The sequence below is a fragment of the Nipponia nippon genome, unplaced genomic scaffold, assembly GCF_047370975.1.
Source record: "Nipponia nippon isolate SJK-2023a ecotype South Korea unplaced genomic scaffold, ASM4737097v1 scaffold_3, whole genome shotgun sequence".
NCBI classification, from domain to species: domain Eukaryota; kingdom Metazoa; phylum Chordata; class Aves; order Pelecaniformes; family Threskiornithidae; genus Nipponia; species Nipponia nippon.
In genome coordinates, this window is record NW_028262347.1 from 115,116,599 (window position 1) to 115,258,306 (window position 141,708).

At 46.7% G+C, this 141,708-nt stretch overlaps 2 protein-coding genes and 2 long non-coding RNA genes across 15 annotated transcripts in view; 3 read left to right on the top strand and 1 right to left on the bottom strand.

Annotated features, from left to right (window-relative positions):
* The first annotated feature begins 23,746 nt into the window (after window positions 1-23,746).
* Window positions 23,747-81,144, top strand: MXI1 (MAX interactor 1, dimerization protein). Of its 11 annotated transcripts, none has more exons than XM_087765825.1 (8): window positions 23,865-24,005; window positions 34,853-34,985; window positions 51,613-51,642; window positions 64,094-64,141; window positions 67,043-67,133; window positions 76,494-76,608; window positions 77,793-77,964; window positions 79,341-81,144. In XM_087765825.1, exons 2-8 carry the CDS (start codon window positions 34,967-34,969, stop codon window positions 79,502-79,504), a joined length of 639 nt encoding a protein of 212 aa, XP_087621951.1. In that variant the 5' UTR covers window positions 23,865-24,005; window positions 34,853-34,966; the 3' UTR covers window positions 79,505-81,144. The 11 variants fall into 11 exon arrangements, with proteins under 11 accessions (XP_087621949.1, XP_087621943.1, XP_087621944.1 ...); XM_087765826.1 differs by lacking the exon at window positions 23,865-24,005 and adding an exon at window positions 33,634-33,701; XM_087765824.1 differs by lacking the exon at window positions 23,865-24,005 and adding an exon at window positions 33,708-34,164.
* LOC148054849 (uncharacterized) lies at window positions 24,875-31,241 on the top strand. The gene is made up of 3 exons (XR_015706501.1): window positions 24,875-25,377; window positions 26,998-27,167; window positions 27,295-31,241. It is a non-coding gene; the product is annotated as an uncharacterized LOC148054849 (long non-coding RNA).
* A 7,510-nt stretch (window positions 81,145-88,654) lies between the features above and the next one.
* SMNDC1 (survival motor neuron domain containing 1) lies at window positions 88,655-99,341 on the bottom strand. Of its 2 annotated transcripts, XM_087765830.1 has the most exons (7): window positions 99,152-99,341; window positions 98,645-98,695; window positions 98,347-98,466; window positions 94,318-94,460; window positions 92,249-92,410; window positions 91,187-91,340; window positions 88,655-90,427 (listed from the first exon to the last, which is right to left on the bottom strand). In XM_087765830.1, exons 3-7 carry the CDS (start codon window positions 98,464-98,466, stop codon window positions 90,290-90,292), a joined length of 717 nt encoding a protein of 238 aa, XP_087621956.1. In that variant the 5' UTR covers window positions 98,645-98,695; window positions 99,152-99,341; the 3' UTR covers window positions 88,655-90,289. The 2 variants fall into 2 exon arrangements, with proteins under 2 accessions (XP_087621956.1, XP_087621955.1); XM_087765829.1 differs by lacking the exon at window positions 98,645-98,695 and having other exon boundaries at window positions 99,152-99,340.
* A 29,543-nt stretch (window positions 99,342-128,884) lies between these two features.
* Window positions 128,885-141,708, top strand: part of LOC148054850 (uncharacterized) — a 14,618-nt gene continuing 1,794 nt past the window's right edge. Inside the window, exons 1-2 of the long non-coding RNA XR_015706886.1 lie at window positions 128,885-129,066; window positions 135,317-135,520. This is a non-coding gene — a long non-coding RNA (uncharacterized LOC148054850). The remainder of the gene's footprint in view (window positions 129,067-135,316; window positions 135,521-141,708) is intronic.

Below are 141,708 nucleotides of genomic sequence, written 5' to 3' on the forward strand. Positions count from 1 at the left end.
ACCTCGGAGTCTCTGAGCCTGCAGAAATTGCAGTGTTGTGTTTTTATAACTATATCAACTCTATGAGATGTCTTAAGGACTTGAACAAATGTTTATTTTCATTGTCCTTCCACAAATCAGCCTTTTGTTTCTGTTTACAAGAAAGTCAAAATCCAGCCCTCCAAGTCCAGTGACAGTTTCATGAACCCATTCCCCATGTGGGCGGATAATTTTGGTTCAGCATTTTAAATAAATCTCCACCAAGATTCAAGTAATTTTCTTGCTGTCCGTTGTCTCCAGGAGCATCTACAGTCTGCTGGGCGCTGCACTAACATGGAAGTAGACACTATATCAACACAGAGGAGCTTACACTGTAAGGCTAAGTGCATCTATAGTTTTCTTCTTTGAACTCTCTTTATTCCCAAGAGTCTACGAACCACAGCAGACCCTTCATTTTAACTTAGATCTTACTCTTTGCAAGAAGGATCTGAGATTCTGCAAGCCAAAGTGTGGAAATAAAGTAGATGCTCATAACAGGCATAACATACATTAAGGCTTAAATCTTGGGAAGTAGGAGCCCTTGGAAAGACAAGCTTCAAAAGGGATCACTGATAAGATAGGAAATAATTATTGCCACTAGGATGCTTAACCCAAGAAAGAGCAATACAGAGAAGCAGCAGCGTATGCTATGAAGAATTACATGCAAGCTACCACCTAAAAACCTTATGAAGGAAAACAAAGGAATTTTAAAGCTGTGCATCTTTCTGCCCCACTTTTGTGTATGTATGGCAATACTGACATCTGTATTGTGGGCTGGGTGATCACCCACTGACTTCCTTTACAGAGTCTCACCTGTTCTGGAGACAAGTATTACATAGCAAAACAGATTTTGCTTGATTTGCAAAAATTGCAGAACGATGTGTACTTTAGATCAGGCTTTAGATGCTGCGAGGAGACAGAATAATGTCATAGGGAAGGCTGTAATAGGCCATTTTGACCAATGTTTTCCTGCCTTGCCAGTTGAGTTATTGTGCACTGTTGAGCACGTAGCATAAATTGCTCTTTTCTCTGGTGCTCAGTAGTTGAGGATTTTCTATTTTCTGGATGTCCAGTTTGCAAAACCATTGTTTTCACTGTTTCAGCCTGTGGAAACTTCTTGAATAGGATGTACTACTAAGTAGCCAAGGACAGGGAGAAAGGGCCACTGTGTCCCAGGCTGGGCACATGGGTCTGATGGAAACTTCTGACGTGAGCGCTGATGTTCCTCCTCTCCCTTCCTGCAAACTGGCGGGGAAGCGCATCCCCTCACCCACAGGGTTGCTGCGTGGGTTGGTGTTTGTTCTTTCGGAGATCCGGTACGTTAAATGAGGTGGAGGACTCACTGAAAAGCACTAATTAGAAACTGCCTGGCGATGTGCGTGCGGGCAGCTGGAGCGCAGTCAGCCTGTCTGTGGCCATTGCCCTGTGCGTGGCTCAGACGGCACAATCAGCCTGGCAGGGAAGGCTGGGAGGGCGTTCGGTGGAGATGGGCGCTTCTGACATTTTAGCTGTGACAGAGACTGTATAAACTCCTATTTTTAGAGACTCGCAGATTGGCCAAACTTGCGCAGACTCTTAGAGGAATAGCAGAAAACCCATCCCTAATGTAAAGGTAGGGAGCAACCCGTTGCCACAATTTCTAATCTCAGTTGCAAAGCCAGCAGCAATTTAGGTTTCTAACAGAAAAGATTGCCAGAATGTAATGTGGAGAAACTTGCATTTTTCTACAGCCTTGTTCTTTGGAAGTGTTCGATTACATTAGCTTTACATTTTATGCGTGCCGGCAGTACGTGCAAACGCACGCAAGCAGTTTTCTCTTGGACCAGCACACAGCATGGAAAGTTTCAGTCAAGTTTGATCAACTTGTAAGCAAACAAAACACAGCCTGATGATGTTGTGATGACCACTCTCAAGTTGTGGTAGAGAGTCCCAAAGTCAAACGCAGCCTTTGAAGGTGAAAATTCAAGCAGCCTTTAGATGGCATCAGACTTTCACGTTTGCTGCCTTCATTCCCTGCAGTCGGAAAGCCATTAACAAAGAGCTTTCAAAGAAAGTATTTTGGTGGAGATTTTGTGGGCTTTATTCCAGTTCCAGCGCAGCGAGATGAAAGCAGACATCTGGCTGGCGGACTCATTTTCTTTATTGATTCATTTCAAAATCCAGCAGTGGAGCAGGCTTTGTCCGGGAGGCAAGACTCCTCCGCTCTCCTCAATCCTCTCGCGCTTTCGCAACTAGCTAAGAATATTTTCTTTTTTAACTTGTAAACTCACTCCACTGAACAGAAGAATATCCTTATGTTCAGTATTTCTCTCTAGCAACCTTACCCGCAGGCCAGAGGGCCCTCAGCATGTCTGGATGGTTGGGGCAGAAGTGACCAGGGTCCCTGGTGGAAGGCGTGCGGGGGGACAGGGCTGAGAAGCCACAGAGCTTGGGGTCAGGGCAGAGCCTTGCTGCTCTCCCCCTCGGGTGGGCCATGGCTGTGTGAAAAGAGAACCAGAAGGCATGGCAGCTGCCTCTCTGGGAAGGTCTACAGTGAAGAAAGACATTTAAAAGTATTGGAAAAACCTGCTGCTTTGGAAGTTCAGCTGCGCCAGTTCGGAGGCTTGCACTGAGTTTTCATAACTCTTCAAAAGGGAATGGTGCGCTTTGCCGCTGCCAACCCGTTTGTGTCCGCTTGCTCTTCAGCGCATAAATTCTGCCAAAGGCACACTTGGCATCTTGGCCTCAGTCTCTGAGCTGCACATTGTTGGAGGCTGAGGGCAAGGTCTCGGGAAGCATCGCTGCATGCTCACCCTGTTTTTATGCCTTTCTCCAAGTGTCTTCCCTTCGCCTTTGTGGGAAACAGGGTATTGGGCACGTTGGACCCTCGTTCTGATTTGCTACGGTGGTTTCTCTGTGTTAGCCAAACTTGAGAAGGGAAAGACTTAGCTGTTTGTGCTGTTAACTGTTGTGCATGGAAAATCAGAGAAGGGGGGGAGAGGATGGGGATATATTATTATATATTTTAATATATTTATATATATAAATAATAAACATATTATTTATAAATATTTATAGTATTTATAAATATATTTTTATATAATGGATAATAAATATATTATTATATCTGTCATATATGGTAGTCAAAGGGACAGATGCTCTGAATTGTCTCCAAGAGAGAAAAAGACACGTTTGACTTCAAAAAAGTGGATGGTGTTGTCCATGTGTTTCTTACTCGGGATCCTCCTGTAAATGAAGCACGTAAAGGAAAAACGATGGCTGGAAGCATTTGCAGCATGTGTTTTGCAGAACTTCCTTTTTGGTCTGTCTTGCCTGACTTTTCTAGTTTCTCCTTCCTATCCCTGGTCAACGTTTGCACTGGATCAAACTAAGGGAAAATCAAAGCTTAAGCTCACGAGACAGATGCAGAAATTCTCCCTGCCAGGGTCTTATGCTTAGCTGTGACATTAGTGCATCTGTATCTTGCAGATCCTCCGCTTTAAGCTTTAAATCAAGCTGTGCCATGCCACAGACCTTGTGCTGTGGGACAAACAGGGAAAACACACGCTGTTATCCTGCAGAGTCCCGTGCTGCGTTTCATACCGGGTCTGACCGCGCAGCAGGGTAAGCGCGTGGGGTCCCTGTCACAGCCCGCACGGACGCGGGACCCAGAGGCGGTGCCCGCTCGCCGGCACCAGCGGGCGCAGGCACCGCGGAGGTAAAGGCACCGTTCGCCCCAGCGCGCAGCTCTCCTCCTCTCTCTCCTGCCAGAGCTCTGGCCAGCGTAGGGGAGCGTTGCTCCGGGGGTCCAGCCCGGGAGAGCCGAGGCCGTGCCCCTCTTGGCTTTGGCCACCCTGGAGGGTGGCCGAGCCCCGTGTGTGCCCAGAGGGGCCTCGGCAGCCGCCACTGAGCTCTGTCTGAGGCCAAGGCCCCTCCTCGCCATGCACGTCCCTTTGCTGCCAGCAGCTCCTGGCTGTTGTTTCATTTTAAGGTTAGTTATATTAAGTGAAGAGGGAGAATGAAGTTCGGCAGCCAGCAAACGTGGGGCTGAGGTTCACTGCCCGCCCGGCTGCCTGCGCTGCTCCGCCAGCTGTGCCAGGCTGCCCGGACTCCAGGAGACACATGTCAGCTCTGACGGCATCCCCAGGGTTCAGAGCGATGGAAACTGGGCCCAAATCCCGCTGCCTGGGCCAGCGGGGCACCCGCTGGCTGCGGGGCCCTCCCAGCACCGATGCTGCGGGGCTGCTCTCTGATGTTTGGTTTGGTTTGGTTTTTTTTCCTCCTCCTGTCTTCTCTGACCAAAGAAGTTACGTGAAAAATGCCTTTTCTTTATAGTTGTGTGAGAACAGCTGCGTATCAACAATGCCAAAGGGGGAAAAAATCAATTAGGGGCTGAATTGGCTGCTGGCATGTACACAAAAGCTTCCCACCGCAGTTGCGCAGGGCCGGCAGCGCGGTGTTTCCCTCGCAAGTGCCTCTTCAGACTGACTCCGCTTCATCTTTTCATCATTAAGATGCTGCCGAAGTTTCTGAGGGGGGTTTTGTGATTCAAATGCCGGTGTTGCAGTCAAGGGCTGGTGCTCAGGACCGAATCCTGAACAACCTTCGCCAGCCCACCGGAGAGCCAAGAGCTGGGCTGAGCTCAGGCTTCACCAGGCAGTAAAGCTCTTTCTTCGATCTCATTTTTTAGGAGCTCCAACCTACTCTTGCATTTAAATTTTGCCACAGAAATGGTTGTGGTCTGCACTGAGCAATGTTTTGCTGAATGCCTGAGGGAGCTTTTGTTTTGGAGGGCTTTGGGACGGGGGAAAGCAGACGTCTCGGCTTCGGCCGCGCACGCCGGGGATGAGCGCCTCGCCTGGAAATATTTGTTGTAAGTGGCACACGGCTGCCATGGCCACGCAGGGAAGGGGACCTCCACTCCTGGCTTTGTGTCCTTGTCTCCCCACGTTTGGAGGGAGTGTTTCATGGCAGTCCCAGGCGGGATGCTGGAGGGATGCAGGCAGCGACTGATTTGAGAGGTTTCATCCCAGCTGTGCCAGAGCTGCCCAACCCCTCGTCTCCCCCGGCCAGAGGAGTCAGGGGGCACTGAAAGCCCTTCCCAGGGCTCCCTGTCTCCCCAGGGGGAGATATCCAGTATCCACCAGTGCTGAAGGATCCTGCTCCTTTCTCTCTTGCCTACTTTGGCGTCATGATTTCCAGGCACCTTTTGTTTCGCATTTGCAGCGATAGCTTGGTACGACCGCATGTCTCTGGATGCTGCTGTAGCTTTTGCAAATTTTTAATTTGCAGATGTTATTTGCAAAAACAAAACTTGTGCTCCATGTTATCAGGACGGTGAGTAGTTAAACTGAAGGAATAACTGAAATGCTCTGGGGCGGCGGCGTTGTCCCGGGCACAGCTCTGAGCGGGAGCCTTCTGCTCCCTGGCAGAGGCTGCCGGCTGGTGCTGGTTTTGACCTTCGGCACGTCAGCTGCTGGCTGCTCTCTGACCTCCTCCTCATCAGGCACGGCGCTCATCCCTCTCCTCCCAAAGGTTCGGAAAGTTCAAACCTTGCCTAAAATGAGGTGCTTGAATTAACGGCCTGATTTTTCTCAAAGGGCTGAGCACACTGGCCAATGCCAGGAGAGCCGCGGAAGAGCAAGTGGCTTGTTCAGCCCTCAGCTTGATGCATCAGGAGCCAAATAACCCCTGAGCTGCAGGGGGAAAAGCAGCCCCCAAAACCCAGCCACGTGGCAACCGGTCATCGCGCTTGAGGACCTCCCGGGGATGGAGTTTCCCGGTGAACATCCCAACGGCCGAGCCCTTGACCTCTCCTCTGTGCCCCCCGCGGGGATGGGGAAGGGGGGGGTTGCTGCGGACGGCTGGTTTTCTGTCTCCAGAGCATTGAGAGCAGCTAATTGACCATTAATGAATGTGCCTTCATGTTAAGGGTCTCTGAGTGTTAATGGCAGGGCAGGGACCTGCCCCCGCGTGTCTCACAAGCCAGTGCACTGAGGCTTGGGGACACTCCGAGCAGCTGGTGGGACATCACCTCCTTCCTTTTCCCTCTGTCATAACAGCAGAATAACAGAGGTTCTGCAAACTTTCAAAACTTCATTAAACTCATATAAACTCAGCCCCAAGCTGTGCCTGCCTGTGAATGCAGCTGGCTTTTAAAATACTTTTCATAAAGAAATCTAGCTCTAACCCGAGGCAGTGGGATGGACCTGCCTTGCTGCTGCGCCGTCGCCTGCGTATCAGCGGCCGTCACCGTGCCCCTCCGCGTGCTGAGGTGCCGTCTGCCTGCAGGCTCCCTGGGCATGAAACCCCGCTCCCTTGGACACCAAAGGCCAAACATCAAACTTGAGTAAAGAGAAACTGCAGCCAGTGCCTTGAGAAAACCAGAAAATAAATGTATTTAATATGTGCAGTTGCACGTGTATCGGCCATGCAAGCAATTGCATGGTTTCTCCCCCTCAGCAAGACCAGGTGCAAGGACTAATTCTTGCCTTTCCCACACTAAAAACCTCCAGCCTGAAGCCCAGATGGGTCATGAAATGGAAGACATTTACCTTGCTGCTCCTGGTGCACCACCCGTGAGGTGTCTGGGAAGGAGAAGGGACGGCAGTAGCGGCAGGCTTGGTTATCTGACAGCATCTCCAGGATCTGCAGCGCAAGCGACCCATGCAGAGGGACCTGTGGGCCAAGCAAGAGTCCGGCAGAGCAGGGAGGATAAACCCAGCCCGGACTCTGCCTTATCACCTGCAGAGGTATTCCCAGGCGGGCGCTGTGCTGGGGCCTCCGAGATGCTCCAGAGGACCAAAGCCTCGATGTTTCCCGACTTACATCTTCACTGGATGTCAAAAACGACCTACAGAAGATGGGGTGAATACGCTGCAGCAGCTGCGGTTTATACACAGTGCTTTGCCCTTGGATGTCGGACGCTTCCAGCCCCAATTCTTCTTCAGATGGATGGACAAGACGGAGGAGTTGGCTGTCAAATCCACTCAGCAGAAGGGTAACGTGGGGCAATAACTCCCTTCCCCAAATATCAACTACCAATTTCTTATTCCGGTGAGTTTAAACATCCTTCCCTCTCCAGCGGGTAGTAGCAAAGTGTTGTCAGTACTTACTCTTTCCATCTGGCTAGACAACTCTCTCAAACACCAATAGCTATAATTACATATATTACGTGTATTTGTATATACATGTAACACATGCTAATTATATCTATCTACAGAGGCATTAAATAATTTACCCTGCCTGGCTTTGGTTCTATTTTAAAGTTGGTAAGAGCCAACATTCAACCAGCATTAGGAATACGCTGTATAAATAATTAGAGTTTATTTAGATTTATTCAACAGTGTTTACATCTAATAAGTAATCACATCCATTTAAGCAGTGATCTCCTGGCTGGCATGTCACCTCCATGCAATCATTCACCTTCAGCTGGAGCAACTGGTCCTTCCTGGATTTATTTAATGGGACCAACTTCACAAACGACCCGGAAGAGGCACATTGGGCAGACTTTGCTCCGCCATGGTCTGTGTAATGGGAGAATATTTGGGGTTTGGAGTGATTTTTTTTCTTATAACTAGATGTTTTTAGGCTGATTTCTGCCTCTCCAGTTGCTTTATGGTACTACAGATGCCCCAAACGCCTTCTCGGGACGAGGACGAAGGAGCTATGTGGGTGTTAGCCGGGCCATCCTGCCAGCACCCTAATGCCTGCCGGTCTGGCGAGGATGCCTGCGGTACCAGCCGCTCGCTGGGGGCTGCTTCAGGAAATAACAGTGTCCCATCCCCTCATTTAAAATGAGCTTTGTGTCAACAGCGGGGACAAGGGGAAATATTCTTGATGATTTTCTTATATTGGGCATTTTAGGCTTAAAAGCAAGGTATGCATGTGAAAGCCTTCACTTTTCCTTTCAGCCTCTTCCTCCCATGTAACCCGTGTGGGTGCTGGTGTGACCGCCACGATGTGCACGGCATCGCGGGCTGCACAGGGTGTAAGAGGCATCAAATTTGGCTGGAGAGATCAGTGTGTTCTACAGAGGGGATCAGCGCCTTTATCTATGTGAAAATAATCTCGTCTGAACCTTCGACCCACGGAGGGTCCATGCGGGCAGGGCAAAGGCTCCCCTGGAGGGGGCTGGACTCCCCCTTGAACCCTAAATCAACACGGCATGGCTCCCTGAGGCTCATCGTACGCTGCCAGTGCCTTTTTGGGGTGGATTTTGGCAAGCCACACACGTTGCATTACCCCCCTGGAAGATCAGGATTCCTCCTTTAATCCCGGTGCCCCCCGGGTGCTGCCCCCCAGAGCAGGGGAGCACTGCTGCCCAAAGCAGGGTGACCCCACAACACGGCCCCTGCTCTCATGTAGATCTAATCAAGGCTGTCAATACCCCTGATTTACTGGACACTCAGAAAAACCATTTACTCGGAGAAATCAATATTACAAGAAAGAACCAAAGCGGTGTCTGGGTGAATGGAAGCGCGGTGCTGCGCTCCCTCAGCGTCCGTATAAATGCCGTCTGCACCGCACGCAAAGCAGCACCTGCCTCTGACAGCCCTAGACGCTGAGCGGAGGGTGTTAAAGAAATGCATGGTACGTATGCAATGCAAAGGCACGCCGAGTCTGCGGAGGACGCAGGCTTGCACAGGCTCCTCTCCATGGGTCAATAAATTAGGTGGCAGTGCCAAGATCATGAAACATCGTTATGTTTTAACACGAACTTGTGATCTTGAGCATCTTTAGTGCTTTGACTTTCGTTCCTAATTAAATGAGGGGATGCTGTGAGCGGCAGCTCCAAGCCCTCTTCCCGCTTGGCTGGGCAGGGAACTGATGCTCCTCTCCAGGAGCCTCTCCGTGCCCAAGTAGGTGCTTGAAGGAGAGGCTGCAAATTATCCCTGCATGATGATCCCAGCTCCAGCAATCTTTGAGAGAGGAAAAGTGGTTCTTATCGTAATTAAATAACTTTGAACAGAAGCCTGCGACCTGCAATAGAGCTGTCAAGGACGGCTGAGCCTCGTACACCGTGTAATTGCCGCCTGGGCACTGTGTGAGCATGGTGCAGTCCTGGATGCCCCGGGCTGCAGCGGGACGGCTGGACAAGCATTAAAGCAGGAGCTGCTGTGCCCAGGTCCCATCACCGTCATCTCTTGGCTGATACAGACTCCGAAGCCAAAGCTTCGCCGCTGCAGGAGGATCACTGGACACGCTGCTGTCCTTTCTGAGCTGCGCCGGGGCACGGGCAGGCAGAGGCAGCCAGAACTCACCCATTTCTAGATGGGTTTTAAAAGGGCAAATTCTTCAGGTCCGTGGGTCACCAACAAGCTTTCCCCCCACCAGATGAACCACAAAGGCTGCTCTGCCTGCCCTATTGGCCAAGTTTCTGTAGCCCACAAACAGCTTAATATCTGGAAAATTTAGATTAAATGTGGCATATTCCCATAAGGAGAAAGAACAAGGTCTGGTATGTGCAGAGCGTTTCCCCCCTGTCAGCCTGTGCCCAGCATATGGATTAAATAGCTTTTGCTGTGTGAAGCCAGCCGGGCTCTTCAAGGAATGTACACACATATGTGCCGTTTTTGACAGCTGCCTCTAATTTGATAGATGTGATTACAAATTGATTTTAGGATTAGACATTGTAACTCCCCCTAAAGGAATGACAGCACCCCTTGGCTCCTGCGTTAACCGAAGTGCTGCCAGGGCCGTAGCCAGGGGCTGGGACGGCCACTCCCGCGCTCCAGCTCCAGCGGCCGGGGAGGATGCTCGCCTCACCGGGCGGCTGCCTCACCCAGAGCCGGGGTCCAGAGCCGGGGTACGGTGATGCCCAGTGCTGCGCTTGCCGGGCAGCAGGGATAACGTCAAGTTCCTGATGGCTGCTTTCATCCTGTTGCTCTTCCGTTGGCGCGGCGTCTGTCCTCTGTCTCTGTGAGTTACCTTGCCGGTCTCGTTAACGCTGCAGGTAGCTGCAATCATCAGAGAGAGCATTTAATTAAGGAAAAACAGGAGTGTGGGCTTATGGGGGTGGGTGTATATGTGGATACCTGTATGTATGCATTGAAGCTTCCAAAGTTCTCAGCAAAAACATCTTTGTCGTTTCCATTTTTCATTTCATCTTTTCCAGGATTGCTGTCTTCCTCAGCCATCTCTGCTGGGGAAACAAATGTGCAAATGTCATTTAAAAAACAAAAAAGAACATTTTTAAAGGCAGAAGAGTCTGTAGAAGAATTTCCCTGTTTCATAGATTTAATTTTTATATGTGTATAAAATTGCCCTGGGCAGCAGAGAGCTGCAGTTACAAACTTCCTTTGCTCGGGCCTCGTTCTGCAGGGCTCTCACCCGTGCACTCGGCTTTACCACGTGGCCTTAAACACCGGTTAACTGGTTTGCCGGGTTTCAGCCATGCCCCTCTTGTCCCTGAATCCTGGTCCACCACCCTTCCAGGAGTACTTAAACCCTTGGCCAGGTCCGACCCCAGCGCCGCCAGCCCGTGTCCCCAGGGGATGGGGCAGAGGGTTCAGGTTCAGCGCCTGCTTTGGCTTCCGTCTGAGGGCTGAGCGGCAGCGAGGGGGACAAGGAGAGACGACCCCAGCTTAAAATAGTTGGGGAGGGTGCTTTTCCGAAAATGTTTCGACTGAAAAAGATATTGATGTTCCTTCTGACTCGGGAGGAAAGGGTAAGACAGAACTGAGATGATCATCAGATTCATCCATTGGGTCTTGATGGGGTGATCTTTAATTTACCATCCACCGTGGCTTGAACTTTGCGCAGGAGAGCATGCCGCGGTCCGGGGTGGCTGGCCGCGTCTCCTGGGCTTGTTTTAAAATATTGCAGAGGCGGCACCGCCGAACCTCTGCCCGCTCCTGCCTCTGCTCCCACACTTGGGAAACAACACCGGGGTGCGACTTGCCACCGGCCGTGGCTCACCCGTACGCTCCCTGTGTACAAGAGAAAAATCACTAGAAATGAGGACGTGCAGTGAGTTACAAACAGCTCCCGGACACCCAATGAGCTGGAGCGAGGATGGCTGTGCGTCGCCTGCTCTGAAATGTGCTCAGGGCAGCTGCTGCATGGGAACGGGGGGACCTACCCCCAAACCTGCCCGCCCGCGGGTGCTCCCTTCCACCCCAGGGAGGAAACATGCGGCGTGGGTGCCGTGCGGCTCTTTACCATCACCAACACGGAGCTTGTGGTGCGGCGGAGCTTTGGAGGAGGCCGGCAAGCATCCCGCGCCTGCCCGCCCCGGGTACGGCTCTGGACACGCAGAGGAGCCGTATCCTGGAGACCCCTGGGATCCCGCGGGCTGAGCACTTAGTCAGGGCTCCCCGGCAAGCCTGTCCCGCCGTGCCGGCAGCAGACAGACCCAGAGTCCTTTTCCATTTCTGAGTGGGATAAAAAACGCCCACGCCATTGTTCACAGCCGTCCTCCAGAAGTTTATAAATAAACCCTGTTTCCCTGCTGGCTTTGTGCTTTTCCATTTTGACGCACCCTTGATTTCTTCCTGTTCCAGAGAGCTTCAAGCAAACGGCCCCTCTTTTTTTGTTGTTGTTTGTTTGCTTCCTCCCAGCCTGTCTCCAAACAGGCGTCGGTGCCGTCCCCTGTGGCCGGCGCACCCCGCGTGCCAGGTACCAGGTGCCAGGATGCCGGGTGCCAGGACGGGGTTATCTGACAGTTTCTCATAAATTACCCCATGTTGTAGGTGTGGGCGTTAATGTGCAACTCGGTGACGAAGCAGCCGGTTTCATCACGTGCGTGTGGTGTGTTAGCGATGGGAGGAGGACGCTGAGCGGTCCAGGGATGGGATGCGGGAGCCCAGTGCCATCCCAAACAAGTCTTCCCTCTGCGGGGCAAGGCAGAGCAATCAGGCTCCTGCAGACCCACGCACGAAGGGGGTGACCCACTGCTGCGCAGGCAGGATCACGCACCCACCATCCTAAAAATACTCAGGGTCTCCAAAACCAGGTGGTTCCCCAGTTAATTTTAATGGTGATACTTCATTCCTCAGCATTTTAAAGCTCACTGCATGCTGGAAATTTGCAGTCCTTTAAAAGCAATTCTGACTGACAGCGTGGTTTGTGTAAATGTTTAAGGAACACTAAAATCCCCCCATGATCTGTGTAACTGCCCTTCTCTGTCTATCAATATTGGGGATGGCCCGTTTCTGTCTTTGTTAGTAATACATGGCTGTATTGGACATGGTCATGAACACGGGTCTGTGCCCTGGGCCAGTACAAGGAAGGGTGTATTTTGCTTTTTCAGTGCTCACCTGGTGAAGACAGGCTAATTTTTAACTCTGTCCTTCTCATTTATTTATAGCATCTGGGTGAAATCTCTCTCCTGCAGCCGGAGCCTGGGGTGGGAGGGGAGCCGGGGAGGGCAGAGATGCTCTGAGCATCATGGTACTGCAGAGCCAGGGTGAGAAGTTGTGGCTGCAGGATGAAGCTTTCCCTTTTCTGGTCCTTTTTTTACCTGCTTCTGCTGAAGCCAAGGTCCCAAAAAAACACCAAGGGCCCACATCAGTGTAATGGCTCCTAAGTTAAAGACCTGTTGGGCTTTTACTCTCCAGCTGGGCAATTCCCAAATGAGGGCAAAGTTGCCATCTCCTATATATGTGCTCACACCACTAAGGTTAAAAAATAGCAAAGAGGGAAATCTTAAAATATCTTTACCCCTGAAATTCAGGAAAAAGAAAAGAAAGTCCAAGAAAAGGGATGCGCTGAGCTGTAACAACACGTGGCCTGCCCCTGAGCTGGCACACGGCAGCCCAGCCCTGGTGACATTGGGGGCACTTACGACTTCACCCTGGCTCGCAAGCAGGTGTCCCCAGTTATTTGACATTTTCCTTCCTCCTCCCGAAGGCCGAGGTGGCCGTCGCTTTGCTTTGCATCCCGCCCATGTCTGGAGCCACCAGCTCCAAAGGGGAGCAGAATGAGACGGCGAAGTTTCCCCGCTCCGCTGCCTTTGTGTGCAAACCGGGTTTATCTGTATTGTTTGACCAGCGCTGGCAAATTACACCCTGCCTAATGCGTCGTTAGGGAGAGGCAATTAAATACCAACCCAACGAGTATTGCGGCCAACGTGACTGGGGAGAAACAGCTGCAATCTGCATGGCAGCTGGGAGAGACGGGTGGAAAATATTAACCTTTTTATTTATGTCTTTGCTCTAACCTCCACCCTGTCTGTCTGCCCAGCTGGGTAAACCTGCGCAGGGCAGGGTTTGGCAGGGCGCAGGCAGGGACGATGCCTGGATCCAGTGAGTTTTCGCTGGTTTGGCTTCAGCCCAAATGGCCAGCGATGCCCATCCTGTGCGGTGCTGGGTTGGCTCACCGGCAGCCACAGGACTCTTTGCTTTTACCCTGCAGCCCCCTTCTCTGCCTTCCTCCGGCTGCTTTCCAGCCATTGCAGCCCCCATATGATTTAGTGCTTCAGCTCGGTTGCCCAGCAAATCAAACCTGATTTTCTATGGCGTCTTCTTCAGCACCGTGTGCCCTGGCTCCTGGCACCAAGCTGGTGCTGGTGCTGTCCCACCGACAGCTTCCCACTCCGTCCCCAGGCGGGATTTGCTGTCCCCATCCCGCTTCACCTGTCACAACCTGCGGCACATTCACGTCTCCCTCCCTCAGCCTCCAACACTGAATCACCCCAAGTGTTTTGAATCCTGTTGCTAATCCCAGGCATCCCAATAAATCCCCTTTTCTCCATTCCCCGGAGGCTGTGAGCGCTCTGAGGGATGGGACCGTCTCGCTGCGGGCTGGAATGGTTTCTCAGTGTTAGATAAATAAATGCGGGTAGGTTTGAAGCAGGATCTCTGAGATTGCCTTCCTGCGGGTGCCGAGAGCATTTCTGGGTGGATTTAGAGGGGTACCTTTGCAAACAGCATCTTTAAGCACTGCCAAAATGATGCTCATGGCGAAGCAGTCTGGCAGCTGGAGCAGGCGATGGGGAAATTGGTGTCGGAGTCTCATCGCAGCCACGGATTTAAACTGGCTGGCGCGGACCGAGTCATCTGCCACCGAGTTCAGCACTCTGAAAAACAGAGCAGATCATTTGTCTTTCTCTCTGTTGCTGACTTTCCAAGAGTCAACACCCTCAGGTTTGTAGCGTGTTTTGTGACCCCTGAACAAAGGGTGGCCGCAGGAGTGCCCGGGGAGGGAAATACCCAGCGCAGGGCAGCGAGTCAATAACAGGGAGCAAACGTTTTCCTGCTGAAGGTGCTGCCCAGCCGGCGCTGCCGGGGACCCGCAGTCACTCGCTCCTGTCCCGCACCTTGGGCTGGGGGCGGCCGGGGCATTGCAAGGCATTTCACGTGGTTTTACTCTGCAAGTAGTTTGTTCTTTGGGGGATCCTACAGCATCTGGGGGAAACAACAGCCAGAGGCCTGGAAAGGATGGGGAAAGGGTTAAAAGTGCAATGAACAGGTCACACCAATTTTTTTCCTTTGCAACCAGTGATTTTTCTAGGCCAAGAGATGCAACAGATCAAGTTAGTGGAACCGGAGCAGGTGAGGATTAGTAAAGAAGCTGCAAAGTGGGTACCGTGCTGGCCAAGGGAAGTGGAGGGGCTGGGGACATCACCCCCTGCTCGGTGGAGCCGGGATCCGCACGAAAGGGGAGTCGGGACCGGCAGCAGTGGGTTTTGCTGCGATATGGTGGGTGTGAGATGCAGGGATCTCAGTAGATTGGAAAGAAATCAGAAGCCATCCGCGTGGCATGGCTGTGGGCGGCACAGCGGGAGCCAAGATGCCATCACTTGCCAGCGGTGCCGGTGAAAGGGTCAGCCATGTCTGGGGCGAAGGCGGGGATGCTGGGTGGGATCAGCCTGGGAGGATGCACGATCCTTCTCCTTAGTTACAGCGGGAGGGGGAAGCCCCAGGGAAATACTGGGGAGAGAGAACAGCTTTTAAACTGCAGATAATGTTGGCACACGAACAAACGGGTATTAACTGGGGGGGATGCTCAGAGGCTGGGAAATTTATGACGGGGATTATATGACGTGGCTGCTCAGAATAGCAGGAGTTGGACTAAATGACCCAGCAGATCCCCTCCGGTTTCACCCTCCCTTTATGACACCAAGTGCTCTGAGCAGCAGCAGGGCCGGTCTGTTTGTATTTGAATATTATGATGTCAAGCAAGTCAAGATGAGCGAAACTGCATCCAAATGCTGCTGTGCTTTTTCTGTTCTTGGGATGTGCCGGGAAACCCTCCTGCCCCAGCTCCTGGGGTCAAACCCTGCCTGCCAGCGCCCTTGCAGAGGCACAGCGAGCCGTCCCGCAGGCCACCGAGCCGTTGGAGGGAGATGCTGGTGAAAAATGAAGGAAATCATTAGGCAACTGTAATTACTCTGCGAGACTCACGAGTTGTGTCTCAGTGCATCGCTCCCACACTAACCTGGCAGAGCCGGCTGCTCCCCAGGTTCCTCCCGAAGCGGAGCTCCTCCCCAAAGCACTGTCACCTCCCAGCCACATGCTCCCTTCCCCAGCCCGTCTCCATCACCGCAGCCGGGAGCTGCTTTCCCCCTGCGCACCATGGCCTGGCAGTGGGGCCAAGAGCAGCATCCTTGTGTCCCCGGCCCCCAAAACCACCCCAGCAGCCTGTGCCCATCAGGCTCCTGAAGCCTTTCCCTGGGCACTGACCCCTTCTCCTGGCTGCCGGCAAGGAATAACACCAGGTCTGGGCGTGACCCCTTTAGCACACGACATTTTTTCTAAAATTTAATTTATTTTAAAAATTAAACCTTTGAAGGGCAGCAGGTAATTTTTCACTATTATTTTGTTGCTACCATTACTGGAGTCAAGTATCGGCTGTCCCCTGATGGATTTCCCCACCTTAACGCCAGCCCCAGCTATTGCAAAGCCAAATTTAGCCACGACATCCGAGGGAACTAACTTGTCCGTGCATACGCCGGGATCTCCTCTTTGTACAGACTGTGCGACGAGTCCAAGCTCTGAAAGCTTCGGCAAAGCAGAAATGAGGTATTGCTGAAGGGACGGCCCTGGGGAGGGTGAAACCGAGGCCCCATCCCTCTGAACCCCTGCACACCATTTCCACGCGCCCCGTCGTCTTGTGGGAGAACAGCTGGAAACCTCCCAGGACGTTTCTCCTCGCAAAGCCACTGCCTTTCTCTTCCTCTAGGCTTTATTTTCTGGAGCCAGCTCACCAAGACACAAGACCCAGTGGGGGTGAAAGCGAAAAATGAGGCACCTGAGCAGCTAAAATTTGTGCCCAGTTCTAGGGATGCACGGTTTCATAGCTGTCAGAGCCTTGGGAAGCCTGTCCTGAGCTAACACACCAAAACACAGGGGGATTGGGAGGTTATTTGCTATGAAATCAGTTAAAAGTCCAGCTGGGGGGGACAGAATGACAAGGGATTCAAAAGCAAGAAGAGGCTCAAACTACCGTCCATTGGGAGGTGTGGGTCCCTCTTTCCATGCTCTTCCCCCAGTGCACTCTGCAGGGCAGGGCTTGTCCTACTGGCCCCAGCCCAGAGCACAAATCTCAGCGATGTGTTGGATGTCACAGATATCGAGTTTAACATAAAAACCCAAAGCCAGAGCATGCAAAATTGCACACTGCGAATATTACAAGTTCTTCCTGCCTGGAGCAATGTCAACCAACCTTCTCTTTGTCCGCAAGCCTAAACTCAAGGATCAATCGGTGTATTCCTAGGAGCGGTGTAGTTTTCAGTTCAGCAGCCGGAGAACTAGATGCTCCACTTGGCCCGTTCCACCAGGGACACGCTCCGGAGCCTTTCGCCGCGTCCATCCTCCCACCCGCCTCGGCAGATCCCATCCACCCCTTATAGAGCCACACAGACCCGCCGGGAATATTCAGCAGTGAATCCACCCACCAAGAGATGTGCTTTTTTCTGCTGGCACAATGCAATTTTAGACCATATGTGTGCTTTCCCTTAAGGGTGGGCAAGAAAAAAATTCTTTATTATTTTTATATCAGTACTGTGTAGCAACTACTGTGAAAGGCCAAGCACAAACAGCGAATAACTAGTAAGAGCCAAGAAGAGCTTGTGCCAGCTCACAGCCTCCAAGACAGAAAACTTACAATTGCAAAGATGGAGGGCGAGGAGGGCAATTAGGAGGCTGGGGGCGAAATTAAAAAATGCTTATTGTAAAAGGAGAGATCATAGCTCAGGTTTGCTTTAATGAATGCCGGAGGAGATGGGGAGGCACCACCCAGGTAGCTTGTAAGGAGGGATTTAAAAAAAAATGAAGTAGAAGCTTTAGAGGTACTAGAAGGATGAAACTGTAAATAGTAGCAGCATAAATGGATCTGAGATAAACAGTATGGCTGGGCAGGGCAGGAGCAGGCAAGAGGGAACATCGACACCATTTCTAGCTTAGTTATTTCTAGCACACAAAAAAACAGCATCAAACGACAGATCGCAAAGGCGATGCACCCTGCCCGCTGCCCGCTGTGCCCGCTGCAGCGTCGAGCAGCAGGGGATCCACCAGCAACAGCATCGCGCTTCCCTGAGCCCCAGCAAAGAGCCGCCAGGATGGCTCATCAGCCTAAGGAGCAGCCCCATGCGTAAGGGCTGCTGGAGCAGGCACCCGAAACACTGAGAGGTGTTGTTCTCCTGGGACACCTCTAAGTCATTCCGATCTCTCGTTTAAATTCAGGGAGCACTTGGGGAAGCGAAAGGTCATGGTAACGACGGCTTCGGAACAGAGGGCTGGATGCATCCCCCCGCTCCGGGTCTGGCCAAGTGAGACTCAGGCTCTGACAGCATCTCTAAGGAGAGACGCAACCCTTGGCTGCAAACATCTGCCTGCCTCGCAGAAGGACGTGTGGCCCTGCTGCACATCCCGGTCCCGTCTCACGCCTCGGGACCGGGGACAACAGGCAGCAATAGCAGGTGACAGCCAAGAGTCCGGCAGGAGAGCCTGCAGCCAGCACCGGGGAGAGTTAGGTTTATTAATTACTGACTAGCGAAGGATAATCAGGAGCAGAAATACTCACAGGCCACTAAACATTGCTCACAAAACTTCCCGGCTGACTCCTTGCAAAATCCATGGGTTGAACTGGAAACTTTCATCTAAAAGTTTGAAACAAGTCAGAAGAATATCATAGAGGAAATGAGAACAGCAGCACTCCTCCTCTTCTGCCCTTCCTCTTCCAAATGAGGATAGGTGTTTGAGGGCCCGTGAGGTTTATCTGTGCTTTGAAAAAGTGAAAAAAAATACTCTGATTGGAACATAAAGAAATAAATCTTCCTTAAACCTCTCCTCAAGTTTTTTTTCTTGCCATGAGGCTTTTCCCTTTTTTCTTTGAACAAGGGAAATATTTGATCAGTAACACTGGCTTCTTCCCCATAAATAACCCACCGACAGAACGAGTGTCATCAGGAGAGAGGGAGCACTGGACGTGTCCAAGAGCTGGCTGGGTCCCCAACATCTGGAGAAACACTGATGCTTTGACGGACCATTGCACCCGCAGCCGGGGGCTCGGGAGCTGTTTTATGGGTGTGCTGTGGGTGCGCAGGGGACAGAGGCTGGCGGGGAAGCCCAGTGCTGGTGACCACTCCTTCCCTGACCTCCTAAAGCCCAAACCTGTTGGCAGCCAGACCCCAAGGCTGGGTTTGGCTACCCTATAGAGACCACGCTTTGGACCTGTGATGGTGGAGAAGACTTTCAGCAGTGGCCTTAGCAGAATCATGAATTGTCTCCAACAAAGATGGGAAACCAAAAAAATGAAATACAAGATTTCACTGACCTCTCTGCATCGCTCTGTGCTGGCAGCTTTCTGTACCCCAACTAAATCGTGCCTGGATGCCTGGGTGAGGAGCCAGGCGTGACCTCTGCTCACCGTCAGGCTGGGGCCACTTGGCTGACCACAAACAGCGATGCGAGTAACACATCTCCTGGGATGGAGCTCATCTGCAAAGCAAGTCCCTACAGCCTGACACACCGCTGAGTGCCAAGTCCAGGGGCTGATTTTTTTGCAAACCAGGTTGCAAATGAAAAAATGAGAGCCTGGATATTTGGAAGTGAAAAGGCTGGTATCAGAGTGGGAAAAGACATGCTGAAAAATGAAATGCTCTTCCTCATAACCGTGCTTCTTGGCAGGGATGGAGGCTTTCTGCTTCCCTGCTGCAATCCACAGCGTGTCCCAGTGAAGGTGGCGGTGCAGGAAGATCCCAACCCACAGACAGCAGTCGCTGGGGCACTGCTGGGCATCCCACATGGGTGCCCAGAGGGGCTGCGAGGGCAAACGGTGCCCACTCACGCTGCTGGAATAACCATCCTTGTAGCAGCAGCTGCTTCTTGGCTCGGGCCTGAGCTCATAAACTTCCCGGGTCCAACAGTAAAGTCGAGTCACCCAGGATCCATCAGAGATCTGCTCCCTCTCCAGGGTACAACTGCTCCAGACCAGCTCTAGCCCACCACCACCACCACAACTGTGTCCATAAAAAAAAAAAAAAAAAAGAGATGCTATAGCCCTCCAAACAAATTTTTAATATATTGATATCACTCTTGTGCAGTGCGAAATGCCTGCCCTTGGCAGATGGGCAGTGCAATTATTGCTTGGAAAACAGGTTCGTCCTTCCAAAAGGGCAGCAGCAGACTTTTCAAGGCAGGTGAAATTTTATAAAAGGATTACAATGGAATTAGCTAGAAAGGAGAGAGAGGAGGTGTCTCTAGGAGCCTTTGCAAACCAAAATCCAGAGTTGTCCCCGCCGCCACCCTTTCAAACCCTCTCCAAACCCTGTCAGGTCTGTCCCAGGCCTGATTTACACTGGTGCTGCCACTGGAACAAACTGAACAGACACCACCTGCGATGTGGGGAAATAGCGGCTGTGAGCGCATGATACCACCAGAACAATGTCAAATACACCCACCACAGGGGACTCACCAGTCGTGCTCAGGGCACGATCCGATCCCAAAAGGATGGGGTGGATATTTTTCCCACTTCCGTGAGTGTGAATTTGGCAGCAGCACCACGGGCACCCGACCCCCGCGCACCCAGGCCACGCTCCCCTCGCCGTGCCATGCTGTACCGAGGGCAGCGTGTGGCCACAGGCTGCTGATAAAAGGTCCGGGGATCTCCCACGTGGTGAGCAATGCTTTGGCGACGTGCCCGGCAGCGGCGGCCGTGCCGACAGCGTGGGCAGTGGGGCTGTGCCAGTGGCTCGCCCCGGCTCACCCCATCTCCCGTTCCCATGGGCCCAGGGAGCTGTACTCGGTCCCTCCACTTTTGTCCGAGAAGGAGCTCCACCATTGCCTTGCAGAGAAAAAATTGACCATAAGACTTCAGGGTGAGCTCAAAGGTTAAACAAAGTAAAAGAGAAGGCAAATAAAGAGAGCACACCCTTAACTGGCCGCATTTAGAAGGCTGCGGTGGATGAGGGTGCGGGACCACAGCTGCTGGATGTGCAGAGCTGGCGATACTGCAAAACCTCCTCCCTTATTGCTCCTTCTGTGTTGCCTCTCCGATCTGTGTGCTTTCCCCTGCCTGCCCCTTTTTTTGCAATGTACCCCCCCCAGCCCATACCCCCTAGAAACCCCATTTCTTCTAAGCCAGTTCCCTTGGAAATCCTGCCCTTGGGCCATTCCCTTGGAAATGCTGCTGTCTCCCTACCCCATTCCCTACCAAACGCCGTAACCACCCGCTGTCTCAGCAGCAGACAGGACAGGCAAGTGCTCTTGCACCTCCCGGCATCACCGACGGGCGAGAGCCCGAGCTGTGCCTTGCCCTGGGCCGTCTCTGAGTGCAAACCTCATGGGACAAGGACCGTCCCCACGGGAGGCGTCCAGGCACAGCCTCCAACACTTCTCGCCCAGGGACCCAGCCGTGCGCGGGCTGCCGGCGTTCAGATGGGAGCTGTGATTTGAGGCTGCTACAGCAAAGCACGAGGATGGCCAGGCCAATCCAGTGTCCTGCCACTGGCGGACAAGGATGGGCGCCCAGAGAAAAAATGTTAGAAGAAACAGAGCACCAAAGGGTGCGGGGCATGGTCCCCTCCCAGACAGGAGCTCTGGGGCTGGCAGCAGGGCTCAAAGCTGGGCCAGACCCACCACGGTTCTCAGGGCCGTCTGGGACATCCCGCAGCCTGGCCAGCCACGGCAGAGCTGCTCGAACCCTTTCAGCAAGAGCTGTTTGGGGAGACTTATAATTCAGATCACTTTTCTCTGTGATTTTTTCACTTTAAAGAAAAAAAATCTCAGAATTAAGCTAGAAGGGAAGGGAATCAGAATTATGATTATTCTGGCTTCGAACCCTGGGGATTCACACTGGGAAAAGCAGCACCCACTACCGACAGCTGAATGAGCACCGATTCACACAAAGCACTCAAAAAATCCCAGAAGGGTCGCACAGGTGCATGAGGAGGATCAAGAAATGCAGTGGGTAAGAGAGGATGCTGCCATTAGGCACGGGATCCACAGTATGAACTCCAGATGACCATAGGCATCCTCAACTGCTTCTGGGAGAGGGGCCGAGATTTTTAAATCATGTGATTTTTAAGCAATCTGCCTTTGACGTGTTCTCGGTAATGACTTCTCGTACTTCAAGCTCCGGTCACGGAAAGTCTTCTCCCTGTTGGTAAGCAGGCAGAAAGATGCCCTCAGCACTACACCGAGCTGGGAACCCGCTTGTGCTTGGTTTTCTGGTGAAAGCAGAGTCACGTCCCCAGCTCGGTCTTGGTGCAGTTAGAAAGCCGTAGACTTTCTGCCTGACATTGTGATGGGAGTGTTTGCCAGCGCACACTTGTAAAGCGGGAATCGTGTCTTCTCTCAGCTAGTTAGTGGAGTTAATAAAAGCCAAGTACGCTTTGAGTCCTTTGCTTGCCTGAATGTACTTTATGGCTCAGCCTGGCTCCCGCCTCCACCCCTGCCCTGGTCAGCCCCTGCTCTTCCAGCCAAAATCCTGCTCTTGCGGATGGCCAGACGCCTGCGAGTGCTGAGCACCCCCAGCCCGGCAGCGGCATGCCGTCCTGCTCCGCTCCCGGCACACCGGGCTCTCACCTCTGCCTTCCCCACTCCTCTCCAGGCCACGTCTGAATCCAGCTGATGCTTTGTGCCCCTCTGCTTCCTAATTTTCCAGGGACTTTCCAGCTCCGGGCGCTGCCGGCCCATCCTGTGCCATCCATCAGCCCATTTCGAGTGGCAGTGGGAGCACTCTGCCGAACGCAGTGACGGGACAAGTCGTGGGATCATTACTGCGGCGGCAGCAGCCCGGGAAGAACGAGTCGGCCACGGGGTGCTGCCGGCACGGAGGTGCCACGCGGCCACGGGAGAGGCTGGGCTGAGCCGCCCAGAGAGCCGGCCCGGCTCTGACATGTGCCCTGGGAAGGGTGTGTGACCGATGACATCCTGCAGCCATGCTTCCCAAAAATAGCCTGCTGGCCCCCAGCAATTGGGAGCCGGAGGGACTTCATTGCATGCGCTGCCGTCTGGGGCATCGTCCCCTCTCGGGTGATTCAGGTCCCCGTCATCGTCCTCTCTTGGGTGATTCAGGTCCCCGTGGCACCGCAGGCTCCAGGTACCAATTAACACTTACTAACACGGCATCTTTTAAACGCCACCACGACCTCACTTCTCTCCTTACTTCCAGCCAGTGCTGGCCCCTGCGAGGCTGTTGAGCCCGGTGAAGGCCCGCGGAGCCCCACGGCAGCCGGGCATTAGCAGGTCCCCGCACCCCAGCACACCTCTGGGGCGATGCTTCACCCCAGCCACTCGCGCGGGGCTCCTCGGCGGATCCAGACCAACCCGACCGGCCAGGCAGGAGCGGGGTTTCACGCTGCCGGCGTAGCACCGTGGCTCGGGCGTTGCCACCACGGGTGGAAGCGGAGCCAGGAGGGTGTTGGAGGGCACCCGCTGCCAGCCCAGTGCCAGCAAGGTCCCCTCCTGCAGCCCACTCAAAACTCACGGGCCTGAGATCACAGATGGCTTGTGGAAGTGTGAAAGCTCACTCTCCTCCACCTCCTCCTCCCCAGGCCAGGTCAGGTCCTGCGCTCTGTCCCCGGGGCGCAGGAGCTCTTTCTCCACCTGCCTGGCTGCAAAACAAGGGGGAAATAAGGATACAGCCCAGCCGCCCTGTGCCCGGCCCTGACCCCGGGTCTGCAGGGCAGGACACGGCGGGGTGGGGGAGGCTGGCGCAGCCCCTGCCTGCTCTCCAGCTTTTATTTGCTTTGCAAAAAATTCATTTATTAATTGCTTTTGGAGTCTGAATCCAGAGAGGGCTTTCTGCGGGGGCACCGCTCAAAAGAGGAGGAGTGATTTGATATTAAACCGCTGGCGCTTCGTGCCGGGGGCTCTGCTGGAGCGAGGGGCTGCGCCGCCGGGGCTGGGCGCAGCAGAGCCCCCCGGCCCGCCTGCCACGCCGGAGCGGGGAGGGATCCTGGGGCAGCCGCGGGAGGTGACACGGGAGGTGACAAGGGGCACCGCGGGCCTGGCTGCGCCCCTGGGTGCTGGGTGGGGGTGCAGCGGGGCCCCCACCGCCAGCGCCGTGCCACCGTCCCGGGGGGGGGGGGGCACCACCGCCACAGCCCCCCCGTTTCCAGGGGGTCGTTTGCCGCTGGGGGGGGTGTGTGTGTGCAGGACATCCCGGGGCTGCGGGTGGGGGTCCCGCCGGTCCCCCCCGCCCCGGGACAAGCCCGCCCCAGCCCCGCCGCCCGCTCCCCCCTCCCCGCTCCCGGCGCAGCCGCCGGCGCTCGCACTCCGCAGGCGCGGCCGGGCCGGGCCGCCCCGCCGGGGCGCGGGGGGGGCGGGACGGCGGCGGCGGCGGCAGCGCTAGGACCGCGGCGGCCGCCGGGCTCTCCGGCAGACGGACAGACGGACGGGCAGCGCCGCACGGGGAGGCGGCGGCGCGGCGGGGCATGGGGAAGCGCGGGCGGCCGCGGAGGGAGCCGCGGGGAGCGGGGGAGGCCGGCGGGGCCCGGTGCCCCCTCGGGGACATCTGCAACACGGGCCCCGCGGCGGGCATGGACACCTTCCTCTACAACGTGCAGGTGCTGCTGGAGGCCGCCAGCTACCTGGAGCGGATCGAGAAGGAGAATAAAAGTAAGTGGGGGCTTGTGGCCGCGGTCGCGCGTGTGCGCGGCCGGCGGGGGGGTGAAGGGGGGCGAAAAATAATAACCCAAACTTTTGGCTGGCCGCAGGGGCCGGGGGCACGGTGACAAAGAGCTCCGGGGCCGACCTCCCCCCACACCCCCCGCCGCGGCGGAGGCAGGCGTGGGACCCCCCCTCCGCGACCACGGGGGCCGGGGGGGAAAGTTTGGGATGGAGAGCGGAGCGGGACGGCGCGGGGGGGCCGCATCTCCGCCTCTCGCGGGGGGCGCGGAGAGGGGCCGGGGGGGCGGCGGAGCCGGTGGCGGAGCCGGAGCGGCGGGGGAGGAGGCGGTGACACGTCCCCGCTCCCCCCGCCGGGGCATGGGCAGAGTCACGTAGGCAAGCGGCAGCGCTCGCCAGGTAGCCGGCGGGGAGGGCAGGGCAGGGCGAGCGCCCGGTGCGGAGCGGCGGCCAGCCGCCCCGCCGGCCTCCTGCTCCGCGGGCGCGGAGGCTGCGCGTAGCTCGCGCCTTCCCCCCCCCCCCCCCCCGCGGAGCGGGTCCGCCCGAGCGGGGCGGGGGCGGCAGCGCGGGGAACGGTTGCCTGGGGAACAAAGGGGCCGCTGTGCCTCCGCGGCGGGGGCTGCGCGGCCGCGGAGCCCCAGGCGCGGAGCGGAGCGGCCACCCGCGGCCCCGCGCCCGCCGGCGCCCCGCCCCCGCGGCCACATGGTTCGCACATGGAGCCGGCCCGCCGCGCTCATTGGCGGCGGCCTCCCGAGGGGCGGGGCCGCCCGGGCCGCTCCGCCAATGCGCGGCGCCGGGGTCCCCCGTGTGACGTCACGCGTTGCCGAGCGGGGCGCGGAGCGGCGGGGGGAGCCCGGGGTGCGGGGCCGCGCTGCCCCGGGCCGTCACTCGCAGGCGGCCCCGGGAGCCCCGGGCTCCGCTCCCCCGGCGCTGGGCCCTCGCTTCCCTCTGTTATTCTTTCTTCTAGTCTTTATTTGGGGCTCCTTTATTTTCTCTTTTTTTTTTAAATTTCTTTTCTTTTCCCTCTTTTATTTTTCCTCTTTCCTCCCCGGTTTTGGTTTTTTTTTTTTCCCCCCTTTTTTCCTCCTCTTGACGGAGCGCGCGCTGCGTTTTCCTCTTCGTTTGACTTCACAAAGGGATCAGCGAGCCCCTCGCCGCGCGTCTGCGTCGCAGCGTCACCCCCTCCTCGCCGCTCACCCCCTATGGCACCTATAGGTGTGCCCTTGTCCTGCGGGAAGGGCTGCGGGCGGGCGGGCTTCCCGGGAAGGGGATCCCGCTGCCGAGAAGCCGCTCTGCCGCTACCGCCGGGGCGGCGATGGGCCGAAAGCCCTTGTTCTCCGCTCGCCCAGAACAAATCCAGGCTGTTTTTTTTTTTTTTTGATTTCGAAAGTTGAATTCCTGTTGAGGTGGTGTTTTTTTTTCTTTTCCCTCACGTGCGAATTGTTGTTTCGTAATGAATCTGCAAAGCCGTGCGTCTGCGGAGCTGAGCGGCACCGCGGCCGGCGGCCGCGAGCAGGAAAATGACAGGAGTTACCAGCAAAAATCGGGCTTGCGTGTGCAAGCAGCAGCACCGCTGCTTGGGAAATCAAGTGTGAGACCGCTGCCTGGGTTTTGTTTTTTCTTTAGGAGTGCTCTTAGCTTGAAGAGGAACTGTCAAAATCGTGGGGGTTTTTTCGGGGGGGGGGGAGGACAGCAGAATTTTTCTTGCCCTTGAGGTGGATAGTATCTGATCTTTTATATGCTGCACTTAAAAATCCGTCATTTTATGCGGTTCCTTGTTTGGAACCAGAAAATGGGCTGACCAGTATCACTTGCTGGCTCTCCTGCGTGAGCAGGACAGCAGGATACAGCAGTTTTTTTATTGCTAAATTTTGAAAAGAGGTGTTTGCATCCAAGCAGCTCCATTCCTGAGCGCTTGTTTTCACTGAAGCTTTCACTAACAGTCGTCGTGGTCACAGTACTGAAAATCCTCGCTTTTATTAGGCAATTCTGCAAAACCTTTCAATATTTTAAATTGCCATCAGGACATTTTAGGTTGAAAAGTCCCATTTAACCAAAGGCTCAAGTATTGAATGTGCTGTTCAGAATGTGACCGTCGTAAACCAGGCAGCTTTTACGTGTCGCTCCCAAACAAAGAAAAATGCTGCTGGGATTGGAAAACAATCTCCGAGCGTTACGGGCTCTGTCTCAACTGAGGAATAGCTGCAGAAGCGGGAGGGCTATATCCTAACGTATAGACGTAGTCTTACCGGGAAGAGATTTGCATGCGGAGCGCGGGTTATTGCACCAAGAGGATACTATGCCCTTTCGCCTGCCAGCGCAGAGGTGATTGCTCAGAGCACCCCGTGCTGGTGGCCTGGCAGAGGCGCTGGTAACGAGTCGTCACTCCTCGTTACAGTCTCTGGCCTGGTAATTAGCAATAACAGAGGAGACCGGCGCAAAAAAGTTTGGTGATGGAGACTGCGGCCGAACTCGGTCGCAGGCAGGCTCGGTGCTCACCTGCTTCCTGCAGGGTGCCCAGGTGGTTTGACCCGCGGTGTTACGCAGGGCTGTAACGAGCTATTTTGGTGTTACTCCCATCAGGAAGGTGGCTGAGTCACAGCCCTGTTGTGCTAGGTGCTGTACACGTAGGGGAACGACAGTGCCCTGCCCCAAGGAAACGCAGTCTTAAAAAAAAGCCAGAGGTAACAGAGAGGTGTTTGTCTCCTCCTGGCCAGGACGGGGGACGACGGGGACGGGGCTGGGTGGAGCGCCAGGGTGCTGGCTGGGATCGGCATCACGGCTGTGTGGAAGCTGAAGGGCTTCGGGAGCCAGAGGCAGGAATTTAAGGAAGGGCTGTTATGGCTGGGTGAGCTCCAGTGGTTTTCCTCGTAGTTTTACGCAGTTTCGGATAAACCATGGTCAGTGTCAGCATTTGTTCTTCCGAGCCCTTGGTGGCCGTACCAGGTTTTTCACCTTTTTAAAACACTGTCCCAAGCAGGAGTGGATGCTGTTTGGTGGAGGGGCCACCTGAGAGGTGGAGGCGGCCCTGTCTCGTGTGGGTCCAAGCTCTTGGATATCCCAGAGTGTACGTGTCACGTATTCTGGTGGCAGAGCAGCTACAAGGCTCTTTTGAGCCCCCGAAGCACACCGGTTTCCCACCTCTGCCTGCAGGTCAGTGGTGCGAGGTGGGTGGTGGAGCCTTCCATGTCTAGGGCAGGACTTTCAGTTAAGGCAGGAGTTTCCTGGCTGCTTGGTGGCCAGGGAGAAATAAGGAGATGATTTTTTTTTACATTTATAGGTCCCACATCCCACCGTCGTGGTCGTGAATAATAGCGGAGGGGCCATGGGTTGGCTGGATGGCGTGGAAATAGAAGCACCGGGCTGAGAGCCGCGGAGCAGAGTAGGATGTACCGTCAGGACTATGGCAGCGGGAGACTGCACTGCAGCAGTGCCCTTTGAGCACCTCTGCCCAGCAGTGAAACCACCCTTTTCGTGTTCACTCACCTTTAAAAAAAATTGCAATAAAAATTATCTGTGTTACAGTACAGTGACTGGGGAGGCAAGAGTCCTGTTACCAGACTGCTTGGGTAAACCGGAGTGTTTTAGCTACTGAAATATAGCTGAATTATTTTTCCAGTTGAGTCTCTGGAAATGAGTAACAGTGCTGCCTGCCTGCTTGCTGCAGTTCTCATGGCGAGACCACAAAACCCAATCGCAACACACCTTGCTAACTGACATGTACAGGTTTCCAAATGACCTGTTTCTAGAAATTCAAGCTTGATGTCTAAGGAATAGAAACGTCACATGAAAAAAATCACAGCGGCTGTTTTCAGAAATGAAAGTTGTGCTGAGGGCAGCTCGGTTGGTCTATCTGTAACCTCTGCAAATGCCACTTCATGAATAAGCCCGGCTGGAAATCTGTAGCAGCTGAAATGTTGGAGTTCAGAAGATGTTGTTAGAGGGACCTGGAGTAAACTCAGCTGAGGTTTAGTACGTGCCAAGCATCCCCTGTGTGTGTGTGGACTCACGCTTTGTCAGTAGGAGTTGCGTAAACACGTGATGAATTCTTCGGATATGATGACTTATCTGTAATAGACCTGGTATGTAATATATACTGATCTCACTACAGATACAGACCTATGTTGCCATATCCTCTTCTAAAAGCATGAAGGCAAGCAAGCCACTGTAACAGCGGTGTCCTTGTTCACAACTCTAGTAGAGGTGTGCATGCATGGGACAGTGGACTTTGGCCCCTCACAGAAGACAGCTAGATCTTCTTCAAGTGGTGGCTGTGTTTATTGACCTTCTGACCAGGAATAACAAATAAGTGACCTTCGATTTGTCCTTTGCTCCTGAATAATCCTCTCTGAAGGAGAGAAAAACTGAGCCTTGAGGGTGAGTCAACAAGTATCTTCATCATGTGGCTCCTTCCATTGTTTATGTGCTGTTTGGGGTCTTTTTTTGACAAGCCAAAGTAAAGATGTATCAGAAACCTATAATTAGCAGAGGGCAGAAGGAGACAAGACTGCCTTTAGTCTGTGTGCTGAGCTCCCATTGAATCAATGAGAGCTGAACATGTGGCTCAAGGTCAGTAGAGATGGTTGTGGATCTTATGGTGATGTGATATATGGAGCAGTACAGGGCTCCTTTATTTATATATTTTTCGCCCAGCTCACAATAAAACCCTTTCATTCCTCCTGGTTCGTGACCTGGCCACAGTGACTCACATGTTAGCCACTTCCAGGTTGGGTTATTTTGACTCACGCTGTTTGGACCTCAGCATAAAATTCAGAAGGAAGCCACAGCAGGAGAAATGATAGGGCAGAGGTAAAACCGTGGGACTGTGCCAGGAGCGCTGCTGAGAACCGATCGCATCCTTTGTCAGCAGAGCATCCTGAGAGCTGGCGGAGAGGCACCTTCTGCTGTTGGCTGGAGAATCCTACCTTCTGATTTCACTGAGGGACCCCCATCCTGTATGTGATGTATTTTTTTCTCGTGGGAGGTCCTCTTACTTAATTTTGCAGCCAGGTCAGTCAAGTGACTTGACTAAAGTCACAGAATAAGTCACTGACTCAGAATAAACTGGGGCACAGCACAGGTCTGAAAACAGAGCAACACGTCTCCCAGAGGAAGGGAGCAAGTAGCCTGAAGAGCTGGTGCATCTGTGGCTTTTGCCTTATTGATTGGCAGAGCTTGGTCTTTGAATCCAAGTGAGGTATACAGCATGCGCTTCATTCCTGTTCAAGCTCTCGGATATCCAGGTGGTCTGGCTCTGAGAAACGTCTGTCCTCACCAGTGGATGGATTCCAGGCACCAGTGGGAGTGCTGAAAGAGATTATCTGATGCCTTGCGAAAGAATGAGGCTCCCGGATGAGAAACGAGGCCAGGTCCTGGAGGCAGTGTAGGTCCCTTGCTGAAGGTATTGCAAGCATCGGAAGGGTATTGAGTAGGTGGGACTTGGGGTGTTCTCCAGCCCGCTGATACGAGTCCTCCAATGCTGAGCTGTTACACTTACGAGTACAAGAATGGAGACCTGCTTGTTACAGTCTGTGCTGGTAGGTGGGATATTCAGGTGTGCCAGAGACGTCGTTCCCCTGGCTAGAAAAACAGGAGTTTTATGGATCTGCTGTCCCCAGCAATTCGGGGAGTGGGTGAATCTTTTCACTGCTTTGAGAGCAGCAGAGGATGGTTCCTACCAGGGATCTCTGTTCATGCTTTGGTTGCAGGAACCTTGTCAGGTTTCAAGGCTTTGAAAGCAATATTAAGAATTTGCAGGGTTTGTGCGCAGGTGGGCAGAGGAAGCTCTTGCAACTGTTGCCATCTTTATGTTCCTCCCAGAGGTTGCAAAGAGTTGGGCATAGGAAGATTTTAGAAAAAGCCAAAGGCGGGATGGAAAACTAGGTAGTTTAGCTGAAAGGATTGTCCTTATTGAAAATAACTTCCACGTTGCAAAGCATTGTGTTATTTCTAAGCCTCGTGTTCAAAGCAGAGGGTTGGGCATCTTGATTCGCGAGCTGCGTTCCTGTTCCACCTCTAGCTTCGGGTGTGTCTTCATGCGAGCGATGATGGTGCTTACACCTCAGTTTCCCTTCCTGCAGAGTGGAAAGGAAAGAGCTGAAGTCATTGCAGGTTTGAGAAGCTTAAAACATTACTTTCTGGAAAGCTCTTAGAAGATTTCCCTGATGGAAGATGCTAGTTTAATGCTAGTGATGGTGGTGTTGGTGAAAAACAGACCACATCTGTTCTGCTTGATTAAAATAGTACAGCAGCATTTCAGATGTAAATATTAATTGATTTCTGCACTGCAGATTTCTTCTTGGATATTTAAATTGTTGCTAAGGAGGAGGGAAAGGCTATCAGGGAGATTAACAAATCCATTATTAAGGCTGGAAATGGAGGGCTGCCGAAGTGCCATTTAATAAAATGTAAAAAGCCCTTTTCTAAAGGGCGAAGCAGCAGAACACACAATGAAAGTGAATCACAGCTGCCAGAAGGGATGCCAAGCAGCAAGCACTTATAATCAGAAAACTGTACTTACAGATCATTCGGAGCCACTAAATTAAATGATCTCATTCTCCCCTAAAATACTCTTCCCTTAGCCCCTCCCCAGCGTTGCCTGTGGATTGCTCAACCACATTTTTAATGTGACTTTGGGGGGTTTTTGGTGAGCAGTTGAATAGCATCGGGCCTCTTCGTGCCATTCACTTTCCACCCACTTTTGTTTCTGTCACATACGACTCTGGCATTTTGCAGGCTGACCTGCCCACACGAGCACTTGGGATGGCAACTGAAAGATTTTGCTGTGGCTCCGCGGTCGGCTTGCCTGCCTCTTCAGGGCTCCTTCTTTGGGAAGATGTCCCGCAGCTTACTCTCAAATTTGTCTTTGTTTCACACAGATTTTTTTTTTCTAATTGTACATTGTTTACTTCAGAAACAAAGACTTGGAAGCTGAGCTGATGTGTAAATGGAAGAGCTGATCCTACATCATCTCACGCAGAACTGATCCTGCTGTTACTTCATTCCAGTGCTTATTTAACGCACCGTGTGTATCAGTGTCCCCCTCCTTCACACTCTCATATTTTCTGTCTTGAACTTTAGCTTCAGGAGGCTGACCCTTTGACATGCTCCTAGACTACCCCTTCGTTTTCCAGCCGTGGCTTTCCCCGTTTCATCCCTAGAGTGGCACCACGTATCTCCAAATGTGCCATCGCAAAAGTTAGTGGCAGTGGAGGCTGAGAAGAACCTGGCTTGCGGTGATTTGGGGGCTTCATCATGGGGGTTTTTTTGAGGGGGGGTGTGGGGGCAGTTTAATGTTTAGTATTGCTAATCCTGAGAGGCAAATGGCTCCCTGGTTGTGGAAGCAGGTTAGAGGAAGCACCGTTAGAGCCCAGACATGCTCTCGTGTTAACCCTGCTGTTGCGGAGAGGTGCGTGCATCTGTGTCCCGTTCCCTTTGTGAGTAATCCAAGATCATATAAGTAGTCCCTGAGACTGCTCAAATTTGAAACTTTCCATGTGGTTTTAACACTCTGCTCTATCGGCAGTTTCCAGTGTAGAAAAAACAGGTGGGGAGAGAGAGAATACTGCCTTCCCCCAGTTCTGCCCCAGACAAAAGCCAGTCTTCACACGTGCTGTGATCTGGCTCCGTGTAGGTATGTGAATGGAGGCCGTCCTGCCTGAGCGAGGGCTGGGGCTTGCTTTTCCTCAGTGCAGAATGAGGGAGGTATGGCCCTGAAGGTGGCCCAGCTTCCTTTAGTCTTCAGCTATCCCATCTTAAGAGAAACAAAACAAACCAACCCTTTGAGATTCGGAGATGAAAGGGGCTGTGTAAGAACTGAATAGTGGTATTATTTTTACCTCCATCAGCTGCAAGGCTGCAGTTTTCTGAGGAAACTTCAGAAATGGTGAATCAGCGAAATGTGTTTAAAGAAAAGTGAGCTACCCTGAATCCACTTTTTTCCAGGCCTTCTCAAGTTGAGTGCTGCCAACTCTTGCAGCTTCATCACAAGTCCCTGATACTTTGTGCTCTGCTTAAAGCTCTTGCTACCAGACACAAGCCATTAATTGAGGCTCTCAGCTTTTCTGGGGTTTTTCAAGGTACTTTTCCAGCTCCCATTCTGATGGAGGAATGCTTGCAAATGTAACCAGTCATAACCTAAAGGTTCAGACCCGTGAAAATAACCCCAATTAGAACTACAGAACAAACCCTCCTACCCCTGCAGGGTTTCTCAGTCAGTGTCATTTTGAGATTCAGACTTTTACTCTGAATGTTCTGATTCTGATTTTGAATGTTCTCTCATTGTGCCCTTTTTGAGAGTAGATCAAATATTTTAGAGGCTGGTATCATACGATTAAATGTTAACAGGTTTTTAAGCTACATTCCAGCAAATGTTGGAGCGGGTAAAATTCAGAATCACAGAAGTGATCTCGAGGGTTTGTGCCTGTATGAAAATCAGGATGTGAATACATTATTAAGATGCTGAGAAGAGTGATCAGACTGCAAGGTATAGGTGTGACAGTATTTGTTAAAATGTTGAGATGGTCACCGTTGTTACTTGTTTATGTCCTGCTTCAAATATAGTGAGATTGCTGTCTGTGACATCTTTTGTCTATGATCTCAAAGGGCTGTGTTCACATTAAAAAACGGGTCTTGCACCTGTGTCTCCCATCGGAAGCCCTGTAAGAGTCACTCCAGGTGACTTCCCCGAGCCTGGCACCTTGTCTTTAGCGACATCTCCACAGGTGAGGTGTGGAAAGCTCCCACCCTGTGGCTGCAGCTTTTTCTTTTGTAGCCTCTCTTTGCTTCATTCTTGCCACAGTCCTGGCACTTCCATGTGCAGAAAGCCCTGGTCTTTGCAAGGAGAGGGATGAAGTGGCTGCAGGTCCCTCCTGCCTCCTGGGCGAGTCTGTCTCGCCCCTAGCGCGTTGGTGGAGTGTGGAGCTCTGGCCTGCAGGCTGCTGTGGTGTGGCAGCGGCTGCTGCCCGTGGGTGACTTCCCCAGCCTGTGCTGGTGGTGGCCCGGGGGAAGCCGTGCCCACTCATCACCTCAGGGCCTGAGTGGGCACACACGACCATCGCCTCAGGGCCTGGCTGCTGCCGCCTCAGGGCCTGAGTGGGCAAACAGCCATCGCCTCATGGCCTGGCCACCATCACCTCAGGGCCTGAGTGGGCACACAGCCATTGCCTCATGGCCTGGCTGCTGCCACCTCAGGGCCTGGGTAGGCACACAGCCATCGCCTCAGGGCCTGGCTGCTGCCACCTCAGGGCCTGGGTAGGCACACAGCCATCGCCTCAGGGCCTGGCCGCCATCACCTCAGGGCCTGAGTGGGCACAAGGCCATCACCTCAGGGCCTGGCCGCCGCCACCTCAGGGCCTGGGAGGGCGCCCGGCCATCGCCTCAGGCGTGAGGGCACGCAGCCGTTGCCCGGGGAGGCGCGGGGCCCGGCGCTGACCCCAGGCAGCCGCCGTCCCGCCGTGCTGGGCGGCAGCCGCGGAACTACATTTCCCAGGCAGCCCCGCGGCGGCGCCCCCCCCCCCCCCCCCCCCCCTCCCGTGAGCGCCGGGCAGAGGTAAACAAAGTGGTGCGGGGCGGGGCGGGGCGGTCTGAGGGGCCGGTCCCGCCGCGGGGCTGAGGCGCCGGTCCGGGCGGGGGGCGAGCCCAGGCGGGGGCCGAGGGGGTTGGATCCTGGCAGGGCCCGAAGCGGGGGTAAATCCGGGCCGGGACCGGCGCGGGGGGGTGGCTGCGGGCCGGGCCGGAGCGGGGGTGGCGGGTGGGGGCAGCGCTCGGCCGGGTGTGGGTCAGGAATAGCTCTCGCCTGGCCGCCTCCCCCGGCGGGAGGGTCCCGGTCCCGGTCCTTCCCCCGGCGTTTCCTCGCGTGTTCCCCTGCCACCTCTCGCCCTCCCGGGAGAGCCGCCCCCCCCACCCCGGGACGAGAGGGCTGTTGGTGTGAGGAGGCCCGGGGGCTGGGGAGAGACGGCGATCCCTCCTCGCTCCTTCCCCCCCGCAGCCGCCCCCGTTTCCAGCGGGGAAGCCGGGAGCGTGGGGGCGGAGGGGGGCCCGGGGCTGCGGAGTCCCCCGGCTGCCGGCCTGGGGGCCATGGAGCAGGTCCAGATGATCAACATCCAGCGGCTGCTGGAGGCGGCCGAGTATCTGGAGCGAAGGGAGAGAGGTAATGGGGGGAGGAGGGGTGCTGGGGTAGCAGCCCTCGGGGGGAGCGGGGTTGGGGTCGGAGATCCCGGCGGAGGGGCGAGAGCGGCCCTGGCAAAGGGGATCGGAATGAGCGCTGGCTGGTGGGGCATCACCGGAGAGTGAGGGGTTTGGTGAGGGGCAGGGCTGACAGGCCCTCTGGAGGTGGTGGCCGAGGTGGAAGGTTTTTTGCAGAGAGGGGGAGGTTGAAGTGAAGGCGTTTTCTGGAAGGAAAAGTGAAAGTTTCCCAGCAGGCAGGAAGGATGGCGGTGGGTGGCTCTGGCGTTGCAGAGGACTCGATGGCACAGTGAAATACGCCTGGTTTGCCTGGTTCGGAGAGCTTGGACAGGAGGAGAGGGATGAGGCGCTCTCTCGGCTGCCATGTTCTCTTTTGATGTTTTCAGGTGTTTGAGTGGTGTTGTCCTTCCTCCAAGGTTGGCAGAGCCTTTACACTCCCCTTCCTCTCTTTTCTCCACCTCCCAGTCCACTTCCCTCTGAACACATCATCAGTCATTTCCCTGAGCTGTTGTGGTTAAGGGCCTCCCCAGCTAGGCTGACGGGTTAGTGGCGAGGCCTGCCTGCTGACTTCTTTTTTTTTTTTTTTCTTTTTCCTTTTTTTTTTTTTTAAATGACACTTTTTTTTTATGCCTTGCCTGTTGATTCTCCTGCAGAATGCGAACATGGCTATGCCTCGACCTTCCCCTCAGTTCCAAGTCCTGGACTACAAGACTCAAAGCCCACGCGGAGGCTGAGCCGGGCGAGGAAACACAGCGGCAGTGGCAGCAATGCAAGTATTGCCAACAGGTACGATACGGGCAGGAAAGCGTGGGGTGCAGGGCTGGCTGGGAGGATGAAGCTGAAGAGGGAAGGCTGGAGGCAGAGGAGAGAAACTTACCCTGTGCGGAAAAAGGGAAGAGTCTTGAGTGCAGGGGGATTCAGAGCTGGGACACACAAATACAGCGTCCCTTCTGGATCCATAGCACTGAAAGCAGAGGGGACACAGGGGAGCTGTATCTGAAATGGCACTGCCAGCTGACTCTGTGCCAAGGCTCAGATGCTGCAGAGGGAAGGGGAATAGGGAGATCTGTTCATAGGGTTCAGGGAGGAGGCAGGCAATAGCTATTCCCATTATATACAGCTGATGTCTTTCCAACCCAGAAGTCACTGCTTTTAAGGGATAGCGTGCGTGCAGCCTCAGTGCTTTGGGATTGTAATGACAGGCATGATTTGAGGCAAGGAAATGATGTTTTGAAATGGATCCCCTACAACAAATGGGAGAGAGGGAGATGACTGGCGGCTATGTACAACGTGTTAAAATTCAGTTCAGGAAAACGAAGCTGTCTTTCACTCTGCCTTCCAGGGCAGTGGGATTTCCCAGCTTTCTGATTGCTTGGTAATTGTAGAACTCCATGTTTTTGACACTTTTCTCATTATACAATGCCATATTTCTTGGTTTCTTAAATCTAGAAGAGACAACAGGATTAAGCCTATCACTTAATGCTGTGATACGATCTGCCTCTCCCCTCGTTCCTGTTTTTTTTTTGTTTTCTTTTGCTCCCTTCTGTAGAATTGTTCAGACCTTGTTGAGACCCTCTGGGATAGAGAAACTTTGGAAGAATAAAGTATAATTTTGAAGAGTCAATTGCAAGCTTGCTTTTACGGCAGCAAGGCCTGTGCAATCCATAAAATGGTGGCAGGTGGCTCAGGTGATTAAAGCTTTCTTAAGGCCATTGGGAAGGACCTGAAAAGGCCTGGGGGAAAGGTGCCTTTGCCTGCAGTGATTCTGCTTCGGCAGCACTTGATAATAAAGGTTGTTTGAAGTGATGTTAGGACACCTTGCTGTGGGGAAGTTTTCTTCATCAGGATCAGCATATCCTGAGCTCTTTGTATGCTGCATATTTACATTTACTTCCCTCCTTGATCCAGCCTCTCCTGATTTCAGGGCAATTGTAGCCCTTTACTGTTTCCCATGAACCAAAGTCCCAGATCCCAGTGACTTTGTGTTGGGAAATGATGGCAAATGCTGAATTGAGATCTGTATTTTTCCCTCTAGGTTTCTCACATACCATTTTTCTATCCCACACCTCTTTCTCTCAAAGGCCTTTGTCATGGCAACCTGCCCTTCTCCAGAGGAGGGCTGGAAGCACATCCCCCTCAGGAGCTCCTTAGCACCAAATCCAGCAGCCTGTAGGCTAGAGAGGGATGCAGAGCACTCCCGGTCCCTGGGGCCTGGGTGCTCAGCGTGCCCTGCCGGCACAGAGCCCCCAGGCACAGCTCTCATGGGGCACCTTTCTGTGCTGAGACCAGCCTGCTGGGCTGTTTAGCATGACAGGCTGAATATATTGATGTGGGGGGAAAGGCAACAGAGAAGCAGAAAAGATACTTTCTAGTCTTATTTAAAACCTTCATTATACAAGAAATACTGAGGCCAAATCGAACCTTTAAAGTGAGTGTGTTACCCAGTGTGTTGCCTCCCATACTTGTTTCGGCCTCAGGGAGTGACCAGCGTCAGGTCTGCTCCCGGCAGAGACCAGAGCGGTTCTTTTGGGGAGCTCAGACCTTACACACACAGTTGGAAATGGAAGTTTCTTTTAGCGCAAGTCGTAGCAGCTTGCACTTGCTGTAGGAGATGGCAGGTCCTCCAGATGGCTGCAGTGCTGGGAAGTGACAACTGTGAAGTTCAGGGTGCCTCCAAATTCACTGCAGTGTGTTTTGTGTGACGCTGAGTATAGCATCAGCCTTGTTTAAGGAAGGCTCTGTATCATCCCTTCCTGTTAAAATCAAAGAGACAATTCTTTAAGTTCTGTCTAGTGGAGTTTGAATGGACTTTGAATTAAATATCAAGCCCTTGATGAGGGGCAAAACTTACATTTCATGTGTGGACAAGAGATTTTTCTTAGATTACTTTTGTCTCAAAATATTTAATTAGTGTAGAGAAATTATGCATTTAGATCTTGTGCAGATCTTGTCATTTAAAAGCCTCCTGTAAAAATGTCTTCCAAGCAACCTCGGCAAAGTGCAGTTGTTTTCTTTTTTTCTTTTTTTTTTCTTTATTTATACACTTTTAGAAATTGACACATGTGCGTTGTTGCTGATCTTTATTGAACCAAATAATCCATGATTATGTGATGCAGGATGTTTACAGAGCCTAGATGCTCTTTAATTCATAATTTAAATCCAAGTATTCCCCTTCAGCATTTGCAGCCCAGACATGACAGCTATTTCTTCCCAACAGGCTCTGTGCTGTCATAGCATTAACACCCAGAAAGTTCTGAGGAACAGGCAGTACAGCTCTGGATGGCATTGGTGGAGCAAATCTTATTCTTACAGAACTACGACGGTCTCACAGTCCCAGCAAAATAATTTTTTTCTGCCCCATACAGGGGTGTACAGATGAGAGGGAAAACATTGATTCATTATTTCTAATTTACATGATGCGTTTTTAAAGGATGTTTTGGCTCAGGTTCTCTCTTCCTTCTTTTGTCTCAGTTGTGCAACCGACAGCATGCAGATTGCTGCAGAGGGGTTCCCCTCTGCAGTCCTCAGGACATTATCTGTATGTGTAGTGTTTTGCATGGGTGTTTTAAAGACCTAATGTTGCATGCTGTGAGTTAAAACCTGAATATATTTAAAAATATGCAGTCTTGCTTTAGTCAGGGGTATTTAGGCGCTGAAAATTAACCACCTGCAAAAATATGTGGAGAATCACAGTCATTATGACCTGGAGTTCATAATAAACAGGGAAATTTTTTTTTTTTTAAATCCCATTTAACACATAGCTAAAAGCAAAAAAACAAGCAAATCAATTAGCCAACCCATATTAAATTAGAATTTAATTTTGCCTCTTTTTTAGTTTGCTCTTGACAAAAGTATCTTCTGGTTTTTGGACTGGGATGAAAAATTAGCAGGGATTTGTTGTAACATACAGCATCACTTATTTAATGTTTGTTCCTTCTGAAGACATTTCTGTGACAGAAGCTGGGTTCTAAAAACTTGCTAGAGAAGTGAAGTAGTCCATGCTGGGAGTACAGTTCTGTGGGTACATTAACTTGCATTTGATGTCACTGGAAACTGCTCTTAGGGACCCTACGTAGGCAGTTCTAAATAGACCCAGTGATTTGAAAGGTTCATTATAGTTAGTTGGGATTAGACTGGTTTGATATTTATACATTTTGGAAAATAATTGAGAAGACTTTTTAATCAATTTAAATCGTTGTGTCAGCAGGAAATAAAATAAACAGCAGGGATGCTAAATGATTTTTTTTTCCCCCCCATAATACAATCAGTTTAATGAAGTTAAGATTTATAACAGAATCTGAAATTATGTTACAATATTAGATTGTCATTTGTGTTTTGTTTTTATTTAGATTCTAGGGCATGTAGAAAAGCTTGTTATTTTTTTGGTCTGGTCCTGGGGAAATGCCAAGCACCCTCCCAGCAGCACTAGGAGCCCTCAGCTCTCCCGGGAGGCCCATGTTGTTAAGGGCACTCAAAGAGGCTATTGCTCAGTTCCATGGGGGAGGGTTTGATCTTCATCCAGTTTCTTTTTCCTTTCATTTTCCTCTCTTCCCATTATCCTCCCTTGTGTCTGAGGCTGCTTCCCAAAGGCCTTTCAGACATCTACAGTCCGGTAGCAGGTTGCCTGCAGAGCTTGGAATCGGCAGCTGTAATGTGTATGGTAAGGCATTTTGGACATGGAGTCTTGAAAATCTGGGTGTCTGGGTTTCTTTGCCCTTCTGGCTATTCTAGCAGTGCAGCTCCTCATTTTTTTCTGTTGTTGCGCTCTCCTCTGCCCCATTTGAAATTTTTTTTCCACAGTTCTAAATCCCGTCACCCGGTTTTGTGCCGAATCTTCTCTGTAGCCCTCCACTCTCATAACCTTTAAAGCTGTTTTTTGAGGGTAGGGATGGCAGCTACATTATTGAAACCCTCAGGTACTCTTGGCTTTAAGCTTAATTTGCTCACAGCATCCCTGAGCAAGGATTGGGAGGGCAGGTAGGTGTGCATTAGGTACCTCATATGCCTCAGGTGATGGCTTCATGTGCCACAGGTTCACAAACACGGGCGCAGAAGCTAAAAGGATGTGGCGTGTGTAGCTGCAAGTCAACCTTGGCTGTCTGGTGTGCAAGAAAGCCTGATTTACCAGAACAGCAGTGCTGTGCAGCTGTACCTGGCTGTGCAGGGGAGGAGTAGGGGGGTTGGTGAACACTTGCTTAAGCACAGTTTTAAATATAATATATCTTTTCTGTCAGAGGAGGTACATTGCCCCCGCATTGCGCTGATGACTGAGTACCTGGCAATTTTCAGTCCTTCCTACAGCCTCTGGAGTTAGGACAGTGCTGTAATTCTGATTTTATTGGAGGAGAGGAGGTGCAGGGGGCTGAGTGGTTTGCCTATCTTGTGTAAGAAATTCCTGAAGTAGATCGCTGTGTCAGCCTGTGTTGTTCTACTTTTCTGCACAAAGCCCCTACCCCTTTCCTCACATCCCAGGGAGCTGGTCTCTGAGGCTTTTTCTTGACGGCTTTGCTGCTTCCTGGCCTCTATCAGTTGGTATTTGTTTCTGGATGATACTTTGTTTATTTGTTTGGGGGCTGTTGTTTTTTTAGCCGCTTGCGCTCTCACTGGATCGCACCTTACTCCACAGCTAGTGGGAGTTGAGTTTTGACTCGCTGTGTGTAGGTGGGTTAGAATCAGGCCCTTGTGTAACATGCTGGGGATAGAGACTGCTTTCTGTCTCAAGCCTTGTAGTGCCAGGGAGCTCTATTCATGGCTCAGGACTTGGCTTTGCTTTGTATAGTACAAATCCACATGTGTAAAACAGAGAGTGGATGAGATTTGCTGTGCCGTGTTTTGATTTATGCCCCATTTTGATAATGTACAAACAGTGTGATTGCTATCTGGAATCTTCATGCTGCTGTTGAAATTTTGTCTAGAAATAGTTGGAGATGGAAACTTGCCTTCCAGTAGAGAGTGCCCATGAATATGCTAGTTAATTTTTCAAGAAAGGAAAACTGGACAAGGCTGAGCTGTTAAGGATTGCTTCTCTGTTAGAGATGTGGAGAGGGACTGGCCAACAGTGTTGACTATAGTTAGATGGGAGCATGGCTTTTGTTTTGAGAAAGCATAATGACAGTTTCAGCGTTAGACTGGGAAAATGGATTGCTGGTACGTGCACGAGAGATGGAATCATCCCTTATTAAAATCCCACTATCTGCTGTAGGTTTGTACTGGAGTGCAGTTGGTCAGAGCAGGTTGGCAGGTAGGGCTGTACTCAAATAGCCCAGTTCAGCCTCGGCACATCCCATCTGCCCATTTGATGTAATTAGCCTCAGTGCAGTCTGCAAGGGTCGACAAGGAAGTCGTAGTGATGTTGGAGTTTCTGACCCTATTGGCACCAAGTTGTGTGCCTTTCCTTGTCTCTGCTGATCTACATCAGAAACTGCGATCCTGCCAACGATTTGGGCAAAAAAAAAATACCCCTTGTAGGTGAGGTTTTGTATGCAGTGTCTTCTCAGTGATGCTTGGCTTTGCAGTGCAACTGGCAGGTTACCAAGCAAAATACAGAAAGCGAGGGTGAACCCAGCAAATGGCACGGGAAGCGTAAACCCTGCTCTTCAGCAAGGAATGAGGCCTCCAGAAGCGCTAGGGCTGATATAGCAGTTTCCATGGGGGAACCCGCTGTGTTCCCCTTTGTCACCCTGTTTATTTTATAGCCCTCCAAGTAGGATTGTCCTGCAGAGCTGCAGTTCCTGCTTTCCTGCGTGTATTAGTAATATAGCCATGCATAGGGAGATCTGTGTGTCAGGGATGCTATGCAGAAACCCATGATTCTGGACTGAGTTTATGCTTTGATACCTTCAGTAGGTGTAAAATGTAATTTGTGGTCTCTTTAGAGTGTCCAAGTTGTGCGAAGAGGCCTTTGTGTCAACTAGAAGCAGGCCCAGTTGTTGATGTTATCTACAACTTAGCTATAATTCACTGCTGCAGCATCTGTCTGCTGTGAATTGTCACTCTCTGTGGCTGAAGGCTCACGGTCCCTTTGTCCTCCCAGATTTGGGGGAAGCCTCTACAGGAGCATGCTGTTTTGCAGCAGTGGAACTGCTAGTCAGGGCTCATGCACTTTACCCAGGTAGGGCTGTGCTGCAACTGCTCTGGGCTGATTTGCATCACTGATAGCGGTGCTGGCGCAGTGACAAGAAACTTCAGATTTTGGTGCTTAGGCTCTTTTGAAACGTGAAGGTTGTTAGCCCCAGCTTCTAGAGGGATTTGGTGCCCTGGGGTGGTAGGGAGGATATTTGGGCCAAACCTGGTCATCTGTTCCTGGAATTCCCTCACTTTCTCTTCCCGTTATATTCCATGTACAGTCAATTCCCTGGTTTAAATAGTATTCCTAGTTTGTCAGGTGTTTTGGTTTTTTTTTTCCCCTCTTGCCACATTTGTACCCTTTTTGTATCTTTTCTGCGTAATGCCTCATCCACAACACATGCAGAGATTTATCCTTTGTGCTTTTGTTTAACCTGACCTGATCCTTTGCTTGACAGTGAATTGGTTGTCACCTGTAGCATTGTTTCCATCTGCTCCCCTGTTTGTAGGTAAGACTGACCTTTTCCTTTCTCGCTCCTGGTTGAGCGTTCAAATCCATTTCTCTTTCTGACCAAAACAGACCAGTCCACGTCATGCCACTGAATTTATTGTCTTGCTTGTTGGAGTTCCTGCTGTTGATCATCTCCTGAACCCTCCTGACAAACTTCTGCCCAAATTCAAGGACTGGCTTCTGTTTGTTCTCCTCTTGAGAGTGTTGGCTCCTACCCCCTACCCCCTTTGAACCAACAAAGATAGGATTTGTTTTTGTTGACTATTTTGGGCTCTCTTGATCAGAGGCTGTGGGTCTCTGGGGCTGTGCACTTGGCTGGCCTTTGCCTGGATCTCTTCTCTATGAGACACTGCCTTGTTGATCAGCTCAGAGGGAACAGGCCTGCTTTTTCCATCCTGCTGGATATATTCCCATCTCTCATTTCTGTGCTCCCTACTGTACTTCCATTCTCTGATATGAAAGTGATTTCACTTCAGTTCTGTTGCTTTATGAATCCAGTTTGAAGTAGCCTAGATGATTTCCAACATTATCTTAATTACTTGTTTATACTTTGCTGCTTGCTCTGTGACAAGCAGGCATGTGGCAATTCTTTTGCTTCAGTTTTGATTAAAGTTCCTCTGCATAAATAAGTCGATTATTTTCTGAACACTTCTTGTTTATCTCCTTCCATCTGTAACACCATCAAGAAGGGAGAAGTTATGGGAAGGGACAAATGACATTGGGATTGCTCTTGAGACTGTTACTCTGGTCTTAATTGCCCAAGTGCTTGGGCAGCCGTAAAGCAATGTATAGATATGGTAAGGTAACATGGCAGCAGTTCTGGTTTGCCTTTAACAGTTAGGCTACAAACCACAGCAGTTCACGAACTGCTTCACAAGTAGCTTGGCCATCTGGGAGCAGTGGGAGGTAGCCACCTCATTACCTTCATGTTAGTTGCTGCTGCTTGTGAGCCAGAACTGTAAGAACAGAAGAAATCAGAGCTCTTACGTTTTTCTCAGCCTTCCTTTTTCATGGATCTCCCAGATGATAGATGAGTATGTCCCTGTTGACAGAATACAACCCCAGACATCAGGACATCTGGGTTCTCTTCCCGGTTTTCTTACAGCCCATGTAAGTCTTTGTGCCTCAGTTTCCCTAACAGAATGTGTAGCTAACAGTAGTGTTAATGTATTTTCCTGTTTTCAAGTCTTATTTCCTCTCCCTTCACCTCCAGGCACAGTATTGCAGCAATATAGTTGTAACATGAGAGATAACTAACAAGTCTAAATAGAAGTGAAGAAAGCCTGGCCTGGCCCACAGCCATACAAATGCCATCAGTTTCTTTTCAAACAAAGTGTGTTTCAGTCAGGTGGCGTTTACTCAAAAAGCCTCATTTTCCCCAGTGCATCTGAAGGCAGTTTCTTTAGGTCAGAAGATGGGTGTTGCAGAGAAGTACATGTTCTCCAAGCAGACTGTTCCTCTGCAGATGACATTGCTGAGGCTATTTCTGGATATGACCATCTTCCTTGAAAGGGTAATGTTATGTGTGGGAAGAAGTGTGGTATAGGGCAAAGGGCTGGCATGCTGGGCCCTTGGATCGTTTCCTGAGTCTGCTGCCGAAAGGCTGCAAGATCTGGGCAGGTCAGATGACCTACATGGGTCCCACCATCTGTACATTATGTGGTTCCCACCATCTGTACATTGGGGTAATGCCCACACTTTTCTAATCCTGTTTTCAGGAAGCAGAATTGGTGTTTTGGAGTTTGTGGCTGTTTGAAAGAAGATGAGACTTAGGATCCTAAGTTTTCTAGGTAGATTTGAAAATTTCCTCCTGTGTCTTTATTCTCTTTCTGTGAATCACTGTGATCTCTCTGCCGTGCAAGTACTTGCAACTACAGTACTGGTTCTGGTGTGGCCTTGGAAGAGACTGAGTCCCTGACCATGCAGTGAGACTCAGGGAGCCTGCTGGAAGTCAGCGGGGCAGGGACCGCATAGAGCTTTCTGCAGTGTCAGGCCTTACCCCGCTCTGCGATACACTTGAATATTCAACAGAGAAAATTTTGTTAACGGAGATATTAAGGTGTTAGCAGGGGATGGATGAAGTCTGTACCTCATTCTACTTAAATAATTCATTTTGCTTCAAATAATCTGTTTATGATGATAGCATAGGGAGATTGTCCTTCACAGGTAGCACTTGGGAGAGACCTGGGGAACAGTGAACACCTGACATTGGTGTGAGGAAGTGTCTGTATATTGCTGTCCTCGTTCTGTGCCGTGCTCTTCTCTGTTCATGGGGGAACTTGGAGGTGCCATGGTGAAGCCGCATGATGTTTCTCCTCACCAGGCCCTGAAAAGCATGGGTTTGTTGATGTATTTAAAAAAAAAAAAAAGTCAAGAATCTGTCTACAAGAAGCTCAAACTCCCTTGCATCATGGATCATAGACAGGAATCTTGCCTTGGGGAAGGCAAGGAATATACTTTTTCCTGACCTGTGAGAATCTATCTGAATTTGGCCAAGTTCTAAATCATTATAGAAGATGTCAACTGCTGTATGTCCAAAGGAGGTGGGCTGGGGGGTTTCTCTACTGAAATGGCTAAGAAAGATACCTCCCAAAATGAACGTGCATCAGCCTTTGTGTCTGATCTGTGTGCACCAGCCCCTTCTGATGTGGTTAACTGTGGGGTGGGAAGGGAAGGAGGTGGTTTCGGTAGGACCTTTGCTCACTTGTCACAGAAATTAGAAGGCAGATGAATGGCACGGTGAACAGCACATGGGAGAACTCGCTTCACTCCTGGCCCCTGTCAGCAGCGCTGTGTACATTCAGCAAGTTCCTTTCAGCCTGGCTTGTCATAGGAGATGCCCAAATAGTCTGTTCCTCACCTTGTGATTTTCCAAGGTGTGAACCTGGGATCTGAGCTGTGGAAGCGCTGATGATGCACAGCCGCAAGGGGCATCAGCGGGAGTTGTGCTTTGAACGCGTAAAGTGGCCCAGAAAACCAGGCCCTTGGGGGTCTTCATAGAGGCATCCGGAGGGATGAGAAGCTGCAACTCTGATTTCCCTGTTCCTTAGCTTCCAATTTGGAAAGCGAGGATGCTTGACAATAAATGTGCTTGTGAACTGCCTAGCCTCTGCTCTCGATGAGCCTGTCGAAAAGCCTGTAAGGAAACCACCGGTTCTGTATTCAGAGCAGGGCTTGGCTTGAGGCCACACGTTGAACAATGAGGAGAAAACAAAATATTGAATAGCTGCTTGTTCAGCAAACCCAGTTCCTCTTGGCCATGCAGGGCCCTGCGTGAGGGAGCGTGTGAGATGGGGCAGTTTTCTCTTAGCACTTGGGGCTAGAAGCGGCCTCTGTACGTAGGGTCTCGGGTGGTACAGGAGAAGGCCCATACCAGCACACTTGCTCCCAGCCTGTATGGTAGGGAGGGAAGCCAGCTGGGGACTTCTTTGCTGGCCCCAGTTTGCAGCAGTGAATACAAAACAACATTCTTGCTGTTGTGTGGCCTGGCTTGGAAAACCTTTCCCCTGCAGAGTGCCACCTTGTGCTGCTTATCGGGGTGTTGCTCTGTTTTTGGGGAGCTCAGCTCTGGGACTGGAAGGGACTTGTGCTCAGCAGGGACGAGCTGTCTTCCTGCTCTTTCCTCCCTTGTGCTGAAAAAGCAGAACATGCACCAGCAGAACAGCGTGCTTTGTTTGGGACTGCGGCTGCACCTGAGGGTTATGCCTGATGTGTGTATTGGATGAGTTTTATCGGTAGACTAATATTACTTTGCTCTTGGCTCCCATTTTAGATTCTTCTCTGGCACCTCATACGGTGGTGTCTGAGAGTAGGGTTGGCTCACTTGGCAGCCGGTGGGGGAGACATGAGGGCTGGTTTAGGTTTGGGTTGTTGTTGGTGGTTTTTGTTTTTTCCACTTTCCCACTTGCAGCTTACAATGATTATGTCATTTTTTGTCTTTGACCCAAGAATCAGATGGCACAAATGTCCCTGTTAGATGTCTCTCTGGGATGCCTGAGAACAGCAACCAAATGATGCAAGCCTTATCCTGGGGCTCAGGGAACCCAGGTTAAGTACCCTGCTCTGCCACAGGGTTCTTGTGTGACCTTGGGAAAATCATTTAGCTTTTCTGTTTGTTGGTGTTGTCCCCCCTGCATAAGAAGTGTTAGGGAAGAGTTAATTTCCGAAGTGTTACAAACAAATAAAGATTTTGAGGAGCAGGTACCAAACTGAGAGGGGCTGCATAAATACTGTAGGTGGCTTGGAAGACATTTACTTCTTCAAGGGATGTGTGCAGTGTACCTTTTAAAGTTGTTTTTGACTTGAGTGTTGCAGGAGGCTTTCAGGATACTGCATAGAAACCCAGGGGTAGGTGACTTTATGCAGTTGCAAACCACACGAAGGAGCTCTTTTCCCCTTGTTGAGCTGAAAACTGGCTGTGGGGCCATTCCTCCTTTTCCAAAGATGAATAAACACGAACAGATGCCAGTACGGCTGCACCCCTTCTCTGTTGGAGACAGAGAATGTGAACTTTGGAAAGGGTCCGGCTTGATCCTGGGAAAACAGCTTTGATCAGAGCCTTGGGAGGAATCTGATACCACGTCCATCTAAGAGTGACAGAAAAACTAGCCAGAGTTTGGGGCCAGGTTAATCTGGTACATCTCCACTGATGTCGGTGAGAAGGTGAAACAGTCTGTTCTGTCTCCTCACTTCAGCTCCTCATGAAGAAGCATTTATTCTGGACCTCAAGGCCAGACAGTGTAGGGGGATCATGGGATAGTAATGGCAAAGATAACTTCTGTCTCTAGTACTGCTTGGAAGGAAATGGCTTTTTAGATTTGCTGATATGCAAGGCTGAGATGAGACTCTTGTTGGACTTGAGGCTGGTACTTGCAAAGGGCATAAGGATGGCAGCAGGACTTCTGCTCCGGCTATGCCATCTTCTGTTCAGCTGCATCCTGCTCCTCACTGTAGGAGCTCTTGGCAGCGTTGAGTACTATAAGCCCTCTCTGAGGGTCCTGTGCAGCCCTCCGAGAGCCAGGCTCATGGGCCTCCCAGAGGTGGGGTGGGTTCACAGCTCCCTTAGAAACTCAGCCCTTGAGCATCTCCATCTGGGGAGGAAGATTTGACGCTTGCACAGCTATCATTTGTCTTACCATTGGGCTGAAAGCCTCACCCGTTGCTGCTAGCGGAGCTTATCTGTAGGCTTCCCAGACTATGGCTTGTGCAGTTGGTTTCATAAACTCCTTACAGTGTTGATCCACTGCTGCTTGAAACCCTGGCAAAACAGTGGGGTTCTTCAGCCAGTAAGCTTTGTTTTGTGGACACAGGTGGATTTAAAATGGAAAAAAGTTGTTGATCATGGTTCCTTTTTGTTTGTTTTGTTTTGTCATTTGGCTGTTTCCAATAGGAGTAGTTTCTGAGAAAACTTGCATAAAAGAGAAAGCAGTAATGTAGTTCACTGGTTCCAGAAGGGTGGTTGATCTTGGCTTGGGGAATGGAAGAAGGTATTTCCTGCAGGGGAATTTGGTGGCCAAGTGAATGGGTGTCAGCAGAGCCGGAAGGTGGGAAAGGTCTGTAAAATGAAGAAGAATGAGATTGTGTCTGGTGTGATGATGCATAAGCAGCAGAGGTGGCTGAACCTGGGCAGAGTGAAGTAAGACAGAAAATGGTTGGCCTGGGCTGTGGATGGATGTTCTTGCTCTTTTGCTAAATGTGATTCAGGTAACCGTGCCTTAGTTTGCACAAGCTGATGGAATATTTCTTTCCTGATTAATCTCTTGCTAAAGCAGAGTGGGGTGAGTGAATTTGGAGAAGTACTGGCTCTGTGTTGGCATGTATTTGCAGAGGTGATTTTTATTCCACCCTGCTCCCTTACCTGACAGTATGGATGGCCAGCAGCACCTCCTGAGCCACCGGTGTCTCTGTTGTGAGGGAGATGGAGCTCTTGGAGTCCTGGGATCCGGGAGCTGGTGCCAGATACAGACAGGAGGGTGACCAGGTACAAGGAAATGAGAGGGTCGTTGGGTCTAAATGCCACCTGTGTATCGTGTAGGACAAGGACTCTCGATTGCTGAGTTTTCCCAGTAGAAAATACTTACCTCACTAAGAAGTCAAACCAAAATGCAGCTATGCTGCAAATGCATTCGTTGGGCTATTTATCAATATTAAATGTGTAAACCAGAAAGGTCAGCTGTGTTTAATGTCATGTGGCAGCTTTGTGATTTTAATTACAGTAAAAAACCCAATGACAAATGAATTCAGTGCTCTTTAGAGCTTGTTCCTCCCTGATGCAGTTTGTTTTGTTGGCTTACCTGTGCTCAGGGAAAGTTTGGCTGCCTCTACTGTGGTTGGAGGGATTTTATTTAAATAAAGAAAATGGGATAAAGTAATACATTATTTACAATGTCTCCTTCACTGGGGGAATTCAGTGTAGCTTAATGTTTCAGCAACACCCTGTTACAGTGTTGGAATAGCAAGGCAGAATCACAGTAACTGGCAGAAAAAGGTTGTTGCATCTGACCTTAGAGAGACTGACAATTGCTGCTTCACTGTTTCTTCCTATTTTGTATGCAGTTTCAGGTATCTGGGGTAAAGAGGGATAAATAGTTTCTCCTCTTCCAGCTTCTTGTTGTTTAAAATCGTGATGGGGACTGCACTGCTGTTTTTTGCTGTTGTTTGCTTGGCTCCTTTATGTTAAGCTTCTAAAACTCTTTATTGATCTTTTCCCAAGCTGTTTTCAAAATGTAGTTAGCAGGATCCTCATCCTTATATAACATTTCTTCAGTTTTTAGGGGTAGTTATCAGTTTGGATGTTTTAAATTTACTGTTAAAGAGCTGACTGCTGTAGAAACCTGACTTCTGAATGAGAGCCCTGCAGATGTTGTGCTTGAGCTACTTTTCAATTGCAGCTGAGGTTTTGAGCAGTGGCGGTGAGTGTGCTCGGGCTGTTGTTTTCCTCTCTGAGCATGTCCGTACCTGCATGGCCGTGGTTTCAGCATTGTAGGTGCAGGCAAGGTCCTGCTTGCCCTGTCCACCTGACAGCGGGGATGTGAGCTCCTCTGGTTTGCGTCCTTATTTCACTGGGTGACATGGGCTGCGACTGACTGTCAACGGCAGCAACGCAACATCGCACTGAGTGCACCAGTTCCTTGCTGTTGTGCTGTTGTAAATGCAGTGTTACAAGTAACCCTGAAAGACCTTGTTACAAGTAACCCTGAAAGACCTGTGGTGTTCACCCTGTACCCATCAAAAAGCTGGCAATGGCATACAGGGATGGAGCTTTGATTTCAGTCTGGTGATACTCTCTAGGTTCTCAGTTGATGATAAGACCAGCTCTGTTAAAGAGGTCCAGTTACATTTGTTTCTGTACCTATTGAAAAGATTTTTTTTTTCTGAATGTAGAGGTTCCTGTACATTTTTCTACTTCACTGACAGCACTGTCCTTGTTTAACTCCAAATAAATCTTAGTAACATGTGCAACCCAGAGACGAGGGGAGAAAATTAATCTCTAGATCAAGAGCTACAGAAAATGAAATGAATTATGAACAGGAGAGAGAGGGGTTTTTTCTGTATCTGTTGTCCAAGCAAAGGGAAACTGGCACAGAAAATAAGACTTAGTGAGTGGTGGTAGTGGGGTGCTGGGGTTTTTTTCCTAAATTTAAATTAAAGGAAAAATTAAAACTTTTCCAAATGTCCCCAGTAAGACTAAGCAAAGCATAGGCAGGTAAGAGAAGTAACATCCCCACAGGATTCATTCAGCATTGCTGAGATTCTTTCCTTTGCATTCAGCCTCAGTGGGAAAGTGGGGGGGGGGGGGGTTGGGGTTTGTTTTTTTCCTTGCAACCGATATGGATAAAAGTCACAGCATAAATTTCCTGACTTGGTGAAAAGCCTGTGACCCCTCTCGGTTGTCTTGTTCATCAGAAGGCAGATAGGTAATAAAGAGTCTCCTGTGTGAGAGGAGTAGGGAGAACCTGCTGTTTTAATTTTGTTCACAGCAGTGGGCCAAACTTTGTTCTTTCAGTGCTGGCCTTGATAATTGGCTCGATATAATATAGGAATTCAAGCCATTGCATATCTCTGGTTTTATAACTGCTAATGTCATAGCCAAGAAGAGTGCAAAGTCTCCTGCAGGAACATACAGTAAATAAGAACAATAAGCATGTTCCAGAGAACATACGGGCAGTGGTTTTAAAGGGCCTCAGCTCAGCCCTGGTGGGTTAATTTGCATCCGAGTTGCTTGGACAAATGGATTTTGCTGGTTTAGACTCCACGGGGGATGTGGGTTTGATTTGGGAGATTTTCTGGACTAAATATTATGTTCGTGTCTCTGATTCCTGGCAACCAGATTTTAGGGATCCTCTCTTTTCAGGAGGGAAGGATTTGCTTTGGGAGTTTCCTCCACTTCAGGAGTTTGGCTATAGTGTGCCTTGCCTTTAGGGTATCCCGTATCCTGCTGTGCAGGGTGCCTTGCACAGACATACGGTAAAGTTTTGTTTTTCCTCTGGCCACCGCAGCTCTCGGCCACGGCTAGCTAAGACTCATTTACCTTGTTTTTTTGCAGATGTCCGCGGTTTATTCGTCATCTTCGATGAGGTTCTAACACCTGTTAAGCTCTCCTCCTCCCCTTTTTTGGAGAAGCATTTAATTATGACAGGGTTTCCCTTGGAGCACATCCTCCATTCAGTTCCCTAATTGTAGAATTCTCTGTGGGATTCTCCAGATGGGGGATAGAGGATAATCTTCTCAGAGCTCCGGAAGAAATGTGATGCCAAATTACAGAAAATAGATCCTTTTTATTAAGCTCTTGGGCTCCTTTTATTCTTATTTTAAGGTGACCTTCTATTAAAGAGAAATGTTGGATAAATGGCTATCCTTTTTAAATAATCCTCAACAGCCTTACCTGGGTTACTAGTAACATCGTTAGATTAGAAATCCTGAAAGGATTTAAGCTCTTTTTGCCACTTGTGCTGTCATCACGGAGACAAGGAGAATGAACTTGCCTGTTTCCCTTTTGTTTCTAGTTGGTCTCATTTTCAAGCTGCGAGCTCTAAATGAGGGAGTGCTGGCAGCGTGCTTGGTGTGGCGGGCAGGTATAAAGACAAAGCCCTCTCCTTTGTCGAGTGGTCACAGTGCCACTTCATGGGTCACTTGCTTCGCTGCAAGCTAGTGCTGTGGCAGTGCTGTTTCAATCCCCGAGGGGTTTCCAGGCATCCTAAAAGTGCTGCTCAGCGCCGCTGATGTTTGCAAACATGGCAGTACTGGCCATCCCATTTCGTGCCCAAATGCTGGCCATATCTGGAGTTCTACTAAGTTTGCTAAATCTAGCATGTGACTGCTGAAGGGCTCCAGGGGTTGTCCTTACAGAGCCCATTCTGCTGGAAGGTTCCCATGTATTCAATGTGCATAAATTAATACTCCACGAGCTCCTGTGTTAGCAGATGATAGCAATATTTTTACAGGGTGGATGGAGAAACTAAAGCACAAAGAAACGTAACTGCAGCCCTGTACTGAGTTGGTGACAGAGCCAGAAGTAGCCTCGAAATGGCTGACTCTGGTCCCCTGTTTTAATCATTGCCTCTCTTTGGGATTTTGTGTGCGTTTAAGTCTCTAGGGAACATTTTCTGTAGCACCAGTAAGAGTACCAGCTTTGCACGTAGGAGGTAAATACAGACTTAGGAAGGGAGGGATCTCTTGTCAGCAGGGAGGCTGAGGTTATGGCTATAGATTTTAATGGATGTAGTTGGTTGGCTTTACGCTGAGATATGCCGCTGGGGATGTGTACAGCTTGCAGCGATTGAACTTTGGTGCTGAGAGGTCAAAGGTGGCTAATCCAAATTTTTGTTTATCTTCCAGGTCTACGCACAACGAACTGGAAAAGAACCGGTAAGTAGCTAATGAGCTGAATTCTAAGAAATGCAAGCCTAGTGAGTGTAATGTGCTTTAACCTTACACATGCAGGTGCCGTTTGATCAGCTTAGACAGCTGTGAATGACCACACTGCATCACGTAGTTTTAAAAGTTGGAGGGGGGAGACACAAAAAGATCTGAAAAAGAAGCCTTGGTTTTGGCTGTTTTTTCCCCCCTCTCTGAAAAGGCAAGAAGTGACCCAGTTTTTTGACTAATCTGTATGCAGAGTAAATACTGTTCTTCTCCTGACACAGTGAAATCTGATTGGGGCACTTTCCATACATGAGGTTGCTACGGGATCAGGTTTCTTGGGCCCTGGGTAATACGTGTTACCATGAAAAGAAGAGCAGAGCCCTGTGCTCTACACCCTCTCCCTCCCACCCCTCCGCTGGGCTGTGATAATCTCTGCGGCGCAGAAGCAAATACCATTGTCCAGAGGCTCAGCGGTCTGGCTACCAGTGCTCCTGTGGAGACTCTCTCTTCTAACCTGTTTTAGGATTGTACCTGTTTATCCTTGAATCTGAAGTTTTAGCAAGCCTTGCCATTTTGTTACTTGGCTAGCTCTGCTATATGACTCAACCCTTTTGTAACAGGAGTTAAAGTAAGATAAATACCATTGAGACAAGGGGAGCTAGTTCACACACAGATCAGATTATCACCTTCCATTCAGGATGCTATAGTTAAGGTTGTGTCAGGGTTTCCATTATAAACTTATCTTGGCTCTTCTGTGGGATTTTAGGAGGGCTGAGGGGGGGGCATCTGTGTTTTTTGTGGCTGCTGGAACAAAGGCAGTGCTCTGGCCAGCTGCTCCTATGAAGAAACCTCCAGGGTGGGAAAGCTGAGTCTAAATAGTTTGATTGCCTCCTCTTCCTTCTTAGCAGCCATCATTTAACAGGGGATTGGAGCGCTGTAAGGATGGCCAAAGATACATGGAGGCTTCAAGCCAAGTGTGTATTTCCATTCAGACAAGATCTTCCCATGTAGCTTCAAGGGAATTGGAGCTGAGCACCTTGTGCATCACGTTGCCCTCTGTTTCCCCCACATCTGCCTTCCCCGGCAGCAGCAGTGCTGGGAAACAGCTTGGCCTTTGCATGGTGTGCATGTTTTCTTCCAGGCTGTGCTTCTACCTCCCGGTAGCTTTGAGGATCTAGAGAGTTGTCCTGGCCCTGCCTTTCTGGAGTGATGCAGAGAGGTTTTTTATTTGGGTTATGTTGCTTTCTTGACCCCTCCAAGTTTTAACCTTTCCAGTCCCAGGTTCAGCTGTGTTGAGAAGTGTTTGCTCCTGGGTTTTCCAGTGCTCTTTACAGTTTTACTTACCAATGAGGGAAAGAAAATGCAGTGCTTGGGTCTGACCCAGAACGGAGGGTGCTTTTTTCTCCATGACAACAGTAGACCGTCACTAATTTTCAATGTGCTTATTTGCATATCTAATTGTTTCTGCAAATGCTGCTCGCCCTCAGTACAGCTTTAGAGCAGAGCTGTCTCCATCTTTCCCTGTACCAACCTGGTCTTTTCACGTTGGCCAAGTTTGCGTGGATGTGTGACCATCTTTTTCTACCCTCAAGCTTGTGGGGCAGGCAGTGGAGCTTCAAAACCTCTGTGGGTGAGATCTCCGCAGCTAGCAGTACATACTTATTGTCCAGCTAAGGACTGGCAAGTATTGATGGGTTTAGGATATGCCTGATACCAACTATTTGTGTGAGTTGAGGAAGTTTCTGCCTTGATTCCCTGTCTTTAACTGAGGCCAGTAGTACTGGCCAGGGTGTGAGGATATCCTGAGGATTGACTACTGTCCAGCACTTTGTTGTATATGTTACTAGTGAGAGAAGTATTATTACCTGTGCTTCCCCTTATGCCACCTTTTCCAGAATGTTGACGAGCTGTTTGCTTGCTACAGAATTTGTCTTCCCATTCCCAGTTGGTGTAATACCATCTCTCTCTCTTCCTCGCCTCCTGTCTCAGTTATGCTCCCTACTACCCACCTGTTCCAGGTTGAAGACTCCTAACCGTCAGCCCTTCTCAGCAAGGTCTTTCCTTCGGGGCTTTCCATTCCTGAGGCACTGTATTCCAGATCTGTGTCCCAGGTGTGATTTTACAAGCCCTTGGTTTTCATCTTTCTGGGAAGAACACACGTTTGATCACATTGGGTGGTCTGTACAGGCAAACTCCTATATCTGGGATCTTTGGTCAGGAGCCTGCTGCTTCTGGTTTGGGATTGTCCGTCCCTTAATGCAGATGCTATGGCCTGATCAGCTACGCACATCTGCAAACCCAGCTAGACCCTGTAGTGGCCCCGCTGGGTTTGCAGTGTTTGTTACCAATGATGGGGACAGTGAGTTTCATACTGGAAGCATTTATTTTCAAACTGCACAGCAGTGTTTTCTGAGTGAAGGGGATTGCTTCCTGGTTAGATTTTCACCATGTTTTATTTGCTATGTCGTTAAGTTTGTCAGTGTCTCCAGACTTAACTGTTGCAAAGATAAAAGCCCTGATACTAATGGCTTTGTGGCTGGCAGGTGCTCATTTTCCCTATTATTTGAGATTATTCCTTTGAATCTCACTGTTATCTGCATTATTGACACACACTATAATTTTCAAAATTGTCCACTATTAGGTCTCTGACTCTGGTTTTTTTCTTCTTGTCTGCGAACAGCAGCCTTCTTATGTTCAGTTAAATTTTGTTTTAACCCATTCAGAAATTACACAGAGTTTCTTTCAAGCAGTAGCAAGAGAGTAGTAGAAAAACAAAATGCTCTCCTTCTCCTTTTTAAATACACGATTTAGCTTGGACTCAATATTGCAGAGCTGGTGATGTTTCAGTGTATCAGGATTAAGAATCTTGTACCCCTTTGATGTTGAAAAGTAACTAAAAATATAATAAAAAAATTAAAGTGATGTTTTAAGCTCCACTCCTTTTCTTAGTCTTGAAATATTTCATGAACACTCCAGTGGTTCTGCTAAGGAGCTGTTTGATTTGGTACTGAATATTAACTGTAATATTTAAGTGACTTCTCTTTCTGCTTTGATTTGGTTTTTTCATCTGAAAAGATTGCAGTGACATTTATGTAAGGGGCTTTGTTTGATTTATAAAAGATTAAAGTTAATTTATAGTTATTATCTGTCATTAATCCTCGTGTTGGAAAATTGTTTGTGTTTTTTGATTTAATGGGTATGTGTTTCAGTTTATCTCTGCCCAGGATGAGTCATAGCTTGCATTTAAACAAGAAACCAGTATTCTGCTTCTCATCTGCTGCAAGGCGTAACTAAAACAATACTTTTTAATCCTTTAACAAGCCTCCCAAAAAACAGATTCGTAAGCAACACCCCATCATTTTCTAAAAGAAAATGCAGTGTAGCAGATTTAACTGTTGACTGTGACCCTTTTAGACACATACCAGTTTTGGAAGGATGTGGTCAGTGTGGTATGAAGAGAAGGTGCGTGACACTGAGATGACTTTCCTGCTGCTCTGTGAAGTGGCAGTTCTGGTAGACCAACATGGTGGTGGTGTCTGTCAGAAAAGAACAAAATAGATGTTTGTAAAGCTATTGATCAGATTTTAAAAAAAAAAAAGTCGTCTTTATATCCTAGGTTGATCTATTTGTTTTTGGTGATGATTGCATTGTAATACACCAGAAGGAAGGAAAACAAACTGAAGAAGACAGACGCATAGCAATGATCAAGTACTCTCTTTTTTAGCCTTTCTGACTCTTACCAGGATCCCCCATCTATCTTCTGTGATTCCCCACCCATTCTCTCTTTAACGTGAGAGACTGTTTATTGCAGAGTGTTTCTCCAAAACGGTTTCTCACGCAGAGCTGACTGTTATGCTAGGTTGCATGTTTGAGGTAGCAGATGAGATAAAGGAGAAAACCATGACCTGGGTCAGCTTGCAGTGAAACGTGGGGCCTTCTGAGGCTCCACAGAAATCGCAGAGTTTGGTTCTGTTTCTCTAGGACAGGGGCTTGAGTGTGTCTGTTAGCAAAATGCAAGAGAAGAAGGAGGGGAAGCATTTAACATAGGGCATTTAAATAGTTCTGGTACTAAATAGTGCAGACATGCTGTCTAGGCTGGGAAAGATAGAGGGAAGGGGAATGAAAGTATAGTGAATCCTTGCTACTCTGAATAGACATGGATGATTGTGCTTTTGTAGTGCTATACATACTTGCCAAGGCAATCTGATCAGTGTTTGTCTTGAACCAACTAATCAATGTGGTGTTGAGTTCAATGCTGTTTATCAGGACAGCTGGAACAAGAAACTAATCCAGTAAATTTCATTTGTTCTCTGGAGTGGGCTTTGTTTTCATGTTAACTTCATGTAGCAAACGTTGACAGTACATACTGTTTTCCTCATTAATAAAACTTGGAACCTGTGATGTTCCCTGCAGCAGTCAAACCATGGCCAACACAGCTGAGCATGCAGCTTTCTTTGACACATCCAAAGGTCAGAGCATGCAGTGATCCAACTTGCTCCTTGTGGGAACTGCAGCTAAACCCTCCTGTCTCCGTGGCCAGTGTGGAATAAGAGCTGGAGGTAGCTAGCTGTCTTCGACTGTCGCTTGGAAGACAGATGCCTGCATTTTCAGCTGGGACTAACAATTGTCAGCAGAGCTGAAACATGTTCCTCTAGGAGATCTGGATAGCTATTACACTGCTGTGCCTGATTTTGCTTAATTTGGAGAGAGTGAAGTCGCTAGTTTGTGAAGTAAGGCTATCGGAGAGATGTTCTTTCTGGATACATTCAGGCTCAGCTGTTGTTGCTTAGTGTCAGTCTGCCTTTGCTATGTTGTGGTTATTCTTTTGCATTGCTCCGGGAACTCACCAGTCAGATGCTGTAAAGCTATGATCTGGTCTCTTTTGCTGACCATCACGCTTGTTCGTGCGAGGTGCCTCCTTGTGCAGAAACAGCGTTTCGATTCACCCACAGTTGAAAGTCTGCGAAGGCTTTGGTTCGTGTTGGCTGGGCAGCAGAACATTTTGAACTCTGAGCAAAGCTGCTGAAAAGGGACAGTTAGTCTCCATGCCAAAATTTGAAGGAAACAAAATGATCCTCATTTTGTTGGAAGTCCTTCAGTACTGCTCATATTGGAATTTCTAGTTTCAATGTGATTTTTTTTTTTTTTACATTTTATTCAAAGTGATGCAGTGAAGAATGAAGGGATGCCTGCCTTCTTTTCTGCTGCTAGATCTCTGTACCTCCCCTATGAATCTAATAGTAGTTGGAGAAGGAAGAGGAAAAAGAACAATACTACTATTTTGGATAAACTGTTGCAAAGCAAAATGGTTTTGTTTCAACAATGTTGCACAACAAAATCACTGTTATAAGCCAGTTTTCAGAAAGAGATATTTATCATAAAACACTTCTCAACTAAGATGTGTTTTAGGGGCACTTCATGATGTGTTTTCCTCCCATAGCGCAGAAAGAAATGTCAGCGCGATCTGCTTGGCCTTGGCATAATGGCGGGACGCTGAGAATCCTTTCATCGTCTTGCCTCCCACAAGGGAGACTTCAGAGGAAACCCCCATCTTAGAAAGAAACATGCTCTGCAGTGAGGTCTCCCCACTTTCTGGCTGTGTTCTTGCATTCAGCATCCTGTATTTAAGATTTCCAGAGCAGTGAATAGAAGAGGTATCAAATGGTGCGTTACTGGTTATTTACTGCTTTCAGGGAGCCAGAAGGAGGTCTGGTAGCTGCTGTGGATGTGTAATGAAAGCAGTCCTATGTACTTAGATGGTATCTGATTTGGAGTGCATCATTGCCAGCTTTGGTTCCTGAATCTCTTCCCAAACTTTCATCCTTGAATTTCTACTTGGGTGTATTGCTGCAGTTTTCTCTCAGGCTGACCGCTCTCCGGTTCTGTATGTTTATGGCTGTCCTGAAAAAAATAAGGACCGTTCAAATCCCCTCTGATCAGTGAGCTTGGACTAGGGAAGAATCCAGCCCCAGGTAGGAAGTCAAGCATTCAGCTTTCCTGGCTCAGTTTTCAGCTGTGTCAGGGCTCTGTACTTCCCATCTCTCTCCCAAATGCATCTCTGGAGACTTTGCAGGATTTTTTTTTTGTCTTTTTTTTTCCTGGGGTGCTGTTTGTTGAAGTACCCAGAGCCAGAAATTCTGTTGCAACAACTTTCCTTGTTCAAGTGACTAATATTGCTCGTGGGCCTGAAAACATTACTAGCTAAAAGCCACTTGGGGAGTTGCTGCCTTAGAGAAGATGAGGTAATAAGAATATAATTTTTGAGACAGATTACCTGTTAACTACAAGTTTTAGGACTTTGTACTCATGGGGCAGAGGCTGGAGTTGTGTGTGCTGATTTATATCTGGTACGTGTGTTGAGGGTACTAGAGTAACGTAACCCATGCAGGCTTGTGATAAACCAAAGGAAATGCAGCATGGGATAGGAAATGTAGGTAAGAAACTTTCTCATTCTCCTTTCTGTATGTGACCCATTTTTACCGAAGTATCACAACTTTGAGAACCTATAACTTTATGATAAGCCAAGGAAGGGTGGGAAGAGTCAGACACCCCCATTTAACAGGTGAGGAGCAGAAACACACATGGATCCGGTGCCTGGAGTAATGGGCATGTGGGAATAAGTTTGCATGAACCTGCTCCTTTGCTTCTTTGATCCACATCTCCAGCTGGTTGCTTGCTTTTTCTCTCCTTCACAAAAGCTTCCCCTTTCCCACCTCTGCTTCCTTCAGAACTTCATCCTCACTCCCTGTGTCCCCCTCGGTGTTCTCCCTGTCAGCGTTGCCCAGGGCCAGGAGTTGCTGCATGACACTGCCTTGCTGCCCTCGCGCCTTCTCCCATCGGAGAACAGAAGAGGGGCACAAAGCGAAGGTACCTTTGCCGCTGTGGGTGGCTGGTGGGGCTAGGCGCAGCATGGTCTAGCCCTTTGTTTTGGGCGCTGTGGTGGGTAGCGCAAACGTGTAACAGGCGTTCGTAGCCTTGCCTGGGAAATAAAGCGAGGAGCTTCATCTCGCAGTGGCTTTGGTTGTTGCTTGGCTGCAAACGGTGCTGGTCACCCTGAGCAGTTTGCATCGCTGTGGGCAAACAGACCAGGCAGGTTTCCTCCCAGCCAGCGCATGTGACAACCATAAAATGATTAAATGGGCAATGTGCAAGCAAGAGTCAGGAATTCTCCCATGAAACCACTGGGTATTGTCGACAGGGCTAAGTCAGGGCCATGGCAGAACGTAGCGGTAGTTGGTCTCATCTACCTGCCTGCCTTTCTGTGTGCCTTGGGAGTTTGAATTTGCGTAGAAATACAGATCATCTCTGCCTAGTGCTCTTTGTGTTTCCGCTTTGGTACATCCTCACAGTGTCTTTGCAAAATCGGAGTATCCCCTTGTTCAGAGGTGGCGCCTGAGTCTGTCAGGTGCAGGCTGAATCTCATATAAAGGTTTTGGACTCATCCGAGTCTGGAGGAACACAGAGGAATCCCTGGATCCCAGAGCAGTGGGATGAGTCAGGTCTTCTGCCCGATGTTCCACTAAAAAAAATTAAGGTCTGTCTTTTGAAGGTATCCTTTATGTGTACACTGCTGCCTGAGCATTACTTCCCATTAGCTGTGTAATAAGATTTTCTGTCCCTCTTTGCCTGTTAATTATTTACCTTTGAGAGTGCATTCATAAAGCAACATGACTTATTTAGGGAAAAATTAAAAGCTTCTGCAAAGGATGGATGCTTTTTGCTCTTACTTTTTTGCCCAGGGGTTTAAGTAGAGTACCTTAAGATTCAAGATTATAGAATGGTTTGGGTTGGAAGGGACCTTTAAAGATCATCTAGCTCAACCCCCGATGAAGAAGGCATTGCTGTGAATGGGAGATTTAGCAAATGAGCATGTTCAGTTCGTAGAAGGTGAGGCAGGAAAGGGGATGCAGCAGTTGCATAGTGATCTTGTGACTGCCTGTGCAAGGGTTTCTGCCCAGGAGGGGCTGAGGGAAAGAAGGAGGCATAACAGAAATTGATACAAAAAAGCTTACGCGTTGAAACCTCCAGTGGAAACAGGACGTGAGCTTGAAATGCAGTGTTACTTTCATAGAAACAGACTCTGTGAATGGTATCAGCGGGTTCACGCATGGTCCAGGCTGATAACAGTTCCTATGATAAGGGTGTGGTTTTTATCATAGTAGGTAGTAAACAGCTGCACAAAACTTAGTCATGCTTGTAAAGTCAAGTGCAGCCTGCTGTCTCTGCGTTGACTGTTTGCTGAGCTAGGGTGGAATATCTAAAAGCATCTGAATCATTTAGGAGCACAGCTCTTAATGACTCTCAGATGAATACTTGCTCCTTCACTTGGGCCCTTGTCGCTCCCCTTGGTTGTCTCTACAGTGCTGTAGTTGTGCCTGGTCATTTGGAGAGCGGTGCCAAGGGTTCCTACACCAAACAGTTTACCGTCCAGGACAGCGAATAATGCAACAGCAAGAGGAGGGCATTAGATAGATGCCACTCTTCATGTGAATAAGCAGGTGTCTTTGCAGAGAAAGGGCACAGACCCTTCTACAAGCATGAAAGCTGGCAAAGCCACACGCCCATCGGGGGGATATGTGGAAAGGAAAAGGAAGTTGATGCCAGGCTTGATTTTGCTGCTGCTTATTTGTGTATGGGTAGATCTCCCTGTGAGCAGCCCAGGAGAGAAAAGAAACAGAACAGAAGAGTTCAGAGGTGAGATCAGCCCTGAGGAGCTCGCTGTGGCTGTCCCCAGCCTTGAAGAAGAGCCTGGTCAACCAAGAGTGTCTCAGGACCTGAGAACAGGCGGCTGCCAGCATTTCCATCTCCTACCGCAGTTCATTCCTCTGCTCTTTCTGCTCCGAGCTGGATTGTGCAGGAGGGATTGCTCCAGCTATCCCAGACCTTGAGGAAGTTCTGGGTGATGTGTCCTCCATGTTTTCCTCCCAGGAGGGACTTTACAATGCTACTCTAAAGACACAACCTGTTGAACGCTTGGGGTAATTCACTGTAAATTCACATGACCAAAGTCCAGCCCTTAAATGGGAAGTGTTCTGCCTCTTCTGGAAACTCAGAGAAATTCTTCATATGAGTTATTCTGAAAGGGGGAGCTGCGTAGCAGGTTTAATGTGGAAATCAGAGGTTAAAAAGAAGTTGCTTTGTATCCCCATGTCTTTCATTCCCACCTATTTGGCCTTACTCCCTGGGGTGGGTTGAGTTGTGGGTTGCCCAGTCTGATTTCACCCAGCCGTATGGGAATCTTCCACACAGCTTGGAAAATACCATTCATTAGCTGCACTTTGGTAATGTCAAGAGGCCAAATGTGGGGTGAGCACTCGCATTTGCACAGATGCACACAGTTACGTGCAAGCACACACAAAGAGCTTGCAGTTAAAATCTACGTGCCCATCTCTTTTTAACAGGGGAAGACAGCCCCAGCTGTGTATACAGCCTGGTGTTTCCCTTTGATCTGTGTTTGTTTCCAGTGTTTCTCATAGACTGGATCCTGGTGCTCCTCAGATCTGGCTGCTCTTTTCCATGTTTGCAGCTGCATAACTGCATACAGAGAAGCTCACTGGAGTGACTGGAGTGTAACTGGTTTGAGTGGCTTGGGGCGGGGGTTCCTCTTCCTGCAGCCCCTCCTGTTGTTTGCTTTGCTCCTGTCCTTCCCTCGCCAACCTGCAGGGCAGAGGATTGTCTCCTTCTGGTAGTGAGACTGTGCCTTGCAGATGCCTCAGGATCCTCCCTTTTACTTTGCTTTACTGCTCCCATGCACGTAGCATTACTGCCCTTTCCCAGCTGCACGCAGCAGCTACAGCTGCCACTCCAGAGCAGATCTCTCGCTCTGTCACCAGTGTCATATCTGAGAGGCAAAATTCCCCTTTGCTTTCCAGAGACTCAGCACACTGCCCTTGCCGCTGCCTTGGGCTCTGTGCCTAAAGGAGGGCAAGAAACTGCACTCTTCAGACTTGGGTGGTGTTTTGTGAAGCTCTCAAAGATGGGCTGAGAGGGGCCTGCAGCGCTCATTTGGTCTGTCCCCCTCGCCTCAAGGCAGGATAAGCTCTGTCTAAACCTTTCCTGACAGTTGCCAATCTAGCGTGGCCTTAAAAGCCTTTGACAGCAGGATTGCCCAGGGAGGCAGTGCAACCTATTGCCCTGATTAACTGTTGTTACCGCTAGAAAGTTTTTTCCTAATGTGTAACTACGAAGAAAATTATTTCAGTGTTGTGCTGGGGGAGAAGAAAAGCCGTCCAAAGTTGAGTGCCTCTGTGTGTGTGAAGGGGAGAGTCCCAAATGCTTTCATAGCGAGAATCACTCTGTTAGACCCCAGAAGTATGCTGAGGAATTCTGGCTGAGGTAAAGAAATGGGGAGGGGAAAAATAGCCATCTTTCCTTTTCCCAATTGCTACTTCACCTACCCAGAAAAGCAACTTTGATGCCAAAAGAAGTGGGAAACCGGATGGGAACGCTTTGTCTCCAGTGGATATTCTACGTAATGTGACCCTCTTCGGAAATGCGCAGAGCCTGTTCTCTGTGGCGTGACCTCTTTTAAACTTTTCTTCGCTTGGAAAAGCAGCTTACGGGCTTGATGTCCACTGGAAAAAGCACATAGGGGGATGCGTTTCAGCAAAGGGATTGCAAAGGAGGAGAAGAAGAGAAATCTTATATCTGGTGTCATATACTTCAGGAAAATACGCAAAGGCCCTCTGCAGTCATGAGTGTCTCTTGGAGTTTCTTTGAGTTGTGTTTGTTTTTTTTTTTTAGTCATCTCTGAGAAAAATACATGGGGTGGGGAAAGAGCAGAGTGGGAAGGGGGTTAGACTGTGGGTTGAGCACATTGTAAATGGTTAGCAGTAGCTGGAGCAGAAAGCTGTTGCGCAGAAGTAGGGGACTCCCGTAAGCCCCCCAAGCTGGCTCTCAGGTCTGTGCAGACAGCGCTGCCTTGCGCTTCCCCTCAGCCATCCAGGGAAAGCAAACGGAATTAATTTCTTAAAGGCTTTTCTTTTTAAAGGAGCATTTGTTAAAACTATTCTGTTATTTGAAGTGAAAAATATCGTTCATCTTGCCAGCTCTTGTAATCTCTGCTGCAGTTCTGGTGATGTTCTGTGACTCGATCCCAGCACCCGGAGTGAAGTGTTTCTGTCCCCCACATAAAACCACTGTATAAACCAGTGTAACCTATGTGTTTAAAAAAACAGAAAGGGGGAGAAGTGTCCTATGTAGATGTTTGTTTGCTTTTTTTAATCAATGTCTGAGGCACTCTGGTGTATTTTTTTTTTTTTTAATGGGTCCTAAATCATAATCTTTTGGACACATCAGATTAACAGTAGAACATGAGAAACTAAATGTTTTAAAGAAATAAAAAGTTTTATGACTGCTTGATTGCAAAGTCAACAGTACAGCCTTCATCTTGTGGTCTTGCTTCCAACTAAACTCCTTTGAACTTTGCTGAAATTCCATCTTGGGAATTTCTTGGGACAGTGGTCAGAAGGAACCTCAGATAGTTTTTACTGCACCTATGGGGGAGAGCAGTGAGGGGTTATTGATCCATTTTGAGAAACGTGGTGATCTTGTACTCTGGGCATTGTTAACTAGCAGAGAAAGCTGAATGAATTAGCTTCCCAAGTGTCCTGCTCTCTAGGCACTTCACATACCAGTGTCATTGCTGAGCTGCATGAGCACCTGAAAACCAAGGGTGGATTTAGCTGTGCAGTACTCCGTGAAGGCATTAGGATTAGCTCCATTTTGTGGATGAGCGGTGCGTGCTTCAGTTCCTCATGGGATTTACCTGAGGTCATGCAAGCTGTCTGCAGACAGGTCTCCTGGCTCTCACTTAAAGGTCTTGTCTGCTGCATAACCCTTTCCTGCTTGTGGGGAGAGTTGAAATGTCAGCTCTCTTTGGTTGCTGCTTTACCCTTCCTGAAAGCGTATGCAAACTCTGCAAGCTCCTGGCTAGCAGAGCACTGGGAAAGTCAAGAAATCTGTGCTTCTGGCTTGCCATTTGGCTCTCCTGACGAGGAGACCCACCGCAGCCACTCCCCTGGTGAATGGTTTGTAGTGAAAATTTTTTTTGGTTTTCTTTTTCTTGTTTTTTAATTATTATTTTTAACACCAGTGATTTTTGAAACCAACAAGGAGTGACCCCAGGGTGGGATTCTGTATAGAAAATATCTGACCATAAAGCAGTGATTTATCTTGCCTAAATTCGTGAGTCTCTGTGAAGGACATAAGCGCTACAAAATAACAGGGGAGGAGGGGTGTGATTGTGATTATTATAATGCAGTGCCACTGCAGGTATTTCTGTAAGCTCATGTGGTTGTTTTCTTAATATTGTCCTGATAGTTGAGCAAATGGCAATGAGTTTCCACCAGACTAGAAGACTACGTGTTCCCACTCCTCTCCCTTTTTTTTTTTTTATTATTATTTTTCTTTCCAAAACAAACCATGAACCTTTCAGTGTTTGGTTTATTCCCAGGTTGGATCCTAACCCTTTTCCTGCTGGGAGAATACAGAGCGAGGGGAGGTAATCCTACCACAAATCTTAGTTTACTCAACTACAGCTGTTCTTGGTTTGGAGGAATTAGAATTGCACCCATTTGTGTCCTTACTGACCCAGGCAGGGGTTGTAATGATCTTCTCCAGCTGATCAAGAGTTCACTGGGTAGAATGTCCTGTGCTTAATATAACGACTTTTTGAGCCCTGTTGGAAGGGTTAAGAGTTTTGTAGTTGAGCTGAAAAAAGTCGAGCAATTTTCAGGTCTTATGGATACATTTTGTCTTGCTTCCTGCCCAAGGAAATGGTTTCCAAGTGGCCGGCTTCATGCTTTTTCTGTGTTTGGGGTTTGAGCAGTCTTACATCTCTTGGCCTTCACGCATGCCCAGAGGAGAGAAAGAAAATGCAAGGAAGGTGTCAAGGGTAGTTAAAAGGAAAGGGCAGGACAGGGGGGTTGTTTTGTTGGTGGTCTTTTTTTGCCTTGAAGTTCACATTGTTTTAATTTTCTGGGTGATAACCCCTGCTCCTCTTTGGAAGAACTGTATTGGCAATGAGTTTGTATTAGCATATCACACCAGTTAAGCAGAAACAAGGTGTGTTTTCACACTATCTGGTACCTCCTTTCAAAATCTCTTTTTTTTCCTGGTACCTCCATATGTATGAGATCAGGATGTGACTCATCTGCTGTGACGGTGCTGGGAGCTGTGCTTCTCTGTTCAGGTTCCCCTGCTGAGTAACATATATAGTTAACTTGAGTTAAAACTGTCCCTTAATGTTAGCTAACTCCTAGACTTTTGAAATACAGTATTAGTGTTCTTTGTGTGCAAAAATCCACATCCAATAGGAAAAAATAGTGCTAGGATCTCTCAAGTTCTCCTTCCTAGTGGGTTTTTTTTTTCCAAACATACATCCAATAGTGATCTTGGCTGGTATTTCCTTTTTCCTGGGAAGTTTGAGGTTAAATTTAAAGTAATTTTACAAGGTGAAATTACATGCACTGCTTCCTCTATTCCAGATGTATGCCCTCTGTACCTGAAAGGTACAGTAGATATTTGATGACTTCTTAAATATTTCTGACAGTGTGGAGAGGTACTAAATGAGGAGCACATGCTTTCCTTCTGGCATAAAAGATTTTGTGTAAACAAGTATTCCAAATGGTCACATTCTTAGAATATTTTTTCATTAGGAATTATGATTTTCTTCCATGAGGTGAGGAAACTGGAATATCGCTTCAGAAAAGAAATGTACGGGGCAGAAAAATTCTGTCCTATCTTAATGAACAGTAAAAATATCTTTTAGTAGTAACAGCTTATCTGTGTAACTTTAAAATTATGTTAATGACAAAAATAACATACAGTACCAGATCAGAATGTATTCTTGATATCGGCATATTCCCCACTCATTGTTTTGAAAACAGGAAACAGGTTTTTCCAAATAACAAGTTGGTGGCATCCTTTACTCTTTCATTGATGGTCCATCTTATGAAGCAAGTGGTTGCTGCTTTTGACTGGTCAGTAGCGTTACTAGTTTAAAACCTGACTGTATTTAGTAGGCACCAAAGTCCAGGGTCTCTTTCAGTAGCATTACGAAGAAACAGAGGCTCTGATCTGAGGTACTGTCTATGCCTTTACTGCTATGACACCCTGTGGACCCTGGGTATCTTTTCCGCTGTATCCAGTTGAGTGGTCCAGGGGCACTCTCCGGCTGCCTGCTGAGAAGCTGCCTAATATCTCAGGTTCTTCCAGTGTCAGTGCAGGCAGGTGGCCTTCAAGGGTCCCTGCTAATTAATCTCTTTTCTGTTGTGCACCATCTTTGAGTTCTCCTTGAGAGGCTGCAAGGACGCAATGGTAGTAGGTCCGAACTGGAGAGCTCTTCCCGTTGCCTGGCAGTTTTGGAGGCGGTTAAGGATTATGGGGCAAGAGCATCCCCCGTTCTTGGTGTCTGACTGCAGAAACCTTGCAGGAGCCTGAAATACCGCCTCATTTCTTTTCAAAGGCATGGTGCTTAGCCAGGAAGCCTCTGAACAGAATAATCAAGAATAGCTGGTGAGTTTGGAAAATCTTGGCTATCCTTGCCGGTGACCTAATTCTAGCAGTAAAGCTGAAAATCCGTAGGTCGCAGCAAAGCAGGTTACTGCCTCCTCTTCGGCGAGGCAGGTTTCTGATGAATGGCACAGCTGCTTTGCAGGCATGTTGGTGGCGTGGAGGAGGATGCTGAGCGGTTGGAGCAGTGTCGCCAGACTTTGCGGCTGTAAGCACGCTGTGTATCCCTAGAAGGATAATTATAATGGTATTAGAGAGAACGAGGGCACAGGACACTGTTGGCTATTTAAAGAGCAGGTCTATTTTTAACCACCTTTTAATAAAGATGGAGTTTTTATTAGACTGGGCTAGTCGGGGCTTTATAATTAACCGGCCTGGGTTGCACGGTGAAGTTTATGGCTTGCTTTGCATGTTCCCTGATAGTCAAAGGCAGGATTGTAACCGTATCTTATTGCCAGGGTAGCAGAACTGCGATACCTGCGTGGTGGGCAGTGAGCACGATTGAAAAGTTGGTGCCAAATGATCTTGTGCAAGAGGTATCTAGATGCGACCATATCGGCAGCAACTAGGCTGTGTTTTTAGGTCAGGTGGAGAATGTGATGTAGAGCATTTATGGCCTGTGATGGCTATAGGGTTTAGCATGCTGTTGTAAGCACAGCTCAGCCTAAAACGGGTTTAGCTGGTAACATCGTGTATTGTGCTACAGTAAAATTCAGTTAATTATATTCACCAGGGATTAAAATACTTTATGGCTAATGGCCAAGATCAATAATAGATCCTCAATATATAATTTTAGGGGGGATTAACTTTGATTAATAATAATAGACTCCAGAGCATCTGTTGCTATTTGACATCTCTTAACAACTGTCCAAATTGCTTTCAAAGAAAGGCAGAAAGCCACAGAGGAGCGGGGAGGAGGGAAGAAAAACTGATGAACGGGCACTCAGAGCTCGGTGCTGGATCTGGATGAAGATGAAGGGGTGAGAGAAAATGCCAGGCATTGACTGACTCCATTTCTCTGCTGGGCAGATGGCCACCTATGCTGCTCTCATCACCTTTTCATTGTGAAGCACAGGCTGTTATATTTGATCTTTTTCTACTGAGTTGAAGTAGCCTGTCTCATTGGTGCCTCTGAAGATCAAAGGGGTTAGGAAAGGATGAACAGACACGTTACCAAACAGCTGTGAGGTCGTTCTGGAGGAGGCACCTTCCAAAATGGTATCATTTTTATTACTGTGAGCATCAGTATTCAAATGTTTTTGCCATTCCTTTAAGCATCCTAGTTTTGCAAGTCATGGGATTACAGATGGTCTCTCTTTTTTATTATTTTATACATTTAAATGAAGCTTCTGCATTCTTGCCCTCTAATTCAAAGAGGAAAACTTAAAGATATACAACAAAAAGGACCCAAAGACCAAGAAGTTACTGTGTGAATAAAAATAGCCCCAGGTATATCACTCGAGCTTCAGAATCATAATGTTGCTTTAGTCTAATGGTTTGGGACCTGCTTGATTTCTGAGTGCAGTGACAGGATCCTGTTTAGACCTCAGTGCATTTGGCAGCTGTATTCTCATTCCAAAGTGTTCGCAATACAATGTCGGAGAGGAGGATAGAAATAAAAACCTGAGCAAGACGAAGGATGAAGGCTGGTGATAACAGACTGGAGCAAAAGGTCCAGCCTTTGCCGTGCTGGTCAGAGTGACAAGGAAGGTAATAGAGACTCCGTGTGAGATGAGAGCAGTCCTACTCCCTGAAGTGCCTTCTGAGATGAGAGTAAGACCCCCGAGTCTTCCAGAATTGTCCTGTTCACAGCCGTGTCTGCAGTACTGTGGCCTTAAATCCGGGAAGTGGAAGCTCTCCCATGTGTCCACGTAGCTCAAGGTGTTTGTAGGCCAACCCCTGCACCCACTGGACGTGATTTACACTGAATGTCTGCACAGTGGGGACAGACTGAACAACCTTTAGGAGATATAGCCAAAATTGTGTATTTTCTCTCCATATTGCAGCCCAGGAGACACCCATCCTGCAGGACAGCCAGATCTTTCGGCCAGATCCCCCATGTTTCACCAAGGGGTTGGAGACTGCCTGATTTCCCCTCCTTCTGTCCCTCCGTTCCTCTTTTTTGATTTTGGAAAGCCTTGACGGAATTCGTTTGCTTCCAAAATCGTCATGAAATTAGGAGAGTCCTCTCAATAACATTCCGTTTTATACTTAGAGGGATCTCGGGAAAGGGAGAGACCTTGACAGTTGTGTGACAGAGAGAGGTGGGGAGAGCATGGCTCCCTCCTGCACTGGCAGCTTAGAAAGACCCATGTTGGAACTGACCAGTGGTGGCAACAGACCACTTGGCACGAGGTTTGCTGGTCTTGCAGCTTCTGTTTGCCAAGAGCCTGAAGCTCTTCCAAAGTTGAAACCGGCGATGAGTCTTCCCATCTAGGAGAGTTGGGGGTAGAAGTAATTTCTGTGTGCCCGTGGGGGTGCGCTTGGCCATATGTTGGCTCTGCGGTGGAAGGCCGTGCAGGGCTTGGGGACAGTCAGGGCAGGGTTTGTAGGACAGCCTCTTTCAAGGTTTACAATGGAGAGTGTGGGCAGTGTATTTCAAGTTAAAATCCTTGCTTTATGCTTACCTTAAGGCTTGTAGCTTCTGTTCGATGTGCAGAAGGGTTTGTGTGCTACAAAACTGGCCATTTTTTCCAAGTGTTTTCAGTTGTTTGGTGAGATGCTTCCTTTCCGAGTGTACCTTGTCTTGGTTTTGTGACTGAGGTGGCCTTTGGACAACACGCTGCTGTTGCAGAGTGCATCAGTACCCTGCTGTTTGTATTTCATTTCTGCTTATGGGCTTGAATCAGGATGCTGCTTTCCTGAGCGCTGTACCACCAGTTATCTCCCTGTTATGCAGCTTGTCACCAGGCAGAAGTGCATCGATTTGTGTGACTTTGAAAAGCTGCCTTGCCTTGGGTTTTTTGTTTTTATTACTATTACTGTTCTTACTATTGTTTAATCATGAGTCTCTTCATTTGTGGTTTGTTTTTCATCTGCCCTTGATTTGAGAATACAGTTGGGTGCATGTTCATCTTTAACTTTTGCAGACAGATCTGCTATGGTTAAGATCAGGCTGGAAACGTTGCCCATAGAACTGTTTTGTTCCTTTAAATTCCTATTCATAATACGCTGTCAAGTCTTTTTATTGTCGGTCCTAAATTTTCATTTCTTTGTTTATTTGAAACGATAGAAAGGCTTAAAAAAATGCAAAGATCTAAAGGCTTTTTTTTTTTTCTTCAATTACTTTTTCATGGTACATTTTTATTAGCATTTGGAATACAAATACTCCTACATGCCAGGGAGCCATCGGTAGAAATTGACTGGAAACAAAGAGGCAGATGAGCAAGTATCTCCTTCAACTGGGAGCAAATGCAGGAAAATAAATAATCGTGAGAAGAGACCTGATTTAAAATCAGAAAGCCAAGGCTTGTTCTGAATGATTTCACAGCTCAGGTGGAGAATATTAACTTTTAACTGCATATTTCTGAGCCAGATTTCCTTCTACAACATGTGTCTCATCTCTGGTGTCCTGTGGAATTGGGGTGAGCGGGTGCGAGTGTGTTTATTGCAGGCTGGCTGGGCGCCACCGCAGCTTTATTGCGCGTGGCTGGAGGGCTCGCAGCAATTGCATAACGCTCTGCAGCAGGGAAGGCACGGGCTCGCCCCCAGCGCCCGCCTGCCTCGCCGTTCCCCATCCAGGTGCTTGGCAAAACCTCTTCCTTCGCTGAAGATGCGCGTTCAGTAAAGCAGGGGGTAGACACCGTTGCAGAGAGGGCTGGGCTGGGGGTTAGAGACAAGAGTAAGGAAAAAACCATCGCGTCGTACGAGGCTGTTAGAGATAAGCATGTCTCTGACCTGTGAATTGCTTTTAGAAAGAAACCATATTTTTCCCCGTTTTCCCTGCCCTGTGGTTTTTGCATGTGTTTCTCGTTACTTTTATCTCAAAATCATTCTCATCCAATGAATTATTGATGTGGGGTCACTTGCATTTCTCCAGAAATTGCTTTCTTTAACCAGTGATCCCTCCTGATTTTTTTTAAGCAATCTCTTAGCTCTGAAATCCAAACAAAGTTTCTAATTTCAGGGTTAAATTAGACTCGACTTTGAAACGGTGTAGAGGGAAGAGGAGGAGGGCAGAGGGGAAGGATGATAATGTCCTTTTCCATGCTAGGGTCTTCCTTCTGCTGGTTCTTTTGGTGGTTCTTGTTTGGTTTGGTTCTGTTTTTTTAATATCTCTTGGAGATCAAGTGTCTGATTTAGCCTCATTGGAACTTGAGCATATTCCTAATGTTAAGCACATGCTTAAATCCACTGTTGAATTCAAGCCCTATAGACCTGCAAGCATAGTACAAAAATATCTGGGAAATGCTTTTCTTTCCCCTCAGATGCTCCCTTCTTTCAACATACAAAAATCAGAATTCAGCATTTTGAAATGCTGCTGGAGGCGAGTTGGTCATTTCCTGCTGGGAGGGAGGCTTGATCTTTTAAAGATGGGAAGAGTGTGTGTGTGTGTCTGTCTGTCTGTGTGTTTTGCAGATGTTCAGGCCTTGATTCAGCAGTGTCTGACTAGGGGACAGTGCTGAATCTGGTAAACCTGCTGCTTCAGAGCTGAGTGTGCACGTGAGTGTGCACGACTGACTCCTCAGCAGAGAAAGTTTTTCTTGTCTCAGTTTCCATCGCTTCTGCCCATGGTGAGAGCTGGAAAAAAACCCCACAAACCCAAAACTTGTCCTAGCAAAGAAGCTGCAGTCTCTCCAGGGATGTTCACATCCAGGGATGGCTGCCTGACCGTCGTACCCACAGCCATGGCTGCAACGTTTGCAAGAGGAGGATGGACCCGAGCAGGGGGGGGTCACCCACTCGGCCAGGGATGCACAGGGGTTTGGCTGGGCCCACCAGGACCCAGGGAGGGAAACTGCTGGTGGCCTTCCAGCCCTGGGCTGGCCTTCACAGGGGGCTCCTCGGGTGTTGAAGGTAGGTAGGTTTCTAGCCCCTGTGTAGCCCCTTAGTGACCAGCAGATGCAAGGCTTGGAGCCACCACCACAGATCCCTCAGCTCTCTTGGGACTCCCCAGGCAGGGAAGAGGCTGGTGGCTTTGTGCCCAGCTTGCTGTGGTGCAGAGTGGTGGGGTAGGTTGATTCCTACACAAACCCCTCAAAAATGTCCTCGGGGGAGTGGGGGAAGGAAATGGGGAATGTTTTTTGCACCCGCACCTTTTTCTGCACTGCAGTGCAAAAGGGAGCTCAGTTCCTGCAGTAGGATTTGGGTGCGTGTTGTACAGTGAGACAGCTGAAGCTATGAGCAAAAAGCACGCATAAATAAAGGCTTCCTCCCCGTGCTTTATATAATCAGAGTGGATGATGTCATTGGAAGCTGGAGAGGAGAGCAGGCTGTGAAATTACAGCCCTCTGCAGCCAGGCAGAGCCAAGTGCAAGGAGGGGCTGCACAGAGCAAGGGCCAGGCTCCTCTCTGACAGAGGCTCAGGACGGAGGGCTTGGGGGCTCAGGCTCGGAGGGGAGCTGGGGGGGTAGGAGTAGCTAATCCAAATACAGTCAGAAGCTCTCGCGCAGGCACAAAGTGAAAGGGGGGAGAACAGCATGTGCCCCTAGCAGTGGGGCTGCCATTTCAGGGGCCAGCACCCCCTTCTTTCACATGCAGCCACCTATAGCTTGTTGTGGATTAGCTGGGAGGCTATGGGGCTGCTGGCCTTGCTCGCCCCTCTTCTGCTTCAGTCTCCTGGCCCATCTGTTTAGAGACTGACATGCCTTTTTCCACAGCTGCTCCTGGCAGAGAAGGGAGGGCATCCTCGTTCTGCTTGCCCTCCACATCCCAGAGGAACTTGCTTCTAGGCTTCTCCTGGCACCACACAGGGGAGGAAGCAGAAGCAGCAGAGGGGCTCTGTCCTAGCCAGAGTTGCCAGGTGGAACAGGATAAAAGGTTGTCCTCAGCTCTTTGGGACAAAGAGGTGCATGCTAGGCTCTGGTTTTCCAAAGCCTCTCGGGTGCTTTGCTGCTTTTCTGGCAACCCTGATGCCCCACATGGGAGTCTCAAACAGGAGTCTTCCTGCTTATCAGGCTGAGCAGGAGGGGGGCACCAGGCTGATCCCCTGGGAAAGAGGAGAGCCTCCTCCTTTCAAATCCTCCATGGATTCCTTCTTCAGCACATACAGCACCTACCGTGTGCTCAGGATGCTGCTGTGAGAGCCTGATGTTTTCCAAGGCCACTTAGGCAGGAGAAAGGGCTCCAGCTTCTCCCGTCTCCCCTGCAGCTAGCATGCAAAGGCTTCAGCCTCAGCTGAAACTGGAACTCTCCTTCTGTCATCCTCTGTCTTCCCTGCGATCAAGGCAGCGAGAGGCAGCAGCCCTTCGCGCCAAGCCCAAGTTGTTTCTCTGTTATATAACAATATGGGCATTTAGACTTGTTTTTCTAGATATTGGCAGATGCGTCAAATATTGGCATAATCCAGTGGTTTACATGGAAAGCCGTCTGGCTCCGTCTGGAGCCTGTACAATGCTGGTATTTTCATTGAATACAAGAGCCTGCAGCGTTGTCAAAGCCACGTTGCAGCAGAGTCCAGGTAAACAAGGGGAAAAGACATCCATGTCATGGCTGACCCGTGGGATTACAGCAGTCCAGGTACAGCTCCAGGACTTGATAAGAAAGACTAATAGGTTTGTGATTGCTTTCTCTCTGAAATGCTCTTTTAGCTAGTTTGCTGTGATGCTTTTGAGCTCTGGAGTTTTATTTCTGGGTTTTACTGAAGCCACTCATCAGTGTGTCAGACCTGCCTGTGTGCTCTGTGGTTTAAGAACCCCTCGTGGTCTGCTTGGGGTTGTTGGAAGTTGAGAGAGGTCAGGGACTGTGACCAGGTTAGATTTTAAAAGTAAAAAGGCAAGGTATTGAACACTGTGGAGGGGAGAGAGCTGGGGAAGCTCTTTGATTTGATCTCTCTGAAGGAAAGCAACACACTCGTGTGCCAGGACAGTTTGCAGGCTTGGTTGCTCTCTGCTATCCCAGCTGTGCTGGGCCAGGGAGCTCCCGAGCAGCTCTGCCAGTGTCGTCCCCAGCAGCGGGAGGTGACTGCTGGGGCTGAAGGGCCTGGCTGTCCCCGGTCTGCACCAGCCTGGACGCCGAGGCTGGCCCTCTGCTGTATGCTAAGGTAAAGCCTTGCGCATTTCCCTCGGTTAGGCTGTGGTTGGAGATACAATGCACTTACGTTTGCAGTGGCATCAAAACTCAGTGTGGCTCAGCTCTGAGTGCAAAATAAGGGGAAAATCCAACAGCAGCACAGAAGTGATTGCTTTGGTCAAACCCCTTCCAAACCTGCCTCAGCTTGGCCAACGCCACCTGCCCCTGCAGCATGCTCGCTGCCCGAGCCGCGCTGTGTGCCGTCGTGAGCTTATCGGCTCGCGCTCACACCCTGTGTCACAGGCAGGTGTCCCCTCCTGATGCCTGGTGTGCCGGCAGAGGCCATCGCCCCTGCTGCAGCCCATGGCCTTTGGCGACCGGCCAGCAGAGCCACTGGCAGGAGTGGCTTCTCGGAAAACCGTCTGCGTGAGCCTGGGCCAATCTTCTGGGCTTCGGGAGCCAATGTGGGGATCCAGAACTGGGGGAATGTCCCCTTTGGGGCCACACATGCTGGGGAGGTAACTTTCTGCCAGCTTTTCCAGCGTCCTCACGAGGACAGACCCTCTGACTGCTTTGTCCTCTCCCTGCCCTTGTCAGGGCCTGCAGGACATGGTAACCTTCGATCCACCGTGGTCCTGGGGCACAACGGGAAGTGTTTCAGTGTCCAGGGTTTTATTACCTGGGTGGATTTTTGCATATAGCTTTCAGGTGCTTAACACAGTTGATCTCATCGAGCCTGCACATAACCTAGCTTTTGACGTGGCAGATCAGTGCCATCCTTTTAACCGCTGTCTCAGCAATCCAGCCAGTGCTTGCTTCTGCCCGCAGCTGATGGCTGGTTCCAGGAATCGCAGTTCCTGGTGCAGCGCCTTCCCCGGTTCCTGGTAAAACCTCCAGTGCTGAGACTCAGCCCAAAGCTCAGGCTGTAGATGCGTCATCCATTTCTCTCTGCATTTAGGAGGGGACTGTGATACGTTTGATGCTGGTTAGATGTTGATTCCCCAAACTTTTTGTTTTCTGTTGCACAAATAATTCAGTTTTCAGCACGGGCTGGGAGCTGCCCTTGCCCAGCAAGGCAGGGGGGAGTCTGCAGTCCCTACCTGTAGCAGGTGCTATGTAGCAAGTCCCCTGCTAGGTGGAACCTCAGCCCCCAGATCTGTGCACACATCTTTAGCTCCGCTTGAGCTGCATTTATAACTTGGGCTGATTGCGTAGGTGAAGTGTATGGCTGGTGCTCGTACTCGCGCCGTGAAGAGAGGCGTGCTGCTCTGTGCTGCAGCTTGATGGCTGTGCTCTGACAGCTCTGACTCGGTGACTTGCCTCTGTGGCTGTTGAGCAAATCTGTGGCATAGCTAAAAATGGGTTCAAAACCCAGAATGTCTTTAACCACAAGATCCTCCGCCTCTTCCTTTCTCTAGCTGCAAGAAGGCAGTGTCCAGTCTCCCGTGGGATGACGTGAACTATAGTGCCAGTGTGAACCAGCAATGCTTTTTCATTGCTGGCTCTACAGGTCATCATGGGATATTGGGCAAACGCCTGTAGTAGGTGCACACAACTCCTGTTGATCAAGCTCTACGTTGAAAATGGGCTTCCAGGTAGAAGAAATTCCCCCATGTCAGTCATATGGGTTTAATGTCAGCGGGCTTGCCCTAGAGCAAGCTGAGAAGTAAAAGATGAGATTGATGTGATTACTATTTTTTCAGTTTGATTTTTGGATTATGATTACCCTTTCCCCACCCGTCCAGTTGTTAATATTTAATGAAAAACACGTGTTCTTCAAGGCCCTTGCTGGTCATATGCAGCCCTGTGGCTGTTCTTGAGACAGAATGATGGACCCTTTGTAACGAGATTTATAATAGAAACAGTAAGGAGCTCACAGCTACAGCACCGCTAGTGAACACTCCCCTGCGCTGACAGTTCATCAGCAAAACCCCTGACCCTTCCACCCTTAATCATCCTTGCTTGTCACTGACATAATTGCCTGATTACAGACTCCTCTCCCCCACCCCTTTCAAACTGGGCGCAATAGTGAATTTGAAAAACAAATGGAAATGAACTGTCCGTGCTCTTTTTTTTTCTCCTTTTTTTTTTTTTTCCCCTTTCCCCTGCATTGAGATGGATCAGGCTAAGATTCAGTTTCTTTGTGCATGAGCTGGCTGTGAGGGTGGGGTAGGCTTTCAGGACTCTTTTACACCGGTGTTTCTTCCATGTGAATGGTGGAGCTGATGTCATTGTGTTATTGATTGGGATGACAAGTTTGGACATAAATCATTAATGTCTGGGAAAGAGAGAAGGAGGGGAAAAAGGCAACCCACACTTGATAGTTTTCCATAAATCTGCTGTTCATTCCTGCATACGTGATACAGAGTAGGAGACAGCGGGAACAGTTTTCCTGTGCAGCCCGAGGATGATGTGCTTTGCCACTGCTGCCTGAACCATTTTCCCCAGAAGATCTTTCCATATTCTGCAGAAAATGGCTCATATCATCAGCAACACTGTTGTGCTTGAGCCTGTCTTTGTAGACGTGAGCCAAGGTCAGAAGACAGCCCAGGGGAAGGTCTTGGGTTCTCTTGTTCCCACAGACCTTGCACCCCCAGCAGCATTTCAGACCTGGACCCAGGAAGGAGTAAGAGGGCAGTTCTTGGGAACTGCCATCCCTCCAGCTCCTTTAACTGCCAGCAGGGATTTGGGGGTTTGGGGCTGACCATTTTTCTCACTGATCTTAATTTTGTGCAAAAAGACAGTGCTTAGATCCAGCAATGCACAAGTGTGCAGGGGGTAGCAGTCATTCGAAACTGCTTTCACAAAAGTTCTTCTCAGCAAAACAGACAGCAAATAGCTGAGAGAGAGGAAACCCACGAGATACTTGTACCATTTGCCTGTGTGCCTTGCCCCTGCACAAAGTTCATCCAGATGAGTCAGATTATCAGTTCAGACAGCAAGAAAATAAACAGCATCTGTCAGAGGTTAACAATAATGCTGGTATTGGTGAGCAGCTGATGTTTGCAGTGTAAATAGTTTAGTGGCAGTCTGTCCTGGTACCTGTGGGGAATCTTGGGATGTGTGGAAAGAGGGAAACATGAAAACTGCCTCGTAGGAGGGAAGTAGAGAAGAGAATGACAGTCCCTTTCTGAAAGCATAGCTCTGATCCTCCTCTTCTCCCCTTGCAGCCGAGCTCACCTCCGCCTGTGTCTAGAACGCTTAAAAGTTCTGATACCGCTAGGACCAGACTGCACCAGGCACACGACGCTTGGGCTGCTCAACAAAGCCAAAGCACATATCAAGGTAAGAGCTGCTTTTCCCAGCTGCTTTCAGTCTGGGCTGTTGGGAAGTGCAATTCAATCACTCGCTCTTGCTGCCTAGAGGTAACTCTGTTGAAGGCGACTAACACCTTTTTAAAAAAAAAAAAAAAAAAAAGGCAAGCCTTGCCCCCTTGGTTAATCATTTATCATTGCTACAAGCCACATTGTTAGAAGAGTCCATAATGAACTCCGTTAACTACGGAAATGATTGATTTGGAGAGCAGGGGTCTTGTTCTGTATTGTGATTGTTCGTTGACAGCTGCATCTCTTTACAGAAAAACATACCTGCTGTTGAATGACTGCATTTTGATGGGAAATGCAGTTTTTTGCTGATGTGCTAGTGAGTTTCCACTGCCGAAGCATTAGCACAAACCACAAGAGTGTGAGAGGGTTGGCTTGTTGGGGTTGTATGTGTGAACCTGCTGGCTAGCCCTGTGCTCTTCTAGAGTCGCTTTTGGCAAAGCGAAACACGAAAAAAAAAAAAAATGCAGCATTGTCAGTATCTGGAAGAGGCTGAAATACTTTGTCGCAGGTCAGGATAGCAGGAGGGAGGATGGGTAGTGAAGGAGAAAAAGCACTGCCGAAGGGACAGGGTTAGCCTGAAATGACTCCTCCTTATGCAATGTGCTTGTTGTAGGAAACAAAGAACAGTGCCCTGGTAGATTTCCCAGCTGTGATCAAAGAAATCTGTAGTAGATTATGCAAATCGCTTACTGAATAGAAAACTGTTTCTGAGAAATCCTACTAAACGATGCAGCAAGGAACACAGAACTCCCAGGGCACGTTTTTATGTTACCGTGGATCATAACAAACCCCGAGTTGGTTTGGTTAAGGGAATTGAGGCCCCTTCGTGGACAGATTTGGTAATGCAAATGGCTGAACCCATGTGGAATGACCCACGAACTACTACAATTCAAATAATTTCCCCTGGAGAGGCTCTGTCCTCAGAGACTTTTTATACTGATGTGTATGATTTATTAGGAGCTGGGAGGTGGAAAAGATGTGAGGAGATGGCATTGTTCTTGGAGACTGCAAGGCAGCTTGGTTCAGGGCTCTTTTGCAGCTTAAATCCTTCTGGGACCTGGGAAGGTCTAAGCAAAGCAGTGGAGGTGGGAGGGAAGGAGAAAAGGATGAAACTAATTATTGAGTCATATTTGATCATGTCAGAAACTTGAAGAGGCTGAGAGGAGAAGCCAACACCAGCTTGAGAACCTGGAACGGGAACAAAGATTCCTAAAGAGAAGACTGGAACAACTACAGGGTCCTCAGGAGATAGAGCGAATACGAATGGACAGCATTGGATCTACCATTTCCTCAGATCGCTCAGACTCGGAGCGAGGTTGGTGTCGCTGAACTAACACTGAATCCCCAGGACTCTGCGAAGCAAGGGCATGAGATTCATCCATTTCTTATCTCTCAGCTACCCCCTTCTCATGGCCTTTGGTATTTAGGCTACTGATTTTGCTCGCACACACACACATATAGGAAGAGTTTAATATTTTGCATGAGTTCTAATTAAGTCTGGAAGAAGTGTTGTTATTGTCAACTTGAGCTGATTCCTGTGGCATTTAAAGTGACCTGTTTCTCTGAAAAGCTCTCTAAAATGCCAAAGCATTGGTTAGGAAGGATGGTAGCTAAATACCTGATGGTAAAGTTGAGATATCCGTTGTGCTCTTTGGTCTACAGAATCTCTCAGCAGCACAAAGAGGAAAATCTGAGATGATATTAGTGGGACTGGAACGGATGTTGCAAAGCATCATCCAGCTTCTCATTCTGTATTTGGGCCACGGTATAACCAAGTTACCATGGTATAACCAAGCAAACAGAACCAAGCAAATTGCCTCTTCAAATTTCTGGAGTCATTCTACACACACACACACACCCCCCACACCCCCTTTTTTTTTTCCCCCCAAGCTGCCCATATTGTCCATCTCCTCAGTTAAAACTGGATAGAGGTGATCTGAATGGCTAACTGAATTCAGATAGTTTTCTTTTTTTAAATATCTCTGCTGTGGAGAGATATTTAGGCACAATAGATGGTTTGATATTTACTGACAGACCCAATGATGCTGTGTAGTTTGGGTGTGAGTCTGTAGTTTTTTAAAAAAAAAAAAAAAGATCCTTTTGGAAATTCCTAAACGATATGGGAACCAAGATATCTGGTTAACTAGATCTCTGCTTTCTAAGTCTTTCTTAAAAATAACATTTATGTTCTGAAGTCCACTGAGCATCTCTGAGAGTAACCCAGATCCCCATGGTAATGCATCATAATGCCCTATATGAGTGGTCCTGGCTTTGGCAACGTAATATCAAGCAAGTAGCACGTTTCTGGTAACTTCATGCTCCATTTTCTCTGTTGTCCTCTGTTTTATCTGTTTCTTTTTGTTTCCAACACTGGAGTAGTAGAGCTCCAAAGAAAAAGGTAGAGGAACAAGTTTAGTGTGTGGGGTGGCCCACCTATGCTGATAGTGTGGCCTGCATGCTGGAGGAGTCAAACCCCTTTGCCAAGTCTCTAAGAAAAACTCCAAGCTGGTATCTAGTCTTTTTATAAATCATGTCCGCAGCCCATCCCGTTCCAGGGAGAACGCTGAAAGTCTTCCTGCCAGACTGCTGCTTCATCCCTGACAGGGGGAGTCCCAGCAGCTCGCTGGCTTCAAGGGAGCAGTTGGGTCTGTGGTGCTAACCTGTGTGTGTTTCTCTCATTTTCCTTTTTAGAAGAGATTGAAGTGGACGTTGAAAGCACAGAGTTCTCCCATGGAGAAGTGGACAATATCAGCACAACCAGCATCAGTGACATTGATGATCACAGCAGCTTGCAGAGTATTGGGAGTGACGAGGGTTACTCCAGCGCCAGTGTCAAGCTCTCGTTTGCTTCCTAGAACCAAGTGAGACAACAGTGCAGGGCGAATGATTTCACTGGGGTGATCAAACTGGGTCCTAGATGCCAGTATCCTCTTTCAGAAATGACATATTGACAGCTAGTCCTGGAGAGACCTGTATATAAAACGCTTTGGGTAAAGGAAGCCTCCACAGAAACCCACATGTGTTCATTTGGTCATGTTACCAATCCCAACTCCTGCTGGCAAAAAGTTAGACCAAACACTAGTCCCTTTGAAGTCAGTGACATCCGTTTGTTTCTGTGGGACCTGGATCTAGACCTTAGTGGTAAAACACTTTGTTTTGAATTTATTTGTTTGAAAGAGGATACTAGAGACTCATCCCTCTCTTTCTGTCACGAGATCTGAGAAATGTCAGAATTTCTTATATTGCATTCAGGTTGAACAACCTAGTTTAGGCCCTTCTGAAGAGCTTTCGTGGTCCTAAAAGGACCGTGTCCTACAGTTTATCACAATCCAATGCTGTTGTAATGTACTAGGAAATCTAAGAAGGCTTATGTAGCCTAGGAATAACAATGGCGATAATGATTAAGGTCTCATTCTGTGCCCAGAGAGAGAGGGGCAGCAAAGAGAGATGTTCAGGAGAGAACACCATTCAGCTCAGCTTTCTGTTGGACATCATTTAAAAAGCAAGTACCTCTGATGCGTGGCTAAAGCAAGAGGTACACACTCGTAATCTACCAGCACATCGTGGGCTGTGTCATGCCTCAGGCTGTGACACTGACAGCAGATCTCCCGGTAGATGCGTGCTCATACGCAGGCACACAATCAGCCGAGGACAGAAAGAAACCAGCACATAGGAGAGGTGATATTCCAGAGAGTCATGCCCAGATACTGAGCCACTATGACCTTTTTATTTGAAGAGATTTTTTGATAAACATTTGTAAATGTGTTGGGAGGGAAAACACCCCAAGTCTGATGCGTCTTTTTAGAGCTTGTCCATATGAAACCTTAGATGTCTTTTATATGAATTTATGCCATGAAAAGATCTCTGTTTTGATGAAGCACTTGACCCAATGAAATGAAAAGATGCTTTTTGCCATGCACACAATGGATGAAGGCTGTGGTAGCTGGAAGAGGCCAGGTTTGGTGGGGGTTTCTTCGGTTTTCTTTTTAGAATCATTCCCTTTGCTGACTTTTGAAGTTCCAGTCCAGTAGTTAACTTAGTTAAGCTCAGCACGTCTCTCATGTTAACGTAACGTTTTGACTGCACGTCCTGTTCCCAAGGGCCTTGCCATCTTATCTGTGCAGGTGCTGTTAAGAGCTATTATAGCGAATGTTTTCTAATTTTCTCGGAGACGAGCATTCTAACCTGCACTTTGAGGGCTTTGCTTTTTTTATTTTTGTCTTTTTAATGGCCAGGATTATTTTGTTTTCCAAGTTTTAAAAACCTTAATAGAGTCCTCACCTATGGCATTGTTTGAAACTTTGTATATCTTTAAGTAATTTAACTACCCCTCATTACTAAGAAAAAAAAAGAGGAAAAAATGCTTTATAAAATTCATAACTTATTGCTGATTTGAATGGGTTGTTAATTTCAGTCCTTTAGATTTTATTTTATTGTTTTAGGTAGGGTTGGGCAAAAAGAGGTAAAATAAAATAAAAAAATGAAGACAACCATATTTAGCAGTGCAGTGGAATTGTGTTTAAATGTTAGCATATGGTCCCCATTAAAGTAGCACTTTAACGCCATTAAACATTTCTGTATCTGAAATGAGTTGTGTTCTTCCATCTTGGTCATTTGTATCACTTTAGCCGACTCTTTGTTCTTCTTGTGCCCTTCGATCCTGCGATGAGAAGATCCTGAGCAAGTCTGCTGTAGAGTTTTGCATTATGATAAGTTGCCTGTGTTTAAATATTCTGATGTTTCCCCCGCTCTCCTCCAAAATGTGTCATCCCCTGTAAGAGGCACAACACACAGTAATCTTGCCATGGCTGTAATGAACGATTTCTGTTTGTTCTGGGTTTTTTAAATTTGCTTACTACAACTGGATCAGGTTGCTGTTGTTAAATCTGTTTTCACTTGTGTGTATGTAATCCAGTGCCGCAGTACATCTGTTCGTCTTCCTTCTGAGAGGTGACCTGGCAGGAGCAGGAGTCTGCCACGGACTGAATTGAGCTCTAAGTTAAAAAACAGGGCCCGAAGGTTTTCAAAGAAGAAATGCTGCTTGGATTTACGTTTGGCGTCCATATACAAGGTCCATGACACAAGGTTTTGGGACAGTCTTCTGGATGGTGAAAAGTGGGAAACTTTAGCTCTAGCAAGGCCTGATTTATTTTATATTTATTCATTATTATTATTCTCCTTGAAAGTGTTGACCACTGGCAGCCCTGGTGCTGAGCAGTTGAATACCAGTGGGATTTATCTATTTATGATCCTTTTTCTGTAGCTGTCGCAGCACCTCCTCCTTCTTGTTTGTTTTAAAGGGCCACTTAGGAAAGAAATATCACAGCTGAGAAGTCCTGAAGTTCAAGGGGTGGGGAATGGCTTCGGTCTCCTGGTTGGTATAAAACAGTGACGTGTCTCTGGTTGGAATAAACCTGTCTGAAATGTTTGTTTGTATGCTCCAGGGCCAGTTTGGTACCTCCTACCTTTTCTAGCATTGTGGACTCGAAGGGGTCTTGATATCAAGTGCAAATACAATGGGGAAAATGTAGCAGGAGATGAGCTTCCCTCACCAGCCACCTGCCTGACCGCTCAGCTAGCAGCAGTGGTCCAGCCAGGGAGAGGACCTGGGAAAAAACAAATTTAAGAGCCTTTATAATAACTTCTAAAGACGTGGGGTTGGTTGCTCTGGTGCTGAGGGGTTCTTTGTGGCAGGTCTTAGCAGGTTTCAGCTAGAGTTTGGATAGTTTCTTATGTGATGGAAACATTTCTCTGGCTTTTTGAGGTTGCTCTGCACTGCTTTATTACTGCGTTGTGGACTCCGGCCTTTTCTGTATGCTTGCACCTCACACGGTCTGTCGCACTCCTCACGTCTCCCTTCGTTGGTCTGGTCTGGTGCGTTGAAATGTTCAAGATGACTGATTTGCTCAGAGAAGTTGCTCTAAGTTACTTTGAAATGATTGTACAGGCCAATTCTTATGGTTATGCAGGACATCAGTTAGACTATCATAATAGTTCCTTCCGCTTAAAAATGCGTGAATCTCTGAGTTGTCCTTGTTGTGGCAAGCCAGAACAGTCCCATGTGCCAGATCTGCTTTACGGTTGTGTCACCGTTCAAAGTACCATCGAAGTTTCTACTACCCACCCAGAAATCTTGTCAAACAGAGTGAGTATCTGAAGGTGCAGATCCAAACCCTTGAGGGTCAAGTCTCTCCTTTGGAAGCTGAGATGGACCCTCACACTACTGAATTCTAAGAGATCCAATACAGCAAGTCAGATTTACTGGTTTTCCTCAGAAAAGTGCTCACAGAAGCTTACTGTCTGTTTTGTCTGAAAAAAAAAAAAAGAGTTCTTTTCATTCACCCCAAAAGATAAAGACACTGGAAGGATGTTGCTGTTCGGGTTCCCAACTCTAGTATTTTTTAAGGCACACCTATGTGGGATTTGTGCTGCTTCTGAGGCCTCGTTTTACTCCTCTGCAAGTAGAGAGTAAACACTTCACTCCCAGTCTTCTCCTCTGTGGCCCTAGGTGTCTGCCCACCACATCAACTCTAGTTTCAGCCGGAATAACACTTTATTCTCGCCACATGGTAATTTGGGCATGGAATCATATTTTCCTTTCATATATGCAAAATTGTGTGAGGGTTTTTTTATGGTTTTCTTTATGGGTGCTATTGTTTTTCTGCTTTAATTTTGTGTTTGTAGAGTAACAGAAGTCCTAAATCTATTTTGTGCCTAATTTTACAAGAATACGGTGACTTTTCCTGTAAGAACAGAATTGGATGTACTTTCCTTGGGCAGCTTGCCCACACAGTAGAGCCACATGCACGTGTGCGCACAGCTCCCTTGTAAGCTCACTCTGTCAAGCCCGCCCTCTGTAAATTAGATCCCTGGTGGGTCCTTTTGCTACAGACAAACCCATTAAAAAGACCATCCAGCATTTTCCTTCTTTTGACACAGGCGTATTACAGTATGTCATCTCGTGTCTGCAGACAAGGTGGAGATGACTATCTGGCTGCATTTGTCATGGTTATCCTGTGGCGAGTTGTCACCTGAAGGTCACTTTAATGTCCATTCCATTAGAGGCATGTCAGTGACGAAGGTGGTCTCAAATCCGTCCGTCTCAAGAAATCTGTAGGTTAATAGAAATGGGGTTAACTATGCAGACCTACGTTTTCCAGGTTTCCTGGTTGTGTTTTCCTTTTGTTTGTTTGTTTGTGTGCTACCATCTGTTTCTGGGTGGTGAGCTCCAGCCTCCTGCTTTTCTGCTCGTTGGTCTCTTGTATTTGCTGCTCCCTGTTTGTAGTCTGTGTTTCTGTGTTACCCTGTTGAAATGGATGAAACATTTGGCTTCAGTGGAAGTGGGATCAGTCGTGTGCACTAAATGGAGAGTGTCTTTTTTTTCCCCCAGGATCGTAAGCTTTTGTTGTTGCGTATTTTCTGGCCCCAGCCACATCATTGGAAAGAGAAACTGGGGTCGCTTCCTGGAAGATAATGGTAAAAACCAGGACTTCGTTCTGAGGGTAGGGAGGTGATAATACTAGTAATGAAAAAGAAGTCCATAAATAACAAAGTCTGATGCTTTTTCCTGGGGCTTTGTTCTGCGGACAGATTCTGTGGCGAGCGATACATTCTGTGACCTGACAGTGACTGAAATTCCTCCGCGTGCGCGATGGTCTCTGAACTGTCCTGTGGGACCCTCGGGGAAGAGGAGCGCGTCCTTCTTCCTCTCTGTTCACCAGCCTGCACCAAATACCTAGAAAATACTGATGCGCTGTCAAATCTGCTTGAAATCGGCCAACAGACCTGAGTGATGTTTGAGAGGACGAACAGGGGAGAGGAGAGCGGTTGTCTGCATACACAATGTTTTCCTTTGGAGCGACCTGTTACAGAGAGGCAGGTTGTTTAATTGGGGATAAGACATCAGCACTGACCCCTGCTTCTCTGCTCATTGCCTCCTGAAGAGAGGACTGATCCCTTTAATTATTAGGCAGAAGCAGAAACAAGGAGTCTGTGGGTATCGGCACTATGGCTCTGGTACTAAATATGTAGTATTTAGGGTTTCTGTTTGGGGTGCTGCTGTGTTTGACTAAAATTAAAGCATTTTCTCACAAGGAGGGACGCTTATGTTGAGGCCCCTTCAAAAATTCCAAGGATCAGGAATTGCTGAGCAGCCTCTGGGAAGGGTGCATGAGGCCTGTGAGGCGAGCGCTCCTACAGGGCTGGCGACTGGGTCACACCGTGCTGCTGGCCTGACTGATGCACGTCAAAGGTATGAAATGTCACTTTCTTCAGAAATACCTTCGATGTTAACCATGCTGTAAGGGCTGTGGGTAATATGGTAATTTATTTTTACCACAGTGGAAAAAATCAGCCCCTTAGTTTGTAGCACCCCGATGAGGCCCAGAGCAAGCCGGTGAAGCAAGCTGGTTAATTTGGCCTTGAACAAGTCATTCAACGTCTTGGCTTGTACTCCGCTGTGCTGCAGTCATGCGCTGAAGCTTCATTTTAATACAGCATTTACTCAGAGGAAACAAAGCGCTGCAGAGGACTGATGTTGGTCTTCAGCAGGTCAAGGAAAGGCAGCCATACGTTCCCGGGGAGCGCGGGGTGGCCCCGGCCAGTGCTTTTAAGGCCATGAAGGGTATTCACGTACTGGAAATGTGGCGGTTCAGAGGAATCGGGCAGAGAGGAATGATGAGTAAGTGGCTCTGAGCACTAGTAATGATGCTAATCTCACCTCGGGGAATGCTCCTGGGTTGGGATTTTCTGCAGTAGCGTCACTCTGGGGTGTTTCGTCATACAGATCTGACTGCAGCGTGTCTGGGGCTGGAGGACGCTGGCATTTCTTGCTGCCTTCCAGCAAGCGATAGCTGTAGCATGCCTCCTCCACGAGGTGAGAGTTACAGGGGTCGTTTGAGAGAAGACAGATTGAGCATTCATCTGTTCTTCCCCCCCGTGATTCCCACTGGAAGAAACGCTAGTGAGCCAGAGAGCCACTCCGTGCACAGGCAGTCAGCTTTGGGCCAAACTCCTCCCCTCCCGTAAGGTCTCATCGCCATCATGAACGTTGCAGCAGGGCTGCGTTTCAGCAAGGATTAATTTTGATCTTGAGGGACATATTGCAGCAAAGCGGGATAAACCATCAAAGGAATTTAAAGCATTTTGTGGTGTTTTTAACGTTGTGGTTGCCAGTCAGAACATACACAGACCTAGTTCATAACTTGACTTGGGCTACCAGTGCCCTAGCTAGTGCTCAGTTTAGCTAAGGCTAGGAAATGCTTTCCATTTAACCCCTTTTCAAAAATACTTGTCTCAAAACAATGAATTGTTTTGGATCTCCTCCCGGAAGGCTTGATGGGGAAATAGAAAAGGTCTTTCCTCTCCCGGACTGGTGGACAACTGTAGAAAATGGCACTCATCGCCCTAGGGAACACCAGCTTCAGCAGGTCTGCTGAAAATGTAAGGTTTAAAACTTAGCATCACTTGAATTCCTCATGCAGAGGAATGCTTCTCTTTGGGAAGCAACATCACCTTTCAGTCTAGGTGAGAGCAAGACATTTTCTGTCAGCATCCATCATGGGAAAGCTTTGCACTTCCGTAGGGACCAAGGCGTCATTGCAAGGTGAGGTCAGCATGGAGGGGTAATCGCATTACAAAAGGAAATAACGTGAGCGGGTTTGTGTAGCAGAGCCTTCAGCTCCGCTCTAGAGGTTTTGACATGTCAGTGAAGTTGCTTAATCAGGTCATATGTTCACAGGTTGCTAGCTTGGGTCTGTGGCATGGATGTTTACCATAGTCCTGATGCAAACGTCCCTCCTTTTTTTGCAGTCTGGTAAGTGAAGCTTTTTAGAGCTCAGAGAAAGACTGAACAAATGGCAATGCAAAGAGCAGCACCAGCTGCAAGGCAGTGATACTTCTCTTGGGCCCAACTCGGGAACGTTTTCGGTAATGCCAGGCTTAGCGTAACTGTTGTGAGACACGCAGGTGGTGGTTGTGTCACCAGATGCTGCCATAGTGCTGATTCAGGTGAGTGGAAGAACATCAATGGTGTTGCCTTGTAAACACCTACCGGTTTTGCCTACTAAACATCTCCAGTGTTGAACTGCAATATCTTCCAAGTTTATGTCCTTTTTTGTACTTGCAAACCTCTGAGCCCAAGCATCTACAAAATAAGTGAAACAACAATCCGACTCTGGCATAAAGGAAAGCAAAAGAGAAATGGATTGCTGTGACCGTGAAAATAGAAAGTTGCTACTCTTAAGACTGTTCTAAATACTTAAACTGACTGGTGCAGTCCCAGATTTGTGAGTCAGGTTTGTGGTGGTTTAATTTCCCCAACAGATGGAACTTTGCACGAGGTTGAGGCTGTACTAGATAAACCATTCCCTGGAGTAACTTACTTCTGAGAGGAAATGTGTAGCCCATACTGGTCATCTTGCACAGTATCCTTATCTGAAAGGAGCAAGTCTGCGTTCAACAGGTATCTTTTCCATAATGTCTCCAGCTTAGTGGGTTTGCACTCTACTTTTACGCTTAACTAACTTTCCCTCTGTCATTTCAGTATTTCTGTCTGCTTTACAGCAGGATTTGTGGGCACTTACTTACTCTGCTTGCTGAGGGGCCCAGAAGTCAATGCAGAGCATGGGTTCTGAAAAATCAAGTTTCTTAGTGTTTAGAGCAGCTAATAAAACTGGGAAATAAAAACCAAACAGACAAAACACTTTCAGCCGCACATTTCAGGTCACTTCAGTGTTTGTAAAATAAAGAACTTTTTGTTTGTTTGTTTTGGCAATTACCAGCATTGCTTAACCTATGATTTATTTTGTCTATGTGAATTTCTCAAGACCCTTGCCTAAGGCAGTGTCCCACAGCCCGACTACACACGAACCCACCCCGGCCTGCAGAGGAGGAAACAGCATCAAAACCAATTCAGGTGCCACAAGGGCGGGCTCTGGGGCCAGGGTGGCAGTTTTGGTGTTGGTTTATACAAGTTGTCTTCAAAATGTTCTCTTCCATAGCTCAGACGCCCCCAGCCACAGTGGTATCACTGCACCACTGACTATTCCAGGTACGGCAGTTAAGGAAAAAGCGTTATCAAAAGTTTTTCAGCAGTGTTTCTTTGCAGCGCCCAACAGACGCGTTACAGCTGGCTTTGCCAGGCAGCCCAGACTGTAAGAGGTGACTGATAAATATGTTACTCAAAGGAAATGTTGGCATTACAACCAACTGTGTACTAGTTTTGCTAAATTTTTTTTGAAGGGCTCAGCAGATACAAAGCAGCCCATGAGCCCAGCTCGTTTTAACTTGGGCTGGACTGCCCGTTCCTGTAGGGGAGGTTCTCGCGCCCGCTGCATTCTGATGACTCAAGCACGAAGTTCTCTTCAGGACTAGTGAATAAGCAGTCCTGTGATAGACCATTTATTACATTTATTCAAACCCAAGTCCATGTCAGGCATGGTTTAAGTCTCTTTCTCCAAAGCCTTTAAAAAGTTTGATCAGGTGGAGCTAAGGAAAGGCTCACATGGCTTCCTGAGAACTCCAGTTCTGCCTAGTTTTTAGTGTGTTTCTGTTCTAACTTTTCTCTTCCAACTGTGTGTTCCTTTTGGATGCTGCAAGTGACGCAGTATCTCTGTATCGCAGCCATCTGGTCACAGTTGGTCACCAGGTGACAACAGGTGACCTTCCTCAACAGTCAGCTGTCCACGTTGCAGGACTACCACCTATTTGATGTCACTGCTGAGACATGTCCAGGGTGCAGGCTGCAGTACAAACTCCCTTTCCAAAAAGGAGCGAGGTCTTCCCTCAGATTATCTTATAGTAAATTAAGAGGTTTTCTATGCAAAAGAAAATGTACCCTGCCTGCTGCCAGTGAAGACGAGGAATTAGGCAACATCCACTTCATCCTGCAGCAAGCCCATTCCCATTCACTTTTGCACGTGATGTTCCATCCCGCAGGTTCTGTACTTCCCACTTCCCTGATCGTTTACTGCCCCTCCATATATGCTCCCACTTTGTCAAATGTCTCCAGCAGATTTTAAACACTTTATTTAATAAAAGTTAAACATACAAAACTGAAATTAACACACTTTGTATTCATAAAAATCACCTTCTCCCATTATAGGGAGAACCTTTTTCTATGTATGGATTCTAAACTACCAGTTGTAGCGTTTAGCTTGAGTTGTGACTCAGGTAACTGATGGACGTCGCCACCAATCAGTGCATCAACAATTGCTGACGTGACCTGATCTAGGTAACAAATTACAAAATGAGCTACATTAACATAATATACAGGGAAATAATGGTCAGGGTTAATGGACAAGAAACACCCTTTAATTATTTAATGGGGAAACAGCTGATGTGCTCTTGTCCATTAACTCAGCCCTAGATTTTACAAAAATAATATCTACATTGTATACAGGGCTACCCATTAACTTCTTGAAACACATCAGGGATTCAGAGATGGCACCACTACTGTAAGTGAGAGACGAGTAACAAAGGAAAGCAAATCACATAAAATACAAGGAAGCAAGAGCTTTTACACGTGGTTTCCTGAATAAAATGGAAGGGGCTCAGCAGCACTGTAATACAGCTGAAGTTACAACGAACACTAGGGCCAGGCAGTTCTTCAAGGACAGAAACCTCAGACTAACCTTTACTCACTCACAACTAAGCGGGATCTAGGCATTCGCATCTGCCGTGCTGCAGTTCTACTTGACCGGAGGGAGGAGGCCCAGACACAAGCGGCTACTGTCTATGCCAGGTCCGTGACCGTACCATCAAACCTACAAGGTCTACAAGAGGGGAAAGCACAGCCATTTATGTTCTCAAACTCTCTGATCCTTGGGGAGGGGCAGGGTGGGTATTTTTAAGTACAGTTCTCTACTGGAGTCTAAATACCTTGTCCTATGGTTTTCTGGTTACATTTCAATAACCTTTCAATAACCTCCTATTAAAATCTGATGAGTATTTAAAAAAAAAAAAAATCTCCTCTGCCTAACTTCTAGCACAGGAAAATCAGACTGGAATTAAAGTCAGATTTATTGTTTCTAGCACATGAATCATTAGTAATAAAGATCCTATCGGCCCTGTTCTGCCCTCATTTACAGCTGTACAAATCGATCTTCGGTGGATTTGTAAGGGAGTAATTTAGAACTTCCTTAGCAATCCCATGTGACGTATAAGCTATGATGGAGTCCAGCTCTCTCTCCCAGAGCTGCGGCGGCTCTGTAACGCTGAGCTGGTCGCTGAGACAGCGGACAGCACTGTGACTACAGAAACGAGGGAGGCTGTTAAGGTGCCATTTTTATACTACCACTTTTCTTAAGGGAAAAAAAACCCAAAACTTCTCTACTAGTATGAATGGAAGATTCCAGAGATCAGAGCTGCAGATAACTACTGCTTTCAGAGTAACAAGTAACAGCAGTTCATGAAAGCATTTACCTGCAGAACATATTTTAATGCAACTACAAAAAGTTTAATGATTAGGGGGGTCAAATCAATAGCTGGAGATTTAAGGCTCATATCAGCTGAAGCCAAAGTGATGGTGACAAAATGGACTACTCGCTATGTGCCAACAAATAATTTACTTTTAGAAAAATATAATGATAAAAAGATAAGTGTAAAGCCCTGCAGAGATGAAGTTCCACCTTTTTCCCCTGTTACTGAGGCATCAAATGCCTGACATTATATTTAGAGGTATCTTGATACTGTGTCATAGGTTTGTCTGCAATTCCGCATGTTCCGACTCCAACCTTGCCAGTTACGCTCTCAGGGGAAGCAAAAATACTCCTCTTTACCTGCAAATGAAACAGAAAACACCATTTCTGAATAATTACTAACTTGCTCTTAAAAAACCAAGCAATCATTACCATTTGAAGTGTTTCAATATCCTCAACTTCTTACTCCGTAGCCAGGCATGCTTTCTGAAGGCTAGCTCATCTGTGGCACATTATCAGCGGGTGAGACAACAGAGCTGGGAACTCCTGGCACCTAAGGACTGGATCTGACTGTGGTGCTCCGGGCCTCGAGTCAGGCCAAAAATGAATAAAATTCACCTCTCCCATACGATGATCTCTAATAATTGTTCATAAGGAAGACTGAAGTTTTACCACTATGTCTGGCAGCTCTTGGTCAAGCCAGGACAAAAATGAAATAAGGCTTCAAAATGTCCTTGCTTACCATTTTTGCACCATGCTTGCTATTCCAGGGCAGTTACTTAGTGCTGTGTCTGACGGGTCATAAACACAGCAAGAAGTCAGGCTTGGAGGTTTAGACAGGCCCTCTGGTCCTAAGCTCCAGCAAACACTACCTGGCAACTGAGAGCCCAGCTCTCCAAGCCAAGTGCTAGCTCAGCCCCTTAAGAGCAGCACTCCTCCAAAACCATCCAGTACAAAAGCAGGCCTTTTACGTGTACAAAACACCAAACCGCACACTTCAGAATCCCAGAGATGAACCCCCCTTAAATCTCTTCAAAAAACACTTCCTCCTCTCTCCCAAAATACTGCACAGAATTCTATGCCCTGTTGTTATTCATGTACTGACAAAACCAAACCAACCTGGCCTTTTTTGTTTTTAGAATAGGCTCTGTTGTTAAACTGTTGCCACTTGACTTTCTGGTCCTCTCGTTCCTGTTCAAGTTCTTTGATTCTCTGAGCTTTTTTCAAAGCTTTCTTCTTTTTATACTCTCGTTGCTGGGCTATCATCTCTTTTCTGGAGAGAAGGAAAAAAGACATTTTATGTTTGTGCCTTTTCCTGTAAGAAACTAAAACTCTGTAAGACAGACATGCACAATAGTTTTCCATAAGTAAGTGACAGAAAACAAAGCCTGCAAATATTCTCCACTATTTAAATAGCCCATTCGAGTGAAAAGCCCAAACTTTTCTGGAGGTCTGCAGGACTCTGATGCTACCAGGTATTGGACAGGGATGGAAGGAAAAGAACAAAGATGAGTTACTTCAGTAAAGATAAGGAAGTTCAAGGAGTCGATCTATGCCGCAATGCAGCGCCCTCAGAACGATCCCTTAGGGAAGGGAAATTCTACCACTTTTTTTCTTCCCCCAAAAAATAAGTTTTCAGCCCTTAAAAATACCTTTCTGTCTTAGACATGGTAGGATACTGAGTAAAGCACATCTCCCCAGCGACAGGGTCAACACAGCCATCCTAACACAGGGACGGGGCAGAAGCAGAGCCCTTCAGACTGGTAAGCACACTCTGTCGTGGGCCAGAGCACAGATGGGAGTAGAGCCTGCACTAGATCTGGGCTGAAACTTGTAGGCTCTCTGCTGTCAATGAGAGAGTACTATTTTTTTTTTTTAAATCTACTGCTTACATACTTGGTATCCTGAGATAGCATAATCTTGAGTAAAACAAAGTCTATCATGTTATCTTGCCAGGATACATAACACACATGATACCAGCCACAATAATCTACCAAACATTATCTGCTAGATTGATTTACGATCCTTTTTCAAGCAAACGTGAAGATATTAAAGATATGTAAAACTTCAAAAAAAGAGAGATTCTATTTCATTAACCAATTTTTATTGCTGGGGGAGGGGGGACAGACACGACACCAACATCCAAAGCAGCTTTCAGACTTCTGCCTGCATATTACTTACTTGGACATGGGTTTGTTGCCACTGTCCTCTTTCGCTTTTCTTCCCTCTTCCACAGGCTTGAGGTTGAACAGAGGTGTAACTTCAGCATTGCCATATCCAGCAAATGTCACTGCAGCTGTTCCGTTCTCCTCATCTATTTCTTCAATCTCAGCTTCATAACACCTGTAAAGATATCATGGCTGTAAGCATGTGAGTAAAGCTTTAATACTCAGCCCTTCAACACCTACACTGTCAGCCAGCTAATGGCATTAAGTAAAAAATTTGCAAATACTGGCCTTCATTTTCAGGGGCAATACACAAATCAAACAAAGAGATTATTTTTCTTAAGGTCAAAGGGACACAAGTACAAAGACTGGAATCTGCTGTATTTGACCTTTAGCATCAAGAAGCAATGGCCTCACAGTTCTCAAAACTAATGATTAATGCTGGGGCCAATCTAATCAGATATCCTGCTTTGGTTCTAGTTCGGGCAGGTCATGGGATTGAAAAAAAAGAGACCCAACAAAATACTGCGTTCAACAGAACACAGCTTTCAGGGAATTCACTGAGGAGTTCTGGAAAATGTCAGCTCACAAGAGCAAAGCTTTGGTTCCATTTTTCTCCATATGAAAAAGAATTAAGAAAAACGGAAGCTTTCAAAATATTCCCCCTTCAACACCGAAAGGTTTTCTCACTGGCTTAAAGTAGCAATTTTTAAATTTTAGCAAAAATCAGTCCACTTCATATTTATGCGTACAAAACATTTTGGTCAACCAAACTGACCTCATAATGGGACAGAGGAAAAAGGACAAGTGACATTTCCAAAAATATTTAAAATTATTGAGTCTAAATTCAGAGCAAAAGGATTTATCTAAAGCAAACAGAGGAATAAAATGAGATGTTTCATAGGCAATATTCTAGTTAACATTTACTAAATTAATTTCTTCTGTGATTTTAGTGGGCCAACATCATCTTGATTTGAGCTAGATGAAAATACATGGAAACCCAAACTGCATGAGGTAAAAAAATATTAAGCTCTTCATGAAACACTGGTCATTTCTGGAGTGTTGTAACAGAAGCAGGGGGTTAAAAAAAAAAAAAAAGCAATACAATAAAGTCCAATAAGTTCCACTTCAGTGGACACTCTGGCACATTCTTCCCCAAGCTCTGATCCTGTAACCCAGTGATCAGAGCAAGAAAAATGACCCAATGGTGACCTAAGACAGCAAGATTCAATTTTTAAGTTGTTACACAAAAGCATTTTACTCATTAATAATCTGTGACAGAAAAACTGTTTACTTTTAGGTTTGTTTTCTACCTAAGACATCAATAGCTGTACCAAAATCTCTGTGTGGTTACTACATTGTTGATAGAACCACATTTGTTGAACTAGAGAGCTTCTCTCTAAGTGGTAATGGCTGGGATTTAGTTCTGCACAGACAGTAATTTAAAAAAAACTGCCACAGTTATCCATTTTGCAGTATGGAAAGTAATTTTAGAATGTTTATTTCAAAGATTATGAAGTCAGAATGAACTGCTTGCGTTCCCAGAACTTCACAGGCTAATGTAATGGAGACTGAATCCAAAAAGTTGATTAATTCTATAGTTACATTACACAGCTAGTTATTTCATAGCCAAGAAACAGCATTTCCAATTAAAAACTGATTTCCAATTAGTGGCACAAACTGAGATACAGCAGGGATTTTTCTTGATAGCAATCAATTAGATATATATGAATGCAATGACAAATTATGAATTATACATCCTGAAACCTTTATGAAAGACTGCTCTGACAGATCAATTCATGAAAGTCTGCCGCTTATTACATTAGCAAATGGTAATTTACCAAAGCTACCCTACTTTTATAAGGTTAGTGACAAACAGGGCATTCCTAGACAATGACCCCACATCTCTGTGCTTTTTATCTAAAACACTGACCTTTATTAAAGAGAGTACAAGAACACCCAATATCATATTTCTTTCCAAATTTCTTTTTGCGTTTAGTCACCCTAGGGGCAGTTCAAACTGAATGAAAGTCTCTTACCATTGAACTATTTCATGTAACCGTTAGAGAAGTTTTCTACACTTACTGTCCATCCTCACTCCATATCGCCATACACCTATCCCCAACCTTCCAGGAGTGACTGGGCAGAGCAGAAGCAGAACTGTCAGAACTTGCAAGAGTTTCCGAAGGTTGTGTTGAAAGGAGATCTTTGGTTAATTCTATGACTTCCTATAAAAGATAAAAAACCCACAAAGAATAATTTTTCAAACTCTGTTACCATGCATATTTTTATCCCAAGCTTACTGGTTTGGTTTTTTTGAAGTGACTGTATTAAATTCATAGCTGACATAAAGTGGACTAAGCTTGGTTTGGTTTTTTAATCATTTAACTAAACTCACTCGTCGCCAACATAGATAAAAAGATGTATGGTCCTCACTGTATTGCAGTAAAGCTGCCCATGCCCTCCTCAAAATTTCAAGAAGTAGCCTATTTTTTTTATAGCATTTCTTTCTAGGTGAATTGTTTATCCATAGGCACAAAGACACAGCTAGACAGTCTCAAGAGAAGAAACAAAAAATCAACAGTGTGACTCTGTACACATGGCTGCATGTGATGTCCGTTATTGACCAAAAAATCACACAACACATGGCAGAGCGAGTATTCAGCAGGCCAGTGCTCTGAAGACAAAACGTGAAAGGATGTAACGCTTCTATTCTCTCCCTAGCCGGCAGTTTCTTTCATCCCTTCCCGTTTGGGACTGGCTGGCTATATTATATATAGTTATCTATGGGACAAACAACAACTACAAGTGCAGCATTTCTAAGTGACAAAACATTTTTCAATTTACTCAAACATTTGTGGGTTGGCTGAACTGAAGCACCCAGAGCCAGGGTGGAAGAGTGCCTTCCAAGACTGCCACTCTGTAAAGCCCTTCCCTTTATAGGAAGCACTCAGGTGCGTAATACAGAAATTGATTTCATTAAGTCATTTTGATATAAGTGTTTATTTTTCTCTAAATTCCCTGACCTCAAGATTCCAGGTCAGGCCTTCCCTTGCTAATCCAACAAGACAAATAGCAAAATAACAATTTTTTCCAGTTCCTTAAAATATTATTCATTCACAGACAGGAGCATGCAAAAACCCCTCCCAACTTCCTGTCAGTGTTCTCGTCTTGTTCTGCCCAGTCAAGACCACTGGTTTTCACTAGTGTTAAAAGCCAGAGCCAGCACCTAAAACGTCATTTAAACTTTCTGTATAAGGCAAAGCAACTCTGCAGTCCCTGAAGAAAAAAAAAAAAAATCTTCATTTTTTTGAGTATCTCAGCATGAACCATTGTCACTCCCCTAACTAACAGTAAATATTTAAATTAGGGGAGGGTTACAGATAAACAATGTTCAACTGAGGCTCAGTGGAGCCTGAACTTTCCTCCCAGTTTCACATCCTAGTTCAGCTATGGGTGTACAAAGACTAGCTCAGGAAAAAGCAGTAAAGAAGCTGTTCTTCATGAACAGCTCAAGAACCTAAAGGGTCACAAGCAGTCCCCAAATAAGAAATAATACAATATACACTTACATGCACTTTTATCCGATAAACCATACAACTGGCATGAATGGCCTAACACCTTGTTTCTGTTGCAGCTGTTAATGTCTGAATTTCCAACACCTTCCTAACAAAAGTTCTGCTCTTTGTTTTAGAGGAGCTGCTAGTTAGAAAGTGCAACAGTAAGCACAGTCAGCAGCAACCGTAAGCACAGAAACGTGCTTAGGATTACTTCTACTACTTTGGTCTCCATTTTCCGTAATACTACAGCTGAACCAGAACAGATTTTGATTATCAAGTTACCTAATTTGAGAGCGCTCTGCAGAACATACAGCATTAGCCCGATTTTCCCTCCCAGATGCAAAATCCCAAACTATTCCTCAACATACCGATAGTTATATTCTGCAAATCCAAGAGGCATCATGGTTTGAAATGGGTATCTTCTCTCAGCAGGTCAAATACAATATATCAGGCACAAGCTACCTGAAAGTGAGTACTTCAGCTATGTAGACTACCGGTAATACGCAACTGTTGATTTATTCTTGCCACGCTCATAGATGGCTTATTGTAGAACTCAAATGTGAATAGCTTCAGACAAGTCTACCAAGGGTTCTTTGAATTTGATAAAAGTCACCCACACACTGGGCTATAAATAGCAAACTTTTGGTAAAAATCTTCATCTGATATCCACATCTCATAGTGCTAAGCACACAAGACAGAAACATTAATTTTATTGCAACCCATGAGATAGTTCTAAAGGCTTTAATGGAATAGCTCATTCAAGGAAAATTTCTGAGCACCACAGCAGCTCAATACGGCCAAGCGGGTTGAACACTGTGGCTTGCTGCCACGTCCCCGTGACATGAAGGTGTGACCCGCAGAGAACACTAGTTAGAGTTTGCCAAGATTTTTCCTGACCAACTGGTCTTTACAAAGCCAGAGAGAGATCTACACTCCAGAACGGAACACCCACAGATATCATCTCCGATGACAGGAGATGACAGCTGCCATCAATTCTACTTGATACAAAAGGTAAGGTTGGTCCTTGGGCGCACGGACACTGTCCTAGAAGCACTTCAGTGAAAAAGGTGAAAAGCAAAGCTTTTATAAAAAATTCTTGTAATATTTATTTTAATCTCGTTACTCAGGAATAAGCAGAGTATACGAAATGCAGTAGTGCATCACTACTTATGACAGAAAAAAAAAGTTTCAATTACATTGTAACAATCTTTTTGAACTAATTTGACAGCTATTTAGTTGGGACACTGAAGCATCGAACGCATTTTTACAATTGTTAGGTTGGCATATATTAAATCTGCAAAACATTATGTCATTTTCAAGGTGGAACATATGGATAGCAAACCTTTTGGGGACGAAAGTGTAAAGATCTTCCCCATTCTGTGCAGAAAGCTTTTATAAAAAAGTTTGCAAGTTGTCCTTTCACATCAATGATCTCTGCATATCAAAGCCGAGGTCGTGTTGGTATCGGAAATATCATCCCATATGGGTTTTGCTGTGCATTTTAAAAATATAAAAATATACACATGCTTTTAACGGTGTACAACGAAGGACATTAAGATGATCTATAAAGTGCCTTGTGGGCACAACACCTTTGTAATTTAAAAGGAATTCTAAAGATCACAGATTTGAGGCACTACTCGTATTTTGGTTGAAGCATCATTTTTATTGCTGTTATTTCCATACAGAATAGTGATTACTCAATCTTGTACTCGGTAATTTTATATATTTTTAGATCTGATGGATAAAGCAATCCACAACAGAAATGAAGCAGCATCTTGCACTCTCATGACAAATTTTAACAGTACTGCTGGGTTTTTTTTTATATGCCAATGTGTCTTTATATGCACAAGAATCTAAAAGACCACTTATCAACTTCAAATTAGGCTGGTGGTCTTCCTGTCACTGAACAATACCCTCAGGACCAGAAATGGTTTTCAGCTCTTAAGAATGTGGCACGCTCTCAAATGATTAAAAAACTGCAGGTGGCAAAAGAAGAACACAACTCTTTTCCTTTCGGAGATAAAAAAAACCTTAACACAATCAAGGCTTAGATGTACAAGGAATACAGACCTACACTCTAAAGCTTTTATCATTGCAAACACATGCAATGAATAAACAGATTATGGATCAAATGATTTGACAACTCAAAAATAAGCAGAAAGGCATAATGTTAAGCCCAACCATCAGGCTTCAGCTTAGTAAAAGCAACACAAAATAATCAATTTCTGAGAAATGCTTTTAAAAAAAAAAAAAAAGAAAAAGAGACAGTAAAGACAGCACTGGCATATCTTTCATTACTCTGGCTAAAGTTTTTAGCAGAAGAGTTTGCTGTATAAATTAGTAGATCTTTTTTACTAATCTACAAGACAGGTTTAAAATAGGCCACACTTTGGGTTTTTTCAAACCAACCCTACCATAATCGTATCAAATTCTGTGATAAGAAAGTAATAAACCCTCCAAGCATATATTTTTGTTGCAATGTAAATACTTAGGAAAGATGAAAGACCTGCTAAAGACCCTAAAGTTTCATCTGTTCGTACCCTCAAGTTCTCACCTGTAAGTCTTTCTTCAATTTTAGTAAATCTTCATTTTCTGCGTTCCCAGATAAGGCAGCCTCAACTTGCTGAAGCTGAGCTTTGTAGCTAGCTAACTGCTTAGCAAGGTCTTCCGACATCTGCAAGAAACATACACACACAACACATAAAAACAACAGCCTTGCTGCTTTTTAATCACGCCTCGTGGTGCAAGTGAAGTGAAACTGATAAATAACACGAAAAGCTATTAGTAAGATATTAAAAATACAACTCGCTAAGTGTCAGTAACGCACTATTTGACTACAGAGAGCCGCTCACCTTGGGTTCTGTACTGTTCAACTACTCCCAAGCAATTTCTGAAAAAGAAAGCTTAAACACGGCGTGCCCGTGTGAGTTACGACTCACGGTACGCAAGCAGCGGGGTCTTTCGGCAGCCCCGAAATCACCCACACCTGTAGAAAACCGCCGCGCACCACCGCGTTTCCCCTCCGGCTGCCACAAGCCGCGGCCTCCGCGTTTACGGCAGCGAGACCCGCTGCCGCTCCCGGAGCACAAGGGCAGGCGGCGGCGAGCCCGGCCCAGGGCCGCCCGCTCTTCGTCGGAGCCAGCCGGGCAACTCGGGGCGCGGCGGAGCAGCGAGCAAGGGGAGCCGGGTCCGTGAGGAAGGGCCCGCGCCGGCGGGCCGGCGCAGGCCCAGGCCCAGGCCCAGGCCTAAGCCGAGGCCTAGGCCTAGGCCCAGGCCCAGGCTCCCTGCCAGCGCGCAGGACCAGGCCGCCGGGCGGCAGCGGGGAAGCGCGGGGCCGGCGAGCAGGGGGCGGCTCTCACCTCGGCGGGCGTGCGGGGCCCGGGCCGGGCCGGGGGGAGCGGGGCGTCGCCGCTCTGGTCCCGTCGGGCCGCGGCCGCTTCCGCCTCCTTCGCCGCGGGCCGGGGGTAGGGGCGGCGACGAGGCCCAGCGCGCGCCGGCGCTCGCGAGAGGTCCCCGCCGGTCACGTGCCGGCGGCGCGCCGGTCGGCCGAGCAACGCGGCCGCCTCAGGCGGCCTTCGGGTCACGTGGAGGGGGCGGGCCCGCAGGCGGGGCGGGGCCTGGTGCGGCCTGCGCCGGGGCCGGGGCCTGGGGCCTGCGGGCTGCGGCCCGGGGCCGGGAGCTGCGGCCCGTTCCCTTCTCCCCGTGCGGGTCCCGCGCACGGAGAGGCCGGCAGCACCTCCGGCAGCACCGCCTCAGGCAAACGCCCGCGGGGCGGGGAGGGGACTGCCCTGTCTCGCTGCGGCGGCCGCCCCGGCAGGCTCCAGCCATCAGCTGCTAACGGCACCGACATCTTCCTCCCTCGGGCGAGGCGCAGCCCTCCGGTCACTGCGGGCAGATTGCAGCTCTGACCGCCCGCTGCCGTAGGAGGCCGCAGGGTGTTTGAGGCTGCTTGCCCCCGAGGGATGCCCCTGCTCAGGCCTCTGTTCTTGGCCATGTCAAACACAGTGCCGTCTGGCCACTTGAGTGGTGCCTAGAACCATGCAAAACCCAGTACCAAACAATTTAGAAGAGAGTAAGTTTCGATATCTGGTCCTACAACAGGAGAGGAAAGGGGGAGAAAAAGCTCAGCGGCTTCTTCAAGCCTGTCACAGGAAGAAAAAAAGTATTTCCTGGTGGAAATCCGGTGATTAATTTGGCCTTGAGCCTGTGAGCCAGGCAAATGAAGCAGGCGCCTGAAAGTTTCTTAGTATTAGCAGGAGGATCGGTGTCTCCTGCAAACAGCCCGTCCCCCCGGCCGTCAGCACGCAGGGCTTCCCAGGAAGATGACTGCACTTGGGCTCTCTGGGTTTGTTTACATACTAAGGGGGAAATACATGTACCGTGTCCTGCAGGGCTTGGTTTGTGTCCTCAGAGGGTATCCTGACCAAGGATAAAACAGATTTCTGTAGATGGGTGTATGATTTGATAATTAAAATACAGAAATTATTGGGCGCTGTTTACAGACTGATGAGACCAAGTGTTACGATGAAGATAACAGTAGCATCTTTTTTAGTATTTTTATTAATAACCTAGAAATAGATACGGAAAACATTTTCTGATAAGACTTTGTGGACAGATCAGCGACTGTTGAAAAGACGTACAAATTTATTGATACAGAGCAATCCTAATGACTTTGTGAGCATACCTGTGAGTTAAAAATGCACATTAGTACAATCAATTTCAACTTCCTCTCTCAGCACAAGAAATCTAGGCCATATCTGCAGGATTGAAGTGACAGAGAGGGACTGAGGAGGCATGTAGTGTTCAGGTATCTCCAAAGGCAGCAACAGTAAAAAGGAGAACGTTTCTGTGATTGCATCAACAGAAGCGAGCGTAAAGAGAGATTTTACTTCAATGAAAGTTTAGGTGAGACTTAATACTGAAATGGTATACATGGTTCCAGAGTCTGGAGTTTTATAGGGTCTGCAGACTTCTAAAAAGAGCCGCCAACATTATCTTATGGCTGGAGAAAACGCCCTTCTCTCAGTGAAAGGCTGAAATGTCCAGCGTGTTCAGCTCATAAAGGAAGACCGGGAACTGACATGATTACAACATGTAACTAATTTGAAAGGAAAATAGCATAACGGACTCGAAACATAGAAACATTGCAACACCTGGTTGACTGAAAGCTGAAGGTACAATTACCTTTAAGAGAGGGGTTTTTTCTCTTGGTTTCTTCAGATTGGGATAGTGGCTTTTTAGAAGCTATTTTAACACATGCTGTCGTTCAAGCACATGCTGCTACGTATAGGAAGACAAGCCAGATCTTGAAACCACTGATCTTTAACTCTCATAGATTGGAAATTCTCATTAATTGCATCCTTAAAACTGAATTTGTCTTCACCCAAAACCAGATTTTTTTCCTGTGTTTGACAGAAGAAGCTCTTTTATACCGTAGTGAGGAAAACCACGGTAGAAGCAGGACTTCTTCCCGCTGTCTTACAGATTAAAATTTTTAAACAATATGTTTTACAGTTCATGAAATGGTGGGTGCTTGGAGGGGTATCTGCATAATACCACGGTAGCACTATTTAAAGCAATGTGCATCCAGTTGTCAAGATTTTGTTCTTTCTGTATTAGGAGGTCAAAGCAAGTTCAGGTATGTTTGTGCTGTATCTGAATGTTTCTAACTGCCTCTTCCCCATGGGCAGCAGAGTAGCTACCAGAACTGTAGCTCTTCATAAATCCTTACAATTTATGAGCTGTTTATACATTGTAGTGCGGTATTACAGTGTATTCGTAGAATTGAGCTATATTATTTACAGAGTATAAAGTTATACCACAGTAATATCATTATTACAAAGTAATTGATACCATGGTACTGGAATTTATCTATCACGTATTATCATATATGATACATAGAATTTTAGTGCCGTCTATTGCCAAGTGAAGGCATGTAAATTTAAGACAATTCTTCATCACAAATGCCATAGAATTTGTTTCCCTAACTTAGTAACAGAAAGAAAAGGCAACTCAATCAGCTTTTATCTAAGCCAAACTCTCTTGCCATGAGCATTGGGGCTTCCATCTGTGATTCCTAGTGGGAAGCTGTCTGATGGATGTGACTGTACTTGGGGAGCAACTAGGGAAAACTGGCGTAACTGGAGATGTTCTCGCCATGCTGGTGCTGTGGGGCAGCAGTTAGCGTAGGGGTAGCAGTGATGCTCTGTAGTGAACGGCACAGCTTGTTGGGAAGGTGAGGTTTCTAGCAACCAGTATAGCTGTGCATGCCCTGGGGCTCATAAAGGGGCGGCCTGTCTTCAAGGCAAATTAATTTACAGTTGGGAGAGACACTGGCGCATCCTGCAGCCGTGCTGGGCTTGTCCAGGAGGTGGTAGTGGTGCTGCACAATACCTATCACCAGCCGTGTTTAACTAGCAACGCAGGAAACTTATTTTGTTGTAGGTCCATGTCTCTTTTTTAGTTTGCTGCATTATTTTTGTAGTTAGAGCTAATGGTAACATATATCTGAAGCTATATTTGAAGATAGCTGGGACTATCCAGTCTTTTGAAATGTGTACGAGTTAAATAAGTATGCTTAAATCATCAATTTTCTGCATTCCGTCATGTTAAATCCTGAAGCAGCTAAGGGTCAGAGGTCGGAGTGCTCAGCAGCAAACAAAGCCATAAAGACAATTCTGTCCAAATGGTTTAATGTCCCTGTTTTTCAACTTTGGATGGATGGATGGATTGTTGTGCTCAGCACAGGGACATAGTCACTAGCAAAAAATTGGCTTCTGCAAACAAAACAGTCTGTCCTCATGACAGAAATTGGAGTCCAAATCTAGGCCAAAATGGAGACACGGGATTCTTTTTTAGACTTTTCTGGTAGGCTGCCGGCCTGGCAGGCATTGCCCTGTTAGTAGGGCAGTATGTCAGGCTTGAAAGTCTTTGGTATATTCGTTGCATCAAACCATCAAGAAAATATTGTATTAATACTTCAATTTTGAGGGTTGTTTTCCTGAATACGTGGGGTTTTTTTGCTTTCAGTTGTCCTGTGCCTCTAAGCAAAATTGGCTTGTTTTTTTTTTTTTTTTTTACCATTTATCACCATGGGCAGAGCTGTCAACTTTGTCCATAGTTGCAATTATGCGATAGTTCGCATTACGAGGCATTTTTTTGGTTGTTGCTCCTGCAAAATTTTTTTCTGTAGGCTGAATTTTTTTCTGCACTGGCTGTTTGGTTTTGGGTGAACTTTGGAAAGCTTCAGCAGTTTGACACTTAGAAAATCAAGTTATAGAAAGAAATGCTGATTGGCCAGGCACATGATTAAAATATGCAGCTATTCTGTTGAGAGGTTCAAGGGCCTCTTCGTTTTAAAGCACAGGCTTGAAACTTCATAGGGAAGTTCTGCTTGTTTTAAGGCTTCACTTTTTGATGTTCTACTCTCCTGATACTTGGGCTAATTGTAATTTTTTTAAATACCCGTTCACACAGAAGTTTGTGTGGAAGTGAAGTCAGTTAGGTAAGCGTGTGCACATTTCCGAACATAATTTAACTCTCTGCAACCCTGGTAGCCAACACGGATTGTGGTGCTAAGCAAAGACACTGAGAGCTCAACCATGTTGTGTGCTCTGAATGATTGCAGCAACTATGCTCCATCAGTGAAAAAGGCTCGGTGACTAAACCTGAGGAGGAAAAGTGAATCAGAACTGGATGAGGAATAAGAGCCAGGGTGGGGCAGCATGGAGATAAAGAGAAAATGTCAGAATTGGGAAGAACGGACCGAAAGCTTGCGTCCATTAGGACGTCATCCACTTCAGAAGGATCTGAGGCCCTTGGATCTCCATTCCCCTGCAGTTGAGGGCTTGTGAGAGCTGACAAAATGCCAGCTTATGTGGGAAATGAAAACCTGCCGGTGTGATCATTTACTTTACTGGCACAAGCAGCAGGTCCGTTTGATGGGTCTTAATCAGGCCTACCCAACATGCAGTTTGTCAGATGGTATTTTCAGCTTAACGTGAGTCTTTGGTTGGGAGCAATATGCCAAGTCAAGGTGCAGCTTCTTTCTCCGAGGCATTCTGCCATCTGCGTCAGGGAGCATGTCAGTGCTGGAGGCCTGGGGACTTCAGAAGGAGGCAGCTGGAGATGCTGGTTCTTCTTCTCAGGAAGTCTGTTGCTGAGACTCCTTATGTCCAGAAGGGGTTTGAATGGCAGGAAAGTTGAGAAGATGAGGGGAGTTTGGAAAGTAGGGAGCAAGGGCTGTTGCAGCGGGCAGAGGAGCCTGGGAGGATTAGGAGAGGAGCTTGAAGCAGCGAGCCAGCAGTGTGGGAGGTTTGGGAAGCAGGAACTCGAGGTTAGTATGGGAACAGCGTGGGGGTATTTTGTGTTTGTGTGTGGGGAGGGACCGGGGAAGTAAGGAACAAGGCGGACTGCTGTGAGGGATTGTGGGGTTGCTGTGGGGGAGAGGAGACCTAAGTCCTGCGGTAGTGAGGGTAGACAGAAGGAAGGGTATTGTATGAGCAGGGAGAGGGAAACTTGTAATGAGTGCATGAAAGGAGAGGGAAGGGGATATTAGGTGCAGCTGACAGCAGTGACGACTGTGCCTTTTCCCCAGTACTGGGTTTCTGCCAGCCGCATGCCACGCACTGGCTGGGTTTGTGGCAGCCAGCAGTCACCCACAGAGAGCTGGGTGGCCGCTCTGCGCTGGGGAGCCGCTCTGCTGTGTCCCGCAGCTGCAGCTCAGTGCTGGCAGTCATTCTTTGGTGATCCACCCACACGGGAGCCGCACGCTCCTGGTCTAAGCACTCTGTTCAGAACACAGGATTTGCAGTAATCGAGGATCTCTAGTTAAGAATAGGTTTGTTTGTAGGTCCTGTATCTCTGTTTGCTGAATTTTAAAGGAAGGTGAGCTGAAAGAAGACAAAGAGAATTTTGCAAGAGGGCTACTGAATACCACGGTAAAGATCTGGATTTACTCTCCTGTGTAGGAGTATCTACATAGTATGAGTAAGGTAGACCTGTGTGTGGAAAAAAAGAAAGCTCAGAGTGTAAACTGAGCGCTAATTGCCCCATGGGACTTGTCATTGAAAACTGACCAAAGCAGCTCTGATTCAGCTGGAGGTAATTTTGCAGCCACTGGGGCATGGTTAGATTGCTTTTAGGAGCTGTCATACATTCCTAGGTTTTGAAAAATCATAGCATCTTGGCTTGGGACAGCTACCACTCCTGATCAGTGTTACTTAGGCCATATGAGTAGTTCTTCGGGGGTGATCAAAAATAGCAAGAAGCAATTTGAGACGGTGATACTTATTTATAAAGAGAGTTCTGATTATTTGCTGCCTCTCCTGAAGTTAACGAGATCAGAACTTTAATTAGTCGCTAGGACGTCTTTGGACCTCTCTATCTCTGTGTCTTTGCCCTCCCGTAGAACAAGGGATACTAAAGCTACCTTATGTGGTAGAAATGAATACTTAAAAAATGCTGCGACATAGTACCGATGAATGTCAAATGAAAGCCAGTAAGAAAAGGAAGAATTCTTTCTTTAAAAAAGAATTTGAGGGGTCCATGGCAAATAGTGAGTTCCGCTGACACAGAACCAGATTGTGAATGTCTGACATCAGAGCAGTATCAAGGACTATTGAAGTCTGACTTTGTCATGCCATGTTCTGCTTCCATCCTGTGAAGTTGCCCACAGTTAACATTTTTAATGCTGAACGATGATAAGGTTATTTTTCCTAACTACACTCTACATGAACCTTTAAAAACATTAACTATGCTGTAGTAGCTGCAGAAGTCACGTGCATCAATGCGCTTTCTTTACCAATATAAACAACGTGTACAATTTGCATAAAATGCAAAATATGCGCATCGCTGTTCCAAACTTTTCCATCCTTCATTTTACTGACAGACTTTCAGACACATTTTCCTAAAGTGAGAGAATTTCTGGAGAATGCAGATAGCGGTGAGAGATGGCAACCACCCATCCTGTTGCGTGAACGAACTTGTTAAATGTTCCTTCTACATCATGTTAGTCACTACTTGAGCAGCGAGACGGCTTTCATGTGGTTTAGCATCCTGTTCCTGGTAATCAGTGTTGTCTCATGTCCTACAGCTGATCCAGTGCTTAGAGAAACTGAAAGTCCTTCTACAGATGTTTCCTCTGAAAATGAAACTGAAATGTCCCTTACAGTCATTGTCTTGCATGTCATTGCAGCTGTCTCCAAATGAAGCCAGTTTGGATCCCTGGCCAGCAAATGGCGCTTTGCAGAGGCTACTAATAAAAGAAGAGTCTATCAGATGGGCACTTAGAACTCTCTTTCCCAATGTTTCTATTTATATGTCACTCAAAGGAAAAAAATGTGGAGCTACTGGTTGATATTTCTTTAAATGCTAAATTTCATATAAAAATATTGTGGTATTCATCTTAATACGATGGGGAACCAAGCTGACAGGTTACCAAGAGCATACTAAGATATAGGAGATTTGGAAGCCTAACTACATGGTTCTTCTTCACACAGAGGTATCAACACCATGTTTGGGCTCTGGGATAATTTTTACTCTTTGTGTATTGGCTAAAAATCTATGGGAGGTTTTTGTTTTTTTTTTTTAAGTTTTCTTTCAAGTTTTTTAGAAATTTTATCTTACTCTTCTTAAGTGCAGTGCTATCTACATCCTTTACTTATAAAGGAGAAAAGGTATAGTTGATACATTGTGCTGTTTCACGCACTGGATTTTTTTTCCATGAGGATTTTGATTCCCCATGCTATGCTTCCTTTGTGAGAAGGTTTCAGTTCTTCAGTGTAGTTATAGATCCAAAGTCTTTCCGAAGGTTAAGAGCTGCAGGAGCATTTAGAACTTAGCTTGGTACTTTGTTGACTCAGAGATAGGTGATGGATTCTGACTAGGTCCCCTGAAATCATGGGGATGTTTGTCCTCAGCTTGGTCAAGCCTATTCACATAATTTGGTGAGAGGGTAAAATATGCTGTTCGATGGCATTCAACCCTGTACTGTTGCCAGCGGAGAGAGCTTAAAACAAAAAGCAGCCAATGTCAGTGGGAACAAGATGGTGTTTATTGTCAGTGACCATTATAACGGGTATTATTTGATACTATTGCAGTATCTTTTGAATTAGGCAACCGAGCCTATAATCACACTAGTTATTGAGATGCAGCCTGCTTTTCTCTGAGTTTTTAGTTTCATGACAGGTCAGTAATGTACTGAACTTTTCCAGGAGAGGTGCAGGCAAGAGCGTGCGTAGACAAACAGCTGTTCTTCCTGCGTTCTGTAGGAGGATTTGATGTGTAGTTTTTAATTGAATATGGGAAGGCACAGTGTTTTACAGCATAAGTAAGGATGGTCAGCTAATCAGCTGAAGTGCAGCTGAGAGCTGAGCCTTCTGAGTTTGAAGACTTGGTGGGGTTTTATGTTTGCTTTTTTTTAGGCGTCAGTTTCAGAATCTCCTTGGGATTTGCCAGTCAAGCAAATAAACATAAAAAACTAAATATGGATCCGAACTGCTGCAAGTAGTGCTGATCCATAGATTTTATCTGGAGCCACAAAGTGGATGTCTTGTGCGTCTAACTTTTTTTGCTTTTTCTGGTCTCCCTCCCACACCTTATGAAACTATTTAGCTTTGAAATGTTGGAAGGCCACATACCTGAAGCGGCAGTGGGCTTGTTTAAACATCATTCTCTGGTGTTAGTTTTAGAGATCCAGATATGACTAATAACAAAGTTTCTTCATTCAGTGTTCGTAGATGACCAATTTGTACTAGTATGAGGAACAAAGGTGGTATGAGGAGGTCGTGTCACCCAGGGAGCAATTCAATCCCTGGAGTGAGTCATGACACTGGTATCTTAAGCCACAGGGATAAAACATGGCAGCAAAACTCAAACATAGGGTTTTTATCTTCTGCCTTTTTTTGAAGATATTTCCAAGCAGGCTTATTTCACTAACACTCATGGTGTTAATATGTCTAGATTTAGGGCGTTCATTTGGGCTCTCCACCTGCCTTTTATTGTAACAGAATGAAGACAGTAACTGCCTGATAAATCAGAATAGTGAGCATAGGAAATACCATTTTCATATCTCTAGATGAGTTTTCATAGTACATTTCGTCTTTTTTTAGTCACTTTGGGGATTCAAATATACATTGCAGCAGTGGAGAAGGTAGAGCTTTTTGTGGTGTTGAGTTATGTTTTTCAGTCAGAGATGGTGTTTCCTTTGGAGCTAGAGAGCAGGCACAACATAGCACAATTATCGTATCAAATTATTGGACATCCGAAAATCCTATTGATAACGTTGGTGGGTCTAAAGGCAGTACTGTCTAAAGGTAGCTCTGATGTACAAAGTGATGTACATAGGCAGGCCCGTTCTGTATCAGAGACTTCTCTACAGTAGAGTTGCTGTGTGCATGGCGGGTAGTTTGCTCCACACTCTCATCCCAGGATCACTGCTTAAAACGGAAGGGCAGGATATTTGCTGCTGACAAATGCTTTTAGTGGCGTCTTCAATTAAGTCAGTAGATCTTTCCTAATTCCATTTCCCACTGCACTAAAAACTCCCTACCAGTAGATGATGATGCTTTTCAAACCATGAAACCGTCTTAAAAATTTAATCTGGATAATATGTAAAACCAGTAACAGAATCAGAGTTCAATAAAATATAGACGTGGTTTCAGACGAATGTAAAACAAGGCCAAATTAGGCTGTGATATAATTTTAAGGCTAACCTTGAGGGAGCTGTTGTCAGGAACTGCGGTGCAGAGTGGTTGAAATATTAGATCAGCTATGTTAATCCTTTTGGTTTTTTTAGTGAAACCTCTTGGGAAATAATCTTTCTAGATTTCTTTGGAGCATCGGTATAGATCTCAGCAGGGAAACACTATTGTTTTTGAAACTTTAAATCACTGGATAATTCTCTGTGGACTAGTCCTATCATCAGTTGTATTAATAATATAAGTGATTTTAGTACGGTGTTCAGTAGATATCGGTTCACCTCTCTTTTGGAGGTAGTCAAGCTTTCAGATAGTATATTTGCATTTACATGGTATTACCGTGTGTCCAGTAAGACCAGTTAAGAACCTTCTACAGCAATTTGTTGATTGGAGAAATTGTTGAAAGTGAGGAGGAAGATGTTGTCATAAGTAGATGTCAGTATCCTTAGCACAGAAACAGGAAGAGAGGAAGGAGAAGATGGAATAATAGAAGGAAGGAAATTAGGGTGGTTTAACCTACAGACGAGAGTTAACAATTTGGGTTCTGCTGCAGAAAGAAATTTAAAACTGAGTCAGTGTATAGCGCATACCACATGGACATGCTAAACTGAATAAAATGTATATTCACCTCACAAGAAACAGAGTGGTCTTGTGGAGCTGTTCGTTTTCATTAGGCAAATTGGCCTACGTATTTGTCTTTGAAGCTGTAAACAACGTAAGGCAGCACAGAGCAGCTAAGTGCCATCATTTAGACTTCACTGTCTGCTTCACCGTGATTTGCTTTTGTGTAAAACTTTATTTAACAGAGACTCTAAGTTTATTTAGGGGCTGTTCCTGTAATAACATGCTGTTTAAGTGCAGTTTAAATAATTTTTACTTTACAATTGTCTCTTTTCAAATGTTTCTCCATTAAGACAGGCTTCCGTTTGAGGTAACGTTAAGTGTGTCTGTAGTTCACGTGGTTGGGGACGAGTCTCTGAGATGTCCCTTGGGCAGAAAGTGAACTGCCCATTGAGAAAGCAGCATCGTTCACACGGGTCGTGTAAGGATGTGGGCACCAGTGGAAGGGCTCTCCATGTCTAAATAGTGCCATGTTTAAGATATGTGTAAAAGCTGGATGTAAGGTGCAGAAAAGCTGGGTGCCTTAAGGTTTCAAAGGGAAACCTTAAGGTTTAAAGGCTGGCTACACATTTAAGCCATTTAGGAATCCTACATTTCTGGTTTCGTACTGTTGCTCACGTGGTTCGGTTTGATCTTCCTTTTGCTTCGTGCAAGCTTCTCAAAACAGAGGACACATGGCTAACTCGTGCATGCACCCGTGTTCAGATTTTGCTCAAGCTTGTGAGGAAAGGTAGCTGAGATAAGGTGCCTGGTGTTTGTTTGGTGACCCGATGTAGGCAGTTATTGACACCTCTCATGAAAGAGCTGGGCTTTGCTAGATCAGATCTTCCAGGCCGAGGATTCTTAGGGATTACATGGAGAGGATGACTTAAACCCTGGGGGCCTGAGGTGTTGATAGAGTTTTTTTCTGCCATGGATTTGCAGTTTAACCCTGGGCAAAGTTACTTATCTCTTATCCTTGCTCCCCATCTGCAGAGTGGGAATACCACAGGGTAGAAGCTAACATGCACGAAGTACTGCCGGACGCTCAGACTTCTCCGCTGGAGCATATAATGAAAGGAGGGTGCTTGGTCGCTCATCTAAGTCATTCAGTTTACCCATTGCTGCTTAAAATAGCGTCAAGCCAGCATGACGCATGCTCTCCTCTGTTGTGGCCCACGTAACATATGTTGATGTACAAGCTGTGAGCCCTCCATTCCTCTTCCCCAACACGGCCAGTAGACATCACCTTCCTTCTTGCGTGCTATCGCAGTTTGACCCTTGTGTTCAAACGGTGCAGGTGGAGTGTGTGGTGACGTGGAAGAGATGACGGAGCCAGGAGCTTCTGAAGCACACAGCTTCAGAGAGTTTCAACTTACAGAAGAAATGAATATACATCAGGTAAATCTGTGGATGTAAATGAAACCTTAGGACACTTCTACAGCCGTGACTAATCCTGCGCACGCTGTGACTCAGCTAGTGAAGCATTTATCAGGAAAGGTCCCAGAGCACTCAGTTATAAACCAATAAATAAAAACATCTTGTTTTCTGTAACAAACAGAATCATTGAATCTAATTCCATCATCTGTTCCTCACCTCTTCAAAAATAAGCCACCCAAATGTTTATAGCCATGAAAGAGAGGGAACATCATTTATAGTAAACACACCCTTTGCCTTAAATTCACATGTGTTTGCCTTCTGATTCTTGCTCTGTTTCCAAGTTCAAAATCTTGAAATTCTGAAACCTGATTGACTCCAAATTATTTTGTAAAAACGTGCTTTTGTTCTGCTTTGTGGTTTATGAGCTGCATGATGATGAAACCAGATGTAATTCATCAGGTTTATATCATCGGTAAGCTGTGTATGTTGGCTGAGGGTAGTTAGAAGAGACTGTAAGACATACAGGTTTTTGTGATGGACTTGGTAACAGAACTTAAAATAAGTATATTATTCATAGTTTACTTACCTCATAATAAAAAAAACCCGCAAAATTCTAGGCTGAATCCAAACTTGACATCTGATTTATTCTAAAACATGAACCAAGGCATGCAGGTCCAATCACAAATTCCTGCAAGGCTGTTAGGTTTATTATGCTTGTCCATATTTTATTATTTCAGGTTTTTAATTGGCCTTTGAAAATAACATTAACAAGACAAAAATGAGTTAGTAAAAAAATTTTAACAGAAATTACAGTTTCAACATGCTTTTGTTGGCTTTTTGGCTGAGTCAACCCCTAAAATAAGAAGTGCAAATTTTCTTTCTCCCTCCTTTCAGCTCAGGCTGTGGCATTTACTGCAAGTTAGTATTTAAGGTTGCATCTTGTACTTTGGTGTTGTTTTGTGGTTTATAAACTGCACCCGTCCCAAAATTTTTGTGCACAAAATGTAGCAAGCTGCGCTCCAGATGAAGGTACAGGGAGTGTTGCTGTTGGTGCAGGGGCTCTGATCTAAATGAGGATGCTTTTTTACAGCTCTTAAACAACTAAAATGTGGGATTGTCACCTCTCATGTCAACTGATACTGCCAAACTGGTTTTGTATATTACTTTGTATCCTTCTTGAGTCAGCACCTTTTTTTCATATTCATTCTTTCGTGATAAACTTTTCTTCTTTAAATAGAATCAGTGTCTTCAGAAATTGAGCATGTCCAACATTTTAAGCCTATATGTTTTGTTCTCTATTCTGTGACTGGCTTTGAGGAGTCTGTTTACGAGAACTTTTAAACCAAATATGGCCTAAATTTCCTATTTTCTCGCTGTTTTAAATCAGGAATAGGCAAACATCAGCCAAGTCTGAAGGCTGTGTTTGGCCTTTGATGGCTGCTTTATAAACAGTATTTCACATGTTCTGTATTTTTCCTGGTGCTTTAGTTATGGGTAGTGTGAATGGATAGAAATAACTTCTTCATTTTATACAGTGATAAAATTGGTTGCTGTGAAAATGTAATTACTTGAAGATGTCTCAGTTGTGCTTCTCACTTTCATTGAAGACACTGAATTAAGCTATTGGATGGAGTGTGATTAGTTGATCCTGGAAAACGAAATGCCTCAGGGTGTCTGTTCATTATTTAGAATATTTCTCCTTAGGCCATCTGGATGATTCCAGCTGGAATACCTAGTAGGTAAAATTTTACAGTGGGAGCCTTTTGCTAAACCTGAAACAGGCAGGCAAATCCCAGCCTGCATCTTAGCAGACAGGAATGTGTGCGTAAAAACCACGTTAGTTTTGACGGACCACCTCATGGACAACAATAGTTCAGAGGCCAAAGCATTGGCAGATTGAGTTACACCAGGGCTGTTTCTGTGTAATGCACGGATATAATGCACCTCTCTGTGTTTCCTTATAACGTCCAGCCTGAAATCAGCCTAGTTCTGTCTAGCAAAACTACTCAAGTGCTTAGCTGAGATATTGTAGACTTGTTCTTGGTGTAGATTTGTGTTGTCCGCATGCTTGGCGTGAGAATGCCCTGGCAAATTAGAAATACACCTGCAAGTACATTTTAAAGATGCTGAAACATCTCACTGCCTGAAGTTGACACGTATTCACTCAATTTACCATGTTTCAAAGCCAACAAAATGTAATTGCAGGTTCTTTCTTCTTTTCGAGGTGTTCCTGCCAAGGAACCCAGCTGGGTGGGTTTTAGAAACTGGTACTTTGACACGTCAGGGTCCTACCTAGGGTTTACCAGTCATGTAGACACCTTGCTTGTTGGTTCTTCTACCCCCACCCCTCAACAGCTATATTCACAGCTACCCACTTTTCAGCAATGGTTTGTTACAAGACAGGTAAGCTGGCAGATTTGGCTCAAGTAAAATTCCTTTGGATAGTGAAGAGATTAGTGGATATTTGAAAATTAACTTTTTTATTAGCATGAGAGGAAGAAAATGCCCTGGTTTTTTCCTTTAGAACGTCATGTCACTCTTGCTGTTTGCTTTATGAATAGCGTGTCATATGCAAGTGGCATCTGCCAAATACCAAGCGGGCATTTGAGTTATTTGTGTCGTCATTCTCTATGGAATAAATGGAAGGGGCTTGAGTGAGAGCATACAAGGCAGTCTTCACACAGCAGCCTGTCACTTTGCAAAGCAGCTGTGAATTTAATGGGAGTATAAATGAAAAGCGGCTGATAATTAGGCTGCTGGGTGTTTTAGCATTATTGTTAATTTCTAAAAATCAATTAGGTAATCAAGAGAGTGCTATTGAGAAGCATAGATTTTTGGTTTTTAATATCCTAAGCAGACTTCCAGCTGGGTGACATGGTAAGTCACAGCTCCTGGTAGGAATTTGATATCAGAAGGGACTCAAGGGTCCCACTGAGCCAAAAGGAAGGGGACTGTGGTGGGCAAGATGGTATAGTGAAGCATGATGTTTATTTGTAATAAAGGGATTGTGAAGCTTAGGTAAGACTTTTTTTTTTTTTTTTAACTCTACATAGTGTTAGAGTAGCTTCTCTACCAGCTGGCAGGTACAAATGTCTAGATGGAGATTTCTGCCATCTATGGCCCATATAGTGATTTAAGCTATCTTAGATTTAGGAGGAAAACTCAGTCCTTATTAAGAAGTCTCATGCTAGCTAAACAGAAGATTAGAGTTTCAGAAATGAGTGGGGCTTCAGACAACTACAAAGGGGAACCAGCAGAAGAACTTGGTGCTTAGAAGAGCTTCTTGCGCAGGGAGGAGCTGGGGCTTTTCAAACTTCTGTCTCTGATGGTTGTATTATTATTGTAAAACTCTTATCAAAGCATACAAGTGTATGAAAGGGAACAGGTAAGGAATACAGGTATTCCTGCATTTCTGCAGTTACAGGCATACTAGATACAGTATTTATCAGTGATTTGGACTTAAGAGTTGTAACACACGACAGAAGGCATGATGAAGTCTGTTCTTTCAATGTATGAGTAATTATTCAACTATCAAAACTCCTTTGTGCAATCTAGTGGAGATGAGACCTCTTGGTATAAATCAAACTGTAAGACATATCTATATCTGAGTTGAAAACCTTACATCAAAAAGAGGGTCTGAACTTGATATAGTTGACAACAAATTAGCAGTTCTTTACACTCTGCTTGTTTTACATTGGTATGTGAATTTCCTGAAATTCAGTTCTGAATTTGATTCATATTTGATTTATATGCTTGCATTAAATCACGTGACTTGCACATCTACATGTTAGTAACTAAAGTGAGCGCTCATGAAAACGCGGGCTCCTTCAGCTCCAAAGCCACTCCTTTGTAGTCAGGGACTTCAGTCTTCTCCTGCAAAGACCATGCTGACTTTTCCCTTTGCTCCCCCTGAATCCAATCATGAGATACTTACGTGATTTATTACTCTTTTATTACTGATGTGATTTATATATCTTTTATAGTGGGCATGAGAGCAGATATGAAACTTGATTTCTGTGGTGATCCAGTCTTATTTGTGCTTGGAGACAGGCTGTTGCACAGTGCTAGTTTCTCTCAGCCTTCCCCATTTATCCAGGCAGCCTCTGCTGTCTTTCCCCGACTGCTCTCTGGACTACAGAACAGCATTCCAGACCTTGCTCTGCTTCCCATAACCTCCCTCCAAATCCCTTAGCCTTTTCTACAGCATTCGCAATTAAACGCTAACAATGAATTGCATGGGAAAATAGTTCTGCGTTACAGCTGAATGTTGTGCCAGGTCAGCAGGTTTGTGCGTGGCTGCCTGCGTATCCTTCCTCTGCCAACACAACAGCCGTTCTCTTTTTCTAGACTATGAAATACAGAGGTGGCTAAGTGCACTTACCACTGTGGGTTTTTGAGTAGAGGAGGGAGATAGCAGTTTGCTGCAGCAAAACTGAAATTGTTTAAGGGGAACAGGAGCCTTAATGGTAAGAAAGAATCTCCTGCCTCTCGCACTGTGCTTAGGAGGAGCAAGCCTTCATTACCTTTGGTGCTTGCTTTGCTGTTTGGGATGCAGCAATAGCATCTTGAAGTACCAGATCAGTGACACTGCTTCTACAGCATTGCCTGAGATGAAAGAAAATGTGTAAAAATGGAGATTAATTCTTTGAGATTTGCCCTGCTTCAGCTGTGAATATAGCCCATGCGTGCAGGCATCTCTGTAATGATAGATCCGACTTGGCACGTGAATGTGGCACTGAGTGACAGCTCTATACCAAGCACTGTCCAGATGGTGAGCTCTTGTAAAGCTTTGCTCTTGTTCCTCTCAAACCTAGTTATTAGGATCTTTTGTATCCTCATATGATCAGGCGTGAGAGCAAGTGCTGACTGACAGCAAGGTGAGGGGCAGAAGACGGGGGGAGGCTCCACAAGCAAAAGGGAAAGAGGCTGATTCTTGCTGTCTTTCTCGGGTATCTGCCGGTAGGCACTGTCAAGAGCAGGATCCTGGTGTAGTTGGTCTTGGGCTGTTGTGGCTGAAGCAGAGGTGCTGGCACAAAGAGAGACATCACATCATGAGTGGGAGAAAGGGAGAGAGTGGTGCAGTGGCAGAGTGCTATGGATGGGCAAAATGTAGATCGCGGTGAGAAGTGGGAGGAAAGAGAAGCTGAGAGAGGCATTAATGGAGTAATACAGAGGTTAGGAACAAAGAGGCCAAGGAAGTGACAAATCTCTCTAAAGCTAGTTCTGTCAGCAGCCTGTTATGGCCGGGTAGTAGCAGCACATCCGTTTGGAGCTGAATATTGCCTCAGTCATTGTTTTCGTAAGCCTCTTTCTACTCTAATACTGCAAATTATGCAAATGTGCCAGGTGCATGCTGGGTGCAGGACGCTATGCAGAATCTCTTATGAGCATGCAGGGCTAATAGGCAGCTTTCATCCGAAGCACAGCACTTCCATGTGACTCAGAGCACTGGCTGCTATTGTAAAAACCAGTAGAGTCTGGGACCTGCCAGACTTTTTGTTTCTCCAATACTTATCTAATAGCCAAACTAATCTAGTAGGTTCTTTGCACTCCAGAACCAATATGGAAATGTGCCCAGCTGAAGAGCCAGGACCTTATTTTCCTTTAATCATCTTCCAGATCTCATGGTGCCTGGCTTGATGTGGCTGGTGCAAGGATTGTGATCCAGGAGGATAAAACCTCAGCTCTGCCACAGAATCTCTTTGGCAAGTCATGACAACTTGTTCAACTAGTTGTACAGTGGGATCATCCTTTACTGTAGTGGTTTCCTTTCCACCAATGGTTAATTATTATCCCCAAGAGCATAACAAAACCATAACACCTCAGATGTTACTTGCTGGTAGCATGACAGATGCTGTTACTGTTGTGGTAATCGGAATGACATGTAGGGGTGGTGCTCGCTCACTAAAATTAGAAAGAACTGAAGGCTCAGCCTAAAGTACAAACATTGATATTATGTGACTTGCTTGGTTTTGGCTTTTAGCTAACAATTGTCCCATCAGAGTAAGGATAACACACAGCAGATGAAAAGCAGTGATTTTAGTGAACTCTCCATGCAGGTGACCCATGTGTTGTTCCATTTGCTTTTTTTATCTATTTAATTTATTGTAAAAGACCAGCTGCTATCCCGAAACATATAGAATCTCAGAATCATAGAGTGCTTTGGGATGGAAGGGACCTTTAAAGTTCATCTAATCCAACCCCCCTGCAACTGGCAGGGACATCTACAACCAGATCAGGTTGCTCAGAGCCCCATCCAGCCTGGCCTTAAATGTCTCCAAGGATGGGGCATCCACCACCTCTCTGGGCAACCCGTTCCAGTGTTTCACTACCCTCATTGTAAAAAATTTCTTCCTTATATCCAGTCTGAATCTACCCTCTTTTAGTTTAAAACCATTACCCCTTGTCTTATTGCTACTGGCCCTGCTAAAAAGTCTGTCCCCATCTTTCTTATAAGTCCCCTTTAAGTACTGGAAGGCTGCAATAAGGTCACCCTGCAGCCTTCTCTTCTCCAGGCTGAACAGCCCCAGCTCTTTCAGCCTTTCCTCATGAGAGGTGCTCCATCCCTCTGATCATTTTTGTGGCCTTTCTCTGGACCCTCTCCAGCAGGTCTACATCCTTCTTGTACTGAGGACCCCAGAGCTGGACGCAGGGCTCCAGGTGGGGTCTCACCAGAGCAGAGTGGAGGGGCAGAATCACCTCCCTCGCCCTGCTGGCCACGATTCTTTTGATGCAGCCCAGGATACAATTGGCCTTCTGGGCTGCGAGAGCACATTGCTGGCTCATGTCCAGCTTTTCATCTATCAGTATCCCCAAGTCCCTCTCAGCAGGGCTGCACACAATCCCTTCATCCCCCAGCCTGTACTGATACCGGGGATTACCCCGACCCAGGTGCAGGACCTTGCACTTGGCCTTGTTGAACCTCATGAGGTTCACACAGGCCCATTTCTCCAGCCTGTCCAGATCCCTCTGGATGGCATCCCGTCCCTCAGGTGTGTCAACTGCACCACTCAGCGTGGTGTCATCTGCAAACTTGCTGAGGGTGCACTCGATCCCGCTGTCTGTGTCATTGATGAAGATACTGAACAGCACTGGCCCCAGAATGGACCCCTGAGGGACACCACTCATCACTGTTCTCCATCTGGACACCGAGCCATTGACCATTACCCTCTGGATGCGACCATCCAGCCAATTTCTTATCCACCGAACAGTCCACCCATCAAATCCGTATCCTTCCAATTTAGAGAGGAGGATATTGTGGGGGACCGTGTCAAAGGCCTTACAGAAGTCCAGATAGATGACATCCATAGCTCTTCCCTCGTCCACTGATGTAGTTACTCTATCATAGAAGGCCACTAGGTTGGTCAGGCAGGACTTGCCCTTGGTGAAGCCGTGCTGGCTGTCCCGAATCACCTCCCTGTCCTCCATGTGCCTTAGCATAGATTCCAGGAGGATTTGTTCCATGATCTTCCCAGGCACAGAGGTGAGGCTGACAGGTCGGTAGTTCCCAGGGTCCTCCTTTTTACCCTTTTTAAAAATGGCTGCAATATTTCCCTTTTTCCAGTCCCCAGGGACTTCGCCTGACTGCCATGACTTTTCAAGTATCATGGTGAGTGGCTTAGCAACTACATCAGCCAATTCCCTCAGGAATCTCGAATGCATCTCATCGGGACCCATAGACTTATATACATTCAGGTTCCTCAGGTGGTCACGAACCTGATCTTCTCTTACAGTGGGAGGACCTCTGTCCTCCCGATCCCCATCAAGTGGCCCATTGACTCGGGAAGTGTGAGGAGAGAGATTGCCAGTGAAGACTGAGGCAAAAAAGTTGTTGATACCTCAGCCTTCTCCTCGTCTGTTGTTATCAGCTCACCACTACTGCTCATCAGAGGGGGTACGCTTTCCTTAACCTTCCTTTTCTGGTTAATGTACCTGTAGAAGCCCTTCTTATTATTCTTTGCATCCCTTGCCAGGTTCAGCTCCAGCTGAGCCTTGGCCTTCCTGATCCCATCCTTACACAACCGGGCAGCGTCCCTGTACTCTTCCCAAGGTACCAGTCCCTTCTTCCACTGCCTGTGCAATCTCTTCTTGGCCTTTAGTTTGACCCCCAGGTCATGGCTCAGCTATGCCGGCCTCTTCCCTTCCTTGCCCGATTTCCTGCACCTGGGGATCGAGAGCTATTGTGCCCTATGGAAAGCATCCTTGAAGACCTGCCAGCTCTGCTCTGCTCCCTTGTCCCTGAGAACCATTTCCCAGGGAGTCCTGTTGATTAACTCCTTGAAGATCTGGAAGTTTGCTTTCCTAAAATTCAGGGTCCTGACTATACTCTTTACCCGACCCTTACCTCTCCAGACTGTGAACTCTACCAGCGCGTGATCACTACAGCCAAGGCTGCTTCCAATCCTGACATCACCAGTGAGCTCACTTATGTTGCTGACCACCAGATCCAGTACTGCGTCCCCTCTGGTAGGGCTATCTATTACCTGGCTTTGGAAATTGTCGTCTATGCGCTCCAGGAGTCTCCTAGATTGCGTACCGCCTGCCGTGCTACTTTCCCAGCAGATGTCAGGGTGGTTGAAATCCCCCATCAGGACAAGAGCCTGTGAGCACAAAGCTTCTTGTAGCTGAAGAAAAAAGGCTTCATCAATAGGCTCCCCTTGATCAGGCGGTCTGTAGCAGACCCCAACCACGAGGTTCCCTTTGTTGCCTCGGTCTCTAATTCTTACCCATAAACTTTCAACCTGCTCATGGCTATTCTTCAGGGACACTTCTTCACACTCTATTCATTTCTTGACGTAGAGCGCAATGCCTCCGCCCCTTCTACCTCGTCTGTCCCTTCTGAACAGCCTGTAGCCTTTGATAGCTGAACTCCGGTCATGGGATTCGTCCCACCAAGTTTCAGTGATGGCAACTAGGTGATAGCTTTCTAGCAGCACGGTGGCTTCCACCTCCTCCTGTTTGTTGCCCATGCTGCATGCATTGGTATAGAGGCACTTCAGCTGGGCTGTCGTCCATGTCACCTTCTTGGAGGAACACCCCTTGGTTCCTTTGAGGAATTTCTCTCATATTGCCCTGTTGGCTCCTATTACCTCAGGAGTGCCCTGCTCATCCCCGTAAGACTTCAACTGTGCTGCAGTGTCTCCAGCACGCCTCAGATCAACAGGCTGAGGGCCCCTGCTAGCATCCCATCCCCTGCTAGTACCCTGTCCCTCTAACCACGGCATGCCATCCCACCCCTTGTCACAGGCAAACCTGGTGTCAACCCCCTCCCCCTTCAAATCTAGTTTAAAGCCCTGTTAATGAGCCCCGCAAGCTCCTGAGCAAAGACCCTCTTCCCGCTTTGGGAAAGGTGAACCCCGTCGGACGCCAGCAAGCCTGGTGCCGTGTAGGAAGTATGCCAGGGAAAGAAACATGAAAGTGCAACGGTACAAAACTCTTCCTTTTGGATTGTTTCAAAATGTTCACTCACAGACAGGTATTGCTGCTGCTTTGGTTTAAAGAGTTGACTTTACCTCCAAACTGATTCACTCTCATCTATGATGAGAGGTATTCAGCTCCTCCATTTTCCTGCTTCTCTGTTCTCAGTGAGTAACTCCAGTGTTTCTTTGGTTAATTAGAGTTTACTGCAGGAGGAGCAGGAGTGGGTTGAGAGCACTGATGAAGAGATGACTAACAAAGTAATCGGCATGTGATTAAAGTGTGGGCTGCCAGGCACAGATTAGCCCTCCCTGGACTCTGCTTTTATGTTAGCTCCATGTTTTGAAATAATTCTGTGTAATAATATATAGAATTTCTATCCCATCTAGCTTATCACATTAGAGCAAACTAGACAAAATGACTCAATTTCAAAAGGCTCTGATTCAGCTCAGGCTGCAGCCACTCATTGCGAATGTGAAGTTAGGTGACTGACTCCTCCTTTGTTTCTTTCAAATTCTTGCCCTGTGGGAAGTTTAAGGGGGAGAGAGTTGGTCAGAGTGGAAAATTAAGGTGGCATTATAAAGCCTCGTGAGATGCATCAGTGACGATCATGTCGCAAAACTCCATGTGAACTGGCAGCTGCTGAAGGGTGGGGAGGACACGGAGGTTTGAGTTGTGGATAAATCACAGAGAGAAGAATAAAAAATTTTCCCAGAGGGAGAGCTGCCAACATACACTTATGCAGAAAGTTGTTTATTTGCTCCCTGCAGTGGTTCTTACGGGGGGTTTTTAAAAAAAAAAAAAAGTTTTTTGCATTTTTTTTCTTCTTAAATGAGAAATCTTGTTGGGTTACTTACACCTACCTGATGCAAGAGGACAGAAAGACCTGCTATAAACATGCTGTATTAACACTTCCTCTTGCTACTCATATCCTTTTCCCCCTATATAATTCTAATATCCCGTGAGTCTAATACTGAGGCATTAGCTTAGCTGCTCTGCAGTTAACAAAATAGTGATTTGAGGGAAGCAGAGAGAACAGTGAGATGTCCGCTCCCCCCCAGATTCCTCCATCAGCTGCTATGGCCGCAGTGAGGGCAGTGTTTGGAAACTAGAAGAGCGAGCATATAAGCTGAAGGTAATTGAGAACCCGGCAGGGAAGGGAAGGAGAAATCCTATGAAGAGGTGATGTCCGTGACACACCAATGACACAGAGGCTTCTTCAGCAATGACCGCCGTAAAGTGCCCTGCTGAGGTGCTCATCCCATCGGAGAGCACAAACAGCATCATCTGAGTTGCCCGACCGGCTGCTGCTGGAGCGGTACACTTGGAATGGGGACATAGATAGCTAGGAATAAAAGAGCACAAAACTCTTTACCATGAAACACGGAGGTGGTGATCAAGAAAGGGAACTTAAATCACTGAATAAATTATTCACGGATTATTTGTAGAATGTTAGAATAAGGAAATGAAAAAAAAAAAAAAAGAAGGAAACCCCAGATTGCTGGAGAGTTCAGTAAAGTTTTCGTATGACATTTTTCTCTGGGCAGAGCTCACAGTGGCCCAGTACTGCCCGTTCTCAGGAGCTTTCTGTCAGAAAGTGCAAAGTTGCCGCTTCCAGGTGCTGGGGACGTTGAGGAACCGTCAGGAGACTGTCAGTGCACTGCCGTCTAGAGTAACAAATAACTCTTATCGAGGAATGGTTAGTACTTCTGAATAACTCATTTGTAATTGCTGCTTAAGACAGCTGTGACAATCTGCATTTCTTTGTTGAGTCAATGTATATCAAACTAGTCTTAATGAATTGGTATTTTTTTCCTCTTCTTGCAGGGTATTGAATTCGTTTACCTCTTTTTGATTTTAAAATGCTCTTTTAAAGGAGTTCATTTGTGATATACTTAAAGCTGTCAATCGAATGTTTGTTTTAGAAGAACTTACAAGTTAAAATAGTGTCTTAATCAGGTTTCTTGGCACAGCACTTAATAATGCTCTCTTTAAAGCCAAAATAAAAAAAAAATAAAAAAAAAAACCAAAACAGGGATGCATTCTTTGTAATGTAACGTGAAGAAGAGATTAGATGCTTCACGCCATAATGAAGCATGGGTAAGCTTGCACGTTAGCTTAGCAATATCTACAATTTGCTAAGTTAGTTGTTGTCTCTATACAGAAAAACAAAGTAAGTCCCAAAAACACAAGGTCTGCAAAAGTCATTCTTGAGATAGAAACGATCTTCAGGTGCACCATGCAGCTAACAACGATTTTATGAGTGTCATGTTCAATTCAGTGTGAAGCCCTTGAAATTGGTGCAGCTGCAACCCGAGCCTCCCCCTTCTCCTGTTTCAATTCTTGTTTATTTAAATATGGGACTTAAGGGAAATGACTAGAAAAACTAGGTGTTAAGCACTGTGATGCTCTTCGCTTAGAATCATAGAATAGTTTGGGTTGGAAGGGACCTTTAAAGCTAGTTGAACCCCCGTATCTTTTTTATCTTGGTAGAAATTGGAGCCTGAATGTGAATAACAGACTAGGGTGGGAGCGTGTTTGTACAGGCTCCATCCGCCCTTGTTCTTGACCAGGCCTGAGGAGGGAGCAGCCCCAGGTTTTAGAGATCAGAGGTAACTCGAGGGGCATGTTGTGCGCTGTTGTTTGTAATTCTGAAAAAAATCTCTCTAAAAGCCTGTGAAATCAGTTAGACTTTCTGAATTGGTTTGTTGGTGGTGTGTTTTTTTTCCCTAAGCTGATTTCAAGACCATTAGTGGCACTCTCATTTTGATCTGGAAGCCAGATGAGTGGTTAAAAGAAAAAAAAGAAAGATTGTGAGGGAGGAGATACTGCCTAATGCAGAGTTTGAACTGCAGCTTTAACTATTTTGAAAATTAGCTTTAAAAAAAAAAAAACAAAAACCAACAAAACAAAATTAAACAACTTCCTTGCTAAAGCAGATCATTTGGCTGTGATTTTGCTTTTTACAGCAATGTTGCTGAAGTCATGTTAACCAGCTTTCATGCCAGGTTCCCCATGATGCTAGCACAGCCAAAAATACCCTTTTTTTTTTTGCATCTGGATCAGTTATCCTGTCTGGTTGCCGGTGTGGGTGTCCAAACAGCCATGCCAGCTCTGGTGGGAACGATGTGGGATGTGAACTGCTACTACGGAAATTCTTGGGGAACCACATTCACAGTAACTTTTGAACCAGTAACTCACTACTGTAACGGTCCTGGGTCTGGCCATCCTGCTGAGTGACTAATTGGCCTCCGTGGAACGAGGAGGAGAAGCAGTTCCTGGCATGTGGGTATCAACGGGCAGCTGGAGATAGACAGGTGACATGAGTTCCCTCTTCGTCTGGGTTTTTGTAAGACATCAGAGCACCAAACCACCAAGTAAAACTTGTGCGGCAGGCACTGACCTGCAAACAAAACTGCCCTCCTTTGCATCTGGCCTGCCAGAAGATTCCTGTGGTCTCTGGAAATTGCAGGATGACTGGGGGCTCAGCAGGTAGCTAGATTCGTTTTGTTAGTCTCCCAGCTTAATGCTCTGTTGTAATATTTTGTATTTCTTCAATACTGGCTGTAAAATGAATGCTGCTTTGCTTAATGGCAGTGAACATGAAACCATCTATTTGTCTATGCAGCTGTCTTCAAAGGTGTCAATTTTGGTTGTCATTTTCAATGCTGGTGTATATGCAGCTTGGTCTCTGCGTGTTACATTAGACTGTAGGAAAATCTTATTGAGAGAAAACTGGAGATACCACCAATGATATCACCAAGGGAGACAATGAAACTGCTCCTAAAGACAAATTAAAAGAGCTGAAAGTTGTTTTCAAGCTTCCCCTTTACTTGTCCTGAGTGAGGGGAGGGGGAAGGAAGGACCTGCTTTTTGCAGATGGTAGAATGATTCACCAGTTAATGGGATCTTAATGCCTGGCAAGAAAAGATGTCATTAGCTGTGCTGAATCTCTGTGATACGCACATTTGGTCCAGCGTATAGCACGCTTCTGTGCGCTCGCTCAGCCTGCTGCTTGCTCGCCGAGTTCCTCTCTTACTCCTCTGCTTGCGCACATCAAATGTTGCTCTTGATAAGCTCTGATTTATGGGCAAGTGACTTTTTAATGGAAAAGTGCTCTCATCTGCTAGGATGACGAAGAGCTACTCTTTGCTTATTAATAGTGGCTGAAAAGACAAACTGCGGGTTAATCAGTGTCGAGATACGCAATTGGGTTGCATTTTTTCATTTAAATCCTCTTCATTTGAAATACACGATAACATGAGACATCATTATGGCAACTGCTGTGGTCAGAACCTCTTGAAGTGAGTTACAAAATACCATTTTTGTTAGTACCTTCGATATTCATTAGCCTTTCACAGCTAACTAACTTTCAGGCTTCAAGAATATTTGCGCAATTGGGATTATTTCTTAATCTGTCACACTAAAACTGATGCGCAGTGGTCGGGCATCATAGTATCTTAGCCGCAGCTTTTCCCATGACCACAGTTTGTGGGATAGGCTTCTACTTTACCCGTGGGAAGTTGAACAAAAGAGTAAAAAAGGTTTTAAACTTTAAATGAACCAGGCTGTCACAGAAGGTAACGTTTGTTTTCAGGTTGCAGGTGAGTTATTGACCAAGAAGAGAATTTAGTTTCTATGTTACAACACTTAGACTACACCATTTTAAAGCTGTTGATATTCCTAAGGGGAGCAATGTTGTTTGGTTTTTTTTTTTAAAAAAAGAAAAAAGAAAAACTGTTTCTGTTTTTAATAGGGAAAGGCTTAAGTTCTTCAGCGGGAGAACTCAGTATGACTGCATCAGTCAGCTGAGTGACTCAGTGTTGTGATGCTAATGTAGGTCTGACTCTGGATTGGAAGCCTAAATTTATATAACAGAGAAAAACTCAGCATAGTTTAGGTTGAGAGAAGTGAGTAATTTTTGTTTTCTTATGCATAGCTGAATTTAAAAGCTTTTCTCCTTCTCCGTTATGTTTCCCTCCTCTTCTGCTCTTGCGTATTTGTTCTGACAGGCTACCTCAGAAATAACCGTTCCTCTCTTTTTCATAATAAAGAGTTGTGTTTTTTCTGAAAATCTGAGGATTTATCTGCACAATATTCCAGGATAATTTAATGTTTTAATATTTAATAATAATTTAATATTTTAGAGAAATGTTATCTCCTTCAGTTTAACTTCTTTTACTTGTAAGTCAAATCTTCAAAGAAGGTAAACCACAGCAGTTCTACCTTTATTCTGGATTAAGTTTGAACACCAACTTGTTCAAAGATTACTGTTTTCTTTAAGTCTCATCTATCTTATCTAAATAAACTTTCAGTGGTAGGTAGGTCCTTCCTTTCTTCTGCATTGTTGTAAATTATAAGAGCAAGGATGTGACTAATTACCTTCACTGTAGAATTATACAGAGCTAAGATTTGCTTTCTTTGGCCAGCTACCTTACCTGCTTGGTGTGCGTGTTATATCAGAGAAACCAGCGTGATTCATAATGGGGAAGAAAATGAAGTGGTAGAAATGATAACAGGTGTTGAACAATACCCGTTTGTAAGGTGCTCCTGTTGTATCTCAAAGGGTTTTACAGCTGCTGTTTGACTTCCAGCTGTCTACTACTAGAGATAATGTATTCAAAGACCATATTATGTATTCCATAGGGGAAATTTGCTGACAAGTTTTTCCTGTAATGAACTGTGGGATTTGGATGTGCCGCTGTAGTTTATTTGCCCTTATGCAGTTGGTGTACAGCAGGCAATATTAGGCTGGCAAGGGACATGCTTTTTTTGCAAGAGAGATATCCTGTACTAAAAAAAAAAATCCCTGTTATGGTTCAGGCTCTCGTGCTGCAGCCTACTGTCAGTAGCAGCCCCTGAAATCATCTCTGCCTGGATGCCACAGACATCCACAGTTGCCAGCTGTCTAGCATAGATAAGGCTAGAAAGAGATTTCATTAATACTGTTGTTCAACGATCTGGGGTAAATACTTCTTTAGTTCTGTTCTGGAGAATGTGTACTCAAAAGTGGAAGGAAGGGAAACCTTTGGGTTCAACTAAAAAAGGTCTAGTAAATTATTTTCCAGGAAGGCACCTCTGTGCCATTTAGGCAATGAGGCTGACCGTGATAATGTGGCATAACTGATAACATGGCATAATTGACCTACAGTGCTTCATAGGGGAGTACCTTATCAGGGAACAACGTTAAAATAGTTCCTTTGTATTTCTTTTCCTGGATTGTACTAACATGATTACAAAAAGAACTTACCAGCAAATATGTTACTTTGTGCAACGCTATAGTACTTTATAATGATACAAGCTTTTTACAAACACAATCAAATTATTGCAAGACTGCAGAGATACAACATCACTTTACAGGCAATCCAGTGGACCCAAGCAGGGAGTGACGGGTTTGGGGTAGCTGGAGGTTGGAAGGGGGGCTCTAAGCCTTGGCTGTCTTTCGGAATAAGCTGCCTGTACCAGAATTATGCCTGGAATGTGCCTGGAACAGTCTCAGCTTGCCAGCACAGGCTTTCTCTTGACTCACTTCATGCTCTGACAACAAGTGAAAGGGACCAGAAATACGAATGCTGGCTTAGCAAAATGAGGAGAAGTTGGTACGTGCCTAGACGGGCCATCAGTCCAGGATATCGGCTTGGAGGCCCTGGCCAGAGATCTCGGAAATGTCAGCTGGAAGTCAGACATCAGTTCTTTTCCTGTCCTGGTTTTGGCTGAGGTAACTGGTTACCAGTCTGGTACCTTTTGAGACCAGCTGTGCAAAGCTGAGCACAAGCTGCGGCCAGATCTTTCTGCAACAGGGCATCATTTGATTTCTTGTTCCTGGCATTCTCAGTTACCTTTCTAAACTGTGTGATTTGCGGGGAGGTGGGGGGAAAAAATGTGGGTTTGCTGCAGTGCAGCGTAATATACATGTTGTTATATGCAATACAAAAAAAAGGAGAAAAAAAAAAAAAGAAGATAATCAACTCACCCAACGTTGGAATGTGAGCAATTCTCTCCTATTACCGAGGAGCAGTCACCTCAGGAGCTGGTTATGTGTAATGCACCAGTCATAAAGCAGTGGGAGTATGTTAAAAATCAAGGAATGGAGTGGAAGGGGGGGCTGGGAGGTAGTCTTGGAAATGAGTAGTCCTCTCCCACTCAGCAAGCCAGCTCCATTATCTGAATTGGTATAAGAATACCCTCCCACCCTAAGGAATGCACTAAGTCACTCCCTCCATGCCTGATTGAGAGTAATTACTTGCTTTTGACGGAGCCCAGAGTGGATCTCCATGGAGTGCTTGAGTAGGAGGTGAAAAATCAGTAACTAATGTGATGGCTTCTGTTTTTGTTTTATTTATTCTGAAACTGTTTTTCAAGCCCAAACAGCAGCCTGCCAGGGAAGGTGTCTTTGCTTGGGATTCATTATAGTTATTATCAGTGGCAACATGCCTCTGGCTAATTACGCTTGGTTTGTGAGTGACAGCCTTTGATTGGACAGTATTGCTTCCCCCTCCTGGGGAAAGGGATACTTTTCAGGTCACAGATTAAGTCATTGCTAGATGATAATTTCATGGTATGTTATGGCAGCGCATGCTTGAACTAAAGACTGCTACCCCTTAACTCTCTCAGGCTAGCTTTTTCACATATCTGCTGGAAACAGGAGACAGGGTTCAGGTCTTGTGTCTGAATATCTGCCAGTTTATAGCAGCATGAAGATCTGAATTTGCCACTAACGGGAGGTGGGTATAGAGTTCAATGACGTAATGCAACGATGTCCAAGTTGTCCACTTGGATGCAGGGACAGTGGAGGCGGATTTATGGTGGGGAGCTTCAAGATGAGGCACTTCAAAGAGTAACTTCTCTGGACAATCTATGGGCTTTGGGTATGATTTCAGGAAACTTAGGAGCTCTGAAAAAAAGTGGCTGCTGTCAATAATAATTAAAGCATCCCCCTTTGTCATTCAGTCTGCTGGACAACGTTTCTGACAAGTAGTGCTGCAGACCCTATGCCACCTTTGACACTGACTGTGGAGCATCATTCAAAGACCCATCTGCACATTCATTGGTAGCTTTTGGTCCCCTGGTCTTAGCTGAGGCCAGTGCTTTGGAGATGACTTGAGGAATGTGCCACTCCTGTAGTGGTTTGTGTTTGCTATTTGAACTGAGCTGCTGAAGGAACATACACAGCATTTTGCTGATGGATTTTAACTACCATCTGCAACCCTTAATGAACCCAGTATCTCTCTGCTCGCCCTGGCATTGTTTGTAGCTCTCATTTTGCACTATTGCTAATGTGGAACAATGATGCAGATAGAGAGACTAATACTGATGGCAGGCTATTAACTCTGGAAGTCTTTCTTGGCTGCGCAGAATGGTGGGGCTCTCCCCACTCACTGCAACACTTGACATGAAAGCATTTTTTATGAATGTGGTTTGAAATGCATCAGCTTTTGTTCTGATCTGAAATTCTTGCTTCTTTTTGCTTAGGGGAAACCTAACACCACTTAAATAACTAAGCAAATGACACATCTCCTAAACAAGTAAGAAAATACTGCTTGTTAGAAACTACTTTAAAATTTCTACCTAAAATCATAGCCCTTTGCGTGTGTAAGGCTCACAGCAGTTGTCAGTGGTGTAATGGACAAAACAGGAGCGGGTGGTTTGTCCCTGCATTCCTCAAATGAAACGGAGAGCGGGATTTCAGCAATGATGAGAAGTATTAGCAATACACATCCCACAAAAGAGATTTCCCTGAACTGCTGTGGGGAATTGCCTCAACTTTGGCATTTAGGAAGGGCTGGGTTTCTCCAATAGAGGGGAGGCGATGCCCTGGGGTCAGCTGGGTCTCTTCAGCAGCTCCATCACTCCTAAACTTCTTCTGCTGGGTATCTCGTTTGTTAGAGACAGACCAGCTGCTCTGAAAAGTCAAAGGAGAGTCAAATCTTTTTTCCTGGAGGGTATATGAGTTACGGGGAGGCGAGAGAGGAAGGAAGGCAGGGGAAACAACTGGTCTCTTCATTGCTTTTTGTTTTTTCTGTTTTCATTGGGGCTATAAATGTCACTTCCCTCCTAATGTATCTGGAGGTTGAAGCACTTTTGCAACTGAAAAGGTTCATACGGCTCTAGCAGCAATGTAACTTTTCTGTGCTGTTCTCCATCTCTCTTCTTGAAGGAAGCATCTAAGGGCAGGATAGGTAGGTGTGTGTATCCTTTTCCTATTAGAAAGCCTGCTTTTGAATGCCTCCTGGATTAGTTTTTTGGTTTGTTTTTTAAAGATAATCTAAAATAATTTAGTGGCCTTCATTAAGTCCCCTGTAATAGGCAGGGTTCTGCCTCACACAGAGTTTTTATTTTCCTTCCCCCTCCCCAACTATATCTCCTTAGCTGGTAGTCTTAGGACAGAAAATGAGTGAACGAATGAATGAATGGATGCATTCTTTCCTGCCTTTCCTAGAGGGTTCTTCAGGTTGATGTATATTGTGTAGGAGGTAAATTGGCTTTGTGTTTGCCCTTGGACTGCTTTGTAAGTAAATCAGGGAATTCAGCTTGTAGAGATGTCAGTCAGTTTGGTTCCTTTTGCTTGCACAGAATTCACTTAGCTTTCTTTACAGAAATATTTATGAAGCTTTAATTAAATTTGAAGTACTCTAGTGAGCAGAGCTCTGAGTGCAAGGGTTTAAACAGCTGAGGCAAATGATACTACACATGCTTAGAAAAGCATTTGCAAAATGCTTTGTGAAATGATGAACTTTGCTTCCCACTCACACCTACGTTTGATGCATCATGCAGTGTCTTCCTAATGAACTCTGCGGTGGACTGGAGCAGAGCCCTCTCTTTAGAGGTGTGCTACAGAAATAGAGGCAGAGGAAGGGGAGTTTTCTGGCTCTGTCTGTCAGATGCTGGCTCATCTTAAGGATTTATCTACCCCAATTTATTTGTTTGTTATTTGAGAATCTCTGATTTCCTTTCAACTTCAGCATGACAGATAGCGGAGCTTGCCACCAGCTCACATAACTCTTGTAGACACAGTACAAATAGGTGAGAGATGGGAAACTGAAACGCCTGTAGGCAATACAGGTAAAAATACAGCTGAAGCAATATATGCTTCACAGCTTCTTGCTTCTCGTGTTTGTAATGGACATTGTTGGCTATAAACAGTAATGCCTTGTCTGCCAGGCTGGTATCTCCATTTGACACTCTTTTCCCTTGAGTGATTGATTATTTTTTTTTTTTTAAGTAAAATCCTGTATGAGGGTCAAATGAAAACTTTGTGACTAATTGTGGCAGAACAGTACAATCCACATCGTATCCCACTGTGCACATTGACCCTGTCTTTGCAGCAGCATACCTGAGTATGAGGGGTGTCTGCGATCTGGCATCATTTCTATGGGGTGAACTCAAAGGTAGCGGTAGTTGTACCGTGCAGATGTTTTGCACATACAGACTTTGTCATATGCTAATGCTTCCGTATCTGAGCATGCTTGCGCATGCTGATGAATGAAATTCCTCTGCAGCCTCTCTTTTATCAGAGGAATGATTTATAATTTTTAGGCACCCACAGTCACAGAGGAAGCTGGGAACAGACTCCGAGTCTCAGCTGACTTAACCACAGAACCATCCTTCCTCCCGCGTGCTAAGAGGGTTCGGATAAGTGCAGGGGGGTTGACCTGGCTGTTTCTCCTGAAGATCAGTATTTTATTTCTGTCTGGAAGGTCAGAGATGGGGAAAAGAAGTTCAAAAATATAACTGAAATCTACCAGACTGAAAATGATAAAGTCAGTTTTGCAAGGCTGCTTTACTGCCTTGCCGACTTGAATTTCTCTTGGGTCAATTCATCTGCCTTATAAATGGGACAATTCCAGGCTTTTGATAGAAACTTTCTGTTTACGTCTCATCTGCATGTAACCTGTTGTTGCTTAAAAAGCAAAAGATGTGAAGTCTTATCTTTCTGATACGAGTGTGAGAACTTAGTATCTTTCTTCCAGAACTGTCTTCTGCCTACAAGATGCTGCTTTTCTGTCTTGCCAGGTTACTGTTTCTTTTATACAGAAACTTTTTGCTGTTCATTATAGCTACATCCCTGCAAAAAAAACCCCTAATTTATGTACATTTAGTCTTTTAATCAATAGTTATGCACATGGAAGCCACTTGTGTTCAATGTCAACTGTGTTTTCCAGCTGTCTCCGCTTGATCAATAGCTTTGTAACTGGGTTACTTTGATGAGGTCAGAGTAGTTGAGTAATGCTTGCTATGTCCTATTAATCTACGTAATTTTATCAGTGCTTCATATTCTTCCTCATGTGATGACAAGAAAGAATTTTGCTAACAGCAGTGATCTGTTAATAGGACTTGGACTATGGCTTATTTTAAAGAACTTTAACAAAACACTTAGTGAAAGTCAGGGAGTATTTGGGTTCCAGAATGACGTTTAATATTTTCAAGATTTAATGTAGTTGGCTGTGATTTCTGGTAGAAAAACTGTTCTTTGTGCAAATAATTGTTTGGTTTAATTTCTTTTATAACTGAGAATAAACTGGTGGATATTCTGAAAGCATGGGAGAAAATAGAGAGGAACAGAGATCAGCTGAACCAGTCGGAAGGTGGCATAGCACTGCGCCTTGGCTTGGCAGACCTGAGTTGTCTCAGGTGTCTTTGGGCAAATTATCTGATCTGCTCTGTGATGGGAACAATATGACTGCTTCCTACCTCAGCAGTGCTTGTGGTAATAAATACCTTTAACGATTATGAGATGACAGAGCTGGGTTAGTGTTGCACAAGTGCTCTTACAAGTAGAAATGAGGGCACAGTGATAGTGTTGAGTTTCCAGCAGCATTGTTTTCTCTCTCTGTCCCACTGCTCCAACTCCAGCACAAACAGAGGTGGAAAAATTTTTCAGAAGCACCAGCAGCAGAGTGTTAGGAACTGAGCAGCAAGTAGGCAGGTTAGTGGGATATCAGTCACATCAACTGAAGTCTGAGTAAGTGATATCAGTGATATTATCAAGGGCAGCGGGTTTTTTTTTTTCTTCTTTTTTCCCTAAGGTATAGTTTCAGTCTTTAATTGTGACCTTCACTGCAAATTAAAAATTAATCAACGCTTTTTCCCACTTGTGCAGGGAAAGCATGAAAATATTGAATCCAATGGAGCTTTTCCCTGCAGTGAATATCTACGGGGAGATCAGAGACCTGTTCTGCGTTGGTCACTGGTCTCTAAGTTTCTCTGCCAGTGCCCAAGTGTAACGAACAAGCTGTTTCTCCAAGGATCCTTTGATTCCAACCACAGTGGAGTAACTCACTTTGCTCTCCACTCTTCTTTCTAAATGTTTACCAGCACCACATTTTCTGCAAGTTGTGGTGACAGGAGACCAGTGAAAAAGGTTGTCATGTTTCTGGCTCTGCAGCAGAGCGCTGGGCACCCTGTGTCACCCGGCCCTAATAAATGCAGACCAGAGGCTGTAACCATAGTAGAAAATCTCATGAGGTGAATCCAGCAGCAATTTGAACTTGTGTTGTGTGGCTCCTGCAGCTACCTGGAAGATGGATATACTCTGTAGTCTGTAGAAAGGCTAAGGAATAGATGGAGATGCCAAGGGAGTACAGGAGTTGCTGCTAGAGAGATGCTCAGAGGTTTTGGAGCAGGATCAGGGCTAGCAGGGTTCTCCCTTGCACAGCACAACCCACACCAGCTACAGAGATGTAGTATCACACAGTACAGTGCTGCAATCACGTACTTGTAATTTCCTCATCTGAAGTTCCAGGAAGGGAAAAGAGGCTCTCTTTTGAGTACAGCTTTTCTTATATCTATAGCAAAGATTACTACAGCATTCCTTCTTCATCTAACATCTCTGCAAGCTTTCTGATCATCTCACCATCATCTTTCTTGTGTTTTAACTGCATATCAAAAATAGCCATGTTAGGAGTGAAGCTGTCACGAAAGCCTCACTGAAATTACTGTAATTTGTTACTGTAAACAGATGATCTGTATGTCTTCAATTACATTTCAGGCAAGCAGTGTCTGAAAATGCAAATATGTGGTTTGGTACGGCATGGGCTGCAAGGAGGAGGAAGAGGTGCGTAGGAGGGCCTTTTACTGCTGCTTGATTTCATGCTGCTGATGGTAATTAGCAGAGGAAAGTATAGTTTATTAAAATGCAGATTGTAGCAAAAACTATAACTAGGGACAGTGGCTGGCTGAAGAGAGGTTTACAAAATGCAAAATCTTTCACTGCACAGCTGTCGGGTTCAAATAAAGTACAGGGTGTTTGCTGGGTACTGTTGGATGTTGGGTTTTGTATTACAGTACCCATGAGAGACCCTGTGCAGGACAAGGACACAAGGTGTTAAGCACAAGAAGAATGTAGTCAACAGTATTCATGTTCTAAGAAGTTTGCAATCTTAATACATTATTTAAAAAAAACCCAAACCAGGTTCAGATATACAAATGCCCGTTTTGGCCTCATGAAGCTGGCCTCCCTTAGACTTCCCCTGTATTCTTGCAGCTGCTCCGTGCAGCTCAGAGGTTGCTTCTTGGGATTCTCATATTCCCTGGGGACAACAATCTGTGTAATTGATATCCTTAGAGCATGCTGGGTCTGCAAAGTAAGCTGCCTTTCTCTCTTGACAGTGGTTCTCATGGCTGGAGACTTACACCCGCCCTCTGGCTTTCCCTGCTCTTCCTCAGCAGCTCCGTTCAGGTGTTAGCTAGGCTGACCTGAAAGGCCATGGTTGTTCTCCTCACCTTAGACCGGGTCCCCAGGCTCCAACACCAAGCACTGTGATCAGGTCAGCGGGTTAGCTGCTGACCTTTAACGCATGGCATTTAATTACCTGACAGTCTTGCCTTTGGTAGCTGTGATCAGTGGTCTGGAGTGACAAAAGCCCTGAGCTCTTCAAAGTACATATGGCACAATTTCAGCAGAAGAATAAAACATGACAAGAGAAAAGCTTTACAAGTAGTAAAACTAGAAAGTGGTTTCAGCTCCCATGTCTCTGGGACCTCCAGTTCTTCTGTTCCCTGTACGTTTCACTCCCATCAGCTGCTATGCTTTCATCCATTCCAAGTTTTTGTTCCAGGTTATTTTCTGCTAGGGATCTTCTCACAGCATAGAAGGTGGGAGCTGTTGCCCTTCGTTTCTTATTATACCAGTAAATGTAAGGTCTATCTTTAGACTGTTCCCCCTTTACCCCAGTAGTTCAGCAAATCCCTAAAACAGGGAAGCAGTCCAATAATAATGGGACAAACAGATGGAGAAACAGCATCCATGATATCTGCAGTAGTATAGTATTTCTTGCCTCTTCCTCTTGTCTGGAATCTACCATGTCTGGTAGATGGTGTTAAAGACAGGATGCTAAAGTCAATGAATTTCAGGTCTAATTCAAAATACAGGAATTTCCCTGTGCATTTCTTTTGTTGTCTTTAGGTTTTGCTTCTTTGTTTTATGGGTTAGTTTCATCCATCACACATCAAAAGAACATACAATTCAAGGCAGGTTCAGTAATGAAAATACGTCAATATGAAATCCAAACAATATTGTAAAGCTCAAACTGAGGCTTCTCCATATGGTATGTTGATATTGCCAGCCAAAAACACAACATGCAACTTCCAGAGCTGGGTTCGGTGAACTTTAAAATCTGTACAAAAATAACTGGCGACAGCTTTCCTCAACGCAAAATCCTTTCTACTCTCTCCCAGAAAGAGCTGTTCCCCTGCCGGTTTTCAGCACCTCCTCCTCCCCGTCTGCTTGTTCCTTCCTCCCTCTGTTCTGCTTTTTCCCACGTTTGTATGAATATCCTCCATCCCCAGTTCTTGCTCTTGTGACAGAGGACGCATCAGAGCTCTCTGCCCGTCTTGCTTTCCAGAGACGTTACATCACCTGCTGCTGAGCAAAGCTGGTTCCCTGCAGCTTTCCCTTTCCCAAACATGGTCTGTCTTGGATCAGTCCAGTTGTCTGGGTGTATGAATTGGTATTGCTGACCAGTCTCCAAAGGCTGCTGGTTCCCTTGCCCTCAAATTTCCAAAACGGCCCTGGAGCAGAACACAAATGTGTGGCTGAAACCTCAGCTCAGGCTAGGCTGAGGAGAGAGCGAGCTGTGTGGTGGAGCTCACCCACCATGGGCTGTGCAAGATGGGAGGTCAGAAACTCCCCCTGTCAAAGACCTGCTCTCTTGAGGGTCTGCAGCCTATGTGGGAGTGGACTGAATGTTGCCAGTCTTCCTCTCTGCTGTTGTCCCTAGCTCTGGGAGGCTGCCACCCCTGTAGTTCACAGGAAGAGCCAAGCATAATGTTAGTGTGCAATAATTTACCTTCCCGGTGTTGTAGGTCAGCGAGAAGTGGGGCTGATGCCTTCAGGCTTGCTTTGTAGGTCACCACGATTTTACTTAATTTTTATCAGGAATTCTTCCAATATTTTGTATGTGGGTATGATATCTAAGATGTCTTTCACAGATACGATATCCAGGAGAACTGTGAAAGACCTCTCCATCAGAAGCGTCGGTGGGAGTAACATACCTCCTTGCAGAGTTACGATCAGAGCATGAAGTACATGTTGTACTGAAGCGGGAAATCGGGGAGCAGAGTGCTGAGCTAGCGACAGTGCTAATGGCTGCTGATGGCAGTGAGACGAGGCCGTAAGGCGATTGCAGGACAACAGTAGGTGACAATATAAAATGTTGTTTTCCTGTTGTTATTTCCTGGGCAGGCTATCTGTCCTCAGATTGCTGTTGTCAATGGTTTGATTCATCTCTTTTCTGTGTCCCTAAATAATGCCTTTTTATCACATCCTACTCTCTCACTACTCATTTCAGGTCTGTTAAGTACCACCTGTTATCCACTCATCTATCTCACGTAAAGAAACTCCCTGTGTTAGTGCATTGCTGTTCCTTAAGGCAGAACCTGTTGGGTTACTCTGGTTTCTGGTAACAGCCACACAAGCATGGGTATTCATGTGATTTCTGCCCAAACCCATAAAACTAGCAAGGACAATGACTGGCATGAGTAGGTTCAGTCGAACATCTCCATGTAGCTACTTGTTGTGTTCTTTGATTAAGTCAGTTACCCCCAAAGCCTCCAGCTCTGAGGGGCGAAAGCCACCCTCGGTGACCCTGTCGCAGGAGGGCTGGAGGGCCAGAAGTGGTGTCTGTCACACGTTTGTGCCCAGTCCATGCGCAGCATCTGCGCCAGCGTGGCTAGGCCTGTGTACACGTGGGCATATCTGCATGGTATAAGCCTTCTGGTAACGGGTGTAGTTAAATGGGAATAGAGGTCCTTACGTTAGTAAGACTTATTCCTGACATATAAGCACCTTTTTAAAGCTTATGTTTTATAGACATTTCATAGAGAAATGGCTCAACTTTAACGGGTAAAGTTACACAAGTACAAAAATATGCGTAGAACAGTACTGAGTGGGAATGTAGCGAATTAAAAAATGGTGATTAAGGACATCCAGCTAAAGAAAGGCTGATATTCTGGAGCAAGAGAGGTCTTCTCTGGTTTTGGTGGGAGTTCTGATGAAAAATACGTCATCATGGAGTAACCCAGCTGACATGAGATCAGTAGGAAATGCCTTTATTTTCTATCACTTCTCTCTTTCAAACCTTATCTGTCTGTCATTGTGGAAGGGAAAACACATCATAATGCTGTAAGGCATGATTAGAAATGACAGGACAGATAATAGTGGACGTCACAGAGATGAGTCAACGCTGAAAGGGGTGGATGAACAGTATGAACACCAGAAGATGTTCTGAACGGCTAGCACCAAAAAAGATTTATTTTTACGCTGTGGAAAGAGCCTGACGTATCAGGGGTGGGAAAGTAGGTTGCAATGAAACCTCAAACAAGACATGTAAAGTCCAGGGCAAGTCAGGAAGTTAAAGGCACATGTGAGAATTTTAATCAAACTAAAAAGCAAGAAGTAGAAAGATATTGTTAAGTTAGCCTGAGTTAGAAAATCACTTCATAAAGAGAGAAAAATGAGAAGGTTTGCTTGTTGCAAAATCTGATATTTTCTGTGTCCCAACAGACATTGTAGACACCATTTCTGTGAAAACAAAATAGTAGCAGTATCACACTCGCGTTAATTATTTCTCATTTTATGGACATTTCATAAGAGTATTTCTGTGGAAAAAATAATTCATCTTAAATAGATGTCTAAGGTTTCTTTACTAAGATACCAATGTAATGGAGCTGCAGTACTGTGGAATCAGTTGAAACTTGATTGTAATTTTACCCCTTATTGTCACTAATAATGCTACAGAATAGCTTTCTTTTGGTTAATCATAGCTAGGTTTTGGTGCAGGAGTTTGTGAACATTTCTGTAGTTATGAAGTACATATTGGTGGTAATGCTGAGCAAGTTGTTTGTATTCTTCTTTCTTTCTGTCCTTTCTGTCTGTCTTTCCTTTGTTTCTTTCTTTCAGGAAGACAGTATCATTATGACACGAAGGTTGAAGGAATTAGCAGTTCCTCAGCAAAAGGCCTACTAAGAAAACTGGAGTAATTTAAAACAGAAATATATCATAACCAGTGTTCTTTGGTTGCATCACAGGGAATAAAGCACCCAAGGATGCCAAGGAGCCAAGAAAGAAATGGAGAGTCATGATGCTGGATAACCTGAGTCAGTCAGGGGAAAGGGTTGAAAGCTGTGGATAGTAGCATCATTTTCCTTCTGATGCCCCAAAATGTAGATGGCTTTATGGGTACCAATGAAGAGAACTTTTTAGGTCGTCGTACTTTAACAACAATGTTTAAAATAGGGATCAGGGGAGGAAATGAAAGGAAGGGAAGGGCCCAGGTCTGACCTTGTTCTGGAGAGAGAGCAGATTCAGGTTTAGCATAAAGGGAAGAAAATGAAGGTTGTAACTAATAAGCATTGTCTAGCTCATTGAGTCATCTGTGGGGATTCTCCGCCGAACAGCAGCAGAGCCTACACTGTCAGCACAGGAAAGGCCCTGGTTAGGACCAAGGTCCTCTCTTCTCCCCTCTCAGCTTACTGTCACTGCTGGAAACTTGCCAAAACAAAGGCCAGCTTTCAAGTTACTGGACTGAGGGATTCACATGATTTGCTTTTAAGGCCTTTCTGGTTTTGAATACCACATTCCTCCCCACCTGCGTTCCTCTCAAGAAAAACGAGGAGGGAGGGAAAGCAGTTAGTGGTACAAATTTCATTGCAATGTATTTGGTCTAATATCTCCCAAGCTCTTCAGTCATGTTACCTTGCTTCATGCTATGTTAGTCTCTGTCAGGTTAGTCAGTGGTGTGACAAAAAAAACTGTGAAAGGATGCTAAGCAGAGCTGACATGATGGAAATGTGTATCCATTGCTTCATACCCACTACTCACTAGCGTTATGGCAGAGACTGAAAATACATCCCATCTCCAGTTTTATGTGGCCATTTTTTAGAGTTGAGCCTCAAATTATCCCCTTCAGACACAAAGGGTGCTGGACAAGAGTGGGTTCAGGAACGACTGGACTCCAAGACCAGCATCCCAAAGGAGCGTGTACAAGCCCCCATCCTCAGCCCCATGGAGGCTATTCTTGCCCAGAAAACTTTGATAGCAGGTGTAGGCCAAGGACAGCTAATAGAAGATCACAGGATGAATTAATTGAATCCACTTGTCACCTTCATGATTTTAAGAAATTAGTGGTTTCAAATTCATATCATCATTAAGAAGGCTTCCCCTGACTGACTGCTGTCCATCTAGAAAGCCTTATATTTTATCTGAGGTGGTTGTGTTATAGCCACACAGTTTAAAGCAATCTTGTGTATACTGGCAGTTCAGGGAACGGGGCTATCTCTGCAAGCAGATAGGGAAACCTAAGTAATACAAAGTACCCAATGAATTTCTCTACTTAGTCTACAGTGTTGGTTTTTTATTGCCCCATTGTGTCTGGAGCAACAAGTCTTTATTCATGTATTTTATTTTTTTTAGAGTATGCTCTGGGTCTTTTTCTTGTTCCCATGGACATCTACAGAAAATACTTTCTTTGTTGGCACTTGCTGCAATCCCCTCATAAAAGAATAAGTGATAAGTCAATGGTGAAACGAGCCATGAAAACTGAAACTCTGCTCTTAGTCTGGAAGCAGTGTCTCTAGGTCAGATATATAAGCACAGCAGCAGCAGAAGCTATCACTTGAACCTTTTTGTAATAAATGAATCTGGGAAGTCTTTCTCAGTGGTGTGGTTTGTTAAGGATTTAGGCGTGTAATTATTATGTTGGGTGTCTGTTGTAGATGCAAATCCTTTATGAATCACTAAGAAAACAGTTTGGTCTGTCACACGCAACTTCCACTCTATTATCTAGGAATGTCTATAAGGAACATATTTCCTGTGCAATGCATTGGCCCCTGAGCAGTGTGCTGGGCTTTTCTGGTGCTAAGCTGGAAATTTAAAATGTTCCTCTTCTGCCCTGAGCAAAAAAGATTAACAAAATACTTAAAAGCTGATCATGGCAAGATAGGAGAGGTTTTGTGACAACCAATGTTGACAAAAGACAATACAAACTGATTTAGGAGGATTAAAAACCTGGGCTGAAATCAACATTGAGGTTTGGCTTGGGCAGACTTCTAAATCTGGCAAGAAAATAATCCAAAACTCATGTTGTGAAAAAGAGAAATCTAGGAAATGGTAATTGCTAAAGAAAGCCAGAAGGGACAGGGAGATTAAGCTGGTAATGGTAAGCAAAAGCAAAAAGATAATGTCAAATTGGAAAGTGTTTGGAAGAGTGATAGGTCTGGATCTTGATGGGGAGAAACAGTTGAATCTAGGCCTGGCTAACACACGGTCACTACCTTGCTTAGCCAGCACCTGAGGCAATCCAGAGGGATTTATGTGGGCCAAGATTAACGACAGGTCAATGAAAAACATTATACTGCTTTAATTATCAGCAGTAAACTGACCCTTAGCAGAGTAAACCAGCCTGTAGAGAGTTTCCTGGTGTGTAGGGAGATTATTACCTGGTCCTAGACTAGTGCCTTTATAGCTAACTAAAGAAAAGTAAATAAGCATGAAGAGTTTGTTCTTATTTCTTTGAAACATACTTATTTAAGCAAGGATGATGGCAACATATCTTAATGTCATCTGTAGTTATTTTTTAATAGACTGACTAGTCATTTTTGGATTTGTCAAAGGTTAGGTAGTTAGTTCTCTTGGCTTTTCTTCGGCTTTTTTAGGTTTGGGGGTTTTTGAGGGTAGGAACACAGGCCTTCATATTTCCTTCCCCTTTCCAATCCTTCAGTGACATTATGGGCCTGTGCGTGGGAAGCAGTTTCCAATTTTGTGCCTGCAATCAGCTGTGGTTGCAGTGACTGCCCTCTGGAGATCTAGCTACCTGATGCTCTCTGCACATTAGGCAGATAACTAACAATTATCATTTGTGACTTTGGTTATTTATATATTCAAAAGAACATAGCTGCAGTGAGGATTTCTGGGTCCCTTGGGAAAAATGTGACCCTACAACTGTTAGCATTTATATTTCCTGTTCATAAAGTGTATTTGAAGTGAATCTGAAGTCAGGAATGAAGATCTAAAATTAGCTCCTTGGGCCAATTAAACTTGTTGGTCCCTTGCAGAATGATTAAATGTACTCTCCAGGAGGAGAGAGGAAATTGCATCTTGCTGAGGACAAGAAAGAAGTGGCCCTGAAGGTTTTTTTGAGAGGCACAATCAAGAACACAGCTTCAGTGAAGGGTAATGGATAAAGAGCACTTTGCACAATTACAGCTGCCCCTACCTCATGCTGGGGACATTGTGATCACTGCAGTGGCATCCTTTTGTTCAGGAGAGGCTCCTTCCACCACTGCACACAGCCCCAGTCACCTTCTGATGTCTTGATTTCAGCTGGGTGGATTTCCTGCACTGCAATGCCCACGCAGATCAGCGCCATGTGGAGTCATTTCACCTCAAGCTGTGTGATGGAAAAAGCCTCCTCTTACGTGTATGTGTGCCTCTCCTGTGTTTGGTGCTGCGTTGTAGGTTTATCCTGGAAACTTACCTTAGCTCCCAATCCTGTAACCACTTAGAGAAGGAGCCCTTATGCCACTTCCAGTGTGTGTTTTCTTGTCCATCTGGTGAGGCAGATTAGAGCCCAGGCTGCTTTTGAAGCTGAGTTCTGACCTGCCCACTTTGCAATAAAGGTGTGGATTAAATCAGGGGAAGGGAGCTCATCTGTGGTAATGTTCCAGCATGGTCCTACCGCTTACTGGGCATGGGTTTTCCTCAGGCAGCTCTCTTCTTTCTAAGTCAGCATTTTATCCAGGAGGATTTGGGGATATCTCGCAGCCCAGCTGCAAGTGTGGAGCATCAGAAGGTCCTGGGCTCTGGGTGAACCATAATTATAATATAGGTAAAATAGGGTTGACACCCTCATGAACGTTATTAGACTACCCCCTCCCATATGTGTTGTCCATCTGTTTCTGAGTTGCTCTGGGCAGAGGTGGAAGTTCTTGGGCCTAAAAGGAGCTCTTTCAGTGTGCCTGTGAGAGCTGAACCCTTCAGTGGTTCCTGGCTTCACTTCTTCAGGAAAGAGTGTGGGTGCCTCAAGTCTGTGTTCATATGGTTGTGAAGCTGGAGACACCAGGATTGCCTGGACAGCCTCTGTCCAGACAGACACTGTCCCAGGTGAAAAGCTTCCATGGCAAAGCCTCCCATATTTCTGGAGCTGCTTCAGCACCTTTCAGGACACCAGGAGAAGCTTTCATGGAAGCATTAGACCTCACGCAACCAATGGCACATCCAGCACTCCCTGTGCATGTTGTGTCCAGGTCTCCTGCCTGGTATAAAGCAACTGTCCAAGCTCCTCCTCAGTCCTTCAAAAATTTTGCGACAGCACAGGACAGGCTGG

Coding starts and splice junctions, on each gene's coding strand:
- MXI1 (XM_087765817.1), top strand. CDS start 23,822: ATGGGGAAGCGCGGGCGGCCGCGGAGGGAGCCGCGGGGAGCGGGGGAG. Junction 34,986..51,612: donor AATGCAAGTATTGCCAACAG/GTACGATACGGG, acceptor TTTATCTTCCAG/GTCTACGCACAACGAACTGG. Junction 77,965..79,340: donor TCGCTCAGACTCGGAGCGAG/GTTGGTGTCGCT, acceptor TTTCCTTTTTAG/AAGAGATTGAAGTGGACGTT.
- SMNDC1 (XM_087765830.1), bottom strand. CDS start 98,466: ATGTCGGAAGACCTTGCTAAGCAGTTAGCTAGCTACAAAGCTCAGCTT. Junction 94,461..98,346: donor AATTGAAGAAAGACTTACAG/GTGAGAACTTGA, acceptor TATCTTTTATAG/GAAGTCATAGAATTAACCAA. Junction 90,428..91,186: donor CTAAAAACAAAAAAGGCCAG/GTTGGTTTGGTT, acceptor TTTCATTTGCAG/GTAAAGAGGAGTATTTTTGC.